Raw genomic sequence first — 144179 nt, forward strand, 5'->3', positions numbered from 1 at the left:
ATAAAAACAGACTAACTTTATTTATTTTGCAACCGACAGTATCTCTAGAAACCTGTCAATCATCATCATATATAAAGATTTAATGAATAATTATGATAAATAATAATTCTTTTAATTTCCTGCATTATTTATTTTGCAGGAAATCTTTATCCTTCCGAAGGTGCTCCAAACATACTTTTAAACTTTGCCCGTTACTAAGGTTAGAGTTTTATATTTTAGAATTTTAAGTCAATAATTTACATTTTACTCAAAATTACTTAACATTTTTTAATGTAAAGACAGATTGCGATTTTTTTAATTTTTATTTTTTCTGCGATCTGTTAATGAAAACAGAAGTTGAAATTGTTAACAATATGTGAGAAGTAAGGGAAAACATTATGATCGTATATTAATTAATTAATATGCCCAGTGGAGATAATAAATAATAGATATGCCCAGTGGACAAACCACTAGCAGTATAATTATATACCAAAAGTATAATAATAGTAAAGAAAAATAAAACATTAGAAATCTATCTGAAGGAGATCATTGGAAAATTTGCGCTTTAGTTTGGTAGACTGGCTTTCTGAGTACACTTTGTTGGCTAAATCGTTTGGATGGATATTGTTTCTGCTAGATTGCAATTTAATAAAAGAAAACTTTTTTATTATTTTGCGTGTAGATTTTGGTAATACTTCTCCTTTCTGATCACATAAGATAAGAGTAAATTATAGATAGATAAAGAGTTTTTCATTGCAAATTTCCTCAACAGGGTTTTCAATGCTTACAAATATTAAGATAGAAATCAGATATTCCCATAAAATATGACAATTACTAATATAATAAATACACTATTAATTCTTGTTGTCACACCTCCAATTTGTATATGAACCTTAATATTGGTTTGCGTCCAAAGGCATTCAGTTTGTGAATAAGTATTTTATTTGCAGCAAAGTGTGATCTGTGTAACTAAATATGTCTCGACCTACAAAACATATGTTTGTATAAGATTGTCCGAAACGCCAGACATGTATGGAATTTCGAGTTTGAATATTATCTTCATAATTACAGTGTTGAAGCATCATACGGCCACATAGTTCAAAGTCAGGGACATTAGCTCGCTTGTCTATAAATTATTCCAATAAGCCGATAATGCTGCCTGCGTTGTGTTTCGTTATTTATGTTATGTTAATGGGATTTGTTTATACTATGTACATAAGATATTTGAAATCAGCATACATACATGCAGAAAATCTGAAGATGACACGAGACAAATAACTATTGCATTAACATATGTTTTATATATAATTATTTCATTATTTTACGGAATCTTGCACCCAACTTGACGACAATTATCTTGTATTTTTACATTGTTATTTAATTAAACATGCTTAGTGAGAGAGGAATTATACAAAACCAGTTTTACGATTATTTTATAAATATATACTTTCAGCACCTCATTTAGGTTATTTATTTAATTGACCGGTAGTTGTTTCAATATTATTTGTTTTGATATGTCTTTACCATATTAATATACATGTGATTTTTGTCCACCCTTTTTGCCACGAGCGTCAACTATAGGCAAAATTTTATTGGCTACCTGTATATACGGGAGTCGCCTATAGACGACATCCAGTGTGTCGAATTTGCTTTAAGATCCTGATCATAGGAATTAAGTTATTAAGAATTTTAACTTGGTATTGTAATTTTCTAAATTTTTTATGAGTGTTATTTTCGACCAACAATTTGAATATTATACAGCATTGAACTATATCAATATACATTTTACAGGGTGCATAATTATACATTATGCACTCTATCAATATAAAAACTTTCATAATGAATTGCGATGAAATAGCTCATCCTCTCTTTCCCAAAAAATAATCAGCTTGATTCCCAACAGTTATCTTTTGAGCGCTTTTTAAATTTTCAAAATCGGTTCAGGAATTTTTATGAAAACGTGAAGGAAAAATGTTGAAAAATTAATCGACGTGAGTCCTTATCCAGTTTCATCAAATGGATTTTATTTTTTTTTATTAAAAGCTCAAACATACACACACATACTTTTGTTAAGTTAAGTCTCAATCGAATCAGAATGAGTTGAAACGTCGAGGAAACTAAAATTAGCAAGTTGTATTTTCTGAATACAACAAAGTTCTCATCAAAAAGTTAAGGCCCCAATTAATACAATATTTATATCATGACAATAGTTTTTACTATTTTAGCATTTTGGGAAAATGTATGAGAATTTTGAGATGAATTCAATAGTTTTCAATTCGAATTGCTCGTAAGGGGGTGTCCATTAATCACGTGAGCGAGTTTTTAAGGATTTTTGGACCCCCCCTCCCCCTTGGTGATCCATGGTGATATTCAAAATTACCCCCCATCCCCCACCAAACATCACGTGTATTTTCAGTTACGTGTTAAAACTGTAATTTTTTTTAATTTTCTTTTTGAAAAAGTTTGATTTTTTTTAAAAAGTCAGTTAAAAATTAAGTACATGTGATATCTTACTATACCCCTCCCTCCCCCAGGTGATATTTCGTGATTTTTTGTCAGACCCCCCCTCCCCCTCACGTGATTAATGGACGCCCCCTAAATGTCTTAAAATATAACAATAAATTTATAACAAAAATAAAAATTACCGAGACAAGGATGTAAAACATCACTTGCATTATTTACTAAATATAGCATTTAGTTTAGGTTCACTGTATTTTATTAGGTTCATTGTAAATGATGCCTTTACATCCTTGCCTCGATAATTTTTATTTCTATTATAAATTCATGAAACATTCACAAGCAATTTGTAGTGTATTTTCGAGATATGTGCAGGATTCTACATAAATAGCCACATCAATTTTCTACAACTAAATTTTCCACGTTTCAGACAGGAGAAATTTTAATTCCTCTTTTTGGAGCTCTTACAAGTTTATGCTGATTTATATACATTGCTAAGTATATATTTCTATGAGCTTTTATAATAACGTGCCTAATATCTGTCTTTGTAACGCTTTGTTATCGTAGCCATGAAACATGTCATAAATATCACAACATTGAAATTTATTTTTTGTTAGTAACAGAAGCAGCAGTTTTGGTGACAGATAGCGTTATCTCCAGTAAAGTAAGGCAAACCGTCGTGATAAACATTTTTTAGATGAGAAATTGATAAAAAATACTTTTATCGTTGGTGATAGGACCGAAATAAGCGCAATTTGAACTATGGAAACGGAATGTGACTCATTTTCTGATAATCACAAGGCTACGTCATTTATAGTTATTAGTCATGGAGCATTAATATCTAAATTGTACTTTGATAGTTGATAGATATATTTATAACCTGCTTGCTTCTTTCAGACATTTCTTAAGACGTGAATAAAAATTTAAATTACACTTAAGCTCAAGGTAGCAAAGACAACCAATGTTTCCATAAACAATTACTCTAGATGTGCTTTTATTAAACTAATAATATGCTATATCTAGGTTATTGTTAAATGGTAAGGAGTACATATATTCTATATAAACGCTCAAGGGATTAATAAAATATAAATTGAAAATGCATGGAAAGAAGCGTATCAGGCTTAATGTAATAATGTTTCTACAGAAAATAGATTATTCTGGAATGAGATGCTAGAAGTGGTTAGAGCAATGGGATTTGCGGTCCCAGGTTGGTTACCCGCTTCAAGCAGCCTGATATCATGCAGTATTGCCATCGATTTTTATTTGGAAAAAAATAGGTGAAAGTGGCATTTTCCTCTGAGTCAAGTTGCATAAACTTTCCGGTAAATAGAAGTAATCAATTTAATAAATAGGTATTTGATTTGTTTATGATCTATTTGCCTAACGGTCTACTTGTTCACCTATTTGAGCCACCACCTCTCTAATAATGAATCAATTATAACGATCTGCAATGATCTTTTCAGACTACCTGTCTGCTGGACCTGCCTTCGCAAAAATGTAATCAATACACGTAAGATGTTGTATGAATAATTTGAATGTCTGTTCTCGAAAAAACTGAATTTCCATTTTTAGCACTTTTTGCTCCGTATCTCAGAAACGGCTGGACCTATCTTTCCCAAGAACTAGTCAGCACGTCTCCTGATCAATAGGAGTCGAATCATTCAAATCGGTTGATTTGTGCTCTCGAAATCGTGATCGAAAAATTTTATCCACTCAAAACACACACACATCCATTTTTTCTAAGGTATGCCAAAATGTTCAGGAGGTCTTGACAAAACTTTTCGATACAATTTCGATTTTTTTGCCAATGATATTGATTACACTATATGAAGTTAATTATCACTACTACAGAAATTCTAATAATTCACATAGAGATGGAAGTATTTGGGTTGCCATCTATAAAACCAGATAAGTTAAGTCAAATCATCGAAATAGCCCATAGAAACCTTAAGTTGTAATCGCTTTTCAATAAATAAATAAAAAAACTTAATTAGTAAAGTTTTCAAATTCCGAAAAAACAGTGCAATATCTTTGTTTTCCCAAAAACTTGCTCATGTTATTGCACAAAATTCTTATTTAATTCAAGTTTCTCAATGCTACGATTACTTAATTACTATGCTCGATTTCATAAATGCAGAATTTATAAAAATTACTATTTTCAATTTAAATATTTGTAAATACCATGTATTAACATTTCTTTATTTTCACATTATCAGTATTCAATGGTTATCATTACCATTATTCAATTGCTTGTTTCCTATTCTCAAGATATTATGAGAAAATATGCAAATCACAACATATGCTATCTAAAATAAATGACAAAGAATATTTACACATAACATTATCATATTATTGTTCGTGCAAATTAAATTTTTTAATCGCTGCATTGTGGAATATTTAAAACAAATAAAAATAAACAATAATAAAAATAAATATTTACGACGTTTATTAATCATTAAAACAAAGAATTGGAAATGTGATTGTGAAACAATAACCTTTAGATGATGTGCTAACAATAAGCTTGTTTATAAATGTTATTTGTATTAGAATATTTGAGAAAAATAGTGTTTTTAGATTCGATTTGACATAGCAACTTGAAACTTTTTTATTTTCATTTGTAAAATAATTATTTAGATTTTATTAATATAAGGATTATTTGCAGTTCTACCAGTTTTTAATAGTGCAGAATGTAAATTATAGGATTTATAGTTATTGTGGAAATAAATAATATTTATGTTTTATTTTTTGAGATATAAGAATATAAGATTGAAATGTTTCTGTAGAACTTAATTCATTATTATTTTTATTTTTCAACAGCATTCAAGGCTTAAGAGTCCTATAAGTTGTTGTGCTGATTTACTATACTTAATACAGGATATAGGAGGGTTCTACAGTTGACAACCCCAACAATAGGGGGTTAATATCCTTAATAACATTTATTAAGAGAACTATATTGCTATCTATATTTCCCAGTAAAAACTGTTGTCACTACTGCTTGACAACAGGTTGCTCGAAGCGGGATCAAACCCAAGACCTGATTCAGGTCCAATCGTTCAACCCCTTACCAACTTGCTCGTAGCATTTAAGAAATATAAAATTTTAATTAGATGAAATACGAGTGGGTATAGTATGTTTTGAAAATATTAATCCGAACAAGAATAATAATTATATACAATTTTAATTGAATTCAGTATATGCTTATAAAATTGCGCAGCAATTTCAATCTCAAATTTAAACACAGCTCAGAGTTTTTTGTGATTATTTAATATACTGATTGATTATTTATGAATATAAATGAAAAAATTGAGAAACCCTTGTATCGACAGAATTACAATGGGTTTTAACTTGCCGAAGGAGAAGTTGGTTTTTTCCAAAAAAAATTAATTTGGTAGTTTTTAAATGTGATAAAAATTTAAAATCCTATTATGAAATTTTTTAAAGTTGCTTGAACTCAACTCTTTAAGTCGATTATACATGTACGAAAGCTCATGCAACTTTTCTTAGGGCAAAATGCTACTCACATCTAATTTTTTTTCATCAGAACTTATAACTCGTGAGCTGTAGAGATGATATTCCTTAACTACGTGGCTTTTTAGAAGGCAACCCAAAGGTTTGCCTATCAATAATTGATATATTATTATTATTATATTTTCTCCAATACTGATAACACATTTTTAATGTGATGCAGCAACGTCGGAGAAGATATATATTTGTATTTGCAAATAGAATAGATTTTAGATCTATATTTTCAAGTAAAAACCGATGAAACCACGAAGTTGCAATATCAAAGCTAAGTAATATTAAACGGAGAAGCGCAGACTTACAATGGGGAAATAAGAATCAATTCTCATTTTGTACAATCAATGCATTTTTGCAATCATTTAACACAAACTGCATATTATCCGTACAAATATGTGTAAAGCTGATATCATATTAGATCGATTATTTCTGTAATATTGTGTCTGGTATTGTGCAATTTATTTCGAAACAAATCCAACAGTCTGAAAAACTTCAGACAACGTCGGCTTGAATGCGATTAGTAATGTATTCAGCTTGCTATCAGAATTGTATTTATCACAAACTGAGATTGCTGCTCATGCAGAAAAATTGCTCTACAAAAATATCAACAATTGTATATTTTAATACATAAACAAGCTGAACAAAACACATACAATGTGTGAAATGTTAATAACATAAGCATGCATAAGTGTCAGCACATTTTGTTAACGACATCATAATTATTTACTTGTATAATTAAAGCGAAACGTAGCTCTGCTTATTTCTATAAGTTTGAAATAGCCAAAATTATATATATATATATATATATATATACATATAGGTATATACATATTTAAGCTCTATTTGATTATTGGGTTGTTATGGGTCTTTTGCCATCATGATCTTCTGGTCAGCATTTTCCAATGATCATACCATCAGTTTTATTGTTGTTTATTTATAAAAAAAAAAGAAGGGAAAATTCGAAAATTGTTGATCCTAATGCATCCCACATTTAAAACATTATTATTAAACAAACTAACTCAACAAAATATCTAACAAATAAAGCTCAACAATGGTTTTACCCTTTTTACATATTTTTTACCTAAATGAAAAAAGTCCTATCACATTGTATATGAAATACTTCAAACTGTGGTATTCATATTTTTTAAAATATTGGCAAATTTTAAAACTGATATATGGTAATCAACTAATAAAATTGTCTACTTGAAAGCATATAAAGTTTTAATATGTAAGACTTCATTTATATTTTATATACAAAAGGGTTTATACAAAAAGTAAATTAATGTATTCTGCTTTAATAAACATAATTAATAATTGATATTGTTAATACTTTAACTTAAAATTAACTGGTCTGTTTATGAAGTATATAGTATTATGTAGTTAGTTTTATATAATTTTAAAATCTAATTCTTCTATTTGTTCAAATTTGCTTTATTAAAAAAAATGCAAGTTATTTTTATTATTATAATTAATGCTGCATTACTTTTTATATTATTATTATTATTAATTTTAGATAATAAAAATAATTTAGAATTTATTTATAGACAATTAGAATTTATCTATAGATGGTATTAAATTGGTATCTTTTCTATTAAGTAATTTACAATTATTTGTATAAATTATATTAAATTATTTATTAAAATCGAACAAGGTTATATTATTATTTATATTGTTTGAATTTAACGCCAAAAATATATGTTGGCTGCACTGCATTTTGCAGTTTGACACGAAGTTGCTATTTTGACAATTGTAAATTGAACATAACCTTGTGCAATTAAAAGGTTACATTAAACTATGTAGTGAAACAGTGGAGTGAATATTTGATTTAAAGTGCAATAGATTTTCCAGATTTTTAATTTAAAAGGTAAGCCCATTAATTAGTATTTGTAAATAATAAGTAATTATTAAAAATAATTATATACAGCTTAATTTATGCATGAAATTTGATAATAGATATGTACTATCCTAGCGTCGTAGCGTACTTGTCACACTTACTATTATTTACATTATGATTATTATAGTTTACCCTATAAATCATATATGTCTTATCTGTGTATACATATCTTAATGAATTATCCTAAAACAAGTTTCGAATTTTCAACGATAATTCATCAATATATTCTGTCTTCGCCCAGTGCATTATTCTCATTTTTTTCCAAATGTGAAATATAAAACAAATTACTTAAATTTTTTCATATGCACTAGTTTTGTTGTCAAAATTTCAATATTCAGTTAAATTTTTCATTTCATTAACAATTATTTTCTTTAATATTTATATATGAAAGTAAATAGTGTTGCCATATCGATAGTATAAATAAATATCCCCCGTTGTTTTTATTTTTTTTATGTTGTACACACTGTTAATTAGTGAAGTTGAGCTTAAGCTTGTTACTTGCTCATTTGTAGTGGTAAAAAATGGCGGTTAACATGTCGGTGGTGTTCAAATTTAATTAGTTAATTACGTTCAGTGTATTTTCATATCGAGGGAGAGAGAATCCTAAAAGGTAAATAAGAATTTTATATATACATAGTATAAATAAATGTACTTTTATATTTAAACCGTACAACCATTTTTGCATTCTGTTTTGTTTCTATGTTGTGTCAAATTTCGTACGTTATTTAAAAGGGTATAATTCAAAGATTTTTCTTTGTGAATAAGCTGGTTTATAATACTTCAAATCAAACTTTGGTCATGAGTCTTATCGGGTACGTCAAATTATAATTTATTTGCTTCTGCTTAATTCTGTGGTTTCCAACCTGTGGAACGTGAGCGTGACCATCTTGGGAGGCACATTAGGGGGACGGACATGTTGGAAACCATTGGCTTTATTATATATACTTATCATATATGTTTATATATGCTTGTTTATTTATTTAACAACAATATTTACACTAGTTGTAAAAATGTATAATTACTTCCCGTAGGAAGACATAGTGATCGCAAAAAAATCGAAAATATTTTTTATTTATCTTTGGAATCCTTTGAAATATAACAAAGGTTTCCAAAGATAAAATTTTTCAAAAAATATATATAAAAAATTCAAATTTTTCAAAAAGCCAATTTGTCCTAGTTTTTTTCAAATTTATCAAAAAATGTATCAGACTATCGGTCGGGATGTTCGAGCAATTTGCTTTAAGGCATGATGCCATACACCACTAGTTATATTTTTATATTTCATACTAACGTTCTAATTGTCAGTACTGATATCACTATCAATGGCATTAGTATACTTTTCTATGTAAGTCTGATACGATAGCCTTTGTGATATTCTGTTACATCGCCCTTTTCGCTATCTTAGCAGACTCATGCATAATTCTCGTAACGCGCGACGGCCTGCGGACTTCTCATTGGAAATGAGACTGTGTCATCGAGCGCCCGTCGTCCGGCTCAATAGTAACAGAAATGAGTCATCGTAACTACGGATTCGATGTCGTCATTGTGATACTATGATACTATGATGCATTATGGCATTATGGCATTGCGTCTATTTTAATGTAATTGTATGCTGACTATATGTTAGGGAAGAGGCGCTAGATTTAAAAATTATATTAACAAAGTCTAGTAATCGGGCATAACATCAATAAAAAACATGAATTTCTTTCAAAAAATTATTTTAAATCCATACGTTTCGGCTATAATCCTAGCCTTCATTCAGTGGAAACTAAAAATAAAATTAAAAACTAAAACAATTGAATTGGAGTGTAAAGAAAAAATAAAATAGTAAATAGTACTTACAATTAGTTAATCTTAGTGTTAAATTGGAAAATTTTAATAATCCATGGTATCAGGATATGATAATGCACTACACTATATTATAAACATTAAACTTGTAATTACACAATATTTTCACAAAATACAAATTTAAAAAATCACAATTGGGTAGTGTGTTGTTCAAATTAGTATTTACTTTTTATTCAAATTAGTATATACTTTTAAATTAGTATTTTGTGAAAATATTGTGTAATTACAAGTTTAATGTTTATAATACATAGTGCAGTGCATTACCATATCTTAATATTATGGATTATTAAAATTTTCCAATTTAACACTAAGATTAACTAATTGTAAGTACTATTTACTATTCTATTTTTTCTTTACACTCCAATTCAATTGTTTTAGTTTTCAATTTTATTTTTAGTTTCCACTGAATGAAGGCTAGGATTATAGCCGAAACGTATGGATTTAAAATAAATTTTTGAAAGAAATTCATGTTTTTTATTGATGTTATGCCCGATTACTAAACTTTGTTAATACATATATCAACATCAAATTCAGAATCATACAATATATATATATATATATATATATATATATATATATATATATATATATCTAAACAAACTGACATCGTGCAGTACCAATGTTCATTTTTACTTAACCAAAACATATATTTTCAATTAAAAATAACCCATTTCGGGCACCGCGATGTGAAACAGCAACGAAAAATCTCTCACACTATTCTTCCCTGAATCGAGTTAGAATTTAACTTAGCTCAACGACTTCTAGGCAGTGCGATCCATGTTACATGTATACTATTATTGTCATTATGATTATTAATTTTACTTTTGTTTTATTCAAAATAATATTTTTTGTGTGAGAACTATACATTTTTTACACCTTTTAATTTCATTCATTATCGTTTATTTTTTACTTTTTTAATGTCTACTACGTCTAATGCTTCTGCATTCTGTGCCTTGGTTGCCAATTTTCAATATTTTCTTCCAGCACAAGAAGTAGTAAGTCATTCTATTTTACATTTGCAGATATTTTGCAGAAGGCACCCTTTTAACAAAATGGGTCCGATATAGTTTCCTTTTCTTTTAGAAATAATATGCCTAGAAAAGTTTCTTCCACAATGTAGATTTTTCTTCTTTTAATAGAACAATCTTGATTATTTTCTCAGCGTTGAAACATATTTCAAATAATAATAATTAAGCCAATTCGTCGAATGAAATGAATATTAACAGTTACTCATTTAGTTACTCATTTATATATATATATATATATATATATTTATATATATATATATATATATTTATATATTTCTGTGTGTGTGTTTATCCTTGCCCACATTATTATTTTAAAAATGACTACCCTTCTATTCGTTTGTTATTTCATAAAGCTCTGGCTCTTAGAAGATTTGTGTCATATTTTAAGAATATTCAAATTCCTACTTATTAAGTCTTCACACCTTCATGATTACTTATTATCATATCGTTTGATTTTATATCATAAAACAGGTTGACGATGATACTGCATTGTCTCATAAATCCATTACGGTATAGTCGCCTTTAATCTTATCGTCCAATCTTTCTCAAAATAATATTAAACAACTTGTTCTAGAATCAAATTTCTTTGGTTTGAATTTGAAGCTTGGTTTCTTTTACCAATAATATTTTTGTATCATATCTTTAAAACTTGTTAATTTTCGTAAAAGATTTGATGACATATTGCTTTCAATAAGTAACTGGATTACCAGTTTATTAAAACACTTTGGTACTTCCTTAGAAGGCAGTAATACCACAGATGGTTTGCGAATGACTTTAGCAACGTTTGCTGACTTCGATTATTTGTTGTCATTACAATTTAGAAACACACATACACATCAGTATGTACATATATATACATATATGTATATATATAAATATATATATATATATATATTTCAGTAACTTTACATTCATAAATATTTACTATTTTCTCAACTTACATTTAAAATAGTATTTTATTTAAATTTTGTTTAGGCCTATATAGACTGAAATAATATGTTATTTTTGAATCGATGATGAACTCGAAAATGAGGCCGCATTCTCACTAAATATTTTTATAAAAAATATGTCAGATCTGTGCAACACTCTTCTGACTTCTAGAAGTTTTTTGGCACGGCAAGCAAAATTGTTCATGACCCCGTTAGTTATTGAAAGACAACGGTATATATATATTTATATATTATATAAATATATATATATATATATAAGTTTTATTTATTTATTATTTAATTTATTATTTTTAATTTTTTTGAACGATTATTAAATTACCATCGACGGAACTTATATTGAAAATTACACTTGCAAATCAACATTTATATAAAATATTAATATAATCATAAATAATATCCTAATTGAATATACTAAACCAAAGGGGAACGATTTGGGTGTGTTTATGAGAAGACAGCTCTCGTAATGGTCCATTCACATACCATATTATTGATCGTATATGTCTGGAAGCACATGATAAAATTTCGATAGTTTTCCAATTATTCCTTATTATCGAGTTTCTCATTATTGATTCTTCAAATTTTCTGTGTTTCTGACAAAATTTTTCATATCGTATTCTGATTGGTTAAATAATCGAAATTAAAACGTTAATTTTGCAACGGAATACAACCGTAGATGTTTAGCAAAATCGATGGCTCTGTGTATGTATTTTTTCAGAGCAAAAAGTAAGGACTCAATAATCACTAGATAAAATCCTTTAGACACACACCTAAGTTAATATACGTGTTACGCCGCAAGTTTTCCATTATTCCAAAAAAACTCATTCACAATTTAAACAATTGGCAAGACCAATCAATCAACATATAGTATACTAACACAAACTTGTTGTTTATTAGGAAGTCCAATTAATAATTCCCGATTAAAAGTATACCAAATTCAAATTCTATAGATGTGCCCAGACAGACTGGTCACACAGGTTTTTGTGACTTACATACATAAAAAGACTTTTACGTTAGCATATGTTGCATATGGCTGTCTCGATTTTATTTTTCTTGTTTCTAAAAGAGAGTTTTTACCGAGATTTGTCTACATCATCTGACACAGCTTTGAAATCTTGTGATCGTTGAACTTGAATTTGTACCTCATTTAAAAATGTCTTAATATTATATTTATTAATTTATATATTTGTATATATTTATTTATTCATGTAAATATATATATATATATATATATATATATATATATATATATTAGGGCGTTCCTTAAATTGGTCATTTTCGAATTTCTTTGCTCTCAGAGGCTCAAATGGTTCCAAATAAATAAAAAACTATTCTCTGAAAGTTTTAGCTCTTAACATTAACGTTTAGATAGAGCGCAATTCAATCAAAGTTATGTATGGAAATAGCATGAAAAAATTTTTAAAAATGTTTTTTAGATGTAATTTAGCGAACAAATAAATGAATAAAACTCATTCATTTGTCGCTAAGTTATACCTAAAACATTTTTTTTAAATTTTCAAAATTTTTTCCATGCTCTTTCCATACAAACTTTGATTGAATTGCGCTCTATCTAAACCTTAATGTTAAAAGCTAAATCTTTCAGAGAATTGTTTTTTATCTATTTGGAACCATTTGAGCCCCTGGGAGCAAGGAAATTCGAAAATGACCATTTTAAGGACCACCCTAATATATATATATATATATATATATATAAATATATATAAAAATTAAATATTTGTTATCAATATTGTTTAGTGTTTTTTCTTTAAATTATTACAACTTTTTTGAGAAACGTTATTCAAAATATTTAAAATGAATATATTTACATTACATTTTTATATTTTCAAGACAAAACAGACCACTTTTCTACTTGTTTTTCGTATTTTGTATTAGAAGACGATCTATTGGTTGTCTTTCCCAATGATGATAGATTGTATATTGAAACTTAGAGCAGCAATTTTTGTGTTCGATTATACCAATTAGAAGGTTTATTTTTAGAAGAAATAACCCATACCCTTCAAATTTTCTTCACAATTCATATGATCACGTCGAATTAAACTTTTTTTTTGTATTTTTTATAAAAAATTCAAAAACATCTGGAAATTGCAATATTGAGAATGCAAATGGATCCTTCATATTTTACCCAATAATTTTATATCATATTTAGTCTTTTAACGAATTTGTTAAATTTAGCACTTACCCCTATGCACCGTTTGTCCAAGCGGCATCGGGAACACGCTGCCCTCGCGTTCTTTACGCGAGTCACGGGGCGTGCCTCCACCAGCTGCCCCTGAAACAAAAATTTTCCTATAAATTCCATATATATTTGAAAATTAATTAATTGAATTAAATATTCAATGAGGGACTTAAAATATACATTAATAATTCAAAAGGAAATCTCTGAAAAATTCTCTGTTAAATTCAGGTAAATTGGTAATTAAATTACTGAACAAAATTGGGCTATCGACTAGTTTAGATTTTATTTTCAAAGGTGAATTTATATGGAACCTTAACTAAAGTTTTATAAAAGCTTTCGTACACATGCATTAGTAATAATTGCAAGTTATAATAATCCAATGTAGTAACGAAATAAAAGAAAGAAATAATACATAGTCCAATATTTCTATGTTCCAATTCAAATATAAGTTTAGGGTAAAATATTTACCAAAAGCAGACGCTATTATTAGCTCAGGAGAACCCTTTAACAGCTGATGTCATGCTTGCTTGCACTTCGGACATACTGGACTAATACAACAGACATCAATGTACAAATACAACCAAACCGAAAATACAGTTTCGCGAGCTTTTATGAAGAACTCTTTTCTATTTCGAAGGTCACAGCTTAGGATTATAGAATAAAGGTATATGACGAGTTAAATAAGGGTCGTATAATAACACAAATGGATTCACATTAACTTAGAACACCAAGTGATATAATTTATTTTAGAAGTCGTGATAACACCTAATTTATCCCTTAATTTCCTAGTATTATTGAAACAATTTGTAATGTACCGCAATAGATACATTTGCGGTCAGACCGGGCTAATGTATCTTTGTATATTATAATTAATCATTATATACAATTTTGGTGTTAATTATGTTCTCAAATTAACGCTGTGTGGCTATTTGAAACTGCACAATCATTAAAATTTACGGACTAATCTAAGTTTGTGAAAAAAAACGCACATTGCAAATTGAATTTATTTTATGTGTAGCTTGGAGCATGAAGAGCACGTTTTGCTTGATAAATGGGTCTATGATTAAACATTTATATGCATTAAATTAGTTTCAATGTATGATATTGAATAAGTTTGAACACGAAAATAAATTTATAAAAATATAACTCAATTACGGAAGTCATTTATATATATTTTTATGTTAACCTGATATCTAAATTTTAACTTGATTCAATAATTATAAAATTATTCTACCGTAGAAAAGTTTTTATTTTATATACATTTATTTTATTACTTACGTGGATGCGTTTAATGAATGTGATAAAAATATTATTTTATCAGGTTCATGATCACATAATTAAAATTTGAACGTTAAACGAATAGACACATCGATCACTTTGTTTATTCATTATTGGTGAAGGTTAATGTTTCGAATAAATTTTATAGTTCGTCTTATAATGCACGTAATTATGCTTCATTTCCTTATAAAAATTATTAATTCTTAAAACTGATGTGGAATTCTATCGATATTATATTTGATGCTAGTTCACGTCTTTTTAGATACAAAGAAGCTACGTGACTTTTTTAAAAATATGATTACTCATAGCGATAAATTGTATTAACAAATTATTGTTGCAATAAGAATATTTGCATGAAAAGAGAAAAAAGTGATTTATGTATAAAGATTATATATAATTCCTACATATTTGCACACACACAAACATTTAAATTATATATATATATATATATATATATATATATATATATATATATATTAATAAATATAAAATTATTTCGTTCTTTGTGCTTGAGTATATTCCTTGATTTTATTCCAAAATTGTTTGATATTATACGGCGTCATCTATACGCGTATGAATTGCTTTCAGCAGATTATTGATCAAGCAAAGATGTAAACCTATGTTGCAAGGTACACAATCGAATAGAGCAGATATTTTAACAAAATAGCTTTTCATAATAAAATATTACGAAGATATATAAATTATTACATAACAAATTCATGCAAGAATAAAGTATGAGAAACATGACTTAATGTTTTATGAATTCAGACCAACGTTTTATAAAATATTGCGAATGCAAATACATAAATCATGCATGAAGCTAATAATAAAAAATACCAAAGCATCATTGAAAAAAACTGCATGCTAAATTCTACATGTGGTTTATTAAGATATTAAATGATGTATAATATCTACATAATAAATATATACAGGCAATATATTTTTATAACGAATGTGGATAATGCGAATCTATAATTATGATGCTATCTTGTAAAACATATATGTTTATACTAGTTTATACAAAGCTTATTAGGAACCAACTTTGTCTTCTGACTTTAATAAACAATAAAATAAAATTTTAGTAACGAAAACACACAATTAGATTATTTTGCTAAGTGAATGCCTTATCTAAAATAACTACAAAAAATTAAAGACTAGTTTTATAATAAAAGAAAAGCAAAAAGCTCATTAAATAACTGATATAAAGTTTTGGCACCCAATTTACAGAATATATACATTTTTTTTGCACAAATCAGCTTAATGATAAAATACACCAATTGCAATAAATCACATGCTTCATATAATGATATGATATCTAAAGTAGTATTGATTTAAGTGCCAGATAAATAAATACGATATAATCCCAGCCATTCACTAAAAAGCATATTATCAATCTCAGGCTTTATTTCCAAGGTTTGCGACATGTTTCGCCCTTAACCTTGGTGGAAGGTGTACCTTTCCTGATCAATAGACTAGTGACTCTTCTCAATGCTTCTCTTGGCGATCTATGGAAGAATTTTGGACTCAGATTTGGTGGAAGCGTCTGCGGTTTTCGGTGTGTTTCTGTACCCCAGGCTAAAGGACCGACTCCTCGTATATGAGTACCGCCAACTTGCTGCAATCGATCAAGATGCTCCGAAGATAAGGGCCGTGGTTTGCTCCTCTGGGGGTACCATCCTCTCGCAGGACCACCTGTCAATGCTGCTCCAGGAGGACCCAGACCAGCTAGACCTCCTAAGCCTGATAAACCAGGTACGTTATGTCCAACAGTTAGGCTGTGTGAATATGAACCTAAACAAAGTATAATATAAAGTGTAATATTTTTTCCTTATCCTCTCAGGGCCAAAATCTAAATTGGCCATTGCTAGTTACGAATATTTTTTTTAGTTTGGTTTTGAGTTAATGTGATTTTTAAATGGAATTATTTAATTGATTTAAACTTGGAATGTATAGCATTGTGTTCTTTACTCTTATTAGAAAATGTTGGGCATTTTTGAGCAAACCTACTCTGCTTCCTTACACCTATTAGAAAAAATAATTTAAATTTTGCTGTATATTTACTGCTGAATTGTGGTAAAATTATATTGTGATTTTCCTTGCTTTTGAACTTCAAGTTATATAATAATCAAAATTACCAGGATATAAATCAAGTAATGAGCTAAATTTCCAAATCCAATAAAACTTTGTAATTCAATCGACTAGAATATGAAGTAATTATTATCAATTATTACCTGTCTGCCCAGGAATTCTGGGCTGTGTTCTGCTTCCAACAGCCGGAGGCGGTGGTGCTTCTTCCTTCCTAGATGCAATCAAGCTTCCTGTTCCTGTTCTCACATACGTTGGTGTATCTGGTAAACTTGAAGTAGCTGTAGGCGACTGATGGGACGAAGGAGCACGACGTGGAGCCATGGGAGCACGTCTCCTGCCGGTGTATCCAGAGGAATACGCCTGCTGAGATGCAGCGTCTGAATTCAGAGAACCGGTTCGCGACTGGGAACGCGAGAAGCCGGCATCCATCGATCTATTGATGAGAAACATATTGTGATGAAAATATTCTTGTGCTCTACAAATGCAAGAGTGCAATTGCTTTATAGTAAATTTTCCTCCTATCAAAAAGTAATAATTCTAGCCAATACAGAGATTTTATAAAAACTTATGAATTCAGTAACAGTTTTGAAGAATGATTTCATATTATATTACAACTGTATACATCACCCGTTTAGTGATATTTGTTGTGAAAGTTCTTTGTATTTGAATATGTTGTTTGTCATGATCGGAAATCAGTCTATTTTTGTTACAAATTTTAGTCAATTACATATTCTGCTTATACTAAAGCAATTGGAGAACATGAATATATTTTCAACTAATTTTACCTGTCTGATTTGAATGAAATTCACGTTTTTGTAATAAGTTTTGGATTTCGTACAAGAACGATGTTCGAAAACTAAAAAAGATTATTTAAATACATTAAAAATTCTGAAGAAAAATAATTGTTTAATACTTATATTTACCAATAATTGTATGCCGTTTTGGATTCAAATTCAATAATCTTTTAATTCTGCTATTCATATAAAATAGTAATTGTAAAAGAGGAGCTTTATTTTTGGCATTATAAGAGAAAAATCATAATATTCATTGGCAGAGCCGGTCCTACCTTGAATGCAATGCATGCAAAAAATGCGGGCGCACGCCTTAGAGGGCGCCAAAACGAGATGTGGATATGAAATTTATAATATAGTTTTTTCAATATCATTCAAGAAATATATACTTTCCTTGCATTTTGCTAATCTATAGATAATATTTTTTAAAATACGTTAAAAATTTCACTTTAAAACAGCAAATGGGAAAGTAAAGATGAATACATACAATTCGTCCCTTACGATATCAATTAGAAGTTTACGATGCGATTTTGGATATTTTAAATAATGAAAAATTAAATTAAAATAATCCAATATGAAGTACCAGTACTATATTTAATAATGAAAGGCTACAATTTTTTTAATCTCGGATTTTCTCAATAGAATAAATTGCATAAAATCCTCAAAATAAATAAATAAAATGTTTTAAAACCCAAATATTAATAATACGCATGCTTTGGAAATAATTGAAATTTTAAGACCCGCGAATTGCCTCGACCTTCTGAATAATTTCAAAATCAATGTATTTTTGCGCTTTTAGTTTACATATATCTAATGTTTTGTGTACTAAATACAGAATTATTAAAAAGTGTTTTAAAAAATTAATGATGATTGCTTAAATTTTTGTATAATTTTAATGATGAACTTTTAAAACAGTTAAAATAATAGGGGGGGGGGGTAGCTAGAAAAACAATGGCATGCGGGCGCTGAGGACCCCAGGACCGGCCCTGTTCATTGGAATCTGAACATTTATAATGAGATCTGGTTTAAAAACAACTACAATTACCGTGTTTTTAACGCATGCATAGATGGCGATGTTCTATGCGGCGGCACCATCGGTGGCCTGTCAGGTACAGGTAATGTAGATACCTTCCCCGTCTTTCCAGATCGATTTTCAGTCAAGGATGTACCTTCCTCTTCTTCTTGTACTGGACTGGGCGGTAAAGGAGGAAACGCATCAGGTGATCCAATTGGAGTTGGAGGTAATGGAGGTAGCTGATCAAAACACAGATAGTTAACATATATGTAATGAATATAAAATTCATTTTTTAATTCCTTGATTATGAAGACATTTCTTCATATTCAAAATGGTTAGCTAGCACCCTATTATATTTTTACCGTATACTTTTAGAAATTGTATACATTCTGAAATCAGAACAAAGCGCAGTAATATTCTATTGAAAACCAGCATCAGTCATTTTAGTAATTGAGGATAGCATTGTCAAAACAAATATATGCAAATACATATGTACTTATATGAAGACGTGAATTATGTTTTATGTTTTCATGTTAATCATTTTAGTTAAAAAGAGACATTTTTTGTCGAAACATCTCACTTATTAGACAATCAATATAGTTTTGATTTCATAAATTATTTATTGACTTAAAATGAACACTTGTCAAACTAACATTTTGCAAAAGTAATTCCTTCGCGCTTTCACATCTCCTAGGACCCCTTGGTCCTCCTCTTGGAAGTTGTTCACCACGCAGCAAGGCGCTTATATTACTTTCGATTTCTCGTAGTGGCGGGTTTGCAGGAACAGGCGAAGGAGTATCCTCATCTCTCTGAAATGCGACAGGAGGTCTCGCTCTTCGTCTTCTTATCACATAAGTGCCTCGACCTGACCACGGCGTCGCGTCTGAACTGTCGCCTTAAAATCGTAATATATTTATTAGTTCACGTTTACATTATTCACAACTTTTTCAATCACAAAATAAAGCAAATGCATTTTGCAACATAACATCCTCATTGCATTACATGCGATGTAGAAAAACATACCAGTAGAGTCGACATCTGCTTGTGGCGAATCGGAAGGAGGTAACCCTGGTGAGTCAGGCGGTGCTGGCCAAACTTCTGGTGGTGAAGTTTGACACGGTGCTGTTGTAATTGTAGTTGCTATTGATCTACGAGATCTAACCACATTGCATTGTGAATCATCTAAAGGAACTTCCCACGCAATGCTGTTTCGCTTCACATTCCCTGAAATAAAATCTTTTTGAACAACTGCAAAGTTTTTTGAAAATACTTAAATATTAAAATTAATTGTTTTTGTTTCTTAAATATATATAGCTGTGTGTACATGATTATAGCGATATGAAATTTTTTTCTACCATTTAAATAATTACTAACCTGTAGCGGATTCCAGTTTCTCTACACCTTCCGTGAAATCCGAGAACGTTTTACTAACCGGAGGCTGCGGAGCCTTATATTTATTTCTAGTATTATTTTCCTTCTCAAGAGATGTCGACTTTTTCATTCCGTTTCTAACCAAATCACGATTATATCTATCATTTGGCACAATAAATGGTTTTTCAAATTTCGGAGATATAACTTGTGGAGAAATGATTCTGGGTGGCGATTCTTTCATTGGTGAATCTTTAGGTGTAGAAGAACATAAGGCCGAAAAATCAGCAAACGTTTTTGATCTACTTTGAGGATGATGCCGGTAAGGAGTTGGTGAAGATGAGGGCGTGGTTGAAGGTGTCGTTTCTAAAGGTGGTGGAGTGGTCATTTCCAGGGGAGGAGGTGGTGGTAACGAATCAGAACCTTCCAGAGAATCATCCGAAAAATCACCATCTGAATCAGTCGTAGATGCTCTCGGATTGACTGTAATGAAGTAAAAAGTTTAATACAAACTTCTCTTTTATAACCTTTTTTTATTATTCAATCATAACTTTAACTTCGCTTATTCTTCGTTCTAATTTCATGTTCATTTTGTTATAATTTCAAAAATCTATTGCCATAATATTACATAGTGGCTCATATTTAATTGAGGCCGTGTTTTTAATCTTTTAACACAATCAGATTGTCCCTACTTTAATTTTCGTTTATTAGTTGACATTTTAAAGTGTTATTTATGCAATACCTCTGCTAGAAAAGTTGCGTGTTGTCGGCATCGGTGGTGGTCTGCCATCAGCCCGAGGCGATGAAGGACTGTGCTGATTGACACCACGTCGCACTTCTCTGTGCCTTTCGCAACTGCCAGCCAATGTTTTGGGTAGAACGCGGCCTTCACGAGGCCCTTTAAGAAAATATCACATTTTAAACTATGATGCATGAATATGTTTTAAAATGGTATAATTTCTGTTCGCGGACAAATTAAAAACATGTCATTCAAAAATTCTTCAATGGGTCAGATTAAAACTATTTAGTTTTTAAAGAAAGAAGATAAATGAAAGTTGAAACAAATCTAGCAATTTTGGATCATTCCTCATTTTTATCCAAGAATGTATTATTTTTTATTATTTGCTCACCAGGGTAAATGGTAACGGGATGTTCATTGAAGGCGCCTAGTACAGGTGTCGGAGGTCCCCTTGGTACAGATGGTGGAGCGTCGCTAGGTCTCAGGCGCTCGCTCAGGACTGCAGCGTGCACCGCTGCTATACAAACTCCCAGAGCAGGCGGAGGCGCGCGTGTTGCCGGTAAACTATTGTAGGGATGTACAGCTGGTGCTTCGGAACACCGCACCTTGGGCTTGATAAAAAATACATCATAAATAGTTTTTAATAGTCTCAATAAGGCAAAGAATAAATTAATTTCGCATTGTTTGTGAGATAAATAACCAGCAAATTGTAAAATACTCTTCAATTAGCGGTATTATTTTAGATGGTTTAATAACGTGGTGAATTTACCGGGTTCATACAAGTGTATACATATGAAGATCCTTTCAGTCGGTATATGCCAGAGTTTAGTTTCGCCGAGATGAGTCGGAAACCTCGTTATGCGAACAACACGTTAGGGAAATATTCTGTGGGATACGGTTCTCATGTGGAAATAAGTGGGTATGTGCGGGACGTGTAAATATCATATCAGTTTATGTGGGATGCGTGCACTGGAAATTACGAATACCAGAAAAATAAAATATTATATATACATCTGTATATAACACTTTAATTATTAATAGATCAAATATGCGAATATTGTAAAAATTTAATCTAGAAACTAACATTGATTTTTTTATTTTGAGCTTCTGGCTCAAGATACCAATAAAACACGCATATATACTATATATTAAGCCAATTTTACATCACCGCGAGTTCAAAAGTTACCTAATTATAAGTTGTTCGTGTCATCTATTTTTGTCTACTTTCTCACCGCAGTGGTTAATCTCAGTTGTGATCATGCTCGTTTTTGTATTATATTTAGAATGTACGAGTCTATATGTCAACTCCAGAAATGCCGGAAGAGCGATGATCACAAGGCTAAACGATACTGGCAATTTTGTTCCAAGTCGTTGCTTTGACAAAACTCAATTAGAATGAATAGTACTACTTTATGTACAGAGAGTCGATATAAGTCGTTACGTTGTAATAGTTATAATTGTTCAAGGTCTATATAAATAATTTGAATATATTTTTTATTTAATATAAATAGAATTGCCGAGTATTAAATACCTGTATTAAAACGCCAACTTTTAATGGAACTTGCCAACACAAAGTTGTAGATTTTTTTAAAATAAATAAATAGATTTTTTTAAATGGATATAGATTAACAAAAAGGCTTAGAAACCTGGAGCAAATTTATCATTATTTTTTACTGTGGTTTTACGAATGTTATTTACGAATACGAACCAAAGTTTAAATGAACAATTTTAATAAAAATTAACCATAATCGAAAAATGGTCAAAGTTTTATCAATGTTTTGAGTTGCACATAGCACATAGTTTTCTAACTACATTGAATATTTTTTGTTTTTTTTTTATTTCAAGTTACGATAAATACTATCACCTCTTTTCGGCTTGGTGTCAACACTCTATATATTATCATCAAAATTAATAGAATTATTTATTACAATGAGTGGTTCTTGAATCACGAGCATAGAATTAGTTTTCAAACCTATGCCGTTTAGTATTGATTGAATATGACTGAAATTAGCTCACCAAGCTGGTGTTACAAGCAAACGAATAACTCAACCATACCGTATCATATTTCATTTTATGATTACACAGAAAATTGTAAATACATATGAGAATATAGTGAAAATCTATACGTTGTACAAAAACACTCTATCATAACTTTGCAACGATGAAAATATGATACTGCGTACTTATGTAATATACAGTGTGAAGAAGAATCCTTTGCGGAAACACTTTTGCCGCAGTGTAAATTAAATTACATTTACTCTAGTAGACCTTCTGATAGTATCCGAAAGGGTATAGTAGCACTAATGTTTGCTTTTGTCCTCCCGTCCTGAATAGACCTATATAGTCATGTTATAATAGTTTTCATCCACTTCAATTAACAATTAACTGTTAACAAACGCTACGTCACTCGCTTGCTCGTGTGCGAATTCACACATTTTGTTTGATCAATCTGATTGTTGATTGAAAAGTATCTGATTCCATTTAAAAAATCACAAAAAAACGCTATGTATACGCAACAGTACAATGATATAGTTAACATTGCAATTATCTTCAATTCAAATATTTATTTGGTACTTTGAATTCGACACCCCGCTCAAGTTTAGTAATGATGCAATAATCATTTAAATGGTAGTATTGTGCAAAAAAATCAAAATGATTCGTATTAATAACTTAATATATTGTGTAACAGACTAAATTATATTATTTTGTTCAGAAGTGTTTTTCAGGTTTCAGTTACGACATTAATCTGATTGAAAACGCGGTAGAAACTTTTACCAATTTCCGGAATGTATTATATACCAGAAAAACCTTCGTGTTTCATGCTTTTCGCTTTAAAATCTATTCAGTCTGAATAAAAATAATGTTTTCACTTTGATTAAAAATTATACACAATAATATTTTTCATAAATATGCATTGCTAAGTCTTAAGTTATTAATTAGAAATGTAATTGCTGGATTCTAGCTATTACATTTCTAGCATTATATTTAACAATTATTTAATTCTAAGGTTCTTTGGAATAGCCATCTCCTGGAAACTGTAATTGCATTGTAGTTTTACATTTTCTTTTGGTATTGTTAGACGTCTATGTTGAACAAAATATCGCATCTATATAGCAAAAAAAAATATTTTGTCAGAGTTACAAATAATATTAAATTACTGGGTTCATGAAAAGTATAATCATGGTTTTGAGATTTAATTATACTTAACTTTCAAGTTATTGCACTCTGGTTATTTTTAGATAATCTGATACTTATTAAGAAACAGAAAATTAGTATTGAGAAAATAAAAAAATACGAGTAAAATTACAGGCCTGCATTTAAAAACTGTTCTATAGTTTATTTACTTCGAAAGTAAAAAGTAAATTTTGAAAATAAAGGTTTTGTTAACCAGTTAACTATGATTGATGAAGATATAATACTTTAATGGATATTTGTCAAGCGTATAAAACATTGACCATTTGGCTTTCCATTTGAAATTAAAAAAAAAAACAAATTATCTTAAATGTTAGATTGTTTACAAAATTTTGAGGCTATGCTTTTATAAAATAAGTAGTTTTAAGTAAAATTTTACTTAAGACATTTTCTCTTTTTGCTTTTCCTCAATAATTATCCTTACTTTTTGTTCCATGGGCGCGACTCAGTTAACTGCTTACATTGATGTTACTAATTTCAATTGTAACTCTTTTTTCATTGTGTGTGATAAATTTGCAATATTATCCTACGCAATTTTCCAAAAAGCAATCGAAACTACTGAAACTTGCTTGTCAAAGCATCGAATTACTTTGTTTTTACTGTTGTCGCATGTAATCGAGTTCGTCTTTCATCAAACAGGTTCTGGTACAAAAGAAAAACATCAATTTCATTGGTTCGCATGGTACGATAATCTCTATTTGCGAATTGAGAGACGTCGAATAAACCTTTCCTGTCGTTTCGTACAATTTCCTGTGTCGCCCATGTGCGCCACAGTTGCAATGAAATCAGGCGTGATGAGCGCTCAGACCGAAAGCTGGTGAAGATACAAAAACTGAAATCGGATCTGAGTTTGATACAAAATTATACCAGCTATTATAATTAATATCTTTTATGCACCAATAACATCTGAAATTTGATTGATTTCTAATTATTTGTTAAATTATGTTTAATTTTTTATCTTTCATCTTAAATATGTAAAAGACCAGGGAGTCAACGAAAGGAATATCATGTTAACCAGTTAACTGTGATCGACCATTTCTTATTTAATTTGAAATTTTTGAAAAAAGCTAAATATATTCTTAAATGTCTTCTGAAGTTATGAAGAATATTTTGAGGTTTTGACTGTATAAAATAAGTAGTTTTAAGTGGCTTTTTACCTTATGGCAAGTTGCATGAACTTATCAAAATGTGAAAATGATATACCTAATCAATAGGAATTAAGATTTAGCTATTGAAATAATATTTGCCACTGTTCATTTTTAAATAGTTTCTGCTTTTCATCAAAAGCTGTTCCCAGCTTCTTACATTCATATGTATGTTCACATTTATTCCAAATCGGTGTTTTTTAAAAATGTTTAGATGACTGATGGTATGATTCACGTATCACATTAAATATTAATTAAAATATTTAATGTGATACGTGAATCATACCAAGCAAACAGTTAAAGTCTGTAAAGCAAAATGCTATTTGTATCTTTCCAAAAACTTTTAGTTGGTATGAATCAATTCGGGTAAAATTTTCACCAGCCATTTGTCTAATGTTGAAGTAATGTAGCGGACGGAGACACATGAAAGGCAACAAAACAGACTAGTTCCGAGACCCATTCGATTAGGTGAACACGACAAACTCATTTTTAATACTTCTACGAGCACGATAACAATTTCCTTAATTTGATTAAAGACTATAAATATATATGTATTATGTATATATATATATATATATATATATATATAATAATAATAAAAATAATAATAATAACAAATGAGCAAGTGAAAGAACACTACTGACCACGACCATGAAAAAGAAAGGAAACCGAATTGGGCCCATTCTGCATAAAAGGTGCCTCGTACAAAGCCTAACAACAAGGACTAAAAGGATTGCTAAGAAGAAGAATGCACATGGTTGATGGCTCACACAAGAAGAAAAAACACAGGAAACTGAAGTACAGGACCAGGAAGCATTGAAACAGAAGTTAGGATAAAAAATGCTTAAATGTATATAAAAAAGTAAGTAATGATAATAAAATGGGAATAATTAACAAGGAGGGGAAAGAGAATAATTGATTTATGGTGCTCTCACACCATGAACCTGCTTTCGGACAGACAACTATTTATTATAATAATAATTACTATAAATGACAAAATAAAATAGATATAAATCGTATTCATGATTTGAGAGTTTGTATAAGCCAAGATATCAACCTAATTTTAGGATACTATATAATTTTTATTTTAAATATTACCTTTCTAGCTCTAATATTTGAGCTAGATTGTTGGAACCTTGGAACTATGCAATTTGGGCGAGGTCATTTTGAATTCAGTATGTGTGATTATGTTGAATATTCACAACTTTTGCATGGATAAATAGACAACGGAGAAATTACTTTGAAATTGTTTGAAGCAACTCAAGTGTTAGCTTTGGAACTATCGTCTATGAATTTGTTTGGTGTTCGACCAAATTAACTATAAAGTTTAAACTTGATTTAAATTTATGTATTGAATTTTCGCTAAATATTCAGTGAATATATAGAACTACTTGCGATTAAAAGTTGCATATTTCTAATTTTTAAGTCGATATCCCAGGTGAAATCTAGAATATACTTAAGACTATCGAATAAAATCTCATTTTCCCCTTGTTTTACGTTTCATTTCTCGGTTAGCTTAAAATAAAGTTATTTCTCTAATTTTAATACTCTGGTTATTATTTTAAATAGTACAAAATAAAGTCATTGACCAAAGCACCTCTTGAAATCAACAAACCGCAATAAAAGATTTACAAAACCCGGATCCGAACGATTTTCATGCATTTCCATTGGCTAGCTTGCAAAGGCATATAACGAATGCGCACGTAATGCAATTTATGATTGCGTTATATCGGTTTGTTAGTGAAACATCTCCCCAACGAGGGTTTGTAAACCTTTTCCAGTAAAATATTCGACTTGAACGTGACATGGCACTAAAATACTAACATTTAGCCAAGATTTTAAGGCAACTACCTCTATTCTCATGAAAACATCTTTCACTTGTTAATTTTCCGAAAAAACCTAAGTATGTGCAAATAGTTGCAGGTAAACTTTGATGTTTTAAAACCCAAATATGATTTTCTTTGTTATTGATGACAAATTTTATAAAAAATATAAAAACTCAAAGGTTCACAGCGTCCCCAAATATGTAATTTGTTTCCAGAGATTTTTTTTTCTAAAATAATCACTTGAAAGTTGTATACTAAGAGCAAATGCCCTAGGTGCCCTAGGGCACCACTACCCATTATTATTATTATATATACAAAAAATGTATATATATACATATACATACATATATACGATATATGTATACGATATATATATGCATTATATCTATTCAATTCATGCAATCATGCAAGTAATTCAAATCGAATCAGGATTATAAATTATATTCAAACTTTTATTATTTTAAACATAAATTCTTTATTACCGCGTGTTTTATTTAAATGAGTGCAAAAATCCAGATGTCTAGGCACTAAAATATAAATAAAAAACAGAACACACGACAAGAAAGAAGGTAATGCAGAAACAATACGATTTCAAGGCTATAAAATGCAAATAATATTTGAATTGGCTATAAACAGCAAAATCCGCTAAGGATTTTAGAACCGAGGCTCAACACTCGAAGAGGGTTAAAATCTGATTATGAATCTGGGTCGAACGATACGATAGCTAAGATTATCTTATTTATTGTTAAAAGGACACGGGTTGTTTATGGAAAGGACTAGAATAATATATAATCGTGTATAGATTTCGAACACGACAATTGTACCCACAATTTGGATACTGATCCGGAAATTTGCATAGGTTTATAATATTTTATATATTCGATAACCTGAAGATTTGAAGACAAGCAGAAAATACTCGGATGATCATTAGATTATAAATATATTCAACTCAAAATCAAAATCTGATTTTTAACTTCTTTGTAATCACGAGTTCCGAGTTTATTACTGCGCTCCAGACATTTTTACTTGAAAATATAAATTAATAATATATTTCGAAGTAAAAATAGTCATTACATCAAATTAAAAATATAACATAAATATTACATAAATTGTGATAATAGACAGGCCAATCATTGGGCAGCCTTTTAAAAAGAGACGATTGTTAAAGAGAAGTATTATCATAATAACATCTCATAGAATTGTTGACTTATGATAGCTGTTTAAAAATAAGGAAGAATATATTATTAAATTCAAGGGATGTAAAAGCAAGTTTCTGAAAATTTGTTTTTGTTTTGAAGATATTCAATTACTTACCAAAGTTGCTTGTTGTGCAGGAGGTGCATTTTGTGCTGGAGGTATACTGTTCAGACTGTCTGGGTAATTAGGTGACCTGAAATTTGTATTATTTTTTAGTTTTTGAATAAATCAGATGATCATATGCTAAAATCAATAAATAGATATGAATCGAATATATCCTGCATTAATGTAGGATTATTCAAGGAAAATCTTAGCCTTATAGTATCAGTATTGATATTGTTCTTAGATTTCTCATATTATAGTATTTATGAACATCAAATCAATTATTATAATTAGTAAGCATCGCAATGACTTACAAGTGCTATCACTTATTATTTAAGAAAAAAATTAACCTTAAGTGTTAGTGTTGATATTGTTTTCACTTTCATATATATATATAATATTGATAAGCATAAAAAAATATTACAATTAGTCGTAATCCCTTATGAGTACATATTTCGCGACCTGCATTGGTAAAACACTGCCTTTATTTAAATGTAAAAGCTGAATAGTTTTAAATAAAATTTTTGTTTATTTGTGGATTATAAGAAATAAGCATGTGATTATATCATTTAGACAAAAACGTTGTATAAAACTTTGCTCGAAACCAAGACCTACACATGGTTTTGATCCACGCTTGAGATACAAAACTCTCTTAAGTCTTAACTATTAATGAGTTACACCGATAGTTTAATTGCTTCCCATTTAAAACTTTGCAAATTGTAATACAAGCAGATCATCACTTTGCACATGTGTAGGATTATTCCATGATAAGGCTAAAGTTTGATACGCAAAACCACCTAAAGAAAATTAAAAAAAATGCATGGAAACACAAGTTTACTTCTAATTGTGATTATATATTTTGTCAAAGGTTTTGGATGTTAGCTGTAGTTTATTTATACTTCGTAGATAATACATTTAATATTTTATATTTTATCTATGATATTTTATAATATATATGCTGTTCCTTACGCAATGCAATCAATAACAGAACACGTACAATGGACAGGTTAGTATAAATGGATTTTACGTGTATGGAGAGCTTGATTCAGAACAACTATACCCAACAATAGACGGTTTAATAAATATTTGATATGGCCTCGTATTCCCAGACCTGTCAGAAAAAAATAAGGAAACTGAATTATAATACTGTACCGATTTTTAAATATATTTATTTCCTGATATTTATGTTCAAAACAGCCGCTCTTTGATAAGATTGTAGATCGTAGATCTATGTTTTGTGATTTTCATATCGATAAATTAAGTAATCATTTTTACACAAATATCGCCAGTACCGAGTATTTAAGGGCGTGGACAGAGATTTTTCAATTTTATTGAGCATTGACCACCGCTATTACTTGTGGTTCAGAGAGTGTAATTCATAGTCAATTTTAATAAGTAATATTATTGTGAAGTAAATATGTGGATTTGAAAAATTTTATATTCAGGAGGAGCATCACATTTCAAATTTATTCGGTGATATAAATTTTAATATTTACTTTGTAAATTAGTTAATATTATATATATATATATATATATATAAATTTTAATAGTTTAAAGTGCCATATATTTTAGTTATCAGTTCACTATATTTTATATGAAAACAGTAAAGAGTGTGATAGTTTTTAGGTGATGTATCGTATTGTGTTTGTGAGTTTACATAATAATCAGTCAGAGAAACTAACATGTTTTTCGGAAGCATAGCTACAAAAATAATAAAAGATCAAAAAATACTAATCAATTATGCGAACTAGAAGTGATAACTACTAGATTGCCTTCTAGCAACCTTCTGTTAAAATAACAAAATAATTCTTGGAAGTTTTCACTGTCGACAAACTATGATTCAAATAAAAAATAAAAACATTATGCATTTATTTAGCTTCATATGCTTCATACTAGTAAAAAGGAATCAATAGGAATTGTCATTAGTAGAATTCAGCTAAATCAGCTGGAGAGTATCTTACACCTGAATGAGGTTGGTGCAATATTTTTCCTAATGAATAATTTGCGCCTTCAAATTTAAATCAAATTTGCTATTAGAAATGTAGTGTGATGTTCTAATGATTAGTATTGTCTTTAAAAACACACTAATTGCCAAGGCAAACATTTGCACCTGCTACTTTGTTGGTTTTTGAACGCGTTTCACGTCTTGCTCGTTGTTTACATTTGGAAAGTAAACATGGAGTATATTGATCCTGTAAATGTATAGGGAATTACATGAGATTTACAATTAAATTTAGTCTAATGAGTAACTACAAATGCTATGAAATTTATGTTGCATCTAGACAAGGACTATAATGTTCATTTTATAACTACAAAGATTTGGTAAATCAAGAAGAATATATATCATCTATTAACTATAAGTCTCAAAGACAGGGTTAATAAAATCGGAGTATTGTTATTGGAGTAAACTGGTTTTATATACTATGTAGTTTGAATCGAAATCGGGTATTGATTTCTTAAAATTTAATTAATTGACGAATAAAACCTTTAAACACACATTTTTTACATTTAAACTATGTGAAGAAGTATATTTGATCTTGCCTTATAATCAATGATTGTGTCAGTTAGTAGCTGTCTAACAATTTTCAAAATTTATCTAAATGTTCGAAACTGCATATAACCAAATTAATAAGTAATAATCATATAGCTTATCATCATTATAAATTATAGTTGAAAAATAGATTTCTGTATACGAAACTCAATATAACAATGTATTCTCATATAAATGTTTACACTATGGAAATACATTATTATTTTAACAGCATATTCCAACCGCGTTGTTTACTTTAAAATTTAAAGAATCATTCTGAAAATTGCTACAGCAGCATTTAACATAAAATCTGAGTTCAACATAAATACTATAAAATAAAAATCGAGCGCGATATAAAATAAATCGTTTTCCATTATGGTATTTTTACTTCTTAAAGGATGATAGATGCATTTGTTTTGAAACGCAGATATATTTTAAATCAGATAAATATATCATAAAATGATGATTTCAAGATCTAATTCATTCTCGTATATTTATCATTATATATATTCCGATTGTACTACATATCTGGTATATGTTCAATCTTTTCTGAGACAAGTTTATTATGACTTATTTTTAATAAAACCCGAAAATGTAGGTCGGCATTATTTTGGAGGCATTTCATTTTTGATAAGCTTTAGAGCTTATCTCGCGTAAGTGCCTTTCTGAGTCGCAAACGTGAGTGAGGTGTGATATAGGACATTGTTAACGAGAGTTATGTGTAACTTTGAGTCATATATTCAAGGTAATTTCCGCCATGGACTGTTGAAACTCATAAACCTAAGGCAAATGAACAATTTATTCAAATGCAGGTTGACTTCTTTTTATTCAAATACATACTTGATTGGTTTTTGAACATACGCCGAATTCTAAGTAGATTTTGGAAAATTATCTGGCAATCTACTTAACCAGATTGAAGTTGCAAATTGCTTGTTTATTTGGAATACATAGTAATATTGTGCAATAAAATCATTTAACAGTAACGTGTGATTGAAAACAAAATAAATTTCTTCATGAATAATTATATGGCACGTTTTTTGAGTAAATATTGTGTAATTGTTATGTTTTTTTCTTTGTTGAATTGAATGTTCTGAAAAGTAAAAGCAAATAGTGTGCACGTGCATGAAGGGTTATTAATTTTAGTCAAGTTAAGTTTTAGGAAATAGTTTTTTTCATATTTTTAAAGTTTAACTATTCAAGAATATGTGTGTAAATGCATTTTCAAAAATTCAAATTATTAATGTTTCTTTTGACCACGATAATCCTTTTATGTTTCCTTGCTCCGCGAAACCTTAAGGGGTACAACTAGTGTGAAATTTTAAAAAAATCGAATTTTCAATTTTATCATATTTCGTTATACATTTAAAAATAACATACCAAAATTTTAAATCGATATCTTAAATAGTTTTTCAGTAACAGCCATTTAAAAAGTATGTATATATATATAGTATATAGTATAACGATCATTTTATCTTTAAAAGCGTTTTTCTCGAAACAGCATTTTCCGAATTTACTGCAGCGATTACTCAAAAACAAATGATCCGATCACTATCAATTTTTTTTACATTTTCTATATATAGTTCCCCGTAAAATGAACAATCGATTTTTTGATCGGATCAAAAATCGAATTTTGGCAATCCAAAAACGACCAAAATTTTGAGTAAAATTCGACTTTTTTTTAAACGCTGCCATTTTGTCAATTTTTGATTTTTTTCTCGTAGTTCATTTTACAGACAATATTATCTAGTTTAATGAGATTTTTCTTTTTAAATTTCATCCACGTAGAAGGCCGGAATCACTGAAGCAGTGAAGAGCCTTTTTTTCGCGCCGTTGGAGATCGACGAAAACTTAAAAAATATTAATTTTTTTTCTTCAAAAATTTTACTATGTATTCTTAAAACATGTGTAAATATATTCTTAAAATTTTGAAATGATTCATAAAGTATTTTTTTTAATATAAATTTCCAAAAATCACCTTTATTTATGCGGTTACACTAGTTGTGCCCCTAAAACCCGTTTTTCTCGAAACCATGCATCTTTTTCCATACGATACCCACGATTTCTGAACTTCTACTAGACCGATTTACTTGAAATTTTCTTCTTTATAAACTTCTCATCAGTATGAACCACGCTCACCCTTTTTTACGGCTTTTAAAAATTTTAAGAATATCAAAAAAGTAGTAAACAAATATTTGATATTCAGACTCGCCAAAATATTTGATTTTTGAGATTTTTTTTTAAATTGTCTATATTAATAATAAATTTTTTGACCGGAATATTAATAATATATTTTTTGACTGGATTGTTTTTCTGTATTGTTAAAACAATAATGAAAAACTTATAGAAAGTAAAAATTGGCTTGCGCTTCTTTTACTGCGTTTCAAAAATTACATAAAATTCATTTCTCTGGACTAAAATACCCCGTTAAGTCTGCCATATGCGTTATTTGTATAACAAGCATGATAATTTAGGCTAATATAGATCTGAATAGTTTTTTCACCGCATTTTCCTCATTATCTTTCGATATTTTTGTTTTCAACTTTTTGTATTCTTGATCATTTTCTTCTGATCTATTCCTAGTATCAATTTAATAATATTACTTTTTTTTAATTACAATATTTATTACAACTGTTAAATTTAGAAATAATGATAAACAATAACATAAATTTAAATAAATAAGAGTACAAAGGATAGAATTCACATTAAAATGATATCCGTAGTATGATGATTTAATATAGAATAAAAGCAAAAAATGATAAAAATAAAATTAATAAATAAGATAAATAAAAAGTGGAATTAAAACAATAAGTGATAGACAATAATAAATATAACAAAATAACAATATTGGAAATAATAATATAATAATATATTATATATTATTTTAATATAATAATAATATTAATTTAATAATATAATAATAATATAATAATGATATTAATAATAATGTTAGCGTTTACAAATGACTATTTATGAGATTATTGGAAAATTTTCGTTTTAGCCTGGTTGGGCGCGCTTCTGAGAATACTTTCAGTGCCAAGTAATTTGGGTGTTTGTCAATTCTTCTATATTTTTCTTATTTTTGTTGCAATTTTTCATATTAATAATGATACTAGCATTTACAAAACGAGTACCGACTTTTGGTCTATTCTACTCTTGGGGTATCCAATTCTTCTATATTTTTCTGATTTTTGTTGAATTTCATTCATATTAATAATATCACTAACATTCACAAAACGAGTACCGACTTTTGGTCTATTCTACTCTTTGTGTATCCCGCGATCCAGCCCGTGTTAGCTCCCCGCGCCTACCGCGCTTGTTACGCAATAACACGGCGCAATGTAGCTGGCACGGCGCGGCGAGCCAATTACACATTCCGCGTGCAAAGATCCTGCGAGAGTTTCGAAACGCGTTGACTGACTCAGCCATTGAAATCCGTCTCTATTGATATTGTTCAAATCGGTAGATAGGATAGTTCACCGGTGACGACTTCAATTAAATGATGGTATCAAACGGGATAATAGACAGGGATAATAGAAATATGAGTATTGTTTTTTAGGTGATCTTCGGTTTTATATCATTGCAGGAGAAATGTGGACAAAATGACATGTATGGACAAAATGACACAGTGGTCTTATTTCAAAATCAGCCAGTTTTTGTAAAATTTCCCCGATTGCGTAAGAAAGCCTTAGTCACAATCCTGATTGATGGTAATTAGTTCAAACGTGTATCCCGCCTTCAAGGTTGATGTGCTCATGTTTTTGAGAACTTATTTATTGATATTTGTAATTTTTTTAAATCATTGAACTTATACCAGTACTTAGAAATTTTGATTAATTTTATTGCACTTATTGAGTGTTTGATGGAATTTTGTTTATCTTCGGACAAAATGACACAATGAACAAATATAATTAGTAGGGTAGAACGGGGCTAGTTGAGCATAGGGGCAAGTTGAGCAATCGAAATATCTCGAAAACTATTCACCGTCTGTTTATTCTGAGACCAAAAAGTAAAAAAGTAATTCATCACGAGTTTTCGTCTGGTTTAGTCAAATGTTATTTATTTTTGATCAGGTAAATGTTATTCTTCCATATAATTATAGTACTTTTAATATGCACAGAGATTCTGGGTATAATTCTCACGGTTTTTTTATAAACTCACTTTTATTTTGAAATTCCGAGTTGGGGTCAGTTGAGCATAGTTGCTAAACTTGTTCTGTATTATTTTAAGAAACAATGATTTTAAATGAAAATACTGAATAAAATTGAAAATAATTCCTAAGATACGATATTGTTTTGTTGATTCTACTTTTCGTTAATTATTCAAAGAAAACTACTATAAGTTTTGTTTTCTCTGTCAATGAAGACTATAAATATAGAACTGGTTATTAAAAACTTATTTTATTTCATCACTAATCGACATTGAACCTGTGATTTCATTATACGTTCTTAGTGCTCAACTTGCCCTACCTATGGGGTACATTGAGCATACTTGACTTTTTGCATTTAAACAGCTGTAGCTTTTATTACCAAAAAATAGAATTAACACTTTTGTTAAGTGATAAACAACAAATCTATTAAGTCGTATAGTAATTTATTGAGACTTTTCGTTGAGGTGCTACATCCGTTTAAGTAAAAATTTGCTCAACTAGCCCCGCCCTACCCTACTATTGCGCTAGAACGACATGATTGCTCAATCGCGAACAAGAAAAATTAAATTGAAACCTGATAAAGATGATTTACTTTTAACTTCTACACTAACTACATCTAAAAATAATCTTAAGCATCGACAAATAAAGAGACCTCCTGATCCTGGCGAAGGTTGGTTACGATGTATGACTTTTCACCATTGGGATCATGCGTCATTTGCTGATGTTCCAAAAAGGACCAACTAATTTATTTGTGAACTGTTTTCTAAAAGATTAGCATCTCATTATGTCCTTACACTATATGTGGGCAAAATGATTTTTGTAATTAGTTGAATTGATTATGTCACTGCCAGTCAATGAGTTAAGTATAAGTAAATCGATTGAAACTGATCGTAATATCATAAAATAAATAAATATCACTGAAAAGTTATATTTTTAAATCAGGTTCCAGTACGGATTTCTTCAAAAGTGTACCTTGAAATTTGTAAATAAAAGGCTTGAATTTTATGCTTTATAAGGAAAGCATATTGATTTTGTCTTATAATCGTCGATTCCAGCATCAGTTTGTTGTTCGTTATATACTAAAACATAAACCTAATTTTATGTTATGCAATAATTTTAATTTTTATGAAGTTTTAAGTCATTTGAAGCTGCTTTTTATCAAAATTTTGATTCAGTGTTCAAAACTGCGGAAAATCGAATGCGGCTATATATATTCCAAATTGATTCTCATTCTAATTTTTTGTATGTAGCACAAACTCGAAGTTTTCCAATAGATTTAATTTGATGTTTGGATCATTAAGACAATATAGCCAGAAAAAAATACTTAACGAAGAGGAAGTGAGTCTCTTCGAGGCCTGAAAGAGAAGCAATTTCTGTTTCCGTTCTTCTTCTGCGTGTTTCGCCGTCTTTTCGTTCGTCCCTATCAAAAAATTGCGAATCGCAATTGCCCACGCAATCCTGGCCTCTTCAAAGCAGGCGCAGCGGAAGCGAGCGCGTTATGAGGTCTTCCTGTATAATTCCTTCGCAGGAATCGCGAACCAGGGTAGAATAAAATAAGAGCTTTGCATTTTGTAAGTAAGAGTTTTTAGCATTGTTATTTTTGTTGAGGAAGTGTAATTTTAATTGCTATTCTTTATTAACTCAATTCGCCACTCTACTAATAAAATAAAAACCACCAGGTAGTTTTAAATTTATTCCGTTCCTATATATAATTCTTTTTTTATATATGTATATGTATATATATTGTATATTATATATATATATATATATATATATATATATATATATATAAGGATGGTCTTTAATATGGACATTTTCGAATTTTCTTGCTCCCAAGGGCAAGTCTCTACAAGTTTTAGCTCTTAATATTGTCTTTTAGATAGAGCGCAATTTAATCAAAGTTTTGTATGGAAATAGCATAAAAAAAATTTCAAAAATTTTGCAGAACGTCAAATTTTCAATAAAAAATGAAACGAATTTTTACTTTTAATTTATTTATTGCTAAGCTATACCTAAAAAAAAAATTTCTCATTTTCAAATTTTTTCCCATGCTATTGCCATACGAAGTTTGATTGAATTGCGCACTATCTAAAAGTTAATATTAGGAGCTAAAACTTTCAGAGAATTGTTTTTTATCAATTTGGAATCATTTGAGCCCTTGGGAGCAAGAAAATTCGAAAATGTCCATATTAAGGACCACCGTAATATATATATATATATATATATATATATATATATATATAATGGGTGTACTGCCCTAAGGCAGGTCCGTGAGCTGAGTTAAAACTCCAACTCGATTCAGGGAAGAATAGTGTGAGAGATTTCCCATTGCTATTTCACACCGCAGTGCCCGAAATGGGCTTTTTCTTATATATATATATATATATATATATATATGTGTTATAAGTGTGTATAAGTTAAAAAAATGATCGCAGTTATACCAAAGCTTTAGGTTGAACTTAAAAGCTCATAATTTTTAAACTACATGGAATATTTTTTCTATTTTTTTCATGATTGTTAATAAATAATATAATAACTGATGCTAATGAAATTAATGTTAACTAACATAATAACTAATGATTAATTATTATCTATGCAACTTTTACATATATTATTTATTTTCAAGAGTGTATATGATATACCTGTGTGTTGGAGTAATAACAACAGAAATCACCTCAAATATGACGCGTTTTTTCATAAAAAAGTTTAACACATAAAAGTATCTTATTATTCATGACCAGTGAGCATTTACGAGCCCGTGAATTTTGAGTGGCTGATTTTAAACCTCAACACTGTTGCCTATAAATCTACCTGCCTGTTAAAGCGCAGCTTTCAAGGAGAGCTTTCGCTTGACTAGGGAGCTCGTACTAAGTTTCATTCTGTGGTCCACGCCAATGTTGCGTGCGGGTTATAAATGCATATTGTGTAAGGCAGGGGGTACTAAGGTACTATCGTCGGTTTGAATAGTGTTTCCGTTATGGGTCTTATACTATGTGTGCGGAAATCGTTAGATTAGAGATGCCGCTCAAGGAAACGTTCCCGCATCGCGAGCAATTGCTTTGAAAATCGAGACAATTTGACGAGCGATCATTACGGCCGCTTGAATATTGCGGTATATAATCACATCATAGCCGTAATAAGTTACGTGCTCGTCTTTCGATATTAATATATGGTGTTGAGTTCTCGGATATATGGATTGAGGTTGAGCGGAACTTGAAGGTCCGCGGGTACAAAGGTCTACCAATATCTAAAAAACAAATAAAGTTAGAAATTTTTAACAACAGCATTTGAAAGAAGAGAGTAAAATATGTGTAACCTGTCATTATTTTAAATTAAGCAACATCGCTATCAGAAAAACAGCCGTGTTTGAAAATCTATAACAAAAGTATTTTTAACTCCCGTAGGGCAAGTTATAGTAATCGCAAAAAAATCGAAAATGAAAATTTTTATATATCTTTACGTTTTAAAGGTTTCTGAATATTTTGGCATACCTTAAAAAAAATGGATGTATATGTGTGTGTATGTGTGTGTGCGTGTGCGGATACAAATTTTCGTCGACGATTTCGGGAACACCGATCAACCGATTTGCATAATTAAAAAAACATTCGATTTGTATTAATAAAGAGACGTGCTGATTAGTTTTTGGCGAAGGCAGGCCTGGCCGTTCCGAAGATACGGGGCAAAAAGTGCCAAAAATGGTAACTCAGTTTTTAAGAGAACGGAGCGTCTGATTTTAATAATTCAAAAAATATTTTACTTGTATTAATAAGGTAAAGAATTAATCAAATTTTCATGAATACAGGTCTAGCGGCTTATGAGATCTAATGAAAAAAGTAAAAATAAATGCCATTTGACGGTCAAAAATGATCATTAGACATATGTACATCAAATTATCAGATATTTTATGGAGAATTTAACAATAAGTATAAAATTTTTTAATACTTATGTGGCGCGGCGCTTACGCGCTTTGAAAAATATTTTGGATTATTATGTTTAACAATATATGTTTATAATATAATTTATATTTTTTTTGTTTACGTACTAATTAAGCTGCATCGAATTAATTCAATAGTGTAGCTATTATTTTATAAAACCTGTTGAAAATTATGGTTGATCTTTTTGTTCTCTGGCTATCCCTTTTTATCCCGCCGATAGGGTAGTAAAACGTATGATAAATCTTTGATAGAAAGCAACAAAATATTTTTTTACAGTGATAAATTAGTTCGCAATTAGCAAATTAAAATTGGCTGGTAATTTTACTGAAAATAGTTAGATAGTTCTTGCTTTGATTTGTTTTATTTGTTGTGATACATTCGGTTTGGTGTTAACAGAATAAATATTAAAATATAAATTTTATTTTTATAGGTATGTTACCAACACTACTACTTATTACTATCACATCTTTCTGCCTGTCACTAACAATTTCCTCAAAAATCCGTATTCATACTATGATCTAACACGTTCAATTCTATTGATATAGTATTTCCTGTTAAAGCGTTACACCAAATTCCACTTGTGAAATGTGTTGTAACCAGAATGTAGATATATCCCTTAAGTATATAGAGAATATATTGAAAAATTAGAACGGGACATAAGAATACCTGGAAAGCACTCGTGACTATTCTGCCGGGAATTGCGTGATATTTCCAGCGAAGTCTAACATTTGCGGTATGACTTTTTGCGTGAGAAGGGTAGATATCGGATAATGATTATGTGAGGCGTTATTTGGAGTCGAAGTCGGTTTAGATACTTAACCAGAATGTATTTTGACTTCTAAATTTTATGGATTATTATAAAAATAATATCAAAGCAAACTCGTAATATTGAGAAGGTATATCTTGGCTTCCTATGAGAATTGACTTCCGAATCCATCATGAGTATCTATAACTTCCCTTATATATAATAGAATGATACATCATCTCCTCGCCCGTCGAAGCACTAATCACTTATCAACCAAAACACACTTGCAATTACCAAGATACGTTTCAAACAAAACACTTCATGACACAACCCCTTTTATATAGATCCCAAATCGGAAAGTGCGCAAAGCTTCTGGAGCAAGTCTTTGAAGTGCGTCTGCCCCCATGGATTGTATAAATTTAACAACTCATTAGATGAGTAAACTGATCATATGTTATGTGGGGGTGTTCTTGATTATATATTGAGTTATTAAATGTATTCATTTTGATAATACTGATTTAGTAAATATATTTGTCAAATTGGAATATTTATAATATTGGAAATATTAGATTTTGCAGTTATATTATGAATACGCAGAATTTTAATTCATGAATTAAGGTTTCGTATGCACCAAACCTGTTGAACTTTTTGTAATGATTTTTCATCAAATTTAGTTTATTTTCACAAAATTTAGAATACGAATTTAACGTTTTGAAATTTGATCAGTTATTCATAATTTCTTACTTTTATTATTTATTTAAAAATTATTTAATACTGTTTGAAACCTAAATTCAACATTTTTGATATTTCCAAAAAACTAAAATTTATATTAGATTATTTTTTTATACAAATCTATTTTAATTTATAAACAAACTTCAGTATTTAGACAATTTAAAATAGTTTTTTTCTAAATTTTCAAATACTTTTCCAATTTTCAAAAATATTTTTCAGGTCCAATTTGACTTTCAGTAATTATACTGCCTTTTACAAATGATCTACATCTTAGAGCATTACACATATCAAATAAACAACTATAAAACTATGTTCAACAAAATTCTTACAATCAGTTAATTCCTTATTATAACTAGTCGGGTGTATGGCATCGTGCCTTAAGGCAAATTGCTGGAACTTTCCGTACCGTAACGAAATGCTCGAGGAATTTTAAATGTTTTCAAATAGATTATTATAAATAAATATTGTAACATTGTCTAATATTTATAAGAATTATATAAACTGAATCGTAAAAATGAAATTATTTGTTTAAAGTATATTAGAACTATCGTCAGAATTAAAAATAAAATCTGAATTATTTTCGATGTACAAAAAAAATCTTTTTTGAAAAAAAAAGTTGAAACAAAAAATTTTTTTTTCCAAAATCAATTATTTTGTTAAGACAAGCAGAAAGTTCTTTGAATCATTCAAATCGGACGCTTAATTCTCTCAAAAACTGCCATTTTTTACACATTTAGCTTCGTATCTTCGAAATGGCTAGGCCTGCCTTTGCCAAAAACTAATAAACACTTCTCCCAATCTTAACTAATTGAATGTTTTTTAGATCATTTAAATCGGATGCTCCGTTCTCTCAAAAACTCGATTTCTATTTTCTGTACTCTCTGCTCTTTATCTCCGTAACTGCTGGACCTACCTTTACCAAGGAATCGAATGTTTTTGAACCATTCAAATCGGTTGATCCGTGCGCCTAAAAACGTGACTGGAAATTTGTATCCATACATACATACAAACACACACATTTTTTCTGAGGTATGCCAAAATGTTCAGAAACCTTCAAAACGTCGAGAAATGCAAAAATTTTCAATTTCGATTTTTGGACCATTACAATAACTTACCCTTCGGGAAGTTAAAAATATGTTCTTTTTTCTAAAATTTGTTATCTGTCCCTATTTACCTCGCCTATGTGTGTTATGGGGTAACCAAATAGTAAAGAGGCAAACAGATATGATGTTTCATTTTTCAGGTTGAAAGGAATTTTCCGAAATAATAACTATATTATTTAGCCAATAAGAAATACAAATTTTATTGGCACATTTTTTACAAAGATCACACTATAAAAATATATAACCCCGAACTGGTATTTAGTCAGAATTATTCATCAGCAAAGTAAGCAAAATACTGATTCATGGCCGTTTATTCCCTGATAGCGACTTCGTATAAATTAAAGTAATGGCTGGTTAAAGTAGAAACTTTAAAAATGCATAGTTAAAATATTCTGTAATTTACTTGTTTTTGAGATAACGGTGGTGGGCCATTTTATTCGCGGACTTTTAAGCCCGGATTTACAAAATAAATTTATTTATTTATTTATTATACGACAATTTGTGACACATCCTTAAAAATTAACTATTTTTTTGAAGTAATCAACAGTTTTCTACTTGTACTAGAAAACAAATTTACAATTGTTTATCGTTTTTGGATAGGGGCCGTTCAAGTATTACGTAAGCACTATAGGGGGGCGAAGGGGTTATTGAATTGCTTATTTTGCTTATTTTGTGTAAGAACTTTTCCTTACTTTTGCTGACAAAGGGGACGGGATGGGGGGTAAATGATTGTAACAAATCTGCTTACGTAATACTTAAACTATCCCATACACGAGACAATTGTAAATCTATATTTTTATTATACACAAGTTTTCTTACCATGGTAATAACGTTGCAATAATTCTCTCGGCTTCCTGTGGCGTGGGCGGATTATCTTTTCCGGGGATTTGTTCCGGACAAGATTCCGTGTCTTGTCCTTCGCTGACCAGATCCGGTTCCGTCGGAGGCGCTGATGTTTCGGTAGCGGTTAGTTCCAAGGTCGTGCGAAAGTTTGGGCAAAACTTCGTGCGGTGGCTGCGTACAGAAGCGTATATACTCATAAATGTAGGAAACAACACAGATAAGCGAAATTCCGAAACATGTGTTGATGTAATGGATATTTGTGTACAAGGATTTGAATTAGCAGAAACAAATTGTTTTGAATTGAAACATAAGGGTCATGGGTCATGAGGAAAGTTCAAGCCGTAAGATGTTGTTAGAGTTTAATGAAATTTGGTGAGTCGAATAACCTGAGGGAAAGGCTTATGATCTTTAGTATATTTTTCAACATATATCATATAACAAATTGTACTGTTCTAAAAAATGATAATCAAGATTGGCCACTTAAGGGGGTATTCTAGTGTAGAAACTCAAAAAAATCGATTTTTTTTATTTCATATTTTCAAGGTTTAGCTATCTAAGAATATGGGTACGAGAAGGTGTTTGAAAATTTGAATTATTTTCGGAGATATAGGCATTTTACTGACTCGGTCTCCATACTGGTTTGGCTTCACGCAAAACTTTAAATGCGTTTTTCTCAGAATTTACCTTTTCAGTACTCTTGTCACGATTTCTGGAGTTCTACTCGACCAATTTATTTGAAATTTTCAGAGAGTCTTGCTTATAGATCTATCTACAGTCTAAACTAGAATCATACCGAAATTCCTATTTTTACTATTTTTAAAAAATTCGAGAAACTCAAAAAAACAGTAAAAAACCCTTTTTTTTCAAACAGTCGCCAATTTGTGAAAAAAAAATTTTACTCATCGCTAGTTCAGCCGATTGCGATATCATTGTAGATTAATAATCTTTTTATTTTTTGCATTTCCGATGGCTAGGAGGGCTGAAATCATGTCAAGACTGAGGTGCCAATTTTTTGAGACCACCCACTTCATCAGCTGCCAGTTTTTACAATTTTCAACTTTTTTCTTTTTTAACTTTTGTTTTGTATTTTAATAATATTAATAAACAAGTGGTAAAAAATGGATAGTAAAAACATTCATTGCTTTCTTTTACGACACTTTAAAAATGACCTAAAATTCATCGCTCTACACTAGAATACCCCCTTAAATAATAGTTCAGAAATACAAGCTCTTGTTAGCAGTTTGTTAGGAATTTATTGAACATACATAGGCTAAAGTTACTGGTTTCTGTTATATTTTTTGAATGTTGATTACACAGGTCCACAAAATGTTGTCTGCATTGGGTGTGCGATATATGTTTAATTGTAATTTTTATCGCTGAACACTAATCTAAAGTCAAAAGTGGGGGTCAAATGGTAAGAAATTAAAAAAAAATAACCCCGAATTTTGATTTTACAAAAATGTACTTAAGTTAAAAAGCATAGCAAGAATATGTTTTCCAGGCCATTTGAAGAGAGGAGGGCCAGGAAACGGCAGAAATTATAACATTTACGAAAAATCACTAGATCAGAGATTTGGTCATTCAATATTTTTGTCCATTTTTTTGCATTTTGACCCCAAATTTTGACATTATATTCGTATTCAGGGTTAAAAAGCACATTGAAAAACATATGTCCCATATCCTGTACGATTTTTTTATTAGTTCAAATTATCAATTACTTTATTCTCCAACTAATAAGAAGTCTCGATGAATTTTTTTTCTTATTATTGCTTACCTCGTGCCATTCATGCTCATGTATCCGTCATCTTCGGAATGTTGAGAGGGACTTCGCGGCTGTCCGCCCTCTTGCGTGAGCACCTGCTCCGTAGTGGCCCGCGTCTGCGGTTCCTCGTACTCCGAAAGAACGCGGTCGAGCACCTCCAGCGAGCGTTGCACCTCATCACCGGGGCTGCAAAAAAAATATCATTCATTTAAATATTTACTTGAATAATAAATATACTATTAATCCTTTATAGGCCGATGATTTTACATAAAAAATAGAGAAACTAAAAATCTGTAATTATATAAACAAAAAATACGGTTTGAACCATTTTTTTGGTATTAGTGAATGAAGTGGCCTGTATGAAAATGTTATTTCAGGTTAAAAAGCCTAGCAATGGTCATAAATATTGATATTGATTATCTTGACAACAAAAAAGATTTAAGATATCAAAAAAATATTGGTAGATATCGAAAAATGTGGAATGTAACCTGAAAGTTACACAGGGGACAAAAAAAGATAATTTAGTTATTAATGTCGGTTTTTGTTGGCGATGCAAAGTTTTAATAAAATGAAAATATTATTAAAATTGATTTACAAGTTATTCAAAACCGAAAATAAGCGTAAAATTATAGCAGACAAAATTCAAGGGGCACAACTAGGGTGAAATTTTCAAAAAATCGAATTTTCAATTTTTTCATATTTTGTTAGGTTATACCTTTGAAAATAACATACTAATCGATATCTTCAATAGTTTATGAGTTACAGCCATTTAAAGAGTATATATAGCATATAGTATAACGATCATTTTATCTTTAAACGCGTTTTTCTCAAAACAGTATCTTCCGAATTTGCTGCAGCATAGCAATTCAAAAACAAATGATCTGATCACTATCAATTTTTTTTACATGTTCTATTTATAGTTCTCCGTAAAATGAACTATCGGTTTTTTGATCGGATCAAAAATCGAATTTTGGCAGTCCAAAAGCGACCAAAATTTTGGGTAAAATTCGACTTTATTCTTTAAAACGCCGTCATTTTGTCAATTTTTGATTTTTTTTCTTCATCGTAGTTTATTTTACAGACAATATTATCTACTTTAACTAGAATTTTTCTTTTTTAAATTTCATCCTTGTAGAAGGCCAACATCACTGCAGCAGTGAAGGGTCATTTTTTTGTCGCGCCGTTGGAGATCGACGATAACTTAAAAAATATTTAATTGTTTTCTTCAAGAATTTTACTATGTATTCTCAAAACATGTATGAATATATTCCGAAAATTTTGAAATGATTGATAGAGTAGTTTTTTAAATATAAATTCCCCAAAATCACCTTTTTTTAGGCGGTTACACTAGTAAAGTAGTCGCCAGTAGCGACTCCAATAAATATAAAAAATCTTCGTTCTTCGCCATAATGTATCCGATTAAAGTAGCGAAAATAACTCTTGCACAATCTGTTTACAAGGATCAGACAAAGGATAGAAAATGCACTTTGCATGGAATTAATACCTGACGATGCGCTTTCATGCATCGAATAGATTCAAGCATTTCGCTTTTGCAACGTTTTGCGGTATCAGCTCAAAACATCGATGCCGCACTCAGGCCAGCGGCAAAATGTAGCAATAAATGCAAATCGTGTACAAGTACAAGAAAAAACGGCAGAAAAAACAAGTAGAACTGTGTAGTGGCGGTAAAGCTTCATACTGCGATAGTGTTACGAATTTAGTAAATAAACTTGATGAAAGAAAATTTAGGAAACTAAAAAGTTCGTGGTTGTGTGATTTTGGTCAGTAGTAATAGGTAATTATTACATATTGGTTGCTACATTAGCATGGTAGAAAACACGTATGTCATCTATCAAATTTAAAAATATAATAATTCGAACAATGCACATGGATATTATAAAGAAACCGAGCTGCTTTTGCTGTACGATGTCTAGTAACAAGAGTACTCAAACTAACTTGACCAGTTCAAGATTGAATCGTTATTCGATTTGTTAGACAGTTTTATATCACATACTGTTTTGTAAGATCTCACGTTCTCTACTTGAGAACTAACTCATATTTTATACTTGAACACAATGTTCATTGTTTTACTGTTGCACTGTGTTCTTTTTGACGATCGCAGTATGTTCCATGAAATTTGTAGAGCGTTATATTATGATGTTACAGAACTATAAAATACTTCGAGGTATTTTACGATTTACAGTATTTGACATGTTATAAAATATAAAATAAAATATCGTTTTTACGAGAAATTTTTGATGATCCGTCACTTAGTACTGTGATTTATACAATGTATCAACAAAAAACACATGATATTTATATAGAGATAGGTCGTTGAAAATTTATGACTTTTATTCTATAAAATTTGTTCTATAATTTTTAACATACAACGGCATGCCAAGATTTACTCAATCAACCAGCTAGGTGCAGACATGCCTAACGTTTCGATCCAGCCTTTTTCTTTAAGCCTTGTGCCGACATGTAATTTCAAAGTGGGTTTTTAGCCATGTCATTCTGAAAATGATATATGCTATCGGCACAGAAACCGAACATAACGCAGTATTAAAGACCCACAAAAAATGCCGTTCCCAACGATGCTCGGCACAATTTGCAATAATAGCAATACCCGAACCGCTGACCTGAAATGAAGGGATTTCACTTAAAGCTCGTCATGTCTGAAAGCTCAAGCCTTCATACTGACTGAACTTGACCCGTGCCATGGGCTCTTTTCAGTGGGTTTCGAAAGAGCTTTTGAGAATAAGGCGGCTTGTTAGTACAAAACAAACTTCTATTTTGTTCTGGTTAACTAGAGAATGACAACCAGTGTGATTGGAGAAGTAGAGATTAAGACTAATGGCATTGAAACTTATTTCCATGTGCTTTAGAAAAGTTTAAACAGAATCTGAAAATTTTTGAACTGTAAGTACTACAAATAAATTACTAACTTAAAAAACGTGACTTTGTTAAAAATGGCTTAAATAATTACTATGATTATCTTAATTTGGAATGGAGATTTTGCTAGAAGAATGTTCGACTAATGGTATTTTGACAGTATTATTTAATAAAATTAATGTCAACAAAGCGCTACATTCATCTACAGCAGGCAAAAATAATTACTCAATGTCATTCAATATTACATTAAATGCTGTGCGTTATAAACCGGACTACATTTCAAAGCAAACACTATGAAATAACAAAGGCGTCATTTAATATTTATGTACATCATACAATATAAACAATTGTACTGGTTTTGTTATTTATTTTTAAAGTAAATATATCAAAGCGCACAGAAATGAATGCTTTAATCAAAATATATTAGTCAAATCTTTTATTTTGCATTTTGTGGAAGTGTAGAAAATATTTATTGACTAACGCAGCAAAAATAAATCAAAAGTGGGATGAAAGATTGGATATTATTGAAGTTGAAATACTTATCTTTTTCTATATGAGAATCAGAGAACCTTAGAAACAGCTGGATGATCATGCATTTAGTGTACTTGATATTATTGAAATTACATAACATTTACGCGATATTTGCAAGAATGGGTAGAGAAGACTGGGCACGTTTATGCCAGGGTTCGATAATGACAGTCGTAGAGTCCAAAGAAAGAAAAATGTAGTATTTTTGTTTGAATATGTTAGCCATAATTATGGCTGACCAAAAAAAAGTGGCAAAACCGTGCCCAGTCTCTCCTACAATAAATAAAAGTTTACTCCATATACTATATGGTTACGAAAAGTAGTCTAATAGGTGTGCATGTGTCGAAGTCCCTATACAAGAAATATGTATTCAAACAAATAATATCATTCATTTTTCCTATGTTCTACTGAGAAAGAAATGGGAAACAGCACTGGATGATACATCACACTTTAGAGCATCAGCTCTTGGGACGAGTGAAAGGGAAAAAGCGAAAAGTTGGCACAAGAGCAGAAATTTCCTATGTAGTCTTTTGGAGTTCATTTTCTTGGTGTGTGTAAAAGTAGTTAACATCGTACGGCCATGACAGTGACTACGATATTCCTTTATGTGTACATACTATAGGCCATGGAATGGTTCTTCGGAAAATATAAGAATTCGACGAAGAATGGGCGGCAACGAGACGTTAGACAAAAAATCAACGCTGGCGTTTATTACGGGGTATGTACGTCCAAGAAAATAGCGAACATTTCTCGAATTCTTTTTACTTTCCAACATTACTTTGAACGGAACATGATACACCATCAGATATCAACTTAAACTTCTATATAACACTGTTTTATTTTCTTTTCTCCTCATTCACACAAACCTATAAACTGACAAATACATACAAACATACACTTATATTTATGCACCAACATGACAACAGCTACATTGTCAATTCTTTAACAAAAATATTGTTTATCCTTGATAGTTTTTTTACTTTATTTGATATAATTTTTAAGCATACGTTATTTAATTGTTTAATAAAGTGAATTATTATTAAGTTACATGCAACAGTTTCTTTATATAACCTCTAGAATAGCTTTCATGTGGTTGGGCTAAAAAGAACCACCTGGAATATTACACTGGCAAGGTATGAACAATAAGAAACTATCAAATGAAAAACTAACATAAGTTAGATATTACATTACAAGAGATAAGTTAAATTAAAACTTATTCCGCCTCTGATGATAAATTCTTTTGACAAAGTTCCTTAAGAAGGGTGTGATCTTTGTAAATAATGTCCTACCCAAATATGTTTATAAAACGGAAATTGTGATTATTTTATTAACTTCCCGTAGGGTAAGTATTTGTAATCGTCCAAAAATCGAAATCGAAAATTTTTACATTTCTCGACGTTTTGAAGGTTTCTGAACATTTTGACATACTTAAGAAAAAATGGATGTGTGTGTGTGTATGTATGCATGGATACAATTTTTCGTCCACGTTTTCGGGCGAACGGATTAACCGATTTGAATGGTTCAAAAAACATTCGATTCCCATGGAAATTTTTTTAATTTTTTTTTATTTTTTTGTATATCGAAAATAATTCAGATTTTTATTTTAATTCTGTCCTAATATACTTTGAACAAATAATTTCAACTTTTCAATTCAGTTTATGTACTTCTTATAAATATTAGACAATGTTACATTATTTATAATAATCTATTTGAAAACATTCAGTATTCTTCGAACATTTCGTTACGATACGGGATGTTCCAGCAATGTGTCTTAAGGCACGATGCCATACACCCCACTATTTTATAATAATTTTAGTACAACAAACAATATTAACTAAATGAAATTATACTAAATAAAAATTTAATAGAACTAATAAGATTACCAAAACGTGATTTATGATAGTAGTAAAATTTGATAAGATTTTGCTCATTATGTTTAACAATATATATTTGGATTTTAATTTTTAATTTGTTGTTGAACCTAATAATTAAATTGATTAAACAGCTATTATTTTGTAAAACATCAATAAAATTAAAAATTAAATGTCAAATCCTTTTGCCTCTAGCTGTCTTTTTTCACACCGCCTCTGGGGTGAAAAAGCCCAGAAGACAAATTTTAAAATAATAGCAAATAAGCATATTTCTATAATAATCAATAAGTTTAGTATTTTACAGAACATGGTTCGATAGTTTCATATCTTTGTACCCCGTCAAATCACATTAGTGACTAAGAGACGTATCCGATCGTCTTCGATTTAACCTTCTACTTCAGTTAAATATACAGAGCTTACCTACGCCCCCTTTTTATTTTTTATCACGTTTCCAATAGTTGTCAGTCCAGACAGAGAATGAAAGTTCACCAGGGATTAAAAGTCTGCTAAAATCTATACGCGGACGCAGACCAGGGAAAGTAATGGCAATGGCCGCGGAGTTTCTCGGTCATAGATAGGTGTTCTCCCATACCCCAAAAAGTTGACAGCCAAATATATCATCCCGTGCTATCGTAGAGCAAACGCCGAAAGTGGGTGTCAAATCTCGAAATCTCTTTGTGCCTGTAGTACGTCTGAGCATTGAACTCACGCTAATGAATAGAGAATGGAATATGTTCGGATAGGTAGAGATCTGATGCGATACTTTTTTTTCTTTTTATAAAAATTTTGTTTTGATCATAATCGATACATGTTACACAAAATAACAAGAGCGAAGAAGAATGCAGATGATCGACGACTTATGCTTGAAAAGAAAATGCAGGGAGTTGGATACCAAAACACGAAAGCATGGAAGTTTAACAACGGTTTTCACTATAAACTAGAGAGAAAAAATTATATCACAAAAGCTTTCCGGTCCAGAAATCTAATAAAATCAAAATTTTATTATATATTATTAAAAATTATTTAGACACAAAATTAAAGTCATTCTGACGCGTTTGAGACCAAAATTGGAAACAGTATGAGAGAGAGAGTCGAAATATAATATGTCATTTCATCATAATTCGAATTCGATTTAAAAAATCTATAAGTAGGAGCTTTAGTAAGTTTAGCGAGGCGATACTCTAAGCCATTTTTAGAAATAGTGGAAGAGCGCAAAATTTTAATCCGTTTTTTGCCAAAAATCTTGAATAGATTTTGAATATTGTAAAACGGTTCGAGTGATATCAGATATCAATCCTGAATTGTGCTGATTAGTTTTTTGGTGAAGATCAAACGGCTTGATTCTTTGCAATAAATGTTATTTCTTTCATGAAGTTCATATGGCAGTAACGATTAAACGAATATTGTATAAGATTTCATAGTCTTATAAAAAACAACTTAATCATTGCCTGAGCGATTTTGTCAGATTTAGTAGAAAACTGTAAAATTATTCATCTATGTTTTCGTTCCAAAAAATCCTGAAACAATTTTGAAAATTTAAAATGGTACGAGTGATATCAGTTGGGTACCGTGCTGATTATTGTTTGGCAAAGATGGCAGAGGCCGTTTTTTGCCATAAAATGTTAAATTTTTAAAGAAAAATTGATATGTTTTAGGACATACAAGATCTTGTTTGTGCACTATAACAAATACTATTACAAATTTTATAAAAGGTATCTACAGGAAATAAAAAATTGGACATATTTTGTTTGAAAGATATCGATTGGAAAATGCAATTATTAGTTTTTAGTGAAAGCGTATTCTTTACTTTCGAAATAGGTAGAATGTTTATTGATCAACTTGCCTAAAAGCAAAATGCCACTTACGCACAGTTCTAATAGTTTTACAAAATATTTTAGAGTTACTTCTAAATGCTCATCAGCTTCTATACTAGGATTATAGTGCCACTCTTTGCAAAATTTCAGGCAAAGTCAAAGAGATGATTCGAAGTAAGTTAAAAGTTTATTATGCAGCCAGCGGTTAGATTAAATTTCGTTGGGAGCCCTTTGTTGCACGTACAATAACCCTGACGAAGATAAAATGTATTTTGACAACACGTCTACTAGAAGTTTCTCCAATTATTTCGAAGATAAAACATAAAAGGAAGGCAATATTTATGGTAAAAGTTGTAGTTATCAGTAAAGTAAAAACTGTTATTAGGAAGTAGGTAACAAATAATGAATTTGAAATATTACATAAAATTTTTTCTGATATTTCCGCGCTGTAAGAGGAAAGTAAAATTTTTACTCAAAGTTTAGGGAATGTACAGTAAAACTAAAATAGTTTGGGTCATTTATAATTATAGGTAAAGCATATTAATGGCATCAAAGAAAAATTACTTTAAAACATATCATATTTCTTTGACCCTTTATAGTGTAATGTTATCTCACCTGAAACGTGTTTACAGAGGTTGAAATGATTTCACTCTTTCTGATCCGTATCAAATGATGGAGTTTAATTAATCCATTACTTTTCGTTCTATCGCCCGGTTTATTAACTGCGTCGCGTTATTTCGAAGTACGTGATTTATCGGTAAAGATTAAAAAATCCACGTATACTGCCTTTAATTGCATTTTGTTTGAAACATTTTAATCTACCAGCAAGTTTATTATGAGTGCAAATGAAGTCCATCGAACCAAACAAAGCATGCTTTAACCGAAACGTCACGTCTGAGGCGTCATTCGTCATGCTTATCGGGCACGTCACGCGCTTTGCTATTATACAAGCAAGCTCGGAATTTTTGCTCAAAGCTCCAACGAGGAATGCCTCGTAAATATATCAATAGTCACATGATAAAAAGACTATAAAAATCATAGTACAGGATAAATACTGTGAGGAAATTTTTACAAGACTTTTAGAATGACATAACAATTTGGTATTATAGGAAAACCTGACAAGTTTATAACAAGTTTGCTATAAAAATATTACAGCACATTTTCTGAGAAGGCAATTGCAATTTATAAATTGATAGAGCATGACTTGAAGGACCACGGGTAAAAAGATCCAAAACGAATATAGATAAAAAAATCGTATTTTTGGCTATTTTAAAATAGAAGTCTTCTACTAGTGCTGTAACAGATGTGTAACCACCTTAAATATTACTACGTCACTTTTCGGAGTTAAACTATCCAAGAAGGTTGAAAAGAAAAGCGCCACTAGATTTAAGTCATCAACTCTTCTGATAAAAAATTGAAATAACTTAGTCATTATTCATAAGAAATTATTTTCTTTATTTAATTATTTATAATTTAATTAATTATTATTTTATAAAGTAAATAGTTAAAATTATATAATTATCAATAAAATATTGTGAATATTATATCAATAATAACTATTGCCCCTTTAGTATAAAATGTCCCTTTACGGCCGACAACTGTAAATTCGACAAATTTAATAAATGTTCTTAACTGGACAATTGTAAATAAAAGAGAAAATAATATAAAAAAAACGTATTCATGTTTCAACATTCATAACAAAAGTAGTTCTTTTGGATTGAAGCTCTTTTAATTAGTTTATGATGCCTGGAAATAAATTTTAATTATGCGTTCTTTAATTATTCAAAAAAATTCTTTAATTATTTTATTGTAAAAAAGATGTATTGTTTTTTTAAGTTAGGTACAAATTATTTTAATATAACCTCTACGTGCTTACATGTGGGTGGGTTAAAAAGAACCAACCAAACTTTCACCCTTGCAAAGCCGTATACATTAAAAGAAACGTAAATAAAAAGTAAATACTGTTGAAAAAAGTAATTTCACATTATATAAATTAAATTAATAGTTAATCCAACTCTGCTGATTGATATTTATGACAAATACCAGATTAAGGTTTTATACAATTTGGGTTAAAAAAAAACAACCAATCCTTTATCCTCGTGTACATTAAGAGAATAGTTAAGAAATAAGGAAATAATATTAAAAAAATGTAATTTCACAGGATATAAATTAAATTTATAGTTAATCCATAGTTATTCCATACTCTGCTGATGCATATTTATGACAAAATATCCGATTCATGTATAATACAGTGTAATCTTTGTAAAAAATGTATCCACAAAATTTGCATTTCGCAATGGTTAAACAATGTAGCTGTTCTTTCGTAAAATTCTTTAAAAATTAAGAATAAGACATTGGGTTTGTTTGAGTTCTGTTTGTCGCTTTTCACCCCGCTTATGAGGTAAAAAGAGATAGATAACAAATTCTAGAAAAATAGTAGAAAAACCTATTTTTATGATAAGAATTAACTGGGAATTTTACTGAACATAGTTTGATCTTAGTTTGTTCGATACGTGTGGATATGTATTATGTGTTGTGGTGTAGTTCATTTATTTTAGACAGTATATTTACTGATAATCGTGCAGCTACTATGATTATTATAAAATTACTATCCTTTAAATATTAACTCTGAATAAGCTTGACAAGAGCCTGAAATAATATTTATTATTATTGATCACGGTTTGCTTATGAATAAATAAATAAATAATTAAAATAAATCAAACAGGATCCATTGGATTTATGCCATTATCATTTTGAATATAATAATTTTTTTATTTTATTTTTTATAATCTAAAATAATCAAATTTTTTATACAATGATCGACATGAAACTGCCCTTGTTACCGCTATAATTAAATCTAGTGCAATAAATCATTATTGCCAAATTTTCAATTTGCGCTAGTACTAAGTTTCAATCCTCTTATCTAATTCATCACTGTCGTTAATTAATAACATAACGGTGCATGGTACAAGAGTCTTATATAATCCTTGAGTTAAAATTGCTCTCGGGAAAATTAAGCTTAACATGGACAGAGAGACAGAGGGAGTCCATTAAAATAATATTATATATGGGTCATACTTTATAGGAAGTCCATTTTAAATAGATGAGGCAGTGGCGGCTCATGGTAAAAGTATAATATCATACTACGTAATTCTTTATGATGATGACATTAAATACGTATAAAATGTATGGTGCATTAATTCTTTTCTTTATAGACCATATAGAGCAATGTATGAGTTAACAATGTTGAGCAATGTAGAAGAACATTTTAAGAATACCTAGAATATGCATATATCTGTATTGCCAATAATAAGTAATACCCATAATAATAATAATGAGTATCCATAATCCATAATAATAATAGGGGTAAATTTATAAACCATGATATAAAAGTTTGTAGGTAGTTACGGGTGGATGTATATTGTTTCCAAGGGCTTGTCTTACGTTGCAATGAAATATACAACTGGTTCTAAATTTTTTATATTTCCTACATAATATTCGAAATGAGATCTTTTCCGCGACGCCAATGGTTCTTCTCCTCTAATGCAAAGTACGAGCCCCATTCAACGGGAAATAATGATTTTTGATGCTGGCGACGTACCGGACTTCATTTACGTTGACAGCTATTTTGTGCCGTAACTACTTCATAAGCACTTTCTGAATAGAACGTATTTAGTCCTGGTAATTACAGCAAAACATCATCAGGCTCTCGTTAATTAATAAATATTCATTACTGAAATACAACTAGTCCGAGTTGCCGATAAATTTCCTGCTCCTATTAGTACATGTTTAATGCTATTAAATTATGGAATTGTTTTAATTGACAATATGGCAATTATAAACTATTTCATAGTTAGTCAAATACATTTTAGTTATTTAACCGAGGCAATACTTTAATTTGTATTTAATTTTTTTGAAAGCTTCATAGTTATACATATAAAATATATTAGGAAAAATTTCTTAAAATTTCAGTATGGTTCAAAATTTATTTGAAAATATATTTTTAAACACATATTATTTAATATGTGCTTAAATTTTTAAATATTAAAATGAATTTATAATTATATATTAATCATATAACATGATTTAGCATATTATATAAAAATATGATTTAGCATAAAAATATAAATTTATATAAATCTACACAAACGTATTTTTTTCTATCTTTAAATTTTAAATTATTTACCTCTAAACAATAACTTTCATATTTTCAATATAAAGATAATAAAAATATTGAAGGATAAACGCAGTGTTAAAAATCTGACACAATAGTGCACATTCTATGCATATGCTTTAAAATTTAAATTTTTATATTTCATATTCGTTAACACAATACGGTTTTTATTTCGTTCCAAACATATCACACTTTATAACTTAATGAATTATTCAAAACTATTAAACTGCAATCTCATGACACAATCAAAATTATTTTCAGGAATGGCGAATATGTAAATGTGTCAGCCTCGAATATTTTTTCACGTTTAAATAAAATAACATTGTTTGTTAATACAGTATACAGTAAACTATAATGTATACTATATCGTTTATTTTATTCAACCATGCACTGTTTTTCAATAATGCTAGTTGTTCAAAAGTTTGATAAGGATTTCAATAATTTAGTGTTATTGTAAAGAAATGGTGTGAATAAATAAGAAATAAATAAATGCAATGCTTCAAATAAGATTTGTTTAGCTTATATAAAATGAGTTTTGTATTCCCTTCCAGATACTGCTGTAGAAGGAAGTATAAATGTCTATGATGTCATTTTTACATTATTTCTCTATTGATCTCGTCTAATTTTTGAACAATAACCAAGAATATATAGTCATGGGGGGTGTTATGAATAATATAACAAATTTATAAACTTTCTAAATTTTGATATATTTAATTAATATATTAAATTAATATATCTACAAAACTAAAAATATAATCAACAAACTAATATGTCAACAAAAGAATAGTTTTGCATATATATTCATATTCAAATGCAACTTCTTAATGTTAAAAATTAATATAATGATATTAAATATAATATTTCTAAAGATATTCTTCTGAACTGTTTTCAGTATTCTATTGGATTTCACTTAAAAACATATTCAAAACTATTTCAAAAGGAAGTGGATATTACTACTGCTTGATATTAAACATTCTGTGCTTGATATCAAATATCCTTTGATTGCAATTCCAAATCTCTTACTAATGACAAAGAGACGAATTCAATATCTAGAGTTGTATAATTTCAAATTTTCCTCAAATTTTGCTGTCGTAGTTAAAATTTTCATAAACAAATTTTTATGCCCACCGGGCCAACGAAAGCATAATTTAGCTTATATAATTCATATATGAATGCCATATGCAAATAAATATAACAAAAATAAAAGTTTTCTAATTATAAAAATTTCTTATAAATTGTACATAGAAATAAAATGAAGTTTTCTTTTAATTTTCGTTAATTCACAAATTATTATAACGTAAAGTATTTAAAACAACAATAATTATGTTTTCAGTGCTCTAATTCCGCCTTTGTTTTAAAAACGTACTTATAATATTCTTATAAATTTCAAATTTCCCTCCACTAGTCAACATAAATATCGATTACACAACTTCACACCTGCATCCAATCCAATCAATCAATCTACATAGATATAATTTTGCACGAATCGAGATAAGACACTCTGACCTTGCCAAAAATATGCGTTTAACCTTTGAACTATGAACTATGCGATGTCCTATCTACAATATAACATTTCATTTTTCTTTGTTTACGCATAAGAAATCTGCATCGGAGGGGAGAGGTCTTTCCTCCTGCGACTGCTTAAGAGACAACACCTGTGCGCTCGAATGCTATTTGACATGGAATTAATTTAATACGATTTTAGCAATGAGCCTTGCTTCATTAATACTAATAATGATACGTGAGTGAATTAATTTTATAAATATTAAATAATTAATAATTATTTATTAACGAACTAGGCGGTGGGCAAGACACATAGGTGGGAAATGATAATTTGCTGATTATCATCATCATGTGAACATGCTAAATCAGTGTGCTTTGTGGACAAAGGCGCGTCTTAAACGATAATCTTATCGGTCTCAATTATCATCAGCTAACATTAATTTTATTTTTATCCATTACTTTTAGATGCTTTCTTATTAATATTTGCAATTTTTTTGTGCAAACATTGGTACAAGTAATTTTATTTATTTTAATTGTAGACAAAGATAATTATAATGCATTGATCTTATTTTAATTGCGTTCTTGTGTGATAATTATAATGCATCGATTTTAATTATCATCAGCTAATATTATTATTTTCTTCAACTATTATTAGTTAGTTTGCTAAACATATCTGCAATATTTTTATGCCGAACAAAATAAAATAAATCGACGAGGTGACTTTTCTACTTTCTTCTTTCTTCTTTCTTATATTTAATTCATTTGCCCTTGGTATTGAAATAAGAAATCTGTATATTTTTTACATTTGTGATTTCTTAAAAGCTAAAATATGATTAAAACTCAATACCATACTCATTGATTTTACGAAAAAGTTTTTAATGATACATGAGACATATTATAATATAACCAATAACAAATATTATAATAAAATACATAATATTAAGGTGACCATATTTTTTAAGTTAAAGTCGGGACGGCAATTTTTGTCTGTGCTAATCCGGGATAGAAGGGGGGGGGGGAAGAAATTTTATTTAATGATATAATAAAAAAAAAAATATTTTTTTTAATCCATTTCCATCACAATTGCGGACCTTTAGTAAGAACTTTATTATTTTATTATATGTAATAATTTTTTAATTTTTAATATTAATATTACATCTTATTTTTTTAATCTATATGTTTTTTTGCTTTCGAGCCTTGTATGAAATTCTATTCAATTTTCTTCATAATTATTTTGAAAAAAAGAATGTACTCCTTCGTTTGTTTTCATAATTTTTGTTGATTTACCTATTAATTTTCGAAAAACCGGGATAATCCGGGACAAAAGATCTAAATCCGGTACAAATAATGCTTTTAGATAAGCCCAGGACACAAGGTGGAAATCCGGGACAGTCCCGGCCAAACCGGGACGTATGGTCGCCTTTATAATATACATTGAGAACTCAAATTATATTTTTATTTATACTAATTTATTTCATTGATCTTATTTTCACATTTTGCTGGTTTGCCTAAAAGACCACAATTTATTTAAATGTGATTCATTGGTATTTCAAATGTTTAAATATTTAGTAGCAATTTTGTTTCGACTTCAATGAGTATAGACAATGAATAATTAAAATGTATTCTAATTTAATTTTGATATTTATTACAAAATATTTTTTTCATTTACAGATCGTCCTGTGCCTCCCGCAACCTGATAGTGGTAATTTACATTCAATTGGGTTGAGACTCGGGTATGTAAAACAAGTCAGTTTGATTTATTATATAGATACATCTATTACTTATAATTATTCTTATTTCTGTTGATATAATTTAATTAATTTTGAATTATATTTATTAATATTAATGTTTCAAATTGCTTTTTTTCAGATGTTTTTCCAATTCGCGTCGTCGATTGTGTTTCAGTGCGATTTTTTTAAAAGTTTTTTTTAGTGTTAATTTGAAGTGTTAAATACAAGTGAATGTGAAGCTTAGCATTAATTTATAATATTAGTTCAGTGTTTATTCACAGTAATTTTTAAGTGTTTTATAAAGTTTTTCTAAGTTTTTTGAGTGTAAGTTTGCGGCATTGATGGAAATATTAAAAGGTATGTTATTTTATAAAATATTTATTTGTATGTTCATTTTTTTCAAAAATTTGTCCTTTATACATAAACGTTGTATTTCACTTTATATCAAATAAATAACAAAATTTCATGTTACATTAAAATTGAATGAATTAACAAACACAACAACTAAAAAACTTACGACAATATCTACATTATAAAGAGTTATTCAAAAAGTTACTTAATTATGAATCGAAAAAAGTACTTTTAAGACCATCTAATAGCATTAATTGAACTCTCTTATACAAAGAGTTTTTAACCATTTAACTGTGGCGCACTCATTGAACTGTGCACACAGTTTTGTGTTGCCAATTTCGGGTTAAAATGTTGTATTTAAAGTAAAAGTCTACTTACAAATATTTATTTTTTACTGGCCTAGTTTCAATATATTTTAAACATGTTTTGAAATTTGAGAATGTTTTCTTTCTTTTTTTGAAAAATCGCTCAAAATAGTCAATGGTCAAATTTTTATACGTCTGACGAGTTTACTCGTCAATACAAAATTTTAAGTAAATTTGTCTATCACAGTTAACTGGTTAATAAGCTGTCTTTTGAACTGAACTTTGATATTAAGTAAAATATATATATATATATATATATATATATATATGGTATATTAGTAATCTTTTATAATTCTTTTTAGTATTTGACTTGACAATGGAAATGATCCACATTTAGCAATTGGGAGCTAGTGCACTATTTTGTTCCAGAGATCTCTCGTCTGGAGCTGAAAGCCCTCTTCTGGAAATCTAGCGGTAAATAATTTTAAATCGTTATTATAATTATAATACATATACAAACTGCCATTTTCCGTTTGTCATTTACATTTTCTTTATACGGTTTAATTTCAAATTGTTATATAATAGTATTAAAAGATTAAAACGACCAGTGAGAATAAAAATAGATTTTTAACTGCTGAAAATTTGATTTCAAGAATGTTTTGATTTCTCAGATCTAATAGAAGTTTTTATTCTACTTGCAATAATTATTCATGTACAACATTTCTTTTATCTCATTTGTGTCACATTTAATAATTAATATGATTTTTAATAATTTCAGAGTACAAACGGGAAAGCTGGATGTTCCAGAAGAATCGGTGCTTGTTCGCGCAGGCTGAGTGATTTTAAAATTCTAAGCATGCTTTTTAATAGTATGTCCACACATTCGAATCGATTTCTATAAAATACAATATTACTTTTGAATACAATATTACTTTTAAATTTCAACTCTTTCCTCAAAATTTAAATAAAACAAATTAATATTTGTTCTTATACGTACACTTGGTGCCAATTTATTTATTAAAAATGAAAAATCAATTATGTGAAATCGATTCATAGGCGATTGAGTTCCTATATACAGATATTTAAATATGTTTACAATATTTTATACCTTATCATTGGATATTGATTTTTAATTTTTTTTATAAATAATCTTTGTACTTCATTTGTTGTATATAATAACTCAATCATCAATACTAAATATTTATTCAATTGCTCGATAACATTGTATTCAATCTAATATTTAGTTTTGTTCGTTAATAAACTTTGCAGTAGTTTTGTATATATAGCTCATTTCTTAGACAAAGGTGATCAATATCGCTGAATTTCATATTATTTAGATTTTATTTTTTTTTTCAGTAATAATAATGTAAAATGATCACAAAGTTATCGACTGATTGTAGTAATGTTTAGCATTCCAAAACTTGATTTGTCCTTTAATTACTATTGCCGCCAACAAAACACAAATCTCGTACATATAATCAGCTAAGGTGTAATTTATATAATAATTCTGTTTTCTTAGATAGGCTGGACAAATCGTGGACATACTATTATACATTTGTTAATCTATGTATTTTTTTCAGCAGTTTTAATAAAAGTGTAGTATTTTTAAAACAAAGTGTGTGAAGTGCACAAAATGTTAGTGTTTAATTACTTTTTTTTAATTGCGCGTAAAATAAAGTGATTGTAAATAGTGTGCTATCCGCGAAGAAATGCATTTGGCAGCGTTTCCTGAGGTAATAATTGAAATATAAATATTATATACATAAAGAAACTCGTGTTCTCTATACTACGAATATTGTTTATTATGACAATAGTAATAACACTATGTGTGATTATATTGATCATTTACAAAAACGTAGATGTTATTTCAGTATTTATAATAAAAAAAGGAAAAAAGTTAAGAATTATAATTTTGGCATTTCGAACATTGAGCAAACAAAAACGAGATCTGATCTGACACTTGAACTTTTTGTTTTTGAGCTGACACTATGATGAGCTTCAAATAATGAACATCTGTCAAGTTAAAATGCGACGTGTGTTGACAGGTCGCTACATACATATTTAATCCAAAAATTTTCAATTGATTAACTCTCAATTATCCCATTAAATTTATTACATAATAGTTTATACGATAGTCAAATTTATTTACGGTAACCTTTATATAACCTTTGATACTGATATATGTTTGTTTTTCAGATTGTTCCTGTTTGACACCCCACCAGCGAATAAAAGGTAGGATTTTTTGTTATTATTTCTGATTTTATATGTTTTTATAACTGATACCTTGGGGCTTAAGAGGTCACAGCAACACTTTATGGGCAATGCAAAAAAATATATAGGCATAAACTTGATAATTCTCACATTTGATCTAAACTCTTTGTGTATCGAAATACTCAATATTTTCTCAAAGATTTAAAAATCTTAAATACGTGACATGTTCACGATTTCATATTTCTTACAAGGAATCAAAAGATGTCTTAGATGAGCGTAAAGAATTCAATGGCTTGTTACAATTCGTGATGGGTTTATGCACCCCGAGTCTGGTGCAGTTATATTCAGACCATTGATCGCAAAATATAAATTGACAGATGGCTAGTAAATACGATAAACTTTTTGGAAATTCATAGATTGGTCACAGATTTTTTACTTGTTTCTTACTTCTTTTTTATAATTGGCAATTTAAAAGAGATATCTCTCTCTTTTTTATTTTTTGACATTTTATTTAAGATCGTATGGCCATTTTTTTCAATCGTTGAGTGGAAAATTCCTCGCTTAATTCTTTTAAATATATGTTAGGGTGACCAGGTAGTTTTTCATGGTATTTTTGCTCCTTTCTTTTATCATTTTATTAATAGATTTTATTTTTAGGTCTTCATGTAGGGTGTCATTCGTAATATACCAGGATGCGCCCATAGCTCAATTCCGTATATCCAGATTGGGATAATCATATTTTTTTTCTCTTTAAGATAAAACTTTTACCAGCTGTTTGTCTATAAATGATTGAATGTGAAGTTACCATATGGATGTTCTCGATTTTCTCTCTGATTTTCTGTAAAATTCGAACACTCGTCTAGCATATATAATGGCCTTTGTGATATAACTGAATAAAAAAAGAATAATCCATAAACATGTGAGTGAGAGCAGACGCTCTGTATGATTGCGTTAGCGTTAACGTCGATAAAAAAGAATCTTCATGTGATAATGCGAAAAACTTTGTGATATCAAGTCGAAGCACATACCATTAACTTCTGTACGGTAGAAGTCGAAAAAGATCTTACATTTTTGTTCATGGTGAAATAGGTATATATTTAAAAACATCTATTTAGTTCCGCACTTGGAAATTTGACGTAAGAGTACAGGACTCAAGTAGTTACTTAGAAGAAAATTAATTATTCCGCTTATGTTAGATACATTTTAAATGATTTGTTAATGATAATTGGATATAGATATTAAAGGAATAATAAAAATTCAACTAATCTATAGATTTTTAAATCGGTTTTATTTGAAATTGATTTTAAATAATTGCATCTAATGGTCATTAATTTGCATTACAAAAACATTTAGTGAAAACCAAACATTTACACGTTCAGTAATTAGATTTACCAGTTAAAATTACTCGTCAATAAATGTACATCACTTGCAATATATATATATATATATATATATATATATCAAATATAAAAAACTATAGATTTTTATTTAAATTATTTGATGTGAATAACACTATTTTTTGCATAGATTGTCGAATTAATAAGTAGTATTAATCTTAAGATTTTTGTATTAGAATAGTATTTATTCGTAGGTACAAATAAAATAATTCCAGGTAGTTCACACAAGTAGCAAAAATAATTTAATAATTAAACTACAATAACATATTTTCATAATAATATTAATATTGATTTATTTATCTTCCCGTAGGGTAGTTATAGTAATAGGCCAAAAATCGAAAATGAAAATTTTTGCATTTCTCCATTAGTTGAGGGTTTCTGAACATTTTGGCATACCTCAGAAAAAATGGAAGTGTGTGTGTGTTTTATGTGTCCGCATTTTTTCGTTGACGTTTTGGGTCGCACGGATCAACCGATTTGAATAGTTCAAAAAACATTCGATTCCTATTGATAGGGAGATGTGCTGATTAGTTTTTCGAGGAGACAGGTCCATAATATTCCTCGAATATTTCGTTACGATAAGAAATTTCCAGCAATTTAAGTATTGTAAAGCACGATGCCATACACCACTAGTTTTAAAATAAAATTGATCCAAACATTGAATAATCCACAACGATTATGAATTGTAGTTGTCACGAGAATGTCAATTGTGCTATAATGTGCTCAATTATAATAATTTACTCAATTCACTAATGATGAAGATAATGATTATGCATTGTTTTTAAATTTATTTCGTTGATTATGTTGTATCAATTTGTGATATGACCCAATTTAGAGCATTAATCATTAATATTTGGATAAAATCTTTATACAAATATTACACACATACACATATATATGTATATACATCTATACGTTCCGGCTATATTCCTAGCCTTCATTTAGTGGAAACCAAACAGTTTTTTTTAAATTTTGATTTTGTGATTTAGATAAACAATCAAATTATATTTGAATTTAATTTCACTTCACTTTTTGTAGGTATTCTTAAATCTATTTCTCTACTCTCTAGTTTATAGTTCACTTTTTACTTCTCGGTATACATATGGCATTGATTCCAATTATATCATGTTACATTATAGGGTCCTTATAAAATATTTCCCGATGTAGATTTCCCCGATCATTAGGTAGCTATCCTTTGAGTGAAACTTTGCAGCGATAACAATGGTTTTCAATAAGGCCTTTCCAGACACAATGCCGTGTTATGATGTCGTGTCGTACATGATACTTGTATTTCGGTTTATGTTCCAATTAAGAGTTTCTCAAGGGTTCGTTATAAAGCGACCCATCATCAATAAATTTGCCGACATCGCCCAACGCACTATATGCTACTCAACAATGTGCCATTATACAATCGTGGCTCAGAGAGATCCTAAGGGCGGTGTCATATGAGGGCTAGATAAGGTAGAATCCTTATTTGTCCAAAGTGGCCAAAAATGCTCCCAGTTTGAAATATTCACTCAAAAGTTTTTAATTTTGCTTTGAATTTTTATTTCAATTTCATGGTACATTCGCGGATTCGCGAAAAAATGTATTGCTAATATAATGTTAAGTGATTGAATTCCTAGCTTGTTTTGTGACAACTCTTATTGAGATCTCTAAGTTTAATAAAATTTTGCTTATTGGTTCTTAATTGTGGATCTTATCTTCATTCATTACCTTCATTACCTTCATTCTTGATCTTACCTTCATTCTTGATCATTACCTTCATTCTTGATCTTACCTTCATTCAGGATTTGTTCTTCCAAAGTAATTATTAGGTTGTACAAAAAATTGAATCTTGTCTAATTATTCTAATTATATTTCTGTTGCAAATACCGTTTACTAATTAAAAAACTAACTATCCAACCTTGTTATGACAATTTCTCAACTAATCCATTACAAGCATTTCTATATAATATGATTATAGGATCTTCAAACTTGTTAAAGATTTGCCAGCTTTCTGTTTGCAGTATTGAATAGGACTTCAGAAAGGGACTTACTAGTGGCTATACACTGTTACAGGAAAGATATCCTGTGTGGGGCTTAGAATAAATCACAAAGTTGTTCAGTTCAATAAACTTGGTATTGATTTTGGTATGGTGGCACTTTTCGAATAGTGGATTTGGAATAGTTTACGTGTTACAGATAAAGACCTACACTATGTCAACTGTACAGAGTTTTTCTAAGTGATGCAATTTTTGTTTTACTTTCGTACTAGATATAATTACATAGATTTTGAATAGCGATTTCGTCGAGCTCAAAACAAAGTTTAACAGTTATAAGCCAATGTCTGAAAGGGTAGTAGTTTCCATCGTCTCAGTTGTCATATTATACGGGTATATAATATTCTACAGTCGGAGCTGAATACCAAAGTACCGACGATTATATCTCTTGTAAAGGCGACTTCGGTGCAGTGAATTACGTATCCACTAATGTCCGCACTAATTTAATTTCAGCAATGTCATAATTCTCCTAGGCGCTTCTCCTAGGAGAATGTTCGTGCTGTGTTTGAATAATTCGCAGTGATTACATGAAGAACACGGACGAAATGTAATTTCATAACCAAAATCTGACCTGTGTCGCTGTATTCCCTGTAGTTCCTATTTTTGACGAGAATTTTGCTCATGCTTATTCGTATAAGGATTTGAGAAAAATAATGTAAAAATAAATTTGATATTCAAAATGATTTCAAATATCAAAAAAAGTTTCCAATTACTATAGCATCAAGAAAAACGATTTGGGGAGTCTAATTTTGCGGAGCACTTTCAAGAGGTCTAAATTTCTGCAACCTGTAATATATTGCAAATGCGAAGAAAATCCTTTATAAAGCAGAATGAATTATTCATCTTTGACAAGTTACACATTTGCAATTGGAAATATAAGCAACTACAGAAAATCATGTGAAAGTTAATCCCGATTTATTGATGTAGACCTTTAGTACAGATAGATATGGAAAAACTATAGATAATTTTTCCGGAGTTGGTCAAGGAAATAGAACAATTGATTAAAGTAAAACAATTATCCTGATCAAGAAAAATATCTCTTACTCGTGTAAACCTTATTATATACATGGTTACAGACAACATTGCTTACATAAGGGTTTCAAACTTTAGAGATGATTATTCCACCAATACTGTCAGCATGGATTATATTTTGGAAATAAAATTAATGGAAAAAAAATTTCGACTTCAATAATCGGAAGAAGCTTTTGGAAGAGATAAGGTTCATTCTACTTTAAAAAAATTAGTGTGTGTTTCGTTACTTATTAGGCATGCATTTACAAGTATTAGTAGGTCCTACATTAGATATTAGTGATGATGATTACTTATCGTATTCAATTTTTTCTTGATATTCTTCGATATTTTACTATAAGTCAAAAAATTAAATTTTCTTGTATGAAGGATATAAAATGTAAAAATTCAAATACAAACTAAAGATAGTTAGGGGTGCCTAAATTAATGAAAAAGCAGAAATCTTTGAAGCAAACTAGAAAATTGAATGGTAAATGTCGGTCTAATTTTGCAAGATCACTGGAAACAGCTGACTTAATTTAATGCTAATATGCGCTTTAACTCAAAATATATTCACCCTTGTTTCCTCTATTGTAATATTTATAGGTCTATTTTAGGGCAAACTTATCTTTTTTCAAACTGCTTGCTTGTAAGTGGATAAGATGATAGAAACAAAAGTTAAGGGATACGCAATTCTGGATACATTTGTTATGTCGTATGCTTGATTTATTTTGTAAGATACTTTTTTGCTTGGTGCAGTGATTAAATTATCTTAACTTGCTTCAAGCAAATAATTAAATAAGAGAGTACACTTAACGGAGAAAAATATCATATACCATTAATTTAAGATTTTCTTTTGCAACATAAATATAATTGAATGATAATTTCACAAATAGTAGACAACTGCTAGGATAAGATGTGTATTTAGCAAAGTAGTGTCTACTTCCATCCTTTGGTATTATCTTTATGAATTCTTTGCATACAAGAATTATCCAAGAGTATTTTCCTCTCTGCATTTGTAAGTAATTCGGTACAATGTCGGTCTAATTTCGCAAGATTGTAGGCGACTGCAATCTCATTTCGAAGTCAAAAGATGTGTGTATACAGCTCGGTAATATAATATTTGAAAGAGCTACTTATTTCAATGCAAGAGGCGGTGCGATGCATTGCTCAATATCGTATACAAGCATTTGTTGCACTCCATTCGGAGTCAGTTCGCAGCGTGTGGGCCTTGCTACATATTAGTCTATGTCTTTGATTTACAACGACTATAAAGTTCCTTTAGTAATATCGTACATGGAACATTTGTAGAACACAAATAACAATGATGAAACATTGTCAAAGCAAATATTTTAGAGTTTGACGATTCTGTGATGCTTCTTCAATAATAGGAAGCAGACGGATCCTACAGATCTAAAATAAACACGACATGATCTATTTATTGATGATACGCCCGATCATTAGACTTTTACATAATCATTAGACAGAAGGCATGTACCTTCTGAATATTCAGAATAAAGTTTAGTGCAACTACTTTTACTTGATTTTAATTTTGGATTTAAACTTGAGATCTATAGCTTGCTTAAAGTCCTCGAACTATAATAAATATACGAATATATTATTTTGTTGACCATGAAGACAACGAATCTTCATGAAATTGTGCTTTTGTACCGCTAGATTTCTACCCCGGAGAGGGGGTTGCATAGGATTGGATCGGACTTACTTTTCACTTCAATAACTGCGTGGTAACACGATTAATAAATAAGTGATAATTATATACAATTTTCGATCAAGAAGTACTTAGTGGCAAATCAGTAATTCTAATAACTTGCAAAAAATACATTAATTATACCATCAAATCAGTGTTTTATTCAGTCAACAGTTACAAAGGTTGAATTATATCTGAGTCACTAGAAGAGAGACTTTTTAGAAGTAAGATATTTATTTTAATCGAATTTGGAATAAAAATATTTTTTACAGAACCTGTGGTTTTGTGCGTATAATAGCTTTGTATTACTATATACTGAAATTAAAGCATTGTTATTCAAATAGTTTTCCATTCGTACGTTTATTCATTTTTATTGAAATATGTTATTATGGAATTTATTTTTAATCTGAATCATATTTACATTCAATTAAAAATTATTGGTAGCTATGCGATCACCATAACAGATTTTTATGATCATTATTATATAAAAACTGCGATCAAATCTATATTTTTGTGTAATATTTCCCATTGTGTGTTGAAAAACAATGAAAATAGTAATTGTAAAAAGCCATTCTCGTTTTATAAATGAAAATTGTAAATTTTACACTATTATTATCCTTTATTATTTGAACCTCGTTCTATTTAGTATTGTCGATCAGAATATCTCGACCAATTTTTTTTTTCAATATATTGCTAAAATAATTCTATTCTTTGATTTTCTTTTCCGGAATGCAGCGGATTTAATAACAGAAGGGTGCTTTCTATGATTTTATTAAAATTGTTGGCGTTGCGCAATGTGATATGACACCTTCAGATTTTAATAAAAATTCAAAACAGGTTTTGTAATGGTAAAAAGTCCCAACAGGAATAATAATTGCTTACCGAGATGAATGCCTGTCCCGTGGTAATAAGACTTTTTTAATATCATTTATGGTATACGGAAAACTTATTTTTGTATAGTATGATCGTATTCTCTTATTTTTCATTCAGTGTTCTCACCAAAAGCCCGGTTTATAGTTGCCTTCAATCTATTTCAACAAAGTCTTTCATAATTATTCACGTATAAATGTCTAAACTATCACTAGATTTACAGTAAATAATGGAAATAATTCTTTGATCTGTACTTCAACTTTAAATTACTTGCCATTATATTACTTTAGTTCATTTTGCTAATTGTATATACACTTTTTCATTCCAGTTATTTAATCCCTCAATTTTTTGTGATTGTATCGCACAGAAAAAAATGTTTCTCCAATAACGGGCTTTAACCAGTTGTTTTTACTATCCTATCCATAAATTTCATTACGACAAAACAATACACGTTCATACTAATTTATAAATACCAGAAGCAAGCTCTCTAAGTTTTGTGGAAAATGAAAAGCTGTCTGTAGCTGTATTGTGTACTTTATGAAACTTTAATAAGTTTCTTTAGGAATATTGCTTTCTCGTTAAGCGGGTTTATAAAATCGTAGACGGATCAAGGAGGATTTTAATAGTTCATACTAATACATCAGTTCATATTAAACTCATTTTTAGAGAAACTATATAAACGACACGCTGGGGATTTTGAGTTTGCAAAAAATTGCGCGATGGTATTTTAACGAGGTTACAGATTTACTACGGCAGTCTTGTGCAAACTTTTGCAGGAGAAAAGTTGGGACTTATATGAGATAACAAGAATGAGTTAATTTATTATACATTATTTAATAATTTTTGAGAAATCAAATTCAACTACCCATTAAGTTATATTCGTAGTACTTTGAAGAACAAGAAAGATAAACCAATTAAAGTTACCCTTTTTATAGAAGCTGTATATAAGCTTTTGGGACACATTACATTCCATACCACAAAGCACATTTTTTAAATTAGTGAGCATTATATTTTTGAAACTGTTTTGAAACTATTAACTGTATGTTTTGTAGTTCTGAAGCAGTTATTATATTACGGAATCTCATCTCGCCATATATCAATAGCTCAATTTCCACAAAATCTGTTGATTATGATTTTAGTCTTATGATTTGGCAACTTTTTCTGATTTGGAGTCGCCCCTAAATATCAATGGAAGTAATTCTAGCATATTTATGCATTTACCTTTGAGTGGCATGCAAAGGTAAAAGTTGACAGTAAATATATTGATAGAAGATAGAAGTGGACAGTAAATATATTGATATTTCTTATGAGAATTTACGTAATTTATTCCAATTATTTATTTTTTTTCTGTATGAGTGCTAACGGTCACTACATACTCCCATTCTTCGTATTTCCTAGTCAAAGAATGAAAATCTTATGTTGAATGCTCCAGCTGAGAGCATCGGTGTGCCCCTTCCAAAAGGGTGGATAAATAGTGATTTTTTTGCAATATCTAAGAATATTTGTCAAAGACACATGTGCAGACATGTGAAATGTCCGGTACTAGATGCCACTCTTTAAAATCGTATTTTTTGATACCAAAGTTTGATTGATAGTATTATTTTTCAGCAAAGATTGCGGGTATGCTAATTTAGTTTGATTTAAAACTTTGTTATCTAACATAAATCATAACTTAGTACACATTTCGTAAAATATTTTTTGATTTATTTATAATATAAAATATAATAAATAACCTTAGGTGTCCGCCACTAGGGGACTTTCCCCTACCTACTAAAATCATCATTTCTGGCCAAAAAATATTTTGATATCAAGAAGAATGCTAACAAATGTATCAAACACAAGTTCATAAGTAGAAAACATGACAAAATAAATGAATGCAAGAAAGTTTTAATATTACATAAGATCAGTATTATTAATTAAAGAATTGTCACAGTAATTCACAAAAAGTACATAATCTTACGTCTCGTCACATAAATGCATAGATAGAAGAAGTAGAATGCCAAAAGAATATTCACCAATAGTTATCAAATTCCTCGTTTATATTTTTTTCTTATATTATATCTTATATTATATCAAGTATAAGATCAAAATTCCTCAAATCTCAGGAAATAACTTCGTCCTATAATTGCATGAATAACTGTCACAGCCATTATTGCTACAATGCGGCTGAGTTAAGACATGGTCTCTCCTCTGAATTCTGTCATATAGTTTAGTTTAGTTTAGTTTGGCAGTTTTGCTGAATTGGTTCCGCAATGGTCTGACTCCATTACTGCTTTAAGTTGATGTTACGTCGGATTTCAACGTTCTCTTATTCGAAAAATACATTGCACATGCGATTCTTGTATGAAATGGCAAACCATTATGTAGCTCGTTTAGGATAGAAAACTGGCAAACATTTTAAATGTTTGTTCTATTGCGCTTTTAGTGGATGGCAATTATTTTTGATGATCCTTGAGATGAAATTTTAAGTATGTTAAGTGAATTGCTGAACTTTTGTGACGAATTAGTGTTGCCCTGCTATAATCAGATGAGAGATGAAGGAACTAAGTTTTGATGTTTTTGCAAATTATTATCCCTAACTGATCTGTATTTGTGTTTATACCGGATTATCCACTGACTAATTTGCATTGCATTTGTATTTATTATTTAGATTATTCACCGACTAATTTGAATTTGTATTTCTATGTTAATAATGTAGAGTCAAATACCTCAAGTGCCATTGACATTGCAATACTATTTCGTTGTATAGGGAAAATGTTAAAGCTATTTTGGGTGCTTCTGGTAAATTTTACACATACATTTCAGACACACATGTACGTGTAAACAATATGTGTGTGTAATATAAATTTTTATTGCAATATTTCCAATGGATTTAAGAAACAAATTGTGATTTACGACCGTTTGTTGGGTAACAGGAGCATAAAATAAAACGCATTAGTACGAGCAGCACAATGAATATGATAGTCGGTGCGATTCTTATCGCGTCGTAATAAGCGAACATAATTTACAACTTTAATGCACGCGATTTACGCATTTGTAAATTCAAATTAAATGTTACAGACAGGAAAGCAGATTGAAACAAAAAATTATACATTTAAATTAAATGATTCGTGAAGTCCCAACACATTAAAAAATATAGAAAAATATAAAAAACTGAAAAAACTCTAGTATTTTACAGTACAAGATCTAATTGAATTTTAAGTTTTGATAAAATTAGTTTTTTTTTTCAATTTAAATATCTTTTCTTTTTTTAACTTTTCCAAAACATACCAGAAAAAAATGAAAATTTGCATTAAGGCTGAAAAGTTAGATTTGATAATGACCGTTGTCACCTTCTATATAGCATAATGGCATATCTTGAATATATCTTCAAATGAAATAAAATTAATGAAAAATACCTTCTAGCTTTCAAATACAAATATTACATAATATTATTAAAAATAATACATTTTCAAACAATCTTACAAATTTTTATTACCTTGTCCAGGTGTTGAATTTTTAACCAAAGCAGAGTAATAATTTCTATTTTGAAAAACAAAAATTTGCTAGAGACACTTTTTTTAACATTTGTAACTTAAAACATTGCAAGATGTCTAACCACAAATAAAATCGAATTGAACTGATCGATATTGAAACATTATCTTAAATATACCCGAACCTGATTCGGTATATCACTGTTTGGGATTTGGGAGAGCTCGCGTCGCGACGGCGGCGTCTGGCGATGTGATCGATGACCCGCGGTATGGGAGTAATGCTGCTATTATCTAGGGTTGAATATTCAAATTTGGACAAAATTTTCAATTCGAAAACAAAATACAAGTAATTGTAATTGAGTTACAATTATTTTTAAAAATCTTCCGATAATATTTAGTAAAATACTGTTGGTTTAGTCTAGTGAGTGCTGGTGTTGATATCTAAACGATCTCGGAAATTTTTTATTCATCATAGTAATTCTATGAATTGCATTTATTTTACATTACAATGCACCTCTCTCGATGTTTTTATTTTCAATTATTTTTAAAATTTAACGATTTAAGGGGCACAACTAGTGTAACCGCCTAAAAAAAGGTGATTTTTGTGAATTTATATTAAAAAAATACTTTATCCATTATTTCAAAATTTTAAGAATATATTTACACATGTTTTAAAAATACATAGTTAAATTTTTGAAGAAGAAAAATATTAAATATTTTTTAAGTTATCGTCGATCTCCAACGGCGCGAAAAAAAGGCCCTTCACTGCTGCAGTGATTCCGGTCTCCGTACGATAAAAAAATCAAAAACTGATAAAATGGCGGCGTTTTAAAAAAAAGTCGAATTTTACTCAAAATTTTGGTCGTTTTTGGACTGCCAAAATTCGATATTTCATTTTACGATCCTATTATCCGATCGATAGTTCATTTTACGGAGAACTATATATAGTTCTCCTATCGGATCATTTGTTTTTGAGTAATTGCTGCAGCAAATTCGGAAAATGCTGTTTCGAGAAACACGCGTTTAAAGATAAAATGATCGTTACACTATTTACTATTTAATTCAGAATCATACAAAACTATTTACTATATATATATACTCTGTATATGGCTGTGACTCAAAAACTATTCAAGATATCGATTTAAAATTTTGGTATGTTATTTTTAAAGGTATAACCTATCGAAATATGGAAGAATTGAAAATTCGATTTTTTGAAAATTTCACACTAGGTGTGCCCTTTAAAATTATTAGAAGTTTTAGTACTAATCATAGAGAAGTGGCAGAACTTTGTGTATTAACGAGTATTCTCGTCATCCGTATAAATTTTTGGCAATTGTATTTAATGTTAAACATACAAGAAATGAAGATTCTGACTGATTAAATTTCAAATTGAAAGAAAAAAAGATGAATTTGAAAGAATATGCTTCCGCCTGCTGAATTTATAGACAAAGTGAATATATTTTATTATTTATTACACATCTCAAATGTGACTTTGGTTTTTGAATTTTCTGCAACGAATTTTTACTACAGAGGTTTTTGCATGATAAAAAGTATCATCGTACATATCGATATCATAATATTAATTTGCCCCGTGAAAGAGTTGAAATTACACTTACATTGGGCTAGAGAAGGTCCTTTTGGCGGATCAAAATTGTGTTGGGTCAAAATTATTTTTAATCGTTCAATCTACATTCTGAGTTTAACTATAAATTTTAGTCGAAAGTGTTTAGTCGGAATTTTCGGCAACGAGTTTTTACTAAGGAGGTTTTTGCATGATAAAAAGTATCATCGTACAAAAATTTTATCATAATACTAATATGTCCAGTCGAAGTGATAAAATTACAGTTACATAGGGCTAGAGAAGGAGATATTAGCGGATCAAAATTATGTTGGGCAAAATTATTTTTGATAGTTCACTCTATATTCTGAGTTAAACCATAAATTTTAGTCGAAAGTATTCTGATTGTCATATTATAAATATTCTCCAAACTTTGTTTTTCCCTGCGTCAGCCCTTGATACGTGCATATTCCGGCATTTTCCATAGCCCGGAGTTTCCCGGAGCACGGAGGGGCATGACGAGGCATCGCAAGGTTACGCTTTCAGAGATATGTGGCCTTAGTGAGGATATGCAAAATACGGGTGTATACTCTTATATGCTGCACGATGGAAATGTATAGATAGCAAATTTGAACGATGTGTACGAAATAGTATTTTTGGCGTCTATTTTGATTGTGTTGAATAAATTTACGTATGTTGTCATGCAAATGTGTGACATCGTGCCAGATTTATAAAGATAAACGTATATTTTCTCGTATTTGGTGACTTTATGGAGTCTGGAGGAACGATATAATATCGTTGGGTTCTGGTTTTATTCTCTTTACCATCTGTAGCCGATAATTCATAATTAAATTATTACCTTGAAAACTAATTTTAATTATTTTAATCCTTCTAGATTTTTTTCCTAACAATTTCGTAATTTGCAAGTTAAATAACCGAATCAACGGATATACTAACTAATAATTTGTATGAATTATGAATTAAATTACTATAATGATTTACAATTACTTGTGTGTTTTTAATAAATCTATTTTTAATAAATCAACAATATTTATACATAAATATTTGAAAATCTGCTTTCTGGAATAACACTACCAAATTTCTATACCCAAACTCGTGTAAGCCAAAATATATCGGTAAATCAAACTATGTCGAATAAAGCCCCCTGTGGATCATGTGTTGACATCGACTTATAATATAAGAAATACATGATAATACTGTTATACTAGAAAGGAATGAAAATATTTTCCTAAGCGATATGGAATATCGACATAGTCTCTGTCTATTGTGCGACGATGGAATAACGTTAGTGATCTTCCTTAAGTATTTTTAAATGCAGCTTCTGTCATCTAGTCTGGGAGCAAGGGATAGTTTTATTTCTATTTTTATAATTTACTGTTACTAAGCCCAGAAATCATACATTATTAACATCTCAAAGTAGAACCCGATTTGCTAATTTTACTCGACTTTACTTTAATCAGACCGGTTAAATAGATGATATTTTGTTTAAAATGTTGTATGTTTAGATAAAATGATACGATGTTAAAGTTTGAATACATATGACATACATGAATTTCGAAATATTACTCCTTTACAAAGTGTTTTAATATTTTACTGTTACATTGATTGGATCATTTTTGGGTACAAGCTACTGCCCATTACATTCGTATCCAATTATATATTGATCTGTGAATTAGTTCAAGTCATCTGAATTTCGTAGGATGGCGGATTAATGATGCAGGGACTATATAAGTACATGATGTATTACAATATAAGGGATTATTTTATACTACAAACTAATACAATAAGAGGGATTAGATTTTACAATTGCTATTCTGTATGGAGATATTAAAATGCATCTATATAACTTTAATTTTTGATTCAGTTTAGAATTAAGAAGTATAATTGTTTTCGATGCTTTAATATTTTTAATGATTTTGTATAAATTCAAATCCAAAGGTGTGACTAGTTGCCTATACCTATACCAAAATTAGAGAATGAAGTCATGTTTTAATGTAATTTTTCTTGCTTTTAAGTATTGGCTGCAACATTATAGTTCTGTTTTTATTGGGTACTCTGTATAAAACGTGTACTAGATGTCAGTTTATAAGATCAACTAACTTTATCCGCGTGCCAGACGCGTGAAATTGCTAGGAAATATTTCCTGCCGAGTTCAGAGCTCTAAAGATTCCCGAGGGAGAGGGCGAAAGTTGGTGCAAGCACTGTTTCATACACTGTCCCCCACAAGTAACAACCGACGTAATATTTATTTCCAAACCATTAACTGCACGCAGTTGTTAGTGAGAATTGGCCAATGAGCAAATACACAGAATTTCCTTCCGTTGAATTCTACACATGTCTGCTATTTCGCTCCCAGTAGAATGAGATTAATGAAACGCAAATCAATAATGAAACACGAAAAAAATATTTTTATACATTTTCAGGGCTCTTATCTTATTTCTATTTCAATAAAATCATACCATCTAAGCAATAAGTATCATAGGTAATTAAAAAATAAATTCTAAAAAAAAAATCTTCATTTAAGTATCATTTTAGTGCTCAGCCAGAAGGCAGGCCTTACCTGCACGCTAAAGATCTTAGGGTCAAGTGACATGCATTGTTCTCGAAGAATAAAATTGTTAATAAAAATTAAATAAAATTATAAGGAAGTAAAAAACAAGAAGATAGATTTAGAAGAAAGAAGAAATCATATGAAATACAATCAGTATAAATTGTGAAAGAAAGCATTTAATAGAATATGCTATATGAAGGCAGTAAGGGAAATACGGGCAAAATAGTATATATGGTCAAAATAAAACAGTGGCATTATTTAAAAATGAGTTTAATCAACGTTTTTGACACTGTATAATATGAAGAAAGTCATAATAACAATCATATCAGATATCGAGCGTCATTGACTTATCGCAGTATTCGGTTCAATCGTGCATCGCGCCTTCAAAATTTTATTATACTCATGCTCTTTGGAACCTTATTGTTATTTTTAATTATTTGAAACTAGTTAAAATTACTATTACTATTACAACTTTATTAGTAAAGAAAAATTAAAATAATAAAGAAGTATCTAAATACGACCAGTAAGCAATTACAATATGCATTTCATATTTCCTGGCATCCTTTTAGAAAAATAACTTCCAGTACGTTGACAGTATTTAAATATTCTGCAATATTTCTAAAAATATTTTGTTCAAACTCCCTTCGAGTACTATCATCTTATTTTATCATTTTTTTTTTCTCGGCAATGTGAATCTGTCTTGTATTGATCGCCCTTCTTCAGCGAAATGTAAACACAAAACGTTCATCAGACTAATATTTATACACGAGACACTTATATTTTATCATTCGAAATGAGAAAATAAAAGAAGTGACGTTTTCTGATTTTTCACCTTTGTCTTGGATTCATTTATGTAAATAACTTGTTAGACTTTTAATGATCTAATTATTCAAATTGTTTTATATTGCCAGGCAATAGAATATTTAGAAAAGAATTAAGGAAAATGCGTAATAAGTCAAGACTAAAAAAGTTTCGAAGTTTTAATGGAGAATGAAAGCATTTAATTCCGCTTAATAAGCGCATAGCTCATTAACATTAAGTGTGTAAGTGGGTATATAAGAATTTCTTAGGTGCACTCCAAAGTAATGGCAAATGCATGGCTATGCACACAAATGGAATAACGTTATTATTGATAAAAGCACAATTATCTTAGCTATTGGGATTGTAACAATTGGTCTATTTTGTGGCAAAATAACGCAAGAAATGTACAGTTAGAATGCAGTGTAAATACCGTTTTAAATCATACTTAAAATGATTTAACAATCATTTCAGAGACTTCGTTTGAAGATAATTTTAATACGAATAATATAAAAACTCAATTGTATTAACATAGTGATTACAAAGATACAAAAATGCATCTCTGAGATATAAATTGTTCATACATGAATTATAACTTGAAATACAAAAATTATTCAGAATATGTTGAAAAATAAATAAAGTATCCAGGATAATGAATACTAAATCATTGAGAGGAATTTGCACTTCTAATTGTAATTAGTCTGATAAAAAATATAATTTTGCTATAGGTTGAAAACGTGAACAAGTATATAAAATATTAAAAAAAATATATACGAGGATATAAAATATAACAGGTTAAAGGCAGTGCAAAAATTAAATTAATTTAGCATAAACAGAATTTCCTAAAATATTTTATTTCTTTGTTCTAATGTGAAACCATTTAACCAAATCATACCATTTTACCAATTTTTAGGCAATAAAATGCTTTTACAACTTTCTCAATTTTCATCAAACCGACTTTTCATGCATTTTCGTGGTTGCTCGTATCGTCTTTTTTCTCAACTGAATCTTTCTCAATATTTTAGTATATCTTCTATGAGATTGGCGAGTTTTTACCTACGCGGACACGTGTTAGCGTGCCATGTGCCCCCACGGAAAGGATTTATCGTGCTCTATACGGGGGCGCTTTGGGTGCTTTCTTCTCTCGCACGTCTAGACTGTTTGAATAATGATCTGGTATGGTGTCGTTTATCTATTTTTCTTACTGTCGGACGGGCAATTAAGGGAAGTGACTGTATGCATTTCGACAGTTCTTTTGTACTCTAAGAATCGAATCGAGCTAACGAGGGTAGGTGCTTTCGGAACCTTCCAACCCCCATCCGAAGCGTCTACAATTTATTTTCTTATGTCGAAGATGATGCACATTACTTATTCATTTGTATCAACACATTTATTAGTATAGAGATCTGAAACATTTGGATAATTTTGCAGTGATAATGCAATAAAATTGTTTAAAAAATAAAGCTAGTTAAATTTAATATCAGATGCGATCCCTTGAAACCAATAATGGTGTATACTTTTGTTCGGAATTAACTTCTGAAAATTGTACTAAAACCCAACATTTTTTTATATTCTTCTACATGTTAATCCACTACTACATCTCATTCCTAACTTCATAGCGTACTTCATACGTATTTTGTGCTATTACAGCAGCTATATTCAAACTTATTACATAGAATATTTATATTACTACCTAATTTTGGCTTGTCATCACCTTATTCACTTCGCCTTAGTGAATCCTTTTTCAAAATTACTCACTAATTTTCATTTATTAGCATTCGCTTACCATCAATTTTACATAATTTTATTTATTCTTATACCTGTCTTTAATTACTTATATATTTGTATAAATTCTTAAATCAGCTTCAATTTAGAAGTTCTTTCAATTAAAGTGATATTCCATATTCCATAATTTTTTCATTCAAAAAATTGGATTCTGTACTCCAAAAAATCTGGTTTAAACTAAAAAAATTAAGTAGGATAGTGAAATTTGAAATAGCTACATGTACGTATAGCATAGAAAGTTCAATACAAACTTTCTTTTTAAAATTGATTTATTTTATTGTCATTTTATAGCGATATAGCAATTTTAATATCCATATAAAATATTTTAACACGATTCGTCATGAACTTATATACATTATAATAAAATCTTAGATATAACAATATTGAATGTAGATTTTACTTTATAAATGTAGTAAAGTGAGCGAAATGTCCCGCGTTTCACTTGACATTAAAATGTCAAATTCACAGATTTTTTGTACATTAAATATTTATAATATTAAGAAAGTACTATAATTTCTCTGAAATATGTCTTGTCTAGTTTGTTCTTATCTCGTTTCAAAATAAATTAGACAAAACGTGCTACTGGAACGTGAGAAGGAAATATAAAAACCATTAAAAACGTTTTAGCGGGTTTCATAGCGTCCATAATACGCACACAAGGTACGAAGTATATAATTTAAATATCAAAAGAATTTTTTTTGATGGTTTTGAATAAAACTCTCATTTTGAAGTTCTCAAAGCACGGCTGTATTATTCAAGTTTTTATGTCAATTTATATGTTTCAATTCACAATATTAATGCTAGAACATGGACTTTGAAATAATTTATTTCTTGATATTACTTACTTTCTTAAATCTATATGTAGATAATAGTTAACTTAATTATATATTATGTTTTGATATTGTACGCAATTTTGTTTTTAGATGATATTTTATAAATTAATTTTACCTTTATATTTTACACCCTAATGTAATATAATGAATGTCATGATAATCATAGTGAAACAACAGAAGTAACTTTTATTTCAAGTTAATTTAAAACAAAAGCTTAAGACAAATTGAACTTGCCGGGATGTGTAAATAAACGATTTAATCAATAATCAATAAATTTGTATACGATGTACCTGTTTAACAGTCTAAATGTCCAGCTGTCGAAATTGTCAACTTGTGTACTTTTGTACCTGTCTACCTGTTAACCTGTTCACTTGTCTACCTATTTACTAGTCTTGAATATTTGTCTAGAATCATTCAAATCGGTGCTCCGTTCTCTGACAAACTGAATTGCCACTTTTTGCACTTCTTGCTCCTGAAATGGTTAGGCTACCTTTTTCAAAAGCTAATCAGCACGTCTTCCTATCAGATACTTGAATGATTCAAGTTGTTGATCGATGCTCCGGAAAACTAAAATGTATCGGCACACACACATCCACTTTTTTTAAAGAAATGCCAAAATGTTCAGAAACCCTTGAGAAGTAAGATTGCACAAATTTTCATTTTCGATTTTTTACGATTACTTAATTCACTCTTTGAAAAGTTAAGAAGAAGGTCAATCAACCAAAGTAACTTTTTCAAATAAATTTGAAAATTGAAGAAAATAAGCATGAAAAGGTCAGGGAAATTCATGAAATTTGATGATTTGAAATGAATTGATCATAATTAGCAGATACTGAAACTACTTATGGCGTAGCAAGTGCAAACAGTTGTTTCCTTATATTATTACGCTCATATTACATTGCTTGTAAAATATTTCTAACAGTTTCCTCTGTTACAGAACTATGGAAGGTAAAAATAATATATTATTCGAGAACAAAATGTTCAAAGTTAGCGCAAAAAAGTTCTTGTGAATATTGCAAACGGGTAAAAGGCGAGTGTGCGGAACAAAAGTCCGTACAGTGTTTGTGTTGTACAGAACCCACATAGCGCACATAGAAGTTGTTCGAGCACGATCGATCACATGGCTTCTGTAATGCTATTCATAAGTTTTGAACAGTTTTCGAATGCAATTCGGATTTGGAATATGCTAATGCACTTGTAACTGTCAAATGATATTCCGCGTACGAATTTCGAGAACATGTTGCGAATGTACCCATTGGGTGGGACCGCATTGGTTTGCAAAATAGGACACCTTGTAGAAAATTTAGTTTGGAAGTCAGATAAGACAAATATGCATATTACATCTTGCTATATTATTTTTATCATTGTCTATAATAAACACGGTTTATTTATACATACTTACTCATTGTGACGCATGGCCGGCACAGCTCGCGCCATCTGAAACAAAATTGAATATGAAATTATAAAAACCATATTTATGCAGATTTACGAACTAATTATGGCTTTTTTGTGAGATGACACATAAATCTTAATTCTATAAAGTTTTCAAGACAACCAATTTCAATATTTGTAATCTTTGCTAGGATGCTGTAAATTGAAAAATTTCTCTCAAAAGTACCTTACTTGTTGCAGACAATAAATTAAACATTTTTGTATCAAAACTCTACACACTACTGCTTACTAAATAGCACTACTAAAATATTTATTTTAAAAATTTATATGAAAAAATCCAATCGATATCCAGTAGTTACTTTTGTTTGCGCTCTTTTAAATTATCATTTTATCATATGCTTTTGATATAGAAATTTAGCAAAGTTCTTCAAGTCAGAAAAAGTTAACCCATGAGTGCGTTTTGATAGAACGTTATTGCCAAAACTTCGTTTGGAAAATTTCGATTCGGCAATTTTGATGCCAAAGTTTCACCGAGTTCTGGAAGTTGGTAAAACTTTAGTTGATGCAAACCGGCTAATAATAAAATGTAAGATGTAGGTGAAATCTTAAATTTATCAAATTTTATTGTGCACATCTGATTAGATCGAAGTCTGATTAGGATGGATCATTTTTTTTAACGAAGAAGCTGTTTGGTTTGCCGGAAAATCCGATTTGCTTATTTTATTATGTTATTAAAAGTATATGTGTATATGTATGTATGTATGTGCATTAGGATGGTCCTTAAAATGGTCATTTTCGAATTTCTTTGCTCCCAGGGGCTCAAACGGTTCCAAATAGATAAAAAACAATTCTCTGAAAGTTTTAGCTCTTAATATTAACGTTTAGATATAGCGCAATTCAATCAAACTTCGTATGGTAAGAGCATGTAAAATTTTTCAAAAATTTTAAAAATGTTCTTTAGATGCAATTTAGCGAAGAAATGAATGAATAAAACTCATTCATTTGTCGCTAAGTTATACATAAAACATTTTTTTTAAATTTTCAAAATTTTTTCCATGCTCTTTCCATACAAACTTTGATTGAATTGCGGTCTATCTAAACGTTAATATTAAGAGCTAAAACTTTCAGAGAATTGTTTTTTATCATTTTGGAACCATTTGAGCCCCTGGGAGCAAGGAAATTTGAAAATGACTATTTTAAGGAACACCCTAATGTGCATATCAGCCAAAACTTGGCCTTAGGTCATGGATTTCCCAAAATCGCTTCTTTATGTTTCCGTGCTCTATCTACACCTTGATAAATTCCTTCTATCATTTTTCTTCTTGTTTTAGTTCAGTCCTATTTTTTTTTGATAACATGCAGAATGCAGTGTTCCGTTCCAGTTTCAATTTCTTTTCTACTATCATAGAAAGTAGAGTCCTTTCATCTCCCATATAACGGGTGTATTTAATTCTTCAAATTGGCTTTGGAAATTGAATTGGCGTTGTCTCCGCTTCATTCAGAACCATCAATAAAGTCGGTCGAGTGCAAGCTAAGCCCGCATGTCCGTCCATTCGAAGTGTATATTACGAATGTGCGGTTGACTGTAATATTGTTGCAATTAATCAGTAGTGGGACTAGTGCTTCTGGCAAGCCGTTAATCGCTTGTAACACTTGCGCCAGTGTCGCCTCCCGGTTAGGTACTGTTTTAGTTGCAGTACGAGTGGCATTGAAGAATTGACCGTGCAACAGCCTCTACTTCCAGTTGAGTAATTAGTCAGAAAAGCGAAACACTTGACAGGACAAAGACCCGTTAGATGGCAGATAAGCTACCGTTTAGCTACTTTGAATACGCTCGAGGACTAGTTCTGTTCTACTTACAGTGTTTCTCTACTAATATCGTACATTGTCCTTTCTGCTAAAATAATTTCATCCAGTAACTTTACCTTTTGTTATTACTGAAGGTAATGATAATAAGAAGTTGTAATTTTATCAAGTATTTAGATACAATGTATTTCATTAACCGAACTTTCCTATGGTAAAGTTTGTTTTCCCCTGAACAGCCAAAACGCTAATTTTGTTAACTCTTCGATGTAAACTTAGGAAAAATAGATTTTGCTATTAATCTCTATAATGGCGACGCTCTATTATATGAATGTTGGTGTGAATGATAGTATGGATCTGCATTTAAGATTAGCTATGGGTAGATGATAATAACAAAAGAAGGATCTAGATATAGTTGCATGAGAAGTTATAAAAAGTTCTAGGGATAGACCAGACGTATAAGAGTATTGATTATAGAGTCGAATAGTGTAACAGAGATTGAAGTTAGAGTTAATAAAGTAAGAGTTAATAAAGAGATAAAGTGTAATATTTATAGAGACGTTAACCATAAATACCTTTGCACATTTTATTTAGTGAAAACTAAGTTTAAAACATCAAACTGTTAAATTTTGGAGAAATATCATGATTTTATATGATATCTTCTGAAATTCCATGAACTTGAAATATAACGACAGTGCGTTTTATTAATTTTAACACCTCATTAAACTATATAACATGTTTCCAGTACTTCAGTATGCAAGATACTTCAGTTTTGCAGAACGCATACTGCATAGTTTAAAAATGAAAAATAGCACATGAGCAATACCTGCATTTTGTTGTATATATATATATATATATATATATATATATATATTAGGGTGGTCCTTAAAATGGTCATTTTTGAATTTCTTTGCTCCCAGGGGCTCAAATGGTTCCAAATTGATGAAAAACAATTCTCTGGAAGTTTTAGCAGTTAATATTAACGTTAACGTTATAGAGCGCAATCCAATCAAACTTTGTATGGAAAGGGCATGGAAAAAATTTTGAAAATTAAAAAAAAATGTTTTAGGTATAATTTATCGACAAATGAATGAGTTTTATTCATTCATTTGTTCGCTAAATTACATCTAAAAAACATTTTTAAAATTTTTGAGAATTTTTGCATGCTATTTCCATACAAAACTTTGATTGAATTGCGCTCTATATAAACGTTAATATTAAGAGCTAAAACTTTCAGAGAATTGTTTTTTATCAATTTGGAACCATTTGAGCCCCTGGGAGCAAGTAAATTCGAAAATGACCATTTTAAAGACCACCCTAATATATATATATATATATATATATGTAGCGGGTTGCCAACACGCTAAGCGGCTTGTCAACACGCATCACATGTCTCTGGACAGATTGGCCCATATAGTGACAGCACTGAGAAAAACAAAAGGAAATTCAAGTGTCAGATCGGACACGGTTTTTGTTTCTCCCTGAGTAGTTTTTGCCAAAAAAATGTATAATTCTTGAAACCTTTCTTTTCTATTATAAATAAGAAAATACCAATAACGTTTTATTAATGATCAGTATGACAACACATAGTGTCGTGGATATTAATCATACATAAAATAAACCAAATATAAATAATATTTTATGGAATTTATTATTACTACAATTTGGATAATATTGGTATTAATATGGAGGACTACTACACCTCCATATTTTGGTGACCCCGAGAGTGAACTAGTAACACACATACAAGAAGGTAAGAAGATCAAGACATATTTTGAAGTAGCACAAAAAAAATAAATTGAAGTCTCAAGAATTACTAAGAAAAGAATTTTTAAAAATATAAATAATTATTATAAATGGCTCACAACCGCCATAACTAGAAGAACATTCTAATCCTACAACTGAGACCCCGACCACGCACTTCAAGATCAACAATAACACGTGCTCAATAAATCACTTATTATCATGGTAAATAAGTCGATAATAAGCACCATGGCAACAGACAGGGAGCAAACAATTTGGCAACCGCCACATACACTCAACCGCTAACTCACCAGCGAAGGGCCACATACACTCAACCGCTAACTCACCAGCGAAGGGCCACATACAATCAACCGCTAACTCACCAGCGAAGGGCCACATACAATCAACCGCTAACTCACCAGCGAAGTGTCAAATATACTCAGCCGCTAACTCACCAGCGAAGGGCCACATCTACTCAACCGCTAACTCACCAGCGAAGGGCTACGTAAGCAATCAACAAACTCAACAAGCCAACACGGCAATTTATCACACAATCTCAACCAAAAGAAATTTACAAGGAAGTTCAAGAATGGCAGTCAGAGATGCGAAACAATCTTTTTCATTAGGGCGGAGTGATGTAGCGGGTTGCCAACACGCTAAGCGGCTTGTCAACACGCATCACATGTCTCTGGACAGATTGGCCCATATAGTGACAGCACTGAGAAAAACAAAAGGAAATTCAAGTGTCAGATCGGACACGGTTTTTGTTTCTCCCTGAGTAGTTTTTGCCAAAAAAATGTATAATTCTTGAAACCTTTCTTTTCTATTATAAATAAGAAAATACCAATAACGTTTTATTAATGATCAGTATGACAACACATAGTGTCGTGGATATTAATCATACATAAAATAAACCAAATATAAATAATATTTTATGGAATTTATTATTACTACAATTTGGATAATATTGGTATTAATATGGAGGACTACTACACCTCCATATATATATATATAATATATATATATATATATATATATATATATATATATATACACTTCTTTAAATTATACTCGCAAAGTAAACGTGGCCTCTTAATGTTCATATTATATATGACGAAGCATAGATATCAATAATATAATATAATTACAGTTAATAACTATATTAGTAATTTATCGGTATTGTGTATATTTAATTGATAATAAATGCATAAATTGTTTAACAGTAAAATAAATGTGCATTCGACCCCCTTGTATATATCTATAACAATTCCATCCTCTTAAAACCAATTTTAGATACTTCACTACATAAATCATCCCAACAATGAAATCAACGTACATATACATGGCATAAACTGATTGCGGCCACTACTCTGGACCAACCGTGATTTCTGTATTAAACATTTAACTGTTAATTAACTCATATCATATTTGACCTATATCGTATTTAGCAACTGGTCACCCGCATAATATTGATGATGTGTTAATCAAAATTACATATTAACAAGAAATACGAGGGAATTCGGCATGGATGAGAATTTACAAATTAACTTCATAATGTCAAAAATATTTACGTCCATAACTTGAGTATAGGACTATGAATAATAAATATTTTCTGTGGGAATTCAGAATTCATCCATTATGATCTAATAAATTATTTAGAAACTTTATATTCCTGTCAGTCATTCGTGTTTCTTTGTGCTCTTATGATATCGACCGATACCTGAATAAATTAGTAGCGACTGGCTTCCGCCTGTAATTTTCTATATTTACTTTAATGATAAGATATCTTCTATCAACTTTATTGTTTCTCTATCGACGGCAAAATAGAAAATTCATAAAGGATGGTAAATATTCAATGATCAATTTTCTTAGTAGGTACACTTTTGATGTAATAAAATATTCTAGTTGTACACTCAAGAAACCATCAATTTTTTTCCATGTTTTATTTTTTTTTATTTATGTACAGAACTAGCTATACCTGATCATGACGCTTTGCTTTGTTATATCCATATAATTAAAAATCTGAACAAAAGTGCAGTTTTGTTACATACTTGATATGATATGATAGCCGGGCATTTCTAATAATTTCCCAAATTTCTCAAAAGTAAATTGATTTAATATATATTTAAAAAAAAGTTAGAGTTATAATCGTTGATGCAAAGAGTTGTTTTTAATGTGAAATGAATGTAATAATGTGTTCTTCATAAGATCAAAAATTTTTAATCAAAATTCATTCAAAAGCAAGATGAAAATAAAATGATTTTTACGAAATAGGAATTTGCGGTAAGGTGATGAAAATTCAGGGTCAAAAGTTGGTTTAAATTTAAAAAAAAATCTTAGTGGCTGCTAACCCTTACTACTTGGTTTTAAAAATTTGCTTATACCTAATTCTCGGGGATACACCTAATAATTTGTCAAATTTTCATGGAGGTTGGATTATTTTGAAAAGTAAAGCAAAATAGTAATAATTGTTAAAAATGACCGGAATTAAGAATATTTGACTAAATTCTTTTAATATACCAATCGTTTTAAGTAATTTCCTAAAATAATCTCAATATAATAAATAAGCTCAATTATCAACCTCCGAATGATATAATAAATAAATCTAAAATGAAAAATGAAATTTAAAAGACTCAATATTCGACTCAACTCGTTCGAATATAATAAATCAAAGGTGTACTTATCATCGTGTTCGGAATATAAAAGGAGAATACAATCCTCCTCGAGTAATTCCTCAAGTCTGCATCATACACATCGCGTGTCGCTGACATTTAGAAATCGACGTATCATCATGAGAGCGCACACTCGTGATTTTTGAAAAAGTGAATTGATCTTTTCCTTCTCTTTTGATTTACCCATTCGTGATGCGATAGGTAGTCTTTTTTTAGCCTTTGAGAAAATCATCTAATATATTTATAGCCTGTTTACGACGCTCTTTGATTTGCTGCGAACTGTATTGATTGAGCTGCCGCTTGAAAAACTGATACATGAATAAGTTTTGCTGGCAAAATATTAAATTTTTAACTTTCAGAAAATTCAGTTTGGTTTTCGCCAGAAAATCCGATTTGCTTATTTTGTGTTTTCGACGTTTCAAGTCATTCTGAAATAAAATGGACCAAATTTGAAAAAAGTACGTGTGTATGTGAGCTGATTTTTTATCTTTCATCGACGTTTTCACAAAAAACAACTGAACTAATTTAAAAATTTAAAAGTTATTCGATGGTCTCGATGGACTAGAAGACTAGCGTTGATTACTTAGATGCGACAGTTTTAATTCGATTTTAAAAATTAAAAAAATGTTCAACAGTCCTTGGTTGGGAATCGTGCTGGTTGGTTTTTGGTAAAGCAAAGCCGCGCTGTTTCTTGAAAATAATTGATGATTTTTTTTATTCGATGATTTTGATTAAACTTTGTATGACGATAAATTTCATAGACTGAAAAACGTGCTAAAATATTATAGGGCTACGATAAGCGGTTGAATTATAAAAATTCGTCAAGGTCTAAGACCCTCGCCGCGCGCTTAAAAGATTTAATTCAGAATCTATGACGCTGAACAATATACGTTCTGTTTTTCATAGGCTACAAATTACAGTTGGCGTCCACACTTAAATAAATAAAATTATTTTTTAGAATCCGAAATAGATTATATAAAATCTGTTAAACATATTATATCAAATTTTAATATTACAGATAATATAAGTGTGTTTGAAAAACATAAATTAGAAATCGCGTAGATTATTTTTTAGTGAAAGCAAAAATTTCTCAAAATAACAGTTAAAGATTTTACCTAAATACCTGAATCTCAATTCTTGTTGGTTACAACTAGTTAGAACGTTACTATTAAATTTTAAATAAAATATACAACTTATGTTACTTATATATTTGTGATAATATTACTAATTTTTAAATCATTGTTCAAAATTCGCTGCCGACTAATTGAATGAACATTAATTTCTATATCAAAATATGTATGTATATTCAGAGAATATACACTCAGGGTATACCAAATCGAGAAATTAATCTATTTCTAGCTAATAAATTAGTTGAAACTGACCCAGATATTGAAATCCACTTCAATTTAATTCGGCGCAACCTGAATGTCACACCGCGCGCGTAAATCGATCGTACCTTTCCAGTAATAAATTATTTAACTTGAGAGCATTGGCATATTGTTCTTCGTACATGACGTTCATGGCCTTTCGCATTTCTAACTTAAGATATTAGCTTTACTCCACACAAATGTAATATTAATAAGTTATTTTGTTGGATAAATTTAAAACTAAATAATACTAAAGCCTAATGTTTTTTATAATCAGCTTTTTTCATTCTAACAAATTTAAACAAAAAATATTTCTATGTGCTGCTTTTTCTTGACATTCTGAAGAGGTTAATAAATTCATTCTGAAGAAGATTGAAGTTCAATCTTTTAATTAACGAGTAGTAAGTAAGTAGTAATTTATAATGTTGTGGAAAACATTAATTTGTAAAAAAATCTTTTCAACAGATATAAATATCGATTACAAAATCTCATCGCTTATAAAGATATAAAAATGTCATGACAATTGTTTTGTAATCATTTTTTGCCAGGGTTTACTTGATCACCACCATAAATTACCACAATGTAATACAATGACACCTTTCTTTGTATAGTTGCGTTTTTATCTTGGGGTATTTTCAACATAATTGTCTTCACTTTTAAACTAAAATGAAATATTTTCCGAAAATTATTTTAATAATACTAAGAATCGTGCTACGTCCACTTCTAAATTGTGTAGTCTTAAAAAATAAACTTGTAATCCTATCTTAAAACACACCCTTTCCTTGAAAACATGATTCATTTCAATTTTATTCAAGGATAATATTGATGACTCTTAAAACTACTACTACTTTATATCAACAGAATTGTAGGATCACTTATTGAAGTGATTCTCTATCAATATAATATTTATCACATTAATTTATATGTGTGTTTCAAAAGTTCTAATCTACAATGCAGTGCTGAAACCGGTATGGGCCTACGGCATAGAACTGTGGGGATGCGCTAGCAAATCATATATAGCCAAAATACAGAGAATGCAAAATAAAATTCTCAGAACTCTAGTCGACGCTCCATGGTTTGTAAGTAATCATATGATACATCAGGACCTAAAAATACCATATATAAAAGACGTCACCAAAGATAAAGTCTGCACGCATCTTAACAAAATCGCAACACATACCAATAAATTACTAAACCACTTGTGGAAGAAAATACAAACCGAAGACTTAAAAGAAAATCGCCTGCCGATCTGACCATGTAATCTCTCATTTTTCCTAATTTGCTTATAATCATATTTTTGCATTCATTTATAATCTTTATTTTTGTATATTTATTATTTGTTTATTTTAATTACTTTATTCAATTTTTATTTTGTGTATACATCACACATTAGCTTATAGAATCTGTATTCTGATTGCTAATCATAAATAAATAAAAAAAAAATATATGTGTGTTTGAAAGTGTGTGTGTGAATGTGTGTATGTGTGAATGTGTGTATGTGTATGAATGAATGACATAAGCCAAATAGCTCATAGAATTGTCATGTAGTCTGATTGTTATTGAAGAAAAAAATATATAACTAGGTATATTAGACAGATACAGCTCCATACTGTGACAGATATTGACGTCAGTCTAAGCGTTTGATATTAACCCTTCGATTTTTTTTCAAATTTATCTAACAATACTTAATTTGTTTTACTCTAATATATAATGAAACATTTTCCAAGTACTATTTTCATAACAATACTAGAAACCGTTAGCACTTTGCCGAGTTGAATAATATTTCCAATTTCACGCTCCGCTGACCTATAGGTAACACAGAAAACACTGTTCCTGCACCTCTCGTATCGGGGCAAGAGCAAGACGAGAGCCCGACGACACGGGGAGGTCGGGCGACATTCAATTATCATTAGCCGCATGCGATTACAATCGACTGCTGGTGTCTCTGTGGTTATCTCGAGACCATTTCCGTATTCTGGAAACGATTTAATCTCGACTTCGTAATAATTTGATCTCGTGTATCATTAAAATTGATTAGAGGATTTTCAATGGCATCTTAATTATAGTACATTTATAGTATGGTTATATATAGTACAGACATGGGGTAGAGTGGGGCTAGTTGAGCATAGGGGCAAGTTGAGAAATCGAATTATCTCGAAAATTATTCACCGTCCGTTTAGGCATTATATGGCGGAAAGATAGAGGTTTGGGAGAAATAAACATCCCGCGATCGCTAGTGGCCGCTGGACAAATGAGTGAGGCTCACGGCCGTTTTATTTTGAGACCAAAAAGTAAAAAAGTAATTCATCACGAGTTTTCGTCTGGTTTAGTCAAAAGTTATTCATTTTTAATCAGGTAAATGTTATTCTACCATATAATTATTGTACTTTTAATATGCACAGAGATTCTGGGTATAATTCTCACGTTTTTTTTATAAACTCACTTTTATTTTGAAATTCCGTGTTGGGGTTAGTTGAGCGTAGTTGCTAAACTTATTCTGTCACTAAGACAATTACCATTAACTTCCAGAAATTAATTATTATTTTTAAGATTTAAGTTTTAAGCTAAGTCTATGAGTAATAATATAAAGAAATAATGTTTTTAAACAAAAATACTGAATATAATGGTAAAATAATTCCTAAGATACGATATTGTTTTGTTGATTCTACTTTTGGTTAATTATTAGAAGAAAATTACTATAAGTTTTGTTTTCTATGTCAATAAAGACTATAAATATAGAACTGGTTATTAAAAACTTATTTTATTTCATCACTAATTGACATTGAACCTATGATTTCATTATAGTTTCTTAGTGCTCAACTTGCCCCACCATTGGGGTACATTGAGCATACTTGACTTTTTGCATTTAAACAGCTGTAGCTTTTAAATTTTACTTATTACCAAAAAATAGTATCAACACTTCTTTCTGATAAACAACAAATCCATTAAGCCGTATAGCTATTTATTGAGACTTTTCATTGAGGAGCTACATCCGTTTAAGTAAAAACTTGCTCAACTAGCCCCGCCCTACCCTACATATTAGAATAATTGTTCACTTATATTTATTATTGGATAAAAACTTTTTTTAAGAGTAATGTGAGATTGTCATGATAGCTTAGTTGCTTATTAACGTCTCATAGGGTGAGTTATAGTAATCGCAAAACATCGAAAATGAAGATTTTTGCATACCTTTACGTTTCAGTGGTTTCTGAACATTGTGGCCTACCTTAAAAAATTGATCTAACGATTCTTTATCGATCGATTAATTCTTTAATATATCGATCTGTCGATCTATGTGTGTAGATGTATATAAGTGTTTCATGAGAGAATGAATTTCCATCGACGTTTTCGGGAAATTGGAACAGTTGGACATTTTACCTAAATAGCTGAATCTCAATTCTTATTGAATTTAACTAGTTGGAATATGTATCTATTAAGTTTCGAAGAAATATACAACTCATGTTACATGTTAAATCATGTGCATTCATCACCCTTACTTGTATATTTGAAATGATACTACTAACTTTTAAATCATTGATATCAAAATTCGCTGCCGAGAATGAATATTCATCTCTATATCAATATTTTCGGGAGAACCGATTTGAATGATTCAAAAAACATTCGATTCCTATTGAGAGGAAGTCGTGCTTTTGGCAAAGACAAGCCTAGCCGTTTAAGAGATACGGGGCATAATATGCAAAAAATGCAAATTTCGTTTGTACAAAAAACGAGCATCGGAACATATTGATTTGAAAGATATTCGATTTGTATTGACGGCGAAACGTGCATTTATTGATTAAATCCTTAAATGAAACACTAGGCTGCTCATATTTGATTGAACTGTGAATATTTTTTTTCTTTCTTCTATTTTAATTATTTTTTTTAATACATATATATTTTTCTTTTCTTGTTATTGTTGTTATTATTTATTTTATTCTATTATTTTCAATTTATTTATTTCTTTTCGTTTTCTCTCGTTTGTGTTACAATAGCTTATAAGATTAAATTGCTATTTTAATAAATAAATAAATAAATAAATGAATATTGATTAAACTGCTTATTTACAAATATTTAGCAAAAAATAGCAAATCATGGCATAAATTCATTATCACATCAACAACTCAAAGTATAATTATCTCATCTTAATAAGTAGGCCACCGATCCCGTAACATTTTGCAGCATGCAACAAGCAAAACGAACTCGCTCTTGTAAAAAAAATATTGTTTGAAGTTTTTACTCATTATCTTTTTAACCGACTCACTCTGTATTAATAGAGACTTCTGAAAGAAAAGTTAAAAGGTAATCTGCACTAGGTTAATTGAGACATAATGTAACCACATTCTGAAGTAAAGCGATAATTGAAACGCATTAAGAAAAAAATAGTTTTTTAATGATTTGAATGGAACTTTTTAGTGCTGGACTAGTTAATAATGTATATAAGTAGTAAATGTATTTTTTTGGTGCTTTAATTATATTTTATTTTATTAATTGTTTGAACAATTATTTTTATATATACTCCATTTACAGGTTGTACCTTCCTACGTTTCCAAATTTCAACAATTTCTAATTCCATCTCTTATGAAATCTATTATCTCTTCAACTAATAAAATAAATTTCTCTACATCAACATGAAAACTGAAGTACCTAATTTATTATAGCGTTCGTGAGTCACAACGCTCGTATGAGATACTCTGTTGTTCTCTCAAAAAGTGATTGCACCCGCATCATAATCAAAAGTTCGGGATTGAGCGGAACTCGGCTCGACAAAATATCCGGTAGCGTTGAACTTTGCAATTTAATGAACGGAGATTTATGATAAACTAGATAAAGATTAGGTGCCGGTCTCATCAGTGACGCCAGACTATGCACCTCCAAAATAATTTTCATAATTAACGCATCCATGATCATTTAATAAGTGTATCCAGTTTTACAGTGATGCAAGACAATAAAAATGTTTAGAACTTCAAAGAATTAAAACTACAACACCCTATTATTATTTTTCAATGTAAAAAGTTGCAACAAAGCCAGATGGCACCATTTTACAGGGTAGGTTTAAAAGATAGTGGATCTTATCATTGTCCTACTTTGGAACTTATTCCTTCATCTATCATTTCAACTTATACTTGAAAATTGGTTAAGTACTTGAATTGTATCGAAGTCTTCAAGATAATGGTACTTGGCATTGAAGACAACTATGCTGCACAGGATACAGGCTTTGGAGGCGATTTTTAAGAAGCGTTTGAAAAAATAAATTGACGTTTAAATGTAAACTTTCAGAAGTACTCTGGGTAATAAATCTCAAAAGTAAAAGACAATGAATTGGACTTTTAGTGAATTGACCTTAATCTATTATACGACCCTAAAATCAGATTAATATGATCGAAACGAAGGAAGAAAACAGATTTAAGCCGATTTGCGTATCAGACAAGAAAATACATGAAATAGAAGCTAAAACACAGCTTACGATTATCAAAAGGATGCCAAAAAATGATGGCTTTACCTAGTTCTGGCTTGATGCAAAGAACTGATTATATTAGTAATGATGGTAAAATTTCTAATTTGAATAATTATCAATAAAGTTGTAATTGCAACCATCAGTCACTATGAAAATGCATTAATGAATGTCATAATGTTCAATATTTTGACAATTTTATTGCCATTAACATATAGTATTTTGCACTATACATTAATTTAATTACATATGGTCGCTATTGTTTATTAAAAAATCTAACAATCTTTTAATATCTATTACGCCATTTTAGTTAAGAGGTTTTATAGCAACGTTGCATACCTCATATTAAAGAAGGCTTTGCAATATAATTAAGCACTATATAATAGTAACAATTACTGTACATTCATTTCAGCATTTAAAATTTCTGGTACAATTTTTTTTTTATTTCTTGGATTCTTTTTCAAAACTGATCGTTTTTACTAACGGACATTACTAACACGGACATAATTTGCCAAACATCATTTTCTTTTCTCCAACATATTTTCCTTTCCTCCAGGATGAAATATCGGTCACAAGTCATGAAACTCCATAGTTTGCTACAAAATATTTTTAATGTAACGTAATAATAGAAGTTCGATGTGAACTTTATTACTTTAGGCGAATAGTATTGCTCTTATAAAACTTTATGATAACTGTCATAAACTGCTATCATCAAATCTTTTTACCTTGTCACTTATCAAAGTTCCATTTTAACCCATCTCGTGCAATAAAAATATTACAAAGCCAAATATATATAATTCGCTCCAAGTTATTTTATAACGTCGTCACGTTCATTCCATCAAAATTAAATTGAATTACGAATTCTGCAAGGGTTTTCGGATCCAATAATGGAGAGTGTCATAGTATCTTTCTCCTAATCTATTTCGGTCGCGTTAATATTAAAAATAATTTCGCTTAAGATAATTATCGGCGAGAGGTAACTTATTGATTTTTGCTAAAACGTACTTTACAATAATTGGGTAATATTGATTTTATATATTTACCGTTTAATTATATAAAAAACAGCAATTTGTGATTGTAAGTTCGAAGTATAGGTAATAAAATAGTAAAATCATTTCATCCAGAATACTATCGTATTTTCAAATTGGAACGAACATTACGAGCAGTATATTATGTTTTGTTGTACTTCATGACAATAGTTTTTATGTTAGCAATCATAAACCGGAATTATCAATGGAGTCAATTAATATAAGAAACGAAATCTATTCCATAAAATTTTCATAAGTAATCTATTGCACTGTTATAATTCTCGTCTCACTGAACATTGCGATTAATATGAAAACTATTAATTTGTAGAAGTCAATCTTTTTAGGTCAAGAGATTTATTTATCCCCGGCGCCATTCGTGTTACAATGTTACACGCAATAAAAGAATGCGCTGTGAATATAAATTGATATGTTTTCTGTTGTTAAGTTGATATCCGTCTAGAATGTTGCGACATCTTGAGTGATGATCAAAGTACATATATGTCGCTGTAAAAACTCCTACACAATTTTAATAATACAATCTTCAAATATGATCAAAAGATTTATATTCTTCGTGTGGAGAAACTGATAAAATACTTTACTTGGATCATGGCCAATTGATCAGAAACATAACCTCTAAGGACTTTGACTACCGGGATTTTTTTTGAAATGGAAGTATGATAGACTGATAAAATAGAAAATGGCTAATATTGTTAAAAATAGAAGATGAATTCAACTGGACTCGAAATGAAAATGATACTAGACTATCTACCTATTGCTATATATTGCTTTGACCAGCAATCACAGCTTTTGATGAAGCTTCTATGAGTCTTATAAGTTGTTGGGCTTATTTGAAATAATACTGTGTTGGTTTCATAAATGGCAACTCAAACAGTTGAAAACAAATTGCTATCTTTATTTCTAAGTAAAGACAGATGCCACTACTGCTTGACATCAGGTTCCTCGAAGCGAGATCCAACCCAGGACTAATCCAGGCCCAGTCGCTCTAGCCACTTTCCCACGAGTGAGCACGACTTTCTGCATAAAATTATTAAACCAATAATGAGCATCTTTTACGAAAAGAGAAAATGTACAGTATTAAAAATATGACACATAAAAAAAATAGAAATTTCAGGAGCAAAAGTGAGTTACGTACGAGAGGCAAAAGCAGTAAAAGTTATACTGCTCTTATTAAGTGATCCTGATTCGTAGAAGAACATCTACATTATAAAATATTTCTATACTACATCACTAATTTATGCATAAATGATGAAAAATTTATTATTCGTATTACTATTTTTGCAAATATAAGTACCAAAACAACACTAATTATATAACTTCTGAATCAAATAAAGTTCTAACTAATCAATTAATTTATGAATACGTGTTGAATTAAATGCAGTTTATATTCATTATAAAGTTTATATACCTACTATATTATACTAAAGTTGAAATTAGCCAACTTCGAACGTCGACAATAACAACAGTTTTACATGTTTAAACATAAATATTCATTAAGCTCGACACGGTTAATGTACTTCAGCAAATTCAATTTAAAAAGAAAGGAATGTGTATGTATAAAGCTCGAGAACTTTTAAAGTTGATGACAATGCAGAAGGAGATGTTGTTCTCGCTGTTTGTCTGCTAATGACTGCGCGTCAAGCGATTTTAGACTTTGTTGGGATTTGTGCACATGGCATATTCAAGATGTCAGATGAAATCTATGTAAAGTATTATGAGAATATGAAAAAACATATGTACTGACAGAAATAATGGTAAATATTAGTCTCACCGGAGACTAAGCTTCTTTCATATTTATGTCTGATACAATTTACGTTTATCATTCTGCAAATCTATTCTATTAGGTTTGTGTCAATCTCAGTCCATTGAACTGAAATACCGGACGACACCTCGGCGGAGGCCCTTAAGTCAATCTGTATTCCCGATTTCCTCATGGAAAAACTAATTAGCGTTAATAAACGCCCGGAACTTGCTTCCAGACATTTGCAAAGCACAGTCGCAGACCAATATCCGCGCCCGGACGCCGTTCTACGGCTTTCCGAATGAAATTCTATTTTCATGGAAGGGTTGAGAAAAATATTCCACAGATAACATAATTATACCATTTTGTGTTAATTGACATGCCATAAAAGAAAGGCATATAATTAATCTACTTTCCATAGAACTTAGTATTTTACGATATTTAAGACCATGATCTTTACCATTATAAAAAGTTTTATAAATTCAAGAAAAACATTCAGCAATTATTCCAGGTTTAGCTGAGACAGTAGCGGATTTCCACCTTGTGTTCCGGGCAAGTTATAGTAATCGCAAAAATATCGAAAATGAAATTTTTTATAGATCTTTACGTTTCAAAACCTTCTGAACATTTTGGCATACCTTAGAAAAAATGGATGTATATGTGTGTGTATGCGTGTGTGTGTGCGTGAATGCATGTATGTTCGGATACAAATTTTCGTCGACGATTTGGGGAACATGGATCAATCGATTTGAATAATTAAAAAAACATTCGATTCGTATTGATAAGGAAACGTGCTGATTAGTTTTTGGCAAAGGCAGGTCTAGCCGTTCCGAAGATACGGGGCAAAAAGTGCCAAAAACGGTAACTCAGTTTTTAAGAGAACGGTGCGTCCGATTTGAATAATTCAAAAAACATTTTATTTGTATTGACTGAATAAAATTTTTTTCAAATTTTTGGAAAGGCAGATCCAAAGACTTTGGAGATATGGAGGAAAAAGTAAAAAAAATAAGCCATTTGGCGGTCAAACATAAACATTAGACATAAGCACATCAAATTATCAGATATTTTATAGAGATTTTAACAATAAGTATAAATTTTGTTTACATTCCTATGGGCTCCGTGCCAATGTTTACATGTTAGACGGCGACGCGGCGCTTACGAGCTTTGATATTTCGCCTTTATGCAGTTAAAGTACGATTGCTTTGAAAAAAATCAGGATTTCCAAAATATTTCAAAATAAATGATTTAAGATAGAATGATTTAAGATAGAATGATTTAATATGGTTCGAAATTCTATTAAAACTTTCAAATCATTGATCAACTTTTATTGATTATTATTATTGTTAATTTTTAATTACTCGAATTTTGAATTGCGGTACGGGAAGTTTTAGCAATTTGCTTTAAGGCACGATGCCCTAATTGCCTTAGGACAGAATCCCACTTACAGCTAGTCTTTTCTAATAATCAGCACGATTCTCAACTGATATCCTCAGAAATCTAAATTTCTAAAGAAAAATCTGATTAAATTTTTTGCTGATTTTATTGATTTTAATGATCAATTTATATTTGAATCAAATATTAAATAGGGTCTTATACCATGCTTTTGTCTTAATAGGATACGATTTTTGTTTATACAAAGTAAGGCGAGTACTTAACAATCAAATGGATATCAAATTATTGGTGGTCTTTTACATTCTGTTTTGAACAACGGTTTTGAACAACGGTTAGAAAACATACTTGAGTTAGTTAAAATTAATGTTATAAGTGTAATCCGCTGAATTCATTATTTAATAGTAGAAATTCAAAATTATCATCCATTCAAAGAATCTATCCAATATACTAAAATTTTGCTTGTCAGCTTTATTTCTAAATAACTTTTCCATTTAATCGACATAAACCCTTCCTTGTTCGTCAAGATACCGGCCGGAAATAATTTTCTAAAGTTCCTTGACGCCTTGTCCGATATTGGCATGTGTCAACGCTTGTCTTGCTTTAAAATCGACTAGAATAGACTTTTATTTGACGTGCCGAACACAGAATAATAAAGCGAATAAAATCCAACGCTTTAAAGTTTTAATAAAAGTTACGATCAAGATTTCTGAGACAAGGGAAATAAAGCGGAATGTGTTGAAAATAATTGTATAAGAGTTTGCTTTAATTTTAAAGTCAACAAAAGCTTCGGATTTTCTTGATTTGCTTGTTTATGCAACCAATACTAACAATGAAATACACTGTTCTGACTGCTTCCTTCTCCAATATTATTCATTCTCCATAGTTCACTCAAACAATTCTGAGAACAAAGCACAAACATTCCGCGTTGATTGATAGTTTCATCAAAATTAATCCACGTAAATAGACGAGTAATCTGAAATATTGGAAATTTCTGACATGCCTTCAAGCAATCCCTATACTAACTCTCTTGCGAATTCTTAGACAATTTCTGTTGCTTCTTCTAATCGATATCAAAAACGAAAGACGAGCTCCGGTGTAAATGGAGTAGCTAAGTTTTCACCTGTTAGTAAAATAATAATTCGGACGAATGAAAGCCTGCTAATTTAAATTATTCCTATTATCTATAAACTATATCATCATCTACTATTCATCCTACTAGATCATCCTACTATCTATAAACTATAAACATCTACCTCTATTCCAAAAATGTTTTAAATAAAAATTAATACTATTTTTACTGAATTTTTGAATACGCACAAACTAGAAGATAGAACGAATTTTGTTGCAAAATTTAAGTCCATGATGATTCCCGATTGAAATTAAAAATCCTAAAAAAAATTAAATTTTTAAATTTAACTAATACACAATATTTTCAAAAACTGTTAAAAATTTAAAAATGATTATTTTGTCATAAATGTTATCTCCTATATTTTCTTATTGTATTCATCCAATGATTCTACAAAGCAAGATTTCAAGAAATTTGCCCTAAAAAAATGAATGAATGCCATGTACCACCAGTAGATTCTGTAATTAATCTTTTATTCAAAGTAATTTTTACATCCAAACCTAAAACAATGTAAAAAATTACAACACTTACTATTACCTCATATTACGTGATCGCAAGTAACTCTATTACATGATCCAATGAAAATAAATTCAATGAGCACATCGCCAGCAAGAAGAAATCTTTCACTTTCATTACAACTTTCGCAATATTCAAGTTTAGTTTCTCGTAGAATAATCTTTTATTCAAAGTGATCTTTTAGAATTGCATTAAGGTATAATCATCAATATCATTCATTAGTCTTAATGTAATCAATTATTGAAGATTATGCTCGGCGGATAGAAATAAACTTTTAATTACAGGTTGAAACATTGATTGCAGCATGTATTTTGTATTGTGATTAAAAATTACATTTTCTCACGATTTCTATATATGTGAACTTTTTGTAGTTGAACATTCTATTTAGATAAATAGATGAAAGAAATTAAAGAAATTGTAATAAAATAGAGCACGGTTACGATAAATACTCGTATATTTTAACGATTGTACTCATTGCAAATATTGCAAACACTACGACTATATATTAATATAAATCATTGATTAACTTTCCGTATAATAGTAATCACAATAGTAAAAAATTGAAAATATTTTTTTTTTGCATATTTAGTGTTTAAAACAATTGAGAATCCGATTAGAATGATTCAAAAAGCATTTTACTTGTAATGACAAAGTAAAAAGTTCCTTATATTCATGGGAAGGCATATTCAGAAATTTCGGAAATTCAGAAATATAGCTATGCTGATATTCAGTGACACGCTCTTCTATAATATAATTCACAACTAACAATTAAAAACATTCATTAAAAACTGAATCAAAACAGTATAATTATTTTTACTTGTTCTATAAATTTATCACTTCACGTGTTTAATCATCTTAAAAACAATTTTTCCCTTGTTAGTTTGTACTGCATTTTTTACATCTAACTTTGTTTTTCTTGTTAGCATTAAACGTCGCCAAGAGCGCAGACGTTCAAGTGGCTTGTCAGATTTAGGAATATGCGTGTCTGTTATTTTTCCGGCTTTAAAAAATAATGGATACTAAAATACGTTTCGGAAAAGCGTTTTTCGCATAGAACTCCCCTCGACTTTTCCAGTAGGATATACTAGGAAACTGTGTGTGAGATTCACATCCTTGATCCCCGTCATTCGAGCGTGGAACGTCGTGTTCTGGAGGTGATAATTTTTTCTTTTCCTTCGAATAGAAGGTACACAGAGACGAATGCTTAACACCCTTCAATTCTGGGATAGTAGTATTTGTACGGTTGCCAAAAATCTATAGAACGGAATTGTGGTTATGGGGGAAACAGTGGTTCTAAATTATTGAAAATGATCGAATTGTATGAAAATATTGCCATTATTTTTTTATTGCCCATTTGATATTCAAGCCAATGTCTTAACTTAATGCTATATTTAATAATAGTCGGTCCCACAAATGGTAACTGAAACGGTTGTCCTATCTTTGTGTGATGAATTATGAATTCAATTTCTGTAATTGAGCGAATATTTTATTGATGCAATGCCACATTGGGGCTATTTTCACTTGGAAACATATTCTTATCTATATTTTCAAGCGAAATTCGCTACTGTTTGGCAACAGACTCGAACCCGGAACCTCAGATTCAGGTTAAGTCGTAGCCACCTTTGAGAAGTTGTACCACTAAAGTTTGATAGATAGTTTTAATGCTATCATAATTCAGTAATATTCATGATGCTATATGAGCATTGAAATTTATAAATATCTTGTTTTTCGCGATAGTATAGAGTCATTTATTTATTATCGATTTTGGATGTTTTCAATATTTTTATCGCCTATTTGAATTACAACCTATCTTGTTATATTAGTATTAAACTTTTAATACTTTGGATAAATTTGTTTGCATATTTTGCAAAAACTGTTTTAATTCGTGAAAACTCGTTCCTATACCAATATTAAACATACACAAAAACTTATATATGTTTTCTTGATATTCTTCATATTGACTTGGAAACTTTGTGAAGACATTGGAAAACCGGCGTCTGTCACTCCACTCACTTGTAGAAGTAAAAAAGAAAAAGAAAACTGAAAAGAGATACGGAAATAGAATACTTATATCTTATATTCTATTCAGGGTATAGCTAATATTATATACCACGTTTCATCAATATATTCTTATTAAAAATTTACATTCTTGGAAAATTCAAGTTCTTCAGATAAGCTGCGAGATGTGCATCTTATATGGATCATATGAAAATTTAACATTGTGAAAAATGATATTTGGTAAAAACTAAGCAACTTATATGAAATTTGACTAAAAGTAGTAGATAAACTATACATAAGACATTTACTTCAAAACCCTATTTTGATATATTTCGTAAAAAATAATTATAAATAAAAAGTCTAAAAATGACTTCAAATGCATAATTTGAATATGCATCACAAATTCTAGACAAAAGTCAGTAGCAAATATATTCTATATAATTTGATCTCGCTTGCATAATAATACATATATATTTAAAATCTAAGAAATTATTTTGACTTAAAAAAGCACAAAAGGTCTTTCTACACATTTTCTTAATTTTGTTTTAAATTTTTATATAAAGCATCTTTTGTCGTTGATACCTTTATTTCTCAGAAATAGTTCAAATGTAATCTGTAAAACTGAAGATTTTCAATTAAAAAAGTATTATATAGGATAATATAATATCCATGTACAGTTTTACATTAAAAGTCTAGATTACTTAGTTTTTGATTAGGTCTTCTCTACTATAGAATATTTAATACAAATTGAACTGTTGATTTGCAATTAATGTTGAGCTGGTATGCAAATTTTGTTTCATCATTTAATAGCAAATACCTTCTATGTATTTCGACTTAGAAAATCTATTTTGCTATAAATTGTGGGTTCGTTTATGCCATAAACTATGATGATATGGGAATGGACAAGAGAGATAGTTAAAGGTTAAAGAGCAGCATAGTTTGAATAGTTTACTCTTTACCAGAGTCTCATATATTCGCTTCACTGATGATATTCATATATGTATATATGTATATATATATATATATATATATATATGTATATATACATATTTTGAGTGTATATACCTATATATTTAATTTGTAAATTTCGACACTAGATAGTGCCATCATTCAAGCCAAAAAACATAAAAACAAAACATTTTCACACTGTAATAATTTACAGTGAAAGACAAAACCACAACAGTTAATAACAGTTAATAATTATTATATATACATCTATCTCATGTTATTATTACTTAGCTATGCTCAGTCTAGCTTAGTCAGTAATATTGCTTACTGGCAAAAATATGGTTCCAGGAACCTTAGTAGATTCATGTATCTTTCCTAATAAGGAAGGATAGAAGGAAGACGCATGGTATGTATCGTATTACATATTAAATAACTGGCATAACGTATGGCGAATGCTTCATAATGTACCTTATTGAAATTCCATATCAGTATATAAGAAAAAAGATTACCGAACTTTTCTGTGCTCGATGTCATATTTGGTGAAAAAGCAAGTCCAATATATGATGTGATAATAGAATTCTTCAAATGATTTCTGGCTCAAAAATTAATCATACCAAAATTATTCTGCTCGGAGAACCAGAAATCTGTTTAAATTATACTTCTTTCTATAAACCGCAAAAAATAAAAATCCATCGATCTACAATAAAATTTTCAAATGAGATCTATAATTATTCTTCTATTAAGTTTAGTTTTAGTACTAAGAATATAGAACACAATGACCTTTTGGCCTGATGAGATGATCGGCCCAGACTATTTATAGTTGCTCACGTTTTCCAGTTGGCAATTTAACTGTCAGGGGTTAATTACTAAATGCGGCGGTTCTATGCATGAAACCTGTACCCGACTAAATCCAGTTTCGCATTCTGAATTACTTTGTGTTTATTTTAGTTCGCAAAAATAATACCACGAATGCAGATGATAATATTGCATTGCTGAAATAGTTAAAACTGCACCACACTGGTTTTTTAAGTCAATAAGATAATTGCTTTTAGTTGACTCTTTTTTTTTCTACCACTAATAACTTTAACCTGAGCGTTCAATACGTTTATGACAATGTTTTAAGAGTTTTTTATGAGAAAGCGGATTCTACCATTAAAAAAACTGAATTGGAAAGAACTCTATATTGGGAGTATATGACTATATAGATTGGGGATATAACGACAGCCGACAAAATGAAATTGGCAGATGTTCAAATGTGGAGTTGGAATAAATAGCAAAGATAATATGGCCAATGGTCGAGGAAGAATTATCATGAATACAAAGGAAAACTATATTGACAAATGCCTGTCTAGTACAAGATTTCATCAAAGAAAAATAGGTCTGATAATTCTGGAACGAAAAAGAATGCTCATGATTGATGAACCGTGTAAGGAAAGAAACTTGTAAACCAAAAAGTAGAAGTCATTAGTGTCAATAATCGATTAAATTTGCATTTCTCTTCAAATTTTCAAGAAACAGCTAAGTCGATCGTTTTGCAACGCGAGTTCTTATCGAGCTTCATAAAATGCCTTTTAAATTTTTGCAATCGCTGCAACGAAAACTGTTTTGAAGAGAACGATGCCGAAAGATCAAATTTCAGCAAATACACATACTTTTTCCACTTTCGTGTAAACATTTAGAACAAAAAAGGTAGCATATTGGATTTTCTGGCGAGAACACAATTCTCCGACAAAATAACTACGCTACAACACTAACATGGCAAAAATAAAAAAGATTCATGTAACTGTAATTTTTCTAGATCACTGACATTGGTCTGAAGATTTTGTATTTGTAGTAATTTTGTTTTATTCCTACTTGTTGTCTATTTCAGGACAGGTGGAAAAATTACTATATTACAGAAAAGCAAGCTTCTCCTACAAAAAATTAGAAACTCAATTGAGTACAATTCTAAATTGAAAGATTAATGACTTACTTATAATATATCCATTATTACTGTTAATACACTCACTGTTTTCACAATCAATTTTTTTCAATGCTATCACCAAATACGGTATTTATCTTGTTTTATCCAGATGATCTAAATAATAGAACATATGTTTCCGACTATTAAACCGTAACTGATTTTTCAGCAATCTTCTTGATACGATTTGCTTAATACGATAAGTGACATCAGAATTTTGTTGATATTATAACTCATGTGTATTAGTCGATGAGATCATATGCCATGTAAAGAAACATGCGTTTTGGATCGATTAGCATACGAATACTGACTTCAAGGTTAAAATTGATTAATCATTGTATATGATTGATGATTTTAATTGAGTAGAAAATTGAAAATGTTATCAATGGTATTTGAACTATACTTTTGGCAGCTATGAGATAAATTGTTACTTCTATATGTTAAATATATGACGAAGAAAATATTTCTTTTTTCTCATACCTTTCATAATATTGGAAATAAATGCTTTTTAGGGTATCAAATTACTCTAGCTCGTTTATTAACAATTAATCTTTTAAGATTTTTATGTTGCCTAATAGTAATTTTGTACATATTAATCACTTTGTAAATGACATTTTAGTGGATTTTTAAAACCTAATCTTATGTACACATGTATTTATACCAATTTTGGTTCTAAGCGATTTAGAATTTCCCAAACGCTGAAAAAATTTAAGATTAGCTAGTTAGATTTTTTGGCAAAAATAAACCAGACCGTCCAGAAGTCAACAAATTTAGAACATAAAATTTGACTCAGCTCTCCTATTAATCATTTTTCTCGTTAATCTCTCAGATAGCGTAATCTGTGTTCTATTATGAAAAGTTTTGCCAGCGCTTTCCAGCATGGCATTTAACGCGGAACGTTTAAATACACAAAGCATCAGCTGATTAAATTAATGGGATTTTTAAGCAAACATATGCCCTCGACTATGCTGACCCACATTTATATATCTCTTGTATAACACACTTCTGCAGTAATTCAAGACATGCAGCATTTACAACATAAAAAGGTCAGTCATAAGGTTAAATGCAATGGGTTTACTTATAGAGGAACATAACATTAACATGATCTTTTAGAATCTGTTTCATGTGAATTGCATAATGTGATGCTTGTTCGTTATATAGAGTATTTTATGTCAACAGAGGAAAAAACAAATTAATACTAATCAAAACTAGTTGTGTATTTTGTTTCTCTACTTTAGGTTGATTTCAGTCTGGTGTTACAAAAACTTTATTTCTACTCAAATATGTGGTGTAATTTAAAACCCATAATTAACTTAGAATAATAGTATGTTTTAAGACCCAGTGTAAAAAACTGAGATTTAATTTGGTTGCATTTACAATGAACTTTGCTGCTGCATCATTATATTCTGGGCGCATATTTTTTGCCACAGCCACCACAATGCTCTGTGTGAAACTTAGATTGTGTTTTTGTAATCAGGTTAAGCTTACAAAATTAAAACGATATTACGTCCTTGTGATACATTTTCAATCAAAAACCCGCCATCGAGTCGAATTATAAAAACTTAAATACAGACTGGATAAAAGAATTGTTTGGACTTCAAGAAAGTTATGATTCAGTATTTGTAATTACATGAACATTGTCTTGAGCGAGAAGTTATGTAACTCCACATTTAATTATTGTGATAATGAATTTAATTATTGAAAATGATAAAATTAATTGAGAAAATTGTAAAAATCGATTTTTCTTTATATTTGAGGTATTGAAAATATATAATATTGCCAACAACAGTCAAAAAGAGATGGGAGGCAAAATTATGTTTGTATGTTTGTATATGTAAAATATAAACACACATATATGATAAATAAAATTAGAAAAAAAAATAAAAAATATTCAAAATGTATAAAATAATCAACAAAGGTTGTTAACGCCTGGAGCTCAACCCTGTTCTAATTATATAGATACATACATGATAGCAATAATAAAACCTAATCCCTTTTATTGCACTATTTCGAACTATAAAATAATCCCTTATATTGAAATGCATCCTGTACATAAATAGTCCCTCAATCATTAATCCGTCTTTCTAAGAAATTTAGATTCTTTAGTTCGACCCAACTAAATCAAAATTATTAAAAATCAAACAAGTAACTTATCAATGATCTATCAATCTTCAACATCTCATCATTTTATCTTAATAATCATCATTTTAAACTATATATTATCTATAAATAATCTGCTAGAGAGGCAGCATCTCTGTAGATCATGAGCTCTTTGAGAGTTGAATCTTAAAAATTAAGTGTGAAAATGTGTTATTAAATACGTACTCAAATTCATTTTACATTATTATGACTGGTTGCGCGTTTTTACATATAATGTATAAGTAGGTTAGCCGTATATTTACATATAATGTATAAAAAATAGGATTATATAAAAGCACAAATATAATGTAAAGTCTCTCAACCTTTCAACTCTAAATGTGATAAGCGTACGTGTCAAACGCGCTGGAATTTTAGGGAAATTCTCGTTTACGAAAAATGTCTTGAATTAAGGCCCATAAATCTCACCGGTAAAGTACAGCATATAAATTATTTCTTTATTTCATTATTCCTTCTCTCAAAATATATACGGAGAGCAAATGAAACAGAAGGGAGTCATTTGTGAACTGTATCGAGTTCTTCTTCAACTTGAAACGATGTCATCGATCAGCCTTATCTATGATTCCGAACGATTTAAATACATCTCAATTATACTGAATTGACATGAAACAGATCGGCTTTCTTGTACAGGGTATTTTTCTAACAGTAACACTGACATTAATTTACGTGTAAGATAAAATGAATGACATTCACCTTCTATAATCAATCACATTATTTTTATTACCAAATTTTCTGTGATTTCTAAATATTGTACCTATTGGTTGAAGTTAAATAATACAATCATGTCTCACAGAATGACTTATGAGAAACGTGATATTGTTTTTCGAACATCCATGTTACATTACATGTTTTATTAAATTATTTCGGAAAGGGCGTCAGAAAAACAGAGCAATAATGAGAGAATTCGTGAGATAAATATGTTTTGTCATATGCGCTAATGTGATGAAAATCTTTGATGGCTAACTATGTGAAAGATATTGTGTTTATATGTGGGAATAATATAATACTATAGATGATAGTTATCATTCTATTTCTAATCTCGATTTTTAACAAATGCGTCAAAAGACATACAAGCAATGTGCTAATTAGTAATAAGTAAAAAAAATGTTTGTATTGCATAAATACAACTTGGGGCAAAAATCTCTGTTAAGTTCAAGAAGAATTATCTATTCAAATGCAATTTAGTATTTTATTATTCTCACATATAGCATTTTTTATTTTTACTACGTATTTAATTTTTTTACTTAAACTTCTAAGTAATTGACTAGGTTGATAACCGCATTAATAGATCTACCTAACTTTGGAAGATTACACTAAAATTTAGACTAAAACTTTCGTTTAGTTATTCTTATTATTTTGCCAGATATTATTTCTTCTAAGTGAAAGTTAGAATAACGAAGGTAGTCATGAAGCCTCTGATAAAAATTTATAAATCCAACTCTTTATTAGCTTTTATTGCCGTGGTGAGAATAAAGGTCGGTGAGTTAGCTCGTCTGGTTTGAACAATTGGCAATTCTAGAAGCGAAATCGCCCCGGTTGCGAAAGAAGGTTGTATAAAATGCGATGAAATTAAATAAACAATATTAAGACTTCTACAGTAATCTCAAGTGGTCGATACGTATTTTATAAACGGCTGCAATATAAACTAGGATACGGAAAAATTACAACTTATCATCAGTTATGACCCGAAACATTTTTTATGATTGATTCGAATAATACTTTAAAATTTTAATTTTTATGATTTATGTTTTTTTATATAATTTTTTTTGCGATTTGTTAATGAAAGCAATGAGCAACAATTGTTAATAAGGGGTCGTTCAAGTATTACGTAAGCACTATATTGGGGTGGGGGAGTTGTTGATTTGCTTATTTTGGGTTGACATGGGGGCAGGGGAGTCTGGATGATGATTACGTCATAGGTAGTATTTTTATTTTTTTACATTAATTGCAAAATGTTTACGTAAGCATGGGGATAGGGGGTAAGAGCTTTGTCTACTTTTGCTGACAAGGGGGTAAATAATTGTAATAAATCTGCTTACGTAATACTTGAACGATCCCTAATGTATGAAAAAATAATAACATTACAATTGGCTAATAATAAATAGCCCAGTAAATGTACTAAAAGTGTAATAAGGAACAAAAAGAAAAATAATACAGTTGTATTATGATTTGCAACGTGACCTGAATTTTCAACAAATTATTTGTTTAAACGTCAAACTGAATTTATAAAATATGAATGAGTAGGTTTTCCTCTGTTTTTTCTCTACTACACCTGAAAGTGGGGGACATGTGAGGTTATAGCAACAGACGTTTTCGGGTTCGGTTAGACGGCGAAAGTTAGGCGGAAGAATGGGATGAATCCAGAACACGTGACCGTGTTATCTGAACCGAAAATATAGATGTATAATGTGTAGGTATCGCAGAAACAGACTGCTGCCTACACAGAATATCTGGGAAGAGCTTTTATTTGTATTTTAGGAAAGTAGAAATATAGTAGGTATATATAGAACGTGGAGAAAAACACCTGTATTTCATGTTTTTCTTTCCTCCGACTGGGCGTATTCTATTGTTCTTGCATATTCTGATTATTCACCCAGATGATATCAAATAATGTATTCGACGTAGATGTCATTATGAAATAAATTGAAAATACATTATGCAGTACTTTGCGGCATTGCGATAAGATTTACTCACAAACTCTTGGGAAAAAATAGTTGAGTAGTTGTAGTAATTGTTAATTTTGTAGCAAATCATATTTAGATTCATCATTATACTCCATTTAGTTTCAATAAATCTTTATATCTATATTTATGCTAATAATGTACTGATAGTGCACTACTTTCGTAAATTATTGATCCACAGAAAATTTATTGTTGATTAATTTATTATTAAAGTTCATTGATTATTAATATGTTTGTTAAATACTATTATTTTAAAAAATAGGATTCAATTACAGGCTAGATTTTAACTAGTTACTTAACAAAAGTTCACATAATATCAATTTTTATGATGAATAGTACAAATATATTCGTAGAGATCAGAATTCATAAATCATAAAATAATTTCTATAGTATCAATATGGCCTCTCATTATTGTGTAGTCAAATTTATAAATCAAGAAGTTTAATACTGAAGTAAGAAGTAATAAGTATATAATATAAAAAATACATAAGATGAACGTTTTATGATAACAATTCAAAACAATGTATTTCGTACAAGTGTTTCGTTTCAATCTATTTCGAGCCACATGTAGTATGAATCGAATTAATGTAATTCCAATTAGAGATAAGCAGTTATATTCATTAATGATTCCTTCCTAACATCAAATATCATCTTAAAACGTTAACGCAAATTGAAGGGATACATTAGCAACATATTTCCCTATAAATTATACAAAATCATGAATAATATCTGACATTCCTATCTCCTGGTACCCAAATCACGTTATCGTCAATATGATGTTTACCACCGGTACATGTATAGATCAAATTGAATAGGAAACTCTGCACGAACTAAATAAGACATTATATGAGGTTTGATATATGGCAGTCGAATCATTAATAAATTACTTGAAAAATACTTTATATATTAATCAAGGCAAGATTATCTTGTAGAATCAACCAAAATTATAATAAATTTGATATTTTTAAGATATGTTTTTTATTGAAACTATATCAATATTTTCTAATTAATTTCGCTTACGAAAAGCATTTAGCCATACCTACAACATTCTCCATGCTGAACCATTCAACTATTTTGTCTCAGTTAACAAATAGTAAAATTTTACAATTGTCTTGGAAATACTAATTTTATTAAGACTGCTTTTCATTATTCTTCATCATTTCTAACAACTGTTAGCTACAATACGTTCGTCGGAACATTTACAGTGAAAATTAAATAGGAAAACCGTATTTATCCTCGATCTTCTCATATGATGTGTGTACAAGTTAATGAGTTTGTCGCATACCGTGTTCGTTAGAATTTGCACGTGTTATATTTGAATAATACACGGTAATCTATCTTAAAATATTTTACTACGAACTCCAACTATTCTCCGGTAATAAGTCGAATTATATTTCTCTTAACATTTGCATACAAGTTTTGAACGTGTTTGGGTATAGTTAACTATGCAACAGTGAGGTGAATATTTAATTAATAATTGATAACCTGTACATAGTATTTGTTTTGATGAAATTATGTCTGGTATTACAATATGAACAATGAGTCATGAAAAAATGATAATATTGCCATATCAACTTAGTGCAATCACGACAGAATCGACTTCAATTGTATAAAATCGACCAAAGTTAGATTTGATAGACCTTTAACAAAATGTAAATTCTTAACACAATTGGTACATTTTTGTTAGGAAAGTGACATACATTATTTCTTAATTTAAATTATTGTTATATTCTAATTTGGCTTTAAATAAAAATCTAACTATGGATGATATATCTGCCAAATAGTTCCTATACATCGCATGTTTTGTTCCAGATGTGTGGTATCTTTTTGAGGTCGTCGAACTTTATCAATACTTGCTTCATCGTTATATATATATATATATATATATATATATATATACATACGTATTGATATAAAAATAGAAAAATATAATAGGAAAACACCTGTGCTAATATGATCAATACATCGTGACAATAACGAAAAATAACTGGCAGGCGGCTAAAAAATATCAGACAAAATATATATTATATTGGCAACTATTTATTGAAACCATTTTTACTAATTTTTAAATTAATTGTTCATTTGCTTTTATTTCCTAATTGATTGCTTTAAGTTGAGCTTGTACACTTAATTAATTTTTTGGCTCATTTATTGTTATTAAATTCATTTGCATAATTCGAAATTTAAAGATCAAGTTTTATATATTATAAAATACTATGTTAATAATATAATATTCTTCAATATTTTTTTCGAAATCACGTAGTTTAACTATGCGCCATAAACTGCACTTCATAACTTCCATCATAACCGAATTTTTTTCTAAAAAAGATTCTTTAAGTAGAGTTTTTAAAAGCGTAACTTTTAAAAGTTTGATTTTGAAATTAATCAAATGATAATGACACTTTGAAAGAAAGCAAGAAATATTATCGTGAATGATGGCAAAAGTTGTGATAAATTGTATAATATAAATTTATTAGAGCACCTAATTGTATGATACTAACAGTTTTAAAAAATATAACAATATTAATAATCCATGTAAAAGTGTTATTCAAAACTATATATTTTTGTATTAAAATAATTTGATTTTAACGTTAACGTTATTAATTGCTAATTTAGATCACTTAAAATTTTTGAAGAAATATGATTTTATACAAAAAAAAAAAATTAATATATTGTGCTGTCTGAAGTAGTTAAACAAAATTGACTGTACTACAATAAATTACAACAAAATAATTTAAATAATCGAATTGTGTTTAAGACATTTTTTTTACTTCAACAAATATATGTTTCTACAAGCAGTCTCGAATGTGCGTATATTTTATATTGTTTTTACTATTACATCAATATTTATATACATTATTATTTATTCTGAATGCAAGTGACTTGCATTAATCTAGAATAGTATATTTTAAAGGCGAAGGTCGATATAATTACTTTGATCAAATAGAAATGATTCACGCTCGAATGAAGATCTATAATTGGAAATTAAATATCTGGTTTTAAGGCGAGGCTGTTCTCGGATCTACAGATCTGTATGCAAAAGTAACAAATAGCAGAGTGCTTTTATTTACATTGTACACAAATGTTTTTTGTTTTTACATGGCCATATATAGGTAAGATAATTTGTGTAATGAACGCATCAGCTGAAAGATGAATTTAAAAAAATTACTAATTGTATAGGACGTATGCAATTAATAATTTATGCAACTACATACTTGTTTCAGGTATTACATACATTTTTTTCTGTTTAATCCTTTTCGAGGATATATATATATATATATGTTTATATATATATATATATATATATATATATATATATATATATATATATTTATATATATATATATATATATATATATATATATATATATATTTATATGTTTATTTTCCATTGGTTATCACAAATAATAACACTGAACAACACGGCGTGATGAACCTGCTTTTATATTACTCAGATGTATAAAAAGAAATTGCATCCTCTATTGGTAAAACGAACAGAACAAAAGAAAATAATAATTTATCATGTCAGCAAAATATATTCACGTCGTAAACACGTTAACGTAGCTTTGCAAATCATTTATTACAATGTTGAATTAATATTACACAGGGTGGATTTAGTATTAAAACTTGGTTTCAATTAATCAATTGGACCTGCGATTGATTTTTATATATTTCAAACAGAATGTGCAAACTTTACAATATAATATACCTACATACTCTATAAAAAATCATTTTTCTTTATATTACATAAGCTTTCTAATTAATATTCAAAAAACACCTCGATTTTTTATAGCAGCACTAATATAAAAATACAGATAAAATATGAATCAATGATCTGCAAAGCTTATTTAAATATTTATACAAACCATTTTTACAATTCATTAAAATATCCATATAACCAAATATTATACAATTAAAAAAATAGTATACAATACCCACTATATGAAAATTAATTACTCCTATATGGTTTTGCAAATCATGAAATAGATTATGACTTTTTTTTGCTTGATTGACGGTGGTGTATTTTCCATAGCGCAAATATTTAATAAACTGATACGAAATGTAATATTTCATGATTTATTTGACGTCAAGTTTTATTGTTTTTTTATTCTCTATTTTATTTACAACAGTTAAGGACATTTGGTAAATTTCGGGAATTTACAATTGTCAGCTGCACAAGGACATTGTATACTATAGTGACATGTTGGAAAAACAACTCAATAGTTGGTAATAATATTTTTTCTTGTTTATTGCAATAGGCGCTATAGAAATTTTTAGAGGTTCAAACTTGTAGAACTTGAACGCAGTTAAACTATTCTTTTTAAGGCAAATTGCTGGAACTTCTAGAACCACAATTTAAGATTTTTAAAGGCTTCACTATTTCATATTTTTTCATATTTTTTTAATTTTGAGATTTATTAAAAATTACGACTCTTATTATAAATGTTCTATTATCTATTTTAAATGTTGGTACGGGCCTCAAAGAAACGAAAAATAAAATTTGTACTTATATTTGTAATCTGCAGATATAAAATATTTGATATTTTGATGCGTAACCACTGCATCTATCTTCTCAAATACAAGTGATATGTTGTTTGAATCATTTAAATAAATGCTCTATTCTCTCAAAAATTGAATTGCTATTTTTGGCACTGTTTGCCCTTCATATTCGAAACGGCTAAACCAGTACTTGCCAGATTTTTTTTTGAATCAGTCAAATTGGCTGATCACGAAAGTGCTCACGAAGTCGGCGACGAAAATTTGTATCCGCTCATACATACATACATATACAAATACATCCATTTTTTCTAATGTATGCTAAAATGTACAAAACCCTTGAAACGTAAAATACTCAAAAAAAATGTTAAATTCTCAGAAATATTGTGCACAAGCAGGCATATCTTCGAATGATTAATTTACATTTTAAAATTTGAATCATCTGTATCTCTGAAAAATGTACCTATACTTTGTTCTGCAGTTTGCCGAATTGATGGGAAGAACGGCGTCCTAGCAAAGTGGTAATTCAGTTTGAATAAACCCACATCTCTGCACAAATCATTTTAATTACAACTTACAATACCTGGAACAGCTATCATGCGTGTGAGTGTGTAATATGTAATTTTAAATTGCTGCAAAATCTTGAAGTATAGTTAAATGCAAAACAAAGCTCTGGCCTGGCCTCGTCTTGCTCCTTATTGTTACCAACGCTAACTATCTGCCGTTAATCTTGTGTACTATTATCTAGGGAAACATTCATTATTCGCCTCACGCTGACTCAGGCGCACCGCCGTGTGATTATCCGAGTCTCGAGGTACAAACTTAAGAAAAACTGATATTCCTTCGATGAAACCTTGCATTTGCACACGTCCATCGTACGCTTGCTCTGTAACATTTTTTAATCAAGACTAGTTCACAGCTGGTTGCCACACTTTTTATTCTATTATAAAAGAATACCTGTATCTAATGTAAGTATGTATGCATGAATCGTACTTTGTTTCTTCTGGATCGGTAAATCCTTTGGACGGAGTTTTCAGAAAGTTGTTTACATAGTTATTGGTAAAGCAGATTGATTAAAATTTCCACTATTTCATGGATGTTCAATTTAACAGACCATACTTTTTGTTACAGCCAGATTTTTAATTGAATCTCATATGCTTATAAATTTAAAATAGTGTTGCATGGTATCGTGCCTTGAATTTGCTGGTACTTAATCGATATTCTTCAATTTTTGAAATTTTGTATCCACACATACAAACTTCACACACATATATTCATTTGTTCTCAGGTATTCCTACATGTTCAGAAACCTTTGAAACGTAAAAATATGCAAAAAAATCATTTCAGGTTTTTTACAATTACCTTACTATAACTCTACCTACGGAAAGTTTCAAACTTGACAAGTAAAGTTGTAAAGCGCAACACTTTTTATAGATGACCAAATATTGATTATATCCTGTATTCATACAAATTTTGTGTTCATTTTTTCGATCTACTACCGAACCTTTACCAGCAACTTAGATTGCATCTTTTAATGTCGGCACCGTATAATTTATGGATAACAGCATTACTTCCTCATTTAGGCCAACTTAATATAAACTGATTCACCGCTTCAAAGGCAAAGGCAAAACCTTTTCGAACGCACCCCCATAATCGAAATTCTAAGGTAGAATGAGGTGAATAAAGCCAAATGCTGATATTGCAGATGAATTCCGCCGAAATAACGAAACATATTAAACGATGATAATTATAACTTTGTAATTGCTAAAACTTGATCTGAGGTATTTTTTATTTACTCTGTATATGGAAATTTATTGATCACATGGAATTTGCTACTGTTTTATAATTAATTGTTAATTTGTTTAAGGGAGCGAAATACATATGATTGAAAAAGCATTAATGAATAAAAGATTTAAATATGTATGCAAAAAGCTATATTTAGTTCATATAAATTACCTTTTCCACAATGGACAATATTAATTTGCTACTTTAATTTAATTCAATTTAATTTCAGCACTTTTTTGTGAAGCATTAACATTGTGTTCTATGTTAAGGCTGACTATTGTAGACTGTTTTTGTACATTATTAATAATGTTAATATTAACAAGGTTTAAATAATTAGTACAATCCAATCAAACCACCCCAATTTTATAATCTCTTAATTATGTCGTTGACAAAAATAATTGTTTTTGTGAAAGATCAAGAATTATTTTATTTGCAGGTGCAATTCCTAAATAGTGTCGATGTTCTATACAAAGAACTTACTTCAATCTAGCATGTTACTAGTTATACCCTTGATTTCTTTGTCTTTTAGGCCCAAACACCGTACTCATCCCTAATTTTCAACCCTTCCAATTCAATTTCAATATCCGTTGTTGTGAACGAGAACGATTGTGTCTTTTGTTCGGGCTCAAGGTGCTATTTGAGGTGACATGCCGTTACGGAAACTTTACACGTAATTTACCATAAAAACAAAGCCTATTTTAATTAAATTTTCTTTCACCATTTACAATATAAGGAGTAAGTAATTATTTTGTAAATAACTTCTGAAAATAGCCGGCTCTTGAATGGATATTTGAATTCCTTTCACTTGAAATAATACGGTTTCATCTTAAATGTTTCATTTCCGGGTTATAAGATGAAATTTCTGATTTTAAGTGTTTTCGGAAAATAATCAAGATAAAAATGTAATACTACTAATAGCAATTATTTCGATTACATCAGTAATCATTGGTAAATGCAAATAAATTGAAATTTATATTCATTTATTTCCTAGACTAGAACAATTCCTATTTCCGAGCTTTAACATCTCAATGAAACATGAGAGAAAAATCCTCCGCTTTCCGTCAAAGATATAAGAAGCTTTTCAGGTCCTGCCAAATCCTCTTTTGCCAAAAAGATTCAGTAGAATTCCTCTCTAAGGAAAAATTCTAAAGGGTTGTTACCAGCCAAGTGTAAAAATATACAAAATTACAGACACTCCTGGCGATTTCAAACTTTGCCGGCCAATATGGTATCGTCATAACTTCGCTAAAAGGATTTTCGAACACGAGATCACTTGCGGAAGAATTCACCCATTTATTTGGGTTAAAATGATTGATCGGGCACGGTGTGAATATTCTTTGAAAGTATTTATCGCTTTTAACGATTAATCATGCAAGCGTGTGATTATTGCCAGAAATTTGTTTGTAGAATGATATCACGGGAAGTAAAACCAAAAACACAATGAAGTTACATTTTGTTGACATTCATTTGCATTTTTAATTAGTAATTCAATTTTGATAATCTTTTTAATTTTTTTTATCTAATTTAGCAATATCATGTTATAGAACCTTGCATTGAATTCGATAAACTTACATTTAGAAATAGTTGTTTATTATACTATAATTGTATTAAGGGTGTTACATGATGGACGGTTAAGTGCGCTGCCATATCGTGCAGTAGCGATGTCCATTTTCATTTAAAAATATAGGTTAAAAATATGTTTCCTATTGAAAATAGCCCATTTTTTGGACACTGCGGTGTAAAATGGCAATGTGAAATTTTTAATACTATTTTTACCTGAATCGAGTTTGAGTTAAATTTAGCTCACTGGCCTGCCATACGGAAGTACTTCCTATAAATTATGTTAATTGAACAATCATTATTATTGAAAAGAAAAACACTAATGGATTGACTCAAATTCAGCATTAGTTTTTAATTTGTGTATTTTAACAACTTGAATGCAGTAGTTAACAAAATATTTTATAGATATTTATTGCTAAAAAAATTTAGCAACAACATGCTATTATGCAATTTTCTCATATTGCTAATGAAATTTTAATTTTACATCTTTAATAAGTAAAGGTTTACTTATTTTAATGCAACAATATTGAAAATTCTAAAGCAATACGAATACACAGTGACTACATATATGAATCGAAGTATTAGAATTTAGATTTGCTAGAATGGAATTATAAATTGATGAGCCGTGACTAAAATACAATTATATTTTGTTTGAACGATCTGAATAATTTATTAGTTAATATCATAACTATTGTGCTTTGTGTGATATCATTGATATTGCAGCACATGCTTCGAATAATTGAAATGCATTAAGATTGATTTATGTTGCTTTGTGATACGCAATTTGTAAACATTCTTAATGGATACACAATTGAAAAAAATGCTGATGAATAAATAACGTAAACTAGCTGTAAGTGGAATTCTGTCTTAAGGCAATTAAGGCATCGTGCCTTAAGGCAAATTGCTGGAACTTCCCGTACCAAAAATTATTATTTTTTTAAAAACAATTAACATTTTTGAAAAAAAATTACTTTGAAAGAATAAGATTTTTGAGAAACTATAAATTGGACAAAAAATAACTTTTCTTTGAAAAAAAAAATTTTTTTTTAAAAAAACATTTTTTTTTTTGAAAAATTTTTTTTTTTTTCTGTATTTTGACATATTGTAGAAGATCTGAAATTTTTTTGAAAGCAATCGTACTGCTTTAACTGCATAGGGACAAAATATAAAGCGCGTATGCGCCGCGTCGCTGTCTAACGCATAAGCATTGGTACGGAACCCATAGAAATGTTAACAAAATGTATACTTATTGTTAAAATCTCTATAAAATATCTGATAATTTGATGTGCATATGTCTAATGATCATTTTTGACCGCCAAATGGCTCATTTTTTTACTTTTTCCTCCATATCTCCGAAACCGCTAGACCTACCTTCATGAAAATTTTATCGATTCTTCACCTTGTCAATACAAGTGAAATGTTTTTTGAATTATTCAAATCGGACGCTCCGTTCTCTTAAAAACTGAGTTACCGTTTTCGGCACTTTTTGCCCCGTATCTTCGGAACGGCTAGACCTGCCTTCGCCAAAAACTAATCAGCACGTCTCCTTATCAATACGAATCGAATGTTTTTTGAATTATTCAAATCGGTTGATCCGTGTTCCCGAAATCGTCGACGAAAATTTGTATCCGCACATACATACACACACGCACATACATACATACATACATACATACATACATACATACATACATACATACATACATACATACACACACACACACACACACACACACACATACATCCATTTTTTCTAAGGTATGCCAAAATGTTCAGAAACCTTTGAAACGTAAAGATATATAAAAAATTTCATTTTCGATTTTTTTGCGATTACTATAACTTGCCCTACGGGAAGTTAAAAAATTTATTTTTCAATATATTACCGGTAATTGTGCCAAATCTTAATAATATTTAAAACTTTTAAAGGTGTATCATCATTCAATAAACTATATTGTTCAATTTGCATATTAGTTCCGCGAGATAAAAAAATAGATAAAAAATAGATAAAAAAAAATTAAAATAGATAATTCTAGATAGAGCAAAAAAAGTAAAATTATAGGTAAAGGGCATTTTTTGCTACTTGTTAAGTAGTAAGAAAATTCAAAAAAAAAAAATTACCTTTTATTAAACAAGTGGTGAGAAAATGGCTTTTATAAAATTTTCAGATAAAGGTTATTTTATCATTATTTGTTTAATAAAACTAAAAAAACTGGTAGACGATCAAATCATCTTATGTTCGCGATACTTGAACATAAGAAACATTAAATCATAATGATAACAAGATACCGACCAAGGGGGGATGATAATAATGATTTATACTTGTATGTATATATATATATATATATATATATATATATATATATATATATATACTTATATATATATATATATATATATGTGTGTGTGTGTGTGTGTGTGTCTGTTTGATATGTATATATGTACCTGTAAGAATACATATATTTTGCCTCAGGTGTTTATGATAAATAATAGGAGTATAAATTATTTATACAAAGCTATGCAACTTTATACGGAGCGTAAGAAACGAGCGTATAAAACAAAGCGAACGTTTGTTTTATTCAACAAGAAACGAGTTTAAGATGTGCATCTTGTTTTTAACATTACATGCCTTTGTTTGTACTATATATCACTCTTGAAATAGCTAACGCCTACATTTGTGTTTATATTTGTACGAAAGTGATCGGAACAAGCCGCGTACATGGATAAATATGATCGAAAATAGCTATTGTTGGAAGGAACATTTTTCCAAACATCTATGATTATATATATAGAAGACATAAAAATGCAAAAAAATATAATTTTTGGATTAAGGATTAATTAAGACATAAAAGATTTATAAGATAGTTAAAAAAAAAAACTGGATAACATGGCATCTCCAAGTTCGTTAACGATATTGCTGAAAACTTTTTCATCCATGTTTCGTTCGATCTTGTCTATAGTAATCAAGTCTTCACGACTTAGTTTCAATATATTCGTATTCAGATATTATTCAGCAAGGACAACAAAGAACATTTTCGAGTTACATCGCGATGCTCATGCATGGACGAAGGAAGCTTCTGTACTTTTATCTTGGCGTCACATCGGCGAAGTGCGATCTGTTTCGTCCCGGAGGAGGAAAATCCGGGAAACACTTCTTGACGTTTGATGTTAAACCATGAATATTGAATTAACTGTATATCACACCAGTTTTGCAAAAATCACATAAGTTGTGAGAAATTTGACTACGTATGAGTAAATAAACATTTTAGATTATGGACACAGGATTCTCACCAAGGACGTTATTAGCCTCTTGATATACAATGATGTCTTCGAATCGATTCTTATCTTTACAAGACTTGAGTTGCTAATATCGGACAATTTAATGCTAGATTCGTTGCTCTATTTCTAAATTAATGTTTTAAGTTCTTTGAGATATATCTCTCTATCGAAAGTACTGATCTTGCACAAGAGTTTTTCCAACTGAGCCAAAAGTTCTATGGACAAATCATTTGGTTGTTAAAGAATTAATGCTTAATGAATCATACGATTATTCTTCGAGAATAGATTCTTTGACTCTTCTCTCGAAAGCACCGACCTCAAATTGTTAATGAATTGAGCAAATATATATTTCAAAACAAAATGCTTATTCTGTCTTCCATAACAATGTTTACAACTGGGGGCAATCAAGGGAAAATTTGTCAAGGAATAATAATTGAAAAAAAAGTGTTCTTGTCAAAGTGACACGTATTCGAAGCCCATTTTTTAATATTCACTTTCACAAAAAGCAGTTACCATATGGTCAGACTCACAGAAAAACTTTCATCACATATTTTTCTAATACAAAATTTGTACCCATTCAGAATTTATACTTCTAAACCGCAAATATGCCACAATCGACTTTATTACGTCTATGAAAATAAAGTATCTGAAACATTTTCACAAACGATGGTTTATTAAACCGCATAAATACTTATATATTGCTGTTGTAATTGTTGTTTTGTAAATTTACGACTTTTCTTCATTTATTACAAATATTTTTCTTAGCTCAATATAAAATGAAATGGTTTTAGAAAGTTGTATTAAATGCCCATAAAATTATACAAACCAATCAATAGTTTTTATAGATAAATCATTAATATGTAATTAATTTTTTAGACATTAAGAATAAAACGTTCGAAGTATGTATCAAATTGTAACAAGACTTTAGCATATTTTACATTATCAATTTCGAATTCTTCAATGTAAATAAATATATTTGCTAGTGGCATCATACACGTCGTAGAGTTTTGTTTATTGTGTTATAAAATACTATCGTTTCAATGCATATCGAAATATTAAGTTAGCGCAGGAAAAGTTCATGGAAACATGGGAAAACGGAAACATGCTGGTTTCCTCTTTGAATATGTTTGTTTTATGGATATCCGGACTAGTATCTGTGATAGGGTGCTGTATATTCAAATGACCTTAGATATATTTCTAGAAGCCGAGTTTGACCTCAAAAGTTTTAGAAAATTTTGCAAATGGGAATGGAATCGGGATCATAAATATGTGCAAAAAGTAAAAAAAAAAAATTAAAAATTGTAGATGTTTGCGTACAAAAGTAATAATTCGAACTAAATACTCATAGAAAATATATAAATGTAGTTAACTTCAGAAAACTTGTAAAATACAATAAATATGGTGTTCATACCATTCTTATAAGAAATGTAAACAATGTTAAATGAGATGATACTCATCATTGCAATTTGAAAAAAAATGTCTGCAGTATTTTTCCTACAAACAAACTAATTACTTTTGATAACTAAAACATAATTAACTAAACCAATAATGATTTTTTCAATATAAAAGACTACAGCTTATCAACAATTCAGTTTCAGTCCAATCAACTATATGACGCAAAACTTAAATATGCTTAACTGTAAAAGTTGCAACGCCATTTAGAAAACATGTTTTATCCAAATATAACAATGGTAATGAATTAAACTTTCAGAAATCACAGAAAATCAGTTATGTTCGCAAATACTTGTTCTGAAAGTAGAAATTTCTGTACCCGGAAACATCAATAAATACCATAGCAATTGTAGTTCACATATGGTTTCTGCCACATTTTGTAGCAGTTTAATTAATTTTACTTATATATATATATTTTGCTTTAATAATACTCACCGAATGATGCACGGAATCCTAAATTAGCTCTATGCGAAATATTCGTCTTTTCGTTTCACATGGAAAGTCAGTTTGGTGGTGCACTCCATTAAAAAGTCCACAATTTGTAATGGATTTTTGCAATTACAGTCTGAAATGGATATTGATTATATTAGATACTTTTGAATATTTTCAACTATCTTGCAACAGAATAACTAAATATTTAGTGTGTAGTTACTAATTAGTCATGAATATTGATACAACTTATTTGTAAGTAGGAAATCTGTTTAACCAATTATCCATGGTGATAAAAATAGTCAATAGGAATAATTACTAAGGTTTTCTACATTCAAACCTCTAAAATATATTTACTAGTGGTTTGATTTTGATGTGTAGAGTTAATTGTATGTTTGCATCGAAATTATCATTCAAGCTTATTTTAAGTAATAATTTTTGGCTGGGACCAACTTACGGATAATACTTTGTATTTTCGTTATATTTAACGATTTTTTTACGATTTTGTGTTGCACCAGTGCAGATGTAACAACCATCCATAAATTTGATGCACTACGTTCTAGATGCAAATCCGTCAATAAAAATTGAAATCATTTTGAAGATTTCCGAAGAACCAAGGTTTATTGGTTTCACTCTAAGTTTTTCTCATAGAAAAACAATCCAATATAGATATTGCCATTGATTGATTAAACCCTCTATGCATGTAGAACAATTGTAAAAATCGCCGTTAAAATATTAATTACACTTCTGCTGAATTTTTTGCCGAGATTCACGTATTCAATTTGAAACTTACAATGGCTGATGGAAGTGTAATTAAAACTATGCAGAATTTCATATCTGCAAAGTTCTGACATACAACATGAATTGCGTTTCTCTCCGAAAAACGCTTTTGTTGGCGACATGTGGATATTTGAAAAATACTCGTACATGGACTGCTGTGAGAGATTCCAAATAACTGATTTTTAACTTCGTAAAATGAAAGACACATCTAGATGATGTTGTGAAAAAAAATACTAAAAGATGGAAAGCTATATATTTTCACATAAAATAAACACATATGCAAGTAAAAAATTCTAGATATATCAATAACTAGACAATCATTAGGAAATATACTTATACATATGTGAATAATAATTAGGAGTAAGTACTTTAGAATTTCAGTTCAATATTTTTTCCCATAATTATCGTTTCATAATTATATTCGTGTGACCATTTTGTCTTGACCTACATATACAATTACAATTATAAAAAATAGTGTTTAATGAAGTATTGAAATTTTATATCACATCAACTCGGCCTATTACTACCATGGCATTATTTCAGTAGCAAAAGCTATTGCTACTATTAAAACGTATTAGATATAATGCTTTCATATAAAGTAATTGATAATATCACCGGATATTATATGAATCAGGCACTCTTGCATGATCATAATTCTGGTTTGTACACGTGATTAAACTTTATAAATTACAGTGGGTTCAGTGGCAACTAGGTGAATCGTGTCGTACCGTGGGATCTGTATCTTCAGTTTCTAACTAACTGAGACAATTGGTCGGTCTAAGCAAACCAGTTCTAAACATGCTACCACATAATCGATTGTAGGATTTATTTTGTGAGGTATAAATATTACAAGATAAATTTTCTCTAAGTGAACTAATAGTTTCATCTCCTGGGCTTACCGCTTAGGAGATGGATGTGCGATTTCTGGAAGCATTTAGTTAGTCTGACTACATTTTGTAGGAAGGTACTTGGACCAATTAACATACGATAAGTTAATATTAAAGGTCAATCCTTAGTGCTTTAGTATATGCTTATACTAAAAATGGTATTGTGCACCAAGTTGACAATGTTTTATTAAAAATCTATAACAGTTAAACTCGTCAGGCCACAAAGCAAATATGTCAAGTGATATTAACTATAAAATTATTTAGATGAAAAAACAATTATTTTTTTGAGTCCGAGTATAGTAGCATACACAAAAAACAAAGAGCGAACCCGGTTTTCTTCTTTCACACAAATACAATTATAAACGAATTAACCTGTAGTTCTTATTTTCCATTCTGCACTTCATGTGGAAGCTGAAAACCTATTAGCTGGAAAAATGCATAATTAACTAGCGCAAAAAGTTCCATTTCGATCCATTATGTGCATTCAATTTTCATAAATATTTTATCTTCGCACGACGAATGCTGTTTCCTACCGCGGTGTGGATTATCATCAACCAAAATATAGTACAGAAAAAGACCTTTTGGAATTATCTACAAATAAATGAAATAATACTGGATGATAGAATATTTTTATGAGCCTGAAGAAGCCTATTAGCAATTTGACATTAGCATTTGATAAGATTGACTTTCTTGATAAATGTTTTGGGTTTAAAGAACATTATGTGAATATATAGACTAGCCGAATTTCTTCATCAAACGTTTCAGCTGTAATACAAAAAGTCTGTAAACATATATAAACACTAGCAAATATAAAGAGAGTTTGGTCTGATATGCAATTTTGGTTTTTTACATGTAAACTTATAAATTTTCAAATATAAAATAAATAGAAGTAACAAAAAGGATGTATATGCAGCAAAGAACTGAAGTATTAGAGGAACTGGAATAAATGAGATCAAATAGAATTTTGTTGAGTTGAAATACAACATGAGTAGACAAACTAGAGAAGCATTGCAGCACAAGTTTTAACTATACAATTTTGAGAATTAAACTATAAAAATAAAACTTCGAAAAAGCCCTGCAAGGTACCAACAATAATGAGGGGCCGATCATTCCCTAAATTATACTTATGGCAAGGCTAAGTTTTGCTGTGTTTATTATATAAAATGATATGTGGTTGCAGTCAGGCGTTTTAGATAAAGAACCTAACCCTAACCTAACTAGAAAATACATAAAAATTATCATAAGTACATATTTCTGAATTAGCTCATACTTGGTCCATAAATATCAGTTTATGCTGAAGTTCTTATACAACAAGTTATTTGAAATACTAGATTATGTGGTATTCCTTCTTTAGTCACTTGTAAATTGAATAATAGGTAATTGTAAAATGGCGAAGTGCACTTCCAGTACTCATTTCTTGTGCTGAATTCGATTGATCGACTTCAAGAAGAATTAAAGTTATGACCGAACTATAAGTGCTTTGTGATGTGACCAGATGACGTTAGCAATCACACTCGGAAATCATCGTGTTAGCGGTCAGATAATTGGAAAATGCGCCAATTCCCTTGTAGCTTTTTAACACGTGACAGGTTGAGAAGAAATTGCTTAAAATCATATCGTAAATCACGAGGTATGGTCCGATGAACACGGCGTTTTCGAGGTTTCGTATGATTGAATTCCGTGTGCACGCCGAGTGGAAATTTATATTTGATTACTCGGGCACAGTAATTGAAATCGATTCCATAGGCGCTATGCTAGATACTGTGGCAGTTCAATCTATTATTATCGATGTATTCGACAGTACGTTTCATATCCGCTCAAATATTGTAATATTTATTCAAATTATTCCTTTTGCGTTCGAGTTAACGTAATGCCGTTCGGTTCGAATATGGTTTGTAATAGAATTCGCGCGGCGAAAGAGAATACATGGAAATAGATTCAACGATTGCTTAAACGAAAAATGATTAAATTTTGCATATTGTAATATTCTGTATATTATATAATTAATTAGTAATAATATTGAGATCAGTATCAATTATCAATTAGACTCATTTGCAAATAGTCGTTGAATTGCTTTTGTTTTTTAATTTTAATTTATTTACACTATGCTTCTACTTTGATGACACTTTAATTAGTATTAAGTACGTCCCCCATTAATTGCCCCTTGCAATTCTATCCAACTAATTTAAGGCATCTGACAACACATAAGATGATATGGGTTCCTCTACTCGGACTGGAGGTCTATAGGGAAGCCTTAGGACAACTCGAAATCGATTTAGCTGCGATTGGTGAGTCTTGAATAAGGTGGTGGTCTATAGACAAAGTTCTCCAAGGAAGCGTAAGCAAATAGTATTTGAACTCGGAGAGGACGATTGTGGTAGAGGAATTATATATGACGTTGTTTTAGTTCGAATGTTCTCAGGTCGTTGATATGAATCTACTAATTTATACATTTTTTATAGTTTTCTTATTTCTTTATTGTAATCACAGTATAATCATATTTACTAAAAAATTTGGTAAAAATTGACAAATTTGACTTAGACATAAATTCTCTCTCAAAAGATCTAATATTGAAAAGTCGATTGCTATTTATTGAAAATCGTGACGTTCGTTGTTATAAATCGATTTAACACTATATTTTTCATAATGCTCTTATTTCTAGATTATTATACCCATTAATCATTCACGTTACAAAAGCCTGCCCATAGTTTTTTAGGATCAAAATTTAAAACTTAGTGAAATTTTTCTTGTCAAAATATTCTCAAAAAACCTGATCCAATTTTGAAACTTTCGATATCATTTAAATAACATAATTTGGAAATAGTCCATGTCATTTTTACAAAATTAATATTCAATTTTCTAAGCGTATTTAGATAATCCTGAAACCATTCAATAGGTTTCAATTAATTTTAGCATTCACCAGTTAACCACACCAGATTTGCCTACAAGAATCCCAATTAATATGTTGATGATTATTAATGGTGGGTCAGTATCTTGATAATTATAACAAATGGCAACATTTAACAATTTCAAATTATGCTAATCCACTTGATTCATTTTATGCAGAACCTGCCAATTGCCTTGAGGTGAAAACCCACTTGAAATTGCAATTTATTTGGATCATGTAAAATGTAATATACACTTAACGGCCGAGATATAGTCAACGCTATCCATAGCAAAAAGCGGGTTCCATTTCACGCGAGAATTGATCTTGTAGTGATGATATAACGTGCTGGAGTTGATTTTCAATTAAATATCTTAATCCGACGCCCGACGGTCTCCCGTGCCCTAAAGATTCACTCGAAGACGGGAAAGTTTTAAGCAAATCCTGCCATCGGCGTCCATAGTGAAGATAAATATTAGGAAAAGTAAAATAAATATTGGCAAGAACGGATTTATTGCCGGGTTATACAAAAATCAACGAATGCAAATCACTTAAAATAATTGATTCACAACTTCAATGTATTTTCGATTCTATCATATTTATATAATTTTTTAATGGGACTATTTGTTAAAATCATTAGGAAATTAAGTTTTTGAACAATTTGGCATATCTTAGAAAAAACGTGTGGTATGTGTGTGTATTTTATATGGATACAATTTTTCGTCCACGATTCTAAGGGCACGGATCAACCTGTTTGAATAATTTAGCAACGCAAAGAGGTTAAAAAAAATAAAAAAATTCCACTTGGTGTTCAAAAATGATCATTAGTAATATGCACGTCAAATAATGGTATGGAAAGTTTCAGCAATTCGCCATGCACCAGGACTTAATATTTAATATAGTTTACTTTTTGAACTGGTAATATATAAATTGTAACATTTACACTTCTTCAATCAAAGAAGCTTGAAGTTCTACGCAACTGTGCAGAAATATGATTGACCGAATTACATTGGGTCAAGACGAAGGGAAACTTAGTTGTTATCAAGATTTACGTCATCTTCTGTTGATTTGATGTTTTTACATCTTTTATCCGGATTATCTCTTTTCTAAATTAATCTGAAAGTCTTTGCAGCCTATTCCGAATAACTTTCTGAAATTAATACGACGAAGTAATTTTCCAACAGTCATTTTCGAGACGCAAAAACAAGTCTGTGAGTTTGATACATAAAAGAAGTTGATGAATATATTTCTTTATATTTTCTCAATTTATAATAATATACAGTATTAAAATTGAAATTTTGATTTTTCAAATAAATTGTGTTTTAGTGCTAGAAGTATGGTATGAATGATGGTAAGGGAAATAGTGCAGAGCAATTTAATTTCGTCATAGTGACAATAGTTAATGTGTTTGCAATGCAATTTTCTGCAAATTATGTAATTACATAGTTCCTTAAATCAATTAGTTTGCTATGTTGTCACAAAAATGCACACGCAACAGTAGTCACTGAGTAATAATTTAAATTACTTTTTCTTTCATCACGCCATTTAATAATTTTACTCGTTTGCTTAGAAAATGTGAATAATCTGAGCAAAATTGTACTTTAGGGTTTAATTTCAGAAATTTCAATTTCAGAATGTAATTATAATGGTTTACGATTTGCTACCATTTATATATTAGGTAAAATTACAACCATTTATATATTAGAATAGTAGGGATTGTACATGTTAGATCATAAAAGTTAACAAATTTTATATCTACAATATAGTAATATTGTAAATTCTATCTTTCACCCATATATACTTCTTTTATCTATGATATCATCATATACGAGAAAACTTCGTTAATTTTGCTGGATATTACAGGTTTAAATAGTTTTGCAGCTAACTATCGCACGGTCGAGAAATTCAAGAGATAACGTAAAACGTAAAAAGGGAAAATAAGATCTCGGAAAGGCGAATACCGCGGGCAAAAAGGTCGGAACCTTTGATATATATCCTACGCGATACGAATTTTATATTATACCCAAGGCAGAAAAGTGTAGTTGGAGCCGGCCAGCAGATTTTAACGAATTTATTGAACTTCGAAATTGTGTTGTATCATCGTAACAATACGATAGTGATAGTTAATTAATAACCATAGACAATAAGCATTTTCAAGGATGCAACTGTTAGTCGTTGCAACCTCACACTTTTGGATGGATGGCTAAAAATATGCAATAAATTTAATATTATTGAAATGTTAGTTGAGATTACTTCGGTTTGTTCCAAAATCTTGTATTTATTCATTAATATAATTTACAGCTACTTATTAAAGACACATATTACTCTAGCTGAATTTTTTTTAATTGCTACCATTATTCATGTGCAGAATGATTTTTTTTTATTGAACAATTACGCTGCCAAATGTGACAATTCAACTTCTATGTAGGAATATAAAATAAAATCAATATATTAAATAACAATAATAAAAATTAATAATGATGTATTGATACTCTTAAATATTGCGAGGAACATGTATTTAACATATGGGTAACCAATTGCTATTCTTAATGTCAATTTGTTGAACTAAAGTATTATTTAAAAAAAATACTCTAATTGAATATTTAAAAAATTACTCTAATTGAATTTCAAAAAAAAAAACTCTGATTTATTACACTAAAACTATATTATCAAGTTTTTTCCTAATTTGTAACTTCTCGTAGGGTAATCAATCAAACAAGTTATAGTAATCACAAAAAATCGACAATAACAATTTTTCTTAAATTTACGTTTCAAACATTTTGGCATACCCTAGACTGAAGTGCTATTTAAAAAAAATTACTCTGATTGAATTTCATAAATACTCTGATTTATTACACGAAAACAATATTTTCAAGTCTTTTTTTCAAATGTGATGGTTACCTCATATTATTCATAACTTCTGATAGGGTAATTTATAATATTCGCAAAAAATTGAAAATAACAATTTCTGCATAATTTTACGTTTCAAAAGTTTCTGAATATTTTGGCATGCCTTAGAAAAAATGGATATGTGTGTATGGATATGTGTAGTATGTATGTATGTATGTTTGGATACAAATTTTCATTCACGAATTGAAGAGCGTGGATAAACTGATTTGAATGATTCAAAAAACATTCGATTTCTATTGATATGTAGATGTGCTGATCAGTTTTAGCAGAGGCAGATCCAGACGTTTCAAAGTTTATTTGCTGTGATTTTTTGTTTCACTAATTATTTTGATGTTAAACAAAAAATCGACCTATAGAGAGTTAAAGTTAAATTTTGGTTAACCTAGTTTATATTTCATTTATATATTATTCATATATTATTCATGATTTCATTACATATTTATTGCCATTAGTTGATGGTTCATAGTTTATTATTACTAGTAATCTAACTTGCGCAACAGTCAGTTCAGGGTGTCCCAAAAGGTTCAGCTGGTGATCATGCAATCAGACTTATATTGCAATATTGCATATTAGTTTCTCTTCCTCTGCATTCAGATGCTATTTTGTTTCCGCGCATTTTTAATGAAACAGAATGGAATCGATATCGATATCAGGAATCAGTTCGTATACACGTGCACATATTTCATTCAATATGTATATAATCCTTAGCGAAACGCACGAGCCGTGGTCCGTGAGCCATTCACTTCCGCCATCCCGGGTCCACGGACGCTGGTTAGACTCCCGCTATCGTCTCACCGCGCATGACTGAACGTCATATACCATAAATTACGGGAAATGACACAAGGCGCAAACAATAATACTGATGAAAATCGTGAAATTGCCGAAAAAATTGTAAAAGTCTACTGTAATTGTAACATTTTTTGGTATTTTCTAATACAGTAGTTACAAATAGGGCTAAAGTTTATGCCAAAAAAAAATGATAATTTTTTTTAATATCGGTTTACACCTAAAAGTATGCTTCTATTTGCAAGCTGTATTGTTACATCAATATAAAATTGTTACATGTTACATCAATATTGGAGAAATTCTAATAATAAAATATATAAAGTTGGAATAAGTTAACCGATGGAATACCTTCCAAAAAGCGTTGTTACATGTATGAAATTTTACATAATTTGTCCAATTTGTATGTATACTCAACAGTTCTATGTTATTCATCGCATTCAAGTAAAAAAGTTCAATAGTATAAAAAAAATTTGATAATATAAGTTTTTTACCATTTTAACCAACTAACAGTGATGGTGGAGCAGAAATACGTTTTTGAAAATGAGTGATACGTTTCTAATAGAAATGGATAATTTCTCATTATAAACTTCTTGATTTGAGTTATAGTTGAACACAGTTCATCTAATAACTTCAGAAAAAGCACTGCTACTGGTTACTAGAGACTAAATCCAAACTAAGCTCATACAATAAGCTATTTTTATATAAATCTTTATTCAAACCAATTTGGTGTTATGGTATACAATTGTGGGGCAGTGCTCATAAGACTAATATAGAAATTATACAGAAATTTCGAAACAAATTTTTGAAAATTGCCTTAGGAGCTCCAAAATATATTCCCAACTGGTTGATTCATGCCGACACGAATACACCTACCATAAATAAAGTAATAACAAAAACAGCACAGAAGTATAGAAACAAGCTAATCAGTCGCCCAAATTCATTAGCAAACTCATTGATAACAGAGAATTATCCAAGAAGATTGAAAAGAAAAGCGCCACTGGATTTAAGCCATCAACTCTCCTGATAAAAATGGAAATAACTTAATCATTATTTATAAGAAATTATTCAATAAGTAAATAGTTAAAATTATATAATTGTCAATAAAATATTGTGAATTTTATATCGAATGCAAAAAACAACTACTGAGTTTCTTTTTTCAACATGCCCTTGTAGTATGCAATGTCCCTTTTCGGTCGACTATTGTAAATTCATCAAATTTATTGAATGTCCTTTACTGGACAGTTGTAAATAAAAGAGATCATAAATATATATATATATATATATATATAATTTGCAAGAACTACATCAAATCAAATCAAATCAACAAAGCTACCAACGGCATCTTCACAATGGAAAAAACTTGCAAACGCGACAAATCAATATTATCTCAGAGACCAGTAGAATTCACTGAATATTTGATTATCTAAACAAAAATCTTCATCATAATATCAGTGATTTTGCTATGGAGACTCTAAAGTAGGAACTAGCGCTAGATCTCATGATACTAGGCTTAGCAGGAAAAAATCAGTTGATAGAACACAAAAAAGTTCCGGAACTTTTAAAAAAAAACAGTAAAAACGATATAAAGTTTGCAGAAAGAGCTCGCGTTAGACCAGCACAAAGCAATTAATCTTGTAATAGATTAGGAGCAACAGACAGAAAATATTCATTAAAAAATACTCGACTCGAAATAGCTGATAGTACACATAAAGCTGCTGATCTTCGAAGGAAAGCAGCTGGAAACGCTGTAAAGTTTGGTAAAATAGCTCACATTGCAGCAGTAAAAATGAATGATGCTTGTAACAGGATCGAAACATTAGGTAGAAATGAGTTATTAAAAAATACTCGACATTGCAAAAAAATCAGATGATAAACAATGAGCGCACAGAAGGCTGCTGATCTTCAATAGAAAACAGCAGAAAAAATGACTGAAGTTACAAGTAAGAATATAATCTAGGCAATGTTAATAAGTTTCATTATAATTATAAGGGATGTAGTCATGATAAGAATCATACTAATCTACAAATGAAAAGGATAAATGTTACATCAAATTAAGGGTTAAATTTATTTATTTTTTCAATTGTACCATTAAGTATTTATGTACAAATTTATTCTTACAACTTCTATTTAACATAATTTAGGAAACTTATTAATTAATTCGTTCCGATTTTTGTGTAACTGTGATCGCCAAATTAGCGTCCGTCGTTAAATGACATAATCATACTAACGTTATATTGAATTCTGAAGATAGATAAAATTTATAACAAGGATGTTTCTTTTTTTCAATAATTAAGATACGTCATTTAGAATATTTCGAGAACCTGAACACATTGAAAGTCGCATACGCGTTACGGTCGTAAATTAAGTGGTTGCTCATTTCGGTCTATACTATTACATTACTGAAGGCAAAGGAAGAGCCAAAACCGACGACAGAACATGTAATAACGGCGAAAGTTTTCTTCGGCGTTGGATGTAGCGTTAGTATTATGTGCACAGAGTCCCTCAACGCAGTCTTTAGATAGTTTTACTTCTTAGTCACTTCTGGAAACAAACTGGCACAAACCTAAAAGCATGTTACACTTGGGGATAACGATTATTTGTTTTGTTTTGTCTTGTTCAAGTTCAATGCCCTAAATTCAAAAGATTCAACATTTTATTAAATTGTGCTGTCCAATTTGTATATATATACCCAACAGTTCAAAGTTGTTCTAGTTTTCATTAACTTTGACAAATCTGAATCAAAATTCAGTGAAAAACGTCGACAAAAAACGACAATTGAGTTATAAAAATGATAAATGAAATTGGGAAGTGTGGTTGGAAGGTTAAAATTGAGGATTGCATTCATGTATTTTTCAAACTCGTATTTTAAAAAAAAATTAAGAAAATTGATACAATACAATAAAAATGAGTCTTAGAATTCGACCACGTATTTTAATACACCATATTTCAAAGCTCCTAAGTTTTTAAATTTGTTGTTATAAAATGGAAAAATCTTTTCCAGAAATAGGCACTTTATCTCAAACCTGGCTGTATTATATCTCTCGATACTTTACCAATAATCGTTTGTTTGTTGGACAAGATACTTTATCCATCCATGATAAAATATGGAGTTTTTTACGCCTTGACCCGAGCTGTCAAACAAGAAACCCCGTCAGATGAATATGAACGTTGCACTCACAATGTTACATTATCGCTGAAACGTGATACAATATATATATATATATATATATATATATATATATATATAATAAATATATATAATATTCGTGTGTGCGAGGAAACAATGGATAAAATTTGATCTTGTGCTAATAATTCATTCTTGCAAATATGTATACACGTATTATGAAATTCTCGTTACTATAACAGTAGATTAGAACACCATTATGCAAGCTAGTGTTCGACAATATCTATATTTTAAACTGCTCATTATATATTGGAATAAAAAATATAGTTTTGATAATTATAAATATTAATTTTAATAATATTAACACCTCTAAAATATACATCACTCACACTTAATATTATTAATTATTAATTAAAACGTTGATCGAGACACAACCTTACATTTTTACCAACTAGTGCTTATTTGTAATACATAAATATACTATACATATATTTGCCGTTTTTATTCACCATGAAGAATTTCAATAAAATTTATTCACAATTGAACTAATTCAATTTCGTTTAAGAACGATATGCATTTGATTAATTAATCTCATTAATCAATCTACTGTACAGTAAGTCTACTGTCGTTTTACAATTACGATCGGATGACTTGCATCGAATTCATTATATCCATTTCATTCAATAGCGAATATTCATTCACAAAATGAAATGACGAATTTATGACTTCTACATTCATTAGTTCTGTTCCAGTTAAGATAATTGACCTTTAGATGAGTTAACACTGAAATATTAGGAAGAGAGCGAAAAAACACTCATTTTTATATTATATTATAACATATTTTAAGATATATCTTAAAATATTTCTAGTTTAATTTTGGGTTTTAATTAGTACAAAGATTTTGCATAGATAATAATTAAAATTATAAAGCTAGAACTGCAATGTTTATCGAAAAATTGTTATTTCTTCAATGTTGATTACATAGCATAATTTTTATAATATCAATTTGTTTATTATACTCTCAAGTACAAATGTTATCTCACATCAAACTCGAACAAACAATAAGATTTTTATTAAATATCTGTCAAATCTCAAAGAGTAACCTTTACCTTTTGAGTAAATCCTTTTACCTCGTTGCATCTTGTAAGGTTTTTATACGAGAGCTATGGTTTTCTGATGTAATATTTATGCATCGAGGGTCAGACAGATTTACCTATAGGTAACCGAAAAACCACTATTGAATTTAAAAATATCTACAGTTCAGAAGCATCTAACCAATTACAGAAGTAACTTCCAGAGCCGTCTTTCTTGTATCTTGTACGATGTGCTCTATCACAATCTGTGGTAAATATTATTACCTGGCAAATTCACCTTGTGATAATTGAATATTACCTAAGTGTCTAAACCACCGTGGCTTAGCTGATATGTCGCCCGTGGCTAACAATCCGGTGGGAAGTGGCAATCATCACGTCGGCGTTTGCCTGGAGCCGATTGAGGCCTCTTGTTATTAGCGGAATCTAGATTAATCAAAGGCGCCCGAATATATCTCCGCTGACTGGGCTTCGTTTTAAATTAGATCATGGAGCGCTTCCCCAAAACGGGATTATCATAACAAATTCAGCAAGACCATAAGCTTGGATTTCCTTAAGCTACGTTTGCTTTATTTGGCTTATAAGCACATAATCACATATCTAAATATAGATGCCTATATATACTTGTTCTGTGATATTATACTTTACCAAGATTGTGGCAAAAATTTTAAATTGGCTCATTCGATAGTTTTCGAGATATGCGAAATTGATGGGTGGCAAGCTGGCTCCTCGCTTAATACTAATATTTAAATAGGTATCTTCTCAAAAGCGGATTTTGTGATATTGATTAAACTTGGCACACTTTGTTATTATAATTTACCAAGATTGTGGCAAAAATTTTAAATGGGTTCAATCAACAGTTCTCGAGATAGGTGAGATTGATCGGTGGCTGGCTCCGCGCTCAATACTAATATTTAAACAAATGGTATATTCTCAAAAGCGACTTTTGTGATGTTGATGAATCTTGGAACATATTTTTAATCTTGTACACGTTTCTTTTTATTCTTTGTCATGTGGTATAATATTATATATAGGATTTTTTATATAAATTACACATTAAAACAATGACGCATAAAAAGTTACACTTTTAACATCATTCTTATTATTAAGCGGACCAACACTGACACTATAAAATTTTAGAAGACTCCTCACTTCAAATTAAATAATTATGTTTTAAGGCCAATTCTCCGATGAAATAGAGATATTTTATATCTACGTATTACTTTGTAGTGAAAACTGTCCAAAGCTATGTATTTGCTGTACGATTAGGAGTATAAAACCTAACTTCACGTATGTGTTATCAATGAGAAATCAGAAAAATGCACTTACGATAAAATTGTTGTTTGACGTTACTGCAAACTGTGGGTTAGGTTTTATGTGTGAAACCAATTCATACAAAAAATGAACTGTAATATAGCGTTGCCATACCATTTTTATTTTATGGGAGAATTGGCACATATATTATATTTTATATAAATATCAATTTTAGCGGGCATTATATGAACATTTTAAGAACAATTTTCATAGCTACTTTTATATATTTAAATACTTTTGAATTTTCAATATAAATAATAAATTTCATATAAAAATCTGGCGGTAAAGAAATGAAACAATTCATAAATGACATCTCAATAAAGCACGCATAGAAAGAAATTTATACTCTCAATCGTGGAAGTTTGTCTTTGGTTTCAATGAATTCGTCATGTCCAATTAATCTATCGTAAAGTCCTTCGTCCAGACGAAATTTATTATCCAATGCAGTGGAATTAAATTGCAGTTAACAATAAAGGATAATTGTTATCTCTTTAAGTTATAAGTCTGACTTTTGAAAGTAGATAATCAGCAGGGATTACAAGCTAGTAATTTGTGCCGCCTCAATTTTCTAATCCACAGACTTGTTACAGACGCTCCATTTCTCATGTACGTCTTGCAAAGACCTCGGATTAGAAGCCACATTAAAGCAAAGAAGGATGGTATTGTTTTAGTTTTTTTCTCATTTTATTTCTTGCATCGCATTCGATTTTAGTTGGCAGAGATGAGTTGATTACTGAGCTGCAACTAGTAGTTCTGAACCGGAGAAGACGGTAAATTACACGCCCCGTAGAACTATTGTAGCCTTTTCCTTATCTAATTCTTGGGTTTATGATCTTTTTCTTGTACAGAGCATTTTTTTGGTTAGGTCACAATATGAGTTGTGTACTAAAATACACTAATAAAACATTTGTTATAAAAACTGCTAATGTACAACAAAAATAAAATCATCTCGCTCTCAAAAAAAATGTATTTATGTGTAATGCGACGAGGGTCAGATAGATTCACTTATATGTAGCTGAAGAACTACTAGTGAATTAGAAAATATATTTAAATATTCCAGTTTCTTTGTATTCGAAGACTGTTGACTGTAATCGAATAAAATTAGAGTATCAATATTGTATAATGAATAGTACTGCTCTAGGGTAGGTCAGTGTGTTGAATTGAATTCCAAATCGATTTAAGAAAAATTAGTGTGAAATATTTCTCATTGCCATTTCACACCACAGTACCCGAAATAGGCTGCTTTCAATTAGAAACTTATTTTTGATATGTGTTTTTAAGTGAAAATGGACATTGCTACTGCAGGATGTCAAGAGCGGTGTTGGAATTTACGACCCCGTTCATACGAGCCATGAGCTTTAACCATTGCTCAATGAAACACATTTAATATTATATATGCCAATAAAAATGACAAAAATAATAAAAATAAAGAATATTTATAGATATATGCTCGTTAGCGTTTTATTAAAATACTGCAATTGTAAGAACATCTTTGTATTCTTTAAATTGTATGATCACTTTTTTCCTTTTCAATCTCTAAGTCCATGTTCTAACTGCTGGCATTTCTGCACGTACAACAAAATTCTACGAGACAAATATATAGCTATACAATTTGTTTCTACAATTTTTATTCAAGCAAAACTTTTCATGTTGCACATCAATTGCTCCTATAACAAAAACGCGCACGTACTTTCCACAGGCAGTGAAAAATGTTGCTGTAAATTAAGTTATAAAAGTTTCTAGACTTGTGTTGCAAAAGTGTACACTAACCACTGTCAGCTTTGAAACCGTCCTGATGAGCATTATAAAGTATAATCTGTCAACTCTGCAAAACCAATTTTCATATCTTTTGTAGTCGGAGCCTCTGCTTTTCATCATCGTAGGATAGAGGATACATTATCTTACGTACTTGTTTCTTGGTATAGCAATGCTTTTAATTTTCTTGGTGATTTATGATACTGTTTATATATTAATACTTGCCTTGTCAGAAAACATAAGTCAAAAATGATTCAATCTCACGAGAAAAAAAAAAAGAATTCAAGTTTTCACATAATACACATACAAATATTTCACCTGGGCCTCTTAAATTTACCAATATCGATAAAGTCCACTTATAAGTATGTTTATAACCAACCATAAAAATAGATACGCTCTATTTAGCACATATACTTACCCCAACCAATAGCTATAAATAAGGATTACATCTTTCATAATAACGATTTACAGATAAAATTTGCAATAATCCACTCTTTCTCTCCTAAAACAATCGTATTACGGTGATTGCTGTAATATAAGCAATTGCTCCTAAAGTAAATGTTAGTGTTCCTTCTTTATTCATTTTAGGGCTTCCTTCCGCTATCTCGCTCGACCATTCGTTTAATCTTAATACAAGGCCAATGGAAGGAATCTCATTGCATCAATAAACAAGAACCATGTCTATTTTTACAGATCCACACTTGGACGTGATATTGTTTTAACGTCACACGTGCTTAGATAAATATACAAGCATTTCTTTATTGGTTTTTCTGCCAGAAAATAGTATGATGATATGAAATAGCAATCATCAACATTATTTGTAATGAATAAAAAAAATGCTTTTTGTGAGGAAAAATGTAAGATCGTTACACAGCTAAAGTGATTACCTATATTTGTATATAATTATGCCTAACTCAGTTTATTAGATATCTTATTAATCGTTTGTTTTCACCAAAAAATGATTTACCAGTTTCGTATTTCAGGCATTTGAAGTCAATCTGCATCGTTCGTCACCAAATTTGGAAAAACATGTGTGTGTAGATTAGCCAAAATATGATCTTCTGTCAACATTTTCTCAAGAACGATTGCATCTCACATCGATTCCATTAGTATCGATCAGCTCAGATAAATTGTTTTTCCAGATATGATAAATATTAAATATAACTATTTGCCAACATTTTCGCCAAAGAACCGATTTTGGAACTGGAAATCGCATTGATCAAGTTTCAAGAAAATTTGGATTATTTTCATAATAAACAATTGAAAATTGAATCAACATAATTTTGAAAACTGCTAAATCGCAATTCTTATTTTTTACATATCGGGAGTTCCTGCAACATGTTAAGACAAATGGCACTTACACCTAGTTCATTTATATTATTTTGTTATATACAATTAAACATTCAAAGGTCTAGAAATTTGAAGTAGTTTTATTTATACATTTTATGTAGAGTCTAGGCATAATAGTTTCAAAAATTTGTAACTAGTGATGATTTTTATATCTTAATTTGTATGTCTTTAATACGAGTCCAATATTATTGATTTCACTAACTGGTATTAGTTCTTAATATAATTGATTATTTTTTTCATATTTGATACGATTTCCAAAATATTAATTATTTTCCTCAATAAGTTCACAGATGCGTTGATTAAGTTTTCATAAGATATTTGTTGAAATGCTTGTCTATTTAGTTGACTATATGTTTGGAAATAAAATTTTATCTTTAAATTATATCCTTCTATCTTTGCAAATCCTATTTCTCATATGTTTCTCTATTTTCTACTTGTCATCAGTTCTAAGATAAGGACCATATTGCGCTCTATATATGCACAAAATCCATCTCATCGGAGTGGCACTTACACATATTAAAATAGTTCTATTCTCATATCGTTCTAAATTTCCCGAACGTTCATGGACTATATAATAACTGACCATAAAATAAAATTAGATTTTTTTCGGCCTAGCAGTTCCCCCTGTCTGAGTATTTTATATAGCGCTCCCTAAAAAACAACATCGTTCGTTTAATGCATCTTGTTTATTCCGGGAGCGGTCTTATTTTGCGTGTTTTCATGGCCGGACCCAGTGCCCATGACTGGCGAAAATAATCAGCATTATACTTGTAAAGTTGAATATAATATAAATTATTGTATTTTACACTTGAGGGCCAATTTTACTGTAAAATAGACCTATGTTGCGCTGCGTTCTTTTATATGAAATGGTACTAAAATTTATCAAAATACTGTGTATTTGCTGTGCGATCAGGGGTTTAACGCATAAAATCTGGCTCGTTAAGATACTAGTTCAGAATATTCACATATAGAATATTACAAATAAAGCTCATATTCTCCACGGTTTGCGGTAGTATTTTATGGCGTTGTTTTACGACGCACGTAAGTCCCTTCAAATGACAACCGAACTGTAAAACAAAACCAAGGTCTAATAATAAGATCTTCTAAGGTTATTGCAAAGATTATATTACGGGTTTTATGTAATAAAGTATGGATTTTAGAAATAATTACTTTTGCCGCAAATAACAATGGTCTGATTAACCCCGAGATTGCATATAAGCAGAATGATTGCAAAGCCAATGCCTTATTTGCTTATATTATTCTAATTTCAATGGTTTCATATCTGATCCGGATATCATTTCATATATTGCCAAGATTTATTTTGTTTATGATGGAAAGCTGTGTCAGACATCAATCATAATAAATTATTTGTAAATATAGCATTTTTAAGCAACTAATGATGCGCATAGCCTCGATTGATTTATGCTTCAATGCATTTTGACATGATAATTCATGGCTTTGGTGATTTGGTAACAACTGTCTTTGTTTTAGAATTTTTAGGCTTAATTAACTGTATAGTTTTTGGACAGTAATCCTTTAGTTATATAATTCAAGCGTAACAAACGCAATAATAATTTATTAATTACTAAAATGTACTAATTATTGCCTAAAGGTGCATAGTCATACAGAAAGAACTAGTTAAGTGATAGATTATGAGAAAGTAATAGAGTGGAGCAATATTAATTGCAAAATGATGCAGTTCTATATTTCTGCATATTCTCACAATTTTTTTTAAATAAGATTAATAAAGTACGATGTCATAAATCTAGAATCGACATATTTTGCAAATTATTGTCTAATTTGATTAGAAGTGAATAAATTAGATTGAAATCGCTAAATCATTTCCTCGACACAAATCAACATGCTTCGATGCCAAGTGTGCACCAGAGCAAGACGTCTAATTATTTTTTTTACCTCCATTGTAATTAGCATACCGTTAAAACGCCTTGTTAATTGTTAAACAGCTATTATGCAAAAAATACTTGTTGTCCAACATGAAATTATAGACATGGAATCATACAAAGTTACTATGTCATTAAGATTTATATTAGTAGGTTGTGGAGTGTTCCATAAATGTGTAGATGTAAATACATATATGTTTTATATATAGGGGAGATTGGGTACGATTGTGTCAGGATAGGGTAGTGAAGTCGTCAAACTAGACTAATTTTGAAATAGGATTCAAATGAAGTATGTTTGTTCGAACAAGTTTCCATTTCCACATTTTGTCAGCATGTCACATTAACATGATCTGTAAGCCGCATAGCTTTTAAAGTGTCAAAAGTTAATTTTCATGTTTGATTTCTTTTAATAGTAACTGTTGCTTGTACACAAAGAGATCACTTTTTTGGTATTTTGCTTTTGCTAATTTTTTAAATTAGATCTCAAAATGAAGTATTGATTGGAACTAAGCCATTAATTAATTTTGTGGAAGTATTGCAGAAACTATTTCAAATACATGTCCAAATTTAATTTCGCAATCATTCGTTAGTAGTAAAAAAAATCGTCTCTCAACCTGAGATTACATGAGCATTCGGAATACTCAATTGAGCGTGAAGCAATGGAACACTGGTGGAAAGTGCACAAGTGACAGGTCGTGCGAATTCTAGCTGTTTTAATTACCTTTGCTCTGAGTACTGGATTGAATAGTCAGAGCACACGGAAACACTTCAAAGTTATATACCAATCGACTAAAACATTGAAGATTCATCACCAATATAGTAGAAACTACGAGTAAATTCATTTTTTATAATAATAAGCCTTATCTACGTACACTTTCTGAACTATTACAATAAAGTAACATATTGGTCAGGGTGAAAAAAAATCAAATTTTAGTGTACTATATTTGTATCAAATAAAATTGTAAAGTTACCGACATATTCAAAATAATCACTTCATTTCTAAAATTAATTTCCTACCATTAATTTGAATCACAATAATTATCACGTTACCTTTTATGTTTGGTCAAAGAGAATGAATATCATATATTATACATGTTTCAATTACTTTAGGGAAATATAATAATAAAACAATTCCAAAACACAACGTACATGATACATCAGTTAATCAGTTAATAACACCTGTTTTACAGTATTTTTAAATTTGATAACTCAATTAATTAAACGAATTTTGTCTTGATAATTACAAATTGATTGTATTATATCAAATATTTATGATACTGCAATTAATTTTGATCTCAAATATGACTGTATTCAATAATGCAGATAAAATTTACTAATAATTGAATGTAGATGTTAGTTGAATAAGGACTTTAGTTAGTTAAGTAATTTCAAGGAACCCGGCAAGAGGCAACTTGACTTGAATTGTCATATAACAACTTGATTTTAAAAGCATAATTATTGACTTTTTTAACACTAACTGCAAATCGTTATTGTAATTTTTACCGCGTATTCTACTCATATAGAAATTGTTTTTTTATAAGAATAACTCAGTATAGTTGACAGTTCACTATATATCACATATTTTTCCTTCATCCGCAAGTGACGAAATATAAAATTTTTAGTATTTTAATAAAAAACTATCTTTTTAAATAAGAAATTCTACATCTTCAGTATGAATTGTGGTGTAAATCTATAATCGTTGGGTTGTATATAGGTAATTTCCGAGTTATTGATTTTTCCTTCGTCCGCAACATTATAATTCGATTACGAAGCCTTATTATTTATTTCTCTAAAAAGTTATGGTTCGCCAGGCTGCCGTAAAAGTTTAAGTGCCGCTCATAATATATAAAGTTTCATCGTGAAACACAACATTTGTTTGTTCATTATTTTATCCGAAAACGAACTTGGACACGACAGGATAAATATTTAATAATCTATTCTCGAGTTATGCGAAAACATTCCTCCATCCTTGGCCCACAAAAGGCGGTAGTAAAATAGTCGTTCGTAGATGAGAACAGAAATAGGGCAGTAAAAATATTTATTGTTTTATTGCATATTTTAAAATACCAAAGTCTTATAGTCGGGCATATTTCATGCTTTGTGATCATAAACAGCATGGATGTCTACTCTACATAAAACGATTCATTTTTCACAAGATTTTTATTATTGACGTTCTTATATTTTTGTATATAGCTACGAAATAAGAGTAAGTACTATATCTAAGTCTTTGAGACATTTTTGAGCATTTGATAAGAATATTTGATTACAATTAATTACTTGTGATCATTTCTGCATAAATTACTCGTTGAATTCTTTTTAACCATCTTCAAAATTTAATAAAGTTTTATTAATTTCAAATCGATTTGTATTGTATGTATATCAAAAAATCAATGAATTGCTTTAAAATGTTTCAAACTTTTTTCGTCTTTTATTCCTTTTGTATTAATTAACCTACTAAATTGTCTTATGCATAAACATTTTTATTGCACATATAATAAGTAATTTTGTATATTGTCCTTAACTGTTCGATGTATTGAACCTAATCAATTCGTTAAGTGATTCACATTATATTCT

At 29.7% G+C, this 144179-nt stretch overlaps 1 protein-coding gene across 1 annotated transcript; it reads right to left on the reverse strand.

The window, feature by feature from the left end:
- Positions 1-19067: 19067 nt before the first annotated feature.
- Positions 19068-88973, reverse strand: LOC113373589 (WAS/WASL-interacting protein family member 1-like). The gene is made up of 10 exons (XM_026613878.1): positions 88897-88973; positions 44420-44593; positions 42622-42816; positions 28626-28701; positions 21540-21759; positions 21152-21307; positions 20416-20892; positions 20065-20289; positions 19695-19936; positions 19068-19280 (listed from the first exon to the last, which is right to left on the reverse strand). Exons 1-10 carry the CDS (start codon positions 88971-88973, stop codon positions 19068-19070), a joined length of 2055 nt encoding a protein of 684 aa, XP_026469663.1.
- Between the last annotated feature and the right edge of the window lie 55206 nt (positions 88974-144179).

This window comes from Ctenocephalides felis, unplaced genomic scaffold (genome assembly GCF_003426905.1).
Source record: "Ctenocephalides felis isolate EL2017-DRISC unplaced genomic scaffold, ASM342690v1 CF-g0.4_SCAFFOLD_01604, whole genome shotgun sequence".
NCBI classification, from domain to species: domain Eukaryota; kingdom Metazoa; phylum Arthropoda; class Insecta; order Siphonaptera; family Pulicidae; genus Ctenocephalides; species Ctenocephalides felis.

Coding starts and splice junctions, on each gene's coding strand:
- LOC113373589 (XM_026613878.1), bottom strand. CDS start 88,973: ATGCGAAAGGCCATGAACGTCATGTACGAAGAACAATATGCCAATGCT. Junction 42,817..44,419: donor ATGAGCATGAATGGCACGAG/GTAAGCAATAAT, acceptor TTCTGTACGCAG/CCACCGCACGAAGTTTTGCC. Junction 20,893..21,151: donor ACGCAACTTTTCTAGCAGAG/GTATTGCATAAA, acceptor ACTTCATTACAG/TCAATCCGAGAGCATCTACG.